The sequence below is a fragment of the Pollicipes pollicipes genome, unplaced genomic scaffold, assembly GCF_011947565.3.
Source record: "Pollicipes pollicipes isolate AB1234 unplaced genomic scaffold, Ppol_2.1 Scaffold_3447;HRSCAF=4054_pilon_pilon_pilon, whole genome shotgun sequence".
NCBI classification, from domain to species: Eukaryota; Metazoa; Arthropoda; class Thecostraca; order Pollicipedomorpha; family Pollicipedidae; genus Pollicipes; species Pollicipes pollicipes.
Window position 1 is genome coordinate 11,274,021 of NW_023596297.1, and position 142,514 is coordinate 11,416,534.

A 142,514-nucleotide genomic window follows, 5' to 3' on the forward strand; every position below is an offset into this window, starting at 1 on the left:
TGTTAAAAATGTCCGGAATTAGAAGACACCGTGCTTTCACATTTACCTAGCATAGTCCAGTGGTCCGATTCGCCGCCGCGCTGTCGCGGTCCGGACGGAGTCGTTTTGTACGCCTGAGGCCAGCAGGTACAGCAGCTGCTGGGCGGTGCTCAGCTGCTGGACCAGGTCGACCGGCAGGTTTGGCACATGCCCTGGGACAGGGTTGAATGCCACGATGCCTCTTTTTCCAGACCTCTCCGGCGCAGATCTTGCCGGTGGGTCAAGAAAAAGATTTCGGTCCCGCAGTCGTGCCGTCCAGGCTCAGCAGCAGATGACGTGAATTCAGCTCATTACCGTGCAGCTGGCAGATGAGCCAGTGCACGGGCGACTCAGTGACCAGCTCAAACAGCCGGCACACTCCACCTGTCGTCCCTGTGTTGACGGCCGTGCCGTCGCAGCCGAGGACCTTGACGTGACCGTCAAACTGCTGGCTCACGGACTGAAGCTCTTTGAGTAAGCGCAGGGTGCGGCCGGACTTGGGCGTGAAGTGAGTCACGTAGCGGCTGCCTGGCTCAGCGATGACAACCGCGTGTTCTTCGACGGCATTCGCGTGGCTATGTGTCATGCAGGTCCTGTCTTTGCGGCCATCGAAGTAGAGGCTAGTCAAACCTGACTCGTAGATTGATTCCGCATTTTGACGCGCCATCTCTTTTCTCGCTCTGTCTCTTGTGCGCCAGATCTTCTTAGGATCTACGACGTCTGAAGCAGCCAGTCCACCTCTGCTGTCACGTTGGAAAGCGTTGATGATGGCAGCAGCCGCCCGGTCTGAGACACTAGCGTCAACCGCAAGAGCGGTGTTGGTGAGATCGTTAAAGTTACGAATTGCAGTGACAGCGGCCTCATCCGGAACAAAGAAATCGGCGTCGTCGCCACTTTCTCCCATGCGCGACGTCGTACCAGATTTCGCACTCTCGGCTGACTCGCCAGTGCTGAGACCACTCGGTCCCGGAGCGGGCTCGAATTCAGCACTAGCAGCCAGCGCTGGCTCAGCAGGCAGCATGGGCTCAGCAGCCAGCGGGGGAGGCGACTCAGGTTTAGCAGCAGGCACCGCCCCACTGGCGGTTGAGCTAGGACGCTTCTGGAGTTGTCTGGCCATCCTCCGGATCTCGCAAGCCTACCTAGCCACAATCGCATCCCGGTCATACGTCCCCAGGGAAAGCCTCCGGTGCATGCGTTGGTCTTTTAAGAAAACAATCTCTTCTTCCGGCACTCTGTAGGCAGCTGAGCATTTGCAGCTGCGCTGGGACTCGCACTTACATTTTGCGATATCGAGAAGCTTATTGAACCTCGCAATAGCGACGCTGTTCTGTCCTTCTCTTTCCTCTTTTTTGGGGGGTATTTTGCTGATAGCTTCGTATGGTTTATAGCAATCTCTCTTGGTAACATTTGTGACGCATTTTATATCATGAACGGGGATCCCTTCGTTCGTCTGCAGCTCACTGATTTTCGCCGCCACGGTCTTGGAGACGGTATTAGTGGGATTCTTGCTTGATTCGCTTGGCCATCTGATGTAAGATAAGGCTTCCCCTTAGTCGGCAGTCGTTAGTGGGACAGGGGCGCGGGGTGACCTATCATTAAATGTTTTTGTACGTGACCGCGTAAGCTTCGGCGTGCTTATCCAAGTAGTTACTCGAAAGGAACGTTTGAATACCGGGAAACCAAACTTATACCCCCTTGTAGCCCATACGGCAATCACATAAACTGCAAATCATTATCACAATGATGTGTAAACACTTGCAAACTTCAACTTTCTCCTGTCTGCTGAAACATTTTGATAACTGCACATTTTGGTATATCACCAATCACAAATGTTTTCATAAAAAGAGAGCTCATTATCTGTTAAGAAATTTTTCATTCACATCCTCTTGATATATGGTCGATACTTAACTGACGGCCACTTAAAATCAAATTAAAAACATTTAATCCATCAGGTGTCAGTAGTATGGAAAAAGGAAAGAGGCTCGTCCATAGATGACGCCACCATGTATAATAGATGACGCTAGTAACGAAGACGATTTTCTTTGCCCGGAGAGAAAAAGTTCCTCTCGACTGACAAATACCGATATTGGTACGGTGCAACAGGCCTGGAAATGTATTATTCATTCATGTGTAAAGGAAAAACTTTGTCTCAGTTGATTCCAAGAGATTACCTCCCTCGATGACGCGCCTTATTGGACATATCAGGCACCGCACCGCTAAGATAGTTACACACATCAGACACCGCGCTGCGAGGATTGTTAGACATATCAGGCACCGCGTTGCTAAGATATTTAGGCGCATCAGTCACCACGCTGCTACAAGAGTTATGCGCATCAGTTGCTGCGCTGCTAAGAGACTTAGGCGCATCAGTCACTGCGCTGCTAAGAGAGTTAGAAGCATCACTCACCGCGTTGCTAAGAGAGTTAGGCGCATCAGGCACAGCCAGCAGTCACTGCCGCCATGCCGTCCCGCCATACGTATACGTATAGTCCACTGCGCCTACACACCGTCCCACAGCAAACACGTCCCACCACACCGTGGCTGATGTTGGACATCACGGCGCTGAGACCATGGGACAGCGAGCTCTCACTTATCACCTTTCCAGTAACTGATATCAACTGCCGTGTCACTGACAGAGCAAGAACTCCATCCCAACCCGCCGGTGGCTGGTGGACGTCCCAATGTAAATCATCCAGGTGCCTCCCAGGTTTAATACCACTGCGCCTTCATGGAAAGCCCATTTTGGGCTTTGTAGACATGCCTGTCAACGGAACATAAATACACGAAAACACAAATACGGAGGAACTTCGTCAGGGTTCACGGCACAACCACTGCTTAGTGTTAGATCGTAGACCACAAATCCATTCAATCAAAGAAGGTCTCGCTGAATTTATCTTGAGGACACGTCCCTGCGGCCCGCGCCCGCCAGGACGTAACAGTGGGGCGGGACGCCACGCCGGCACTCAGCTTCGATGCACCCGCATAACTAACACTGTAACGTTCAATGTAGACGGCCAAGCTAGCGTGGAAACGCCAGTGCCTAAGCCAAGCAAGATGGTTTTCATAGCTCAAGAAAAACGGCAGCATGTCGTTATGATGGGGAGCGCACGGCGTGGGTACTTATGTGCCCTTTTAAAAGGGCGAGTGGGGTGGACCGTGCTACATCAGTAACGGCACCAGCTCCAGGGGTGGTGTGTATACGCCCAAAAAAGTCCGGTGCATACCTATTGCATGTATGTTTTTTCGTTGGAGTACATTCCAATGCATCATGCATTCTACAAACATATAAAATACACGCTTGGCTATTACTGTGCTGTCATATCTTACGCCATTCCAGGTTACAGAAACGCTCATCCATTCAAAAAGGCATACTTATGGTACTTCCATCACAAACGTGTGCTCACGTCCTAACAGCATGTAGGAACTCTCGTTTACGTGTGGCAGCAAAGCATGAGTGGCTAAGAGCCCTCACGTAGTGTGCCAGGGGGTGACAGTCGACCAGAGCCCCATATATGAACTGCCGTTTGCCAATGTTCTGACGCGCCAAAGGCAGCCCCAATGTCGTGTGACTGGCGGGCGCGTCTTCTTGTCGTGTCGATGTTTGTGTTGAGTATATTTGCCAATGCTGATGGTTGCCCCGCTGTGCTGATTTAGGTTTAGGTTAGGTTTGACCGGTTTGTGCTGTCGCACACAAACATGCAGTAGCGAACTATGGACTTGGGCAAACTGTGCACTAGTGTTCCTACATGTTCGCTGGGAAGACTATGCCCTATGTGAGACAGGGCCACAAGCAGCCCTTTGCAACGTCCTTTCATGCTGGCAATATGCGTCGAGAAGGTGAGCGATCGGTCGAAGGTCAATCCAAGGTTAAGTGCCGTGTCGCTCTCCCCAACCACGCTGTCTCCACGTGGCCTGATACGGGCGGCGAGTACTGCATTATTTGCTGGCTGCCAATGACGATAAGCTGGGTTTTGCCGGCACTCAGTGTAAGAGCATGCTGCCCAAGCTTACGACCATTTGCGTATCGTTCGCGTATCGGACATCACGGACACCGCCTTCCACATGTCAACCGAGGAAAAAATTGACTGCAACAACGGGCCGAGGGCGCTGCCCTGGTACACCTCTATTGGATTTTCAAGCGGCCGTGATGTGAGAGGTCTGAAGTGTTTACAGGTGAATGCTTCTTTCTGCCTGTGGCTCTGAGGATGGCCTTCGACCAGTTAGGGTCAACGCCATGAAGAAATAGCTTTGCAAGAACTTTATCACGATTCACCGCAACGAAACATTTGTACAGATCCAGCAGCACAAGCAATGAGGATTCGCGCCATATCCATAGCACGTAGCGCAATATCACTTACGGTCGTCAATGCTGTTTCGGTTGAGTGGTGTTTACGAAATCCGTGTTGTGACTAGGCGAAGAGGTGGCGGGTATCGAAAAAGCTATACAGTTGCTCGTAAACGACTCGTTGAACTATTTTGGCACAACTGAGCACAATCGAGATCGCTCTAAAGTTGAAAGGTTCAGATAAAAATAATGTCGACTTGCAAATAATTTAACTCAAGACATTTTCCAAGCATCAAGAACTATACCGGTGTTCAGGCCGGCGTTCAAGATGGCGAGAATGACGTGGCAACGTAAGTAAACACAACGTTTTATGGCATACAGAGGGAGACCGGTATCACCACAAGAATTTGAGTTACTCATATTAAGGATAACAGAATGCATGTTCTCAAGCGGCACTGGGTGCACTCTAAATTGCTCAGAACATACTCGGGTTGGAAGTAATGGCAGGTCCGGTGTAGTTGTTTCAGCTCTGGCAGCCATCACAGCAGCCGCTGTTTGACTTCCAATCCGCGCCAAGCACCTGTTCATAACGTTCGGGTCGACCTCTAAAGATGTGTTCGGGCCGTCTCCCTTGCCAGCGATGTTCGGCCGCATACATTTATACAAACTGGTTGGCCCTACCTCTCAGATTTTCCTGCGGATATCCTCACGACCATCGCGACGGATGGCTGATTTTGTCAGTCTACTCAGCTCCCTGTAGCGTTCATTATCGCCCGAGGCCAGTGCAGCGCTGCGCTTGGATATGACCTGCTTCGTTGCATCGGTGGCTCGATGTCGTCTAACACGGCAAGAGCGTGGTGTACCAGGTACTCAGTCAGCTGACCCGGATGTCCGCTGGTGAAAACCGGGCTCCAGTCGACCTCGATCAGCCCCAGCTGGATGGCTGTGAGGTCGACCTTGCTTCAACACCAGCTCCGAACAGAAACGGTCGGTTATCCGCATCAGGGAAGGTGCAAAAGAGCGCGAGTTAAGCCGTGAGGACTGGAGTGGCATCGCCCCGCTCCCGAGCGGGTGGCGGCTCCAGGCTGGCTGGAGAAGATAGTCTCGGGTGGAGCGAGATGACCGGTAGGTGGCGCCACCGCGCATGGAATGCGTGTCCCCGCAGAAGACCCATCAGACGGCGAGCCGGGGCAGCTCCGTCCGTGTTTCGCAAGTCTCGAGAGTCCACTCGGGCCCCTTTTCGGGGTCACTCAGACACGCCTCCTGGCCGACTTGGGAACACTTGCTGAGACAGGACTGCTGTGAGGCATCACGAGCCGCTGACCGACACTGGAGCCCCTAATTGTGTCAGAGACCCATTCCAGTGAAAATCGCGAGTCCAGGCCTTGTTCCTGCTGGGGAAATGGGTCTACTGGGCTCGGGCTGACATGGAGTTCTTCAGGTCGAGGCACTACGAGTGGGGAGGAGGGTCCGGGTGAAATGGGACCCTTGACTTTTGTTCCCACGACGCCCTTTGGGCTCCCTCAGACACGAATCCTGACCTACTCGGGGCCTCTTGCCGACTTAAGACCCTATGTAAGACACTGTGTCTCCTGACCGACACCATCACTCGAGCTCGCGCTTCGCACACTCAGCGAACTTCCGTGAAGATATCAAGCTGTTCAGTGCATTAACGAGGAACATTATTCACATAGATGAGACAGCAGTATTAGCCTTATTCCTCGGAAAAAACAGGAGAATTGAGATATAGTCAGGTTGATATTTCGGCAACATGCCTTTATCGAAACGATAGCGGAAGTAGACCTCAGTAGACAAACAATAAACTTCAGCTAATGTTTCGATAAAGGCATGCTGCCGAAATAGCAGTCTAATTATAGCTCTGTTCTCCTGGTTTTTCCGAGGAATAAGGCTAATACTACCGTCTTATCTATGTGAAGACTTAAAGGACGATTTCTAACTCCCGTGAATATATGAAGACTAGAATAATACATAAAGATATTACGAATGATTTCTAACTCCCGTGAGTATATGAAGAATGATTTACATCCACATTGAAATCATGAAGCGACGTATATCATGTCTGTTGCCGACCAGTAACACACCATATCAATACAAACCGCTTTATTAAAAACGAGAGGATCACTTCTCAGGGTGCCCAAGTATGGACAACATATGAACCACATAAGTACACGTTTCCAGTTTGCCTCCGGCATATATACACATCCGCACGACCACACGTACATTTACGCGCACAAACAACCAACAGCCACACGGCTATGATAAGTGCGCGTGCACTGACAGGGGCTCACACTCTACAGTAAGGACGTCGAGACGTGACAAACGGGTCACGCCCCGACCGCTGAGCAATGAACGGCACGATGAGGTCGGCAGCGACGGCGCGGCGCGGGAGCCACCGGCCGCAGGGGTGCGGCTGCCAGGCTGCTGCCGTCGACAACGGAACAGCTCCTACGACAAAACAAGGCGGCACGCAATCGTGAATAAATAACCGTCTACGCACACAAACCACACGCACATGAGCAAATCGCGCGTGGCGGCCGCCATAGTGAGAGACTGGACCAAGTGAAACACGACATAACGATTCATTTGTCTTAAGTTATCGATAATCAAGGTGCACGTCATGGGCGCTCCTCGGACGAGAACATAGTGATGACCACAGGAAGCCTGCCCTGTGACCTTACGCTCGCCGCACAGACGTCATAGCCTCTAAGTCACACTTACAGACACACCGGCCACCTACGGGCGTGAGGCCGCACTGTCGGCTGTGCAGTGCCGCACAACGAACACGGACACCACGCTGAACACGCGGTGGCGACGGAGAGGCACGCAGTGGGGCGCCACCGTCCGCTGTATGTCGATAGTAACGCGCCCGCTCGCAGCACGCCGACGCGCTGAGGTTTGATCAGATTTGGGTAGACGCGACGCGAACATCACGGTGTCGAGACCATGTCGTCGATGGTCGGCAAATGATCGTGGAAGAAGTGAGCATGTTTCCAAAGTTGTCGCATTATGCAGCCCATGATGAGTTACGTCGAACGGTCCACGAATGCTAGTGTTGTGCGATCCAATATGAGCGCACAGAACCGCACGGAAAAATGCACAACACCGCGAGGACTCGCGAGTATGCATGGCCCTGGCAGTGTATGCATACCAGACTCGCCATGGAGAGATCGGTGATCGCCTCCGCCACTACCAATGAGCAACACGAAACCAATCATGAAACAAACGGTTTGAGGCAATCTTCATCAATGAAAGGAACATGACCAAAGCAAACGAAAAAATTTTGCCCTTTGTTACTTTGAAAACGAATGCACCACAGGCGCCACGCCGTCCGCTACGACGTCCGACGATGACGCGGGGACAAACCGAGCATCTAGATGCGAGCCTTTGACACCCGCCGTTGCGGCTCCTCGGAGCGCCCTGTTCGTCACCGTGAGGCCACGCGCGGTTACACTAACAACGCCAGGGTCGGGCAGAGGCCGGCGCGACCCGGAGCGCCGCGTGTCTGTGTGGATGAAGCCGTCCGTGCGGGCGCGCTAAAACGAGATCGGCTGGAAAGTGAGTACTGCGGCCGGCGGCGGGCGCGCGGGCCGCCGCGGCCGGCCGGCCGCCCGCCGCGCGGCGCGCGAGATCGACAGCTGACGCGGCACAAATCGGCTAGATGGCACTAGTGGGCATTGGCAGTGTGCGGGCAGTGATACGTCTTGTACTACACAAACATCACGCACAGGAGTACAGGTATGTACAAAACTGCAAAACTGGAGCGGGGGTCGGAATGGGTCCTGGTCCAAGCCGACCGAGCTAACTACTGGCAGTGGTATCGCTGGTCTCTTCAACCCGACTTACTAGTCGGCGCCCCTGGCGGCGCGCAGCCGAAACTGCGCCGCCTGGGGGCGCCCCGTTCGGCCGCCCTTCCTTACCCACTACGACATACACGCATCAACATTAGAACAATTTGTACTGGAGACTCGCTGCCGACACGACGAGGAGCTGCCCTGAGCAGTGGCCCGGCGGTCCGGTGGTCCGGCGGTCCGGTGGTCCGGTGGTCCGATGGTCCGGTGGTCCGGTGGCCCGTTGGTCCGATGGTCCGGCGGTCCAGTGGTCTAGTGGTCCAATGGTCCAATGGTCCGACGGCCCGTTAACCCGGTGGTCCAGTGGTCCAATGGTCCGACGGTCCGGCGACCCGGTGGTCCGATGACCCGGTGGTCCCGTGGTCCGGCGGTCCGGCGGTCCAGCGGCGCAGCAGGCGCGGTAGGAACGTTGGCGGCCGGCGGCCGGCGGCGGCGCGCTACGCCGGCCGGCCCTTGCGCCGGTGGCGCGCCGGCGGCCCGCCCACGGCGTTGGCCACGCGCTGCGCCGCCGCCGCCGGCAGCTGGCAGCACGGCACGTGCCGCGTCGGCCGGAACGCGTGCGCCGGCATCCACTCGTCATCGACTCTGCGGGGCGCGCAGCGGCGTCAACACCAGCACACGGCGACAGGGGACACACGGGTGACAGCAGGGATCGAGACGAAGTGGCGACAAAATACGAACGCGTTTCAATCGGAAAGAGCACTCAACGCCTCATCCCGAATCCCCCCCCCCCCACCAAAAAAACATACTCCAGTAAGACGAAAACCGCAAACTATTAAACTCAACCAACAAACTCGTTTTGCCGCCTTCCTGGACAAAATCTGCAGTGAGGAGCCTTCGTCTGCGTGCCCAGCCCCGCCCGCGGCATCACTCACATGTCCGCCGGCTTCCAGCGCACGAGCAGCTCGGGCTTGTTGTCTGCGCACGTTCTGCGAGCGATCACCTGGGGAGGGAGGCGCCGCGTCACACAACGCCACCTGACCACAGATCTGACCACAGATCGGCAGTCCGGTCTCCGGCTCCGACCACCGGCCCGGCGGCCCCGAACCGCCGGCCTCCAGTGTCGGGCGCCACGGCTGTCGCGGGCGCCAGGACCGGCGTGGTAGAGGCGCGCCAAAACCGAGGATGTGCGTGACCAGCATGACGCGGCATCCGCCAGCGGGGCGTGCTATGAAAAGCTGATGTGGCAAAAGTGCCAAGGCGGACGTCCTTAAATCAGGGAATATCAGAATTAAGGCCATTTCACGGAACATTAGAATCGAGGCAAGTTCAACGCAAACTGATGAAATCCCTGTCACGCCTATCGTGCCACATGTTCCGCCCATGCCAGCCAACGTGCAACTTAAAAAGGTCAGGGAATTCCTTCAGCGCGAAATACTGACGTCACGCAGGTATGCAGATAAAAGTGGACTAATGCACCAGAGACGTCACGAATTTAGCCACAGGGATTATTACAAAAGAATGCCGACACGTCAGGTTGCTCAGCAATGCTCCCGAACTTTCCGCCGCCGTAACACACACCCCAGACTCGCTTATCATTCGCGCGCCAGGCTTCCTGACCGCAGTATGACCGACTAGCCATCATCACAGCGGATTCCAGTGATTGCCGCTCGATAGCTCAGCTAATCAGGCGGCCAATATGAGCGTGCCTGAGCCACAGGACCGCTTATCGCTGTCCAATACGGCGGCGGGAGCGGGCTTATCGCCGGGCGGCGCTCACCTGAGCTGAGAGCTGGAGGCCGCGGCCCGAGACGGGCGCCAGCCGCTCCAGCGCTCCGTCCACGCGCACCAGCTGGTACCGCAGCCGCTCCATCACGGTCGCGTCGCAGAAGTCGAAGATGCGCGCTGCGGGCACAGGGGCGACGTCAGACGAGCGGCGGGGGCGGCTGGCGGACGAGGAGCCATCGTATCGTCCACCTCCGAGGAAGCGCGCCAATGGGGCCCGATCATACGCTGCCCTCTCGCCACCTCGAACACAGCTGCTGCGTGACCCGATACGACGCAAGGCGAGAGCGGGCTCGACACGAACCGCTCCCCCCGTTGGGCTTCACCCTGGCGCTGCTGGCCGCTCCGGGCCCAGGCCGACTAGTGCCACCCGGCAGTGGTCACACCGGCCGGGGCTCAGAGCCTCAGAGTCCCCCCCCCCCACCCCCACCCCGACCACAACAGACGGGCCGCCCGATAAAGCCCCCCGCCAACACCTCAGCGTCAGACACTGTGCACGGGACACCAGGCGTCGAGCCGATCCAGCAGGGTACTGAGGCAAGCCACGGCGGCCGGCGCCCTGCGCGGGCACAGCCCGTCTTGCGTCCGCCCCAAACCCGGCGGACACGCGCCGGCCGCCGGTCCTGACGGCGTCACTGCGGGTCACCGCCGGCCTCTCACTTACCCGAGTAGGGGTGCTCCTCCTGGATAGCGCGCCGGCTGCTGCGCCGTGACAACTTGGTCGACGCGTCGGGCCGCTTCACCGGCGGCGTCGGGTTGAAGTGGCCGTTGACGTGCCGCTCCAACACCGACTGCGGGCCGAGGAGGCGTCATCAGCAGGACGGCGGCGGCAGCGGCGGCGGCCGAGCCGCGGCGCCGGACGCCGCCCGGAGCGGACTGACGCGGGCTCGCGGCCACATCATCTTTATAGTGGAACCACGCACCGTTCGTGCCCGGCTCTCCTTCTACGGTCAGGCGCGAGCCGGCGCCGCACGATGCGTCAGGGAACCGGTGACGGGGCGCTGAGCTCACCGGTGACGCCGGCGCCGGCCGCCTGAGTCAGGCGCGCGCCGCCGCGGGCGTCACCGCCACCCGCAGGCCCTGCGAGCGAGGCTCCTTGCGGCCCGCTTAATCACGGGTCAGCGGGTGCTCCGGCGGAAGACGACACTGACGTCACCGCAGACGCTAGTCCGAGGCGGCTCCGGTCTCCGTGACGGCGGCGGCGCGCCCGCGACGGCCGTCACGTCCGCTCCCGGCGGCCGCGATGCTGCACCGTCTGCCGCCGAGCGCGACCTCACACTGCGGCGCGCCGGCCGGCGGCGGCGGCCGTGCATTGCCCCGGCGCGGCCGGCCGCCGGGGCCGTCTGGCGGCCGCCCAGACGCCGTGACGTCACGCCGCCGCCGGCCCGTTGCCAGCCGGAGCTCTGCACGCCGAGTGTGTGAGTGCAGGCCCGGGCGCGGCGGCGCACAGCGGTGCGGCGCCCGCCGCCGCCGGCGCGAACTGCCGCACGAGGCCCGCCGCGGCGCCGCGCGCGCGCGTCGGCGCCGACGGCTCGGCTCGGCTCCCGTGACGCGCGCTCGTAAGCGGATTTGTTCGTGAGGGTCGCCGCCGACTCAAAATAGCGACATTCCTTGCGGCTGACCTTTGCATTTTGTTTCGCGTGAAGGCGGCGACGACCGGCCCGGTGTGTGTATGTGGGCGACCGACGGACGTCTCCAGGGGGAGGGGGGGGGGGGGGAGGGAGGCGGCTCGACGAGCCCCCGGCGCCGCATACGTGCTGCGCCGCCGCGACTCGTCTCCGCGCGGGACGCGGCGCGTGCGTCGAACGCGGTGCAGCTCTCGGGCAACAAAGCCGTCCGAGCGGCGAGGAGGGGCCGCTCGACATGTGTAATGTGTCGGGCGATGACCGCGCCGTCCCATTTAATTGCGTCTGGGTTCCAGGTGCCCGGCCGGAGCAATAGAGAAGGGTCCCAGCAGAGCCGACATAATCTGCGAAATCATGTGATATCGCGCGCACCTGGCAACGCGAGTCATGACCGTGCGATAACTGCATGCTGGGAACCCAGCTGTCGTGAACGGAAAGGGCTTTGCAATCGAACGACTACGTAGAACGAGCAGGTTTGACTTATGTAACACTTCGCTTAGACGAGCAACCTCCATATTAAAATGTCGGGAGCAAGTTCTTGGCCGTTGGGTTTCCTACTGGCAGGAATCCAGCACGAAAGGCTACAATTAGACATTAGCATTCAATTCCACACGTCGACAACAATCTTCCAACAATGGCCGTGCGCGCAAGAGCGATACAAGCTCCTCCTGCAAGCATCCATCACTTCAGCGCCGCACGTGGTCTCACCTGCGAGGAGAACCGCTGCGAGCAGCCGTCGACTATACAGCGGAACGGCTTGCTGCCGCCGTGCGTGAGCACGTGCCGCTCCAGCCAGGCGGCCGAGCCGGGCCGGTCGAACACCTTGCAGCCCTGCCAGAGGCAGCGGCGCGAGGGGCCAGCGCCGGCGCGCTGCTCCTGCACGTGGCGCGCCTGCAGATGGTCCAGCAGCTGCGTCGGCGAGCTCAGCCGGTCGCCGCAGCCGCGCCAGCGGCAGCAGGTGAGCGCGTCGGCGGCGGCGGGCGCGCGCCGCGCCGGGAAACGCAGCACAGGCGCCTCGCCCGGCGTGCCCGGCTCACTGGCGCGGCCGAGGCCCGAGTCGACGCTGCTCGCCTCGCTGGGGGCGCGGCACAGCGAGCCGTCCGCGCCGGGCCGCTTCTGGGACCGGCCGGCGTCGGCCGGCGACCAGGCCGGCTCGTCGCCGCGCTGCTCTAGGCCCCAGAGCGGCGGCGGCGGCGAGCCGTGGCTATCACAGTCGGCTGGCGGCAGCGGCACGCCGGCGGGCTCGGCCTCCGCCTCCGCCTCGGCTGGCGCCGGCTTCAGGCCGTGCAGCTGCTTGCGCACCGAGCGGAACGCCAGCGCCGATATGTGCTTGACCTGCTTGCTGAAGTACTCGGTGATCTTCTCCTGGACGCGCGGCCGCGGTTCGACCGGCTCCGGCCGCAGCCGCTTGGCCAGCCGCTCGCCGGAGCAGGCGCGCCGCCGCTTGGCCGGCCAGGCGGTGGCCACGGCGGCCACCGGCTCGTCGCCCTCGCTGTGACGGCGGCCGCGGCGGCGCGGCGGCGGCGGGTGCCGCGGCGGCCGCGGCCAGCCCGGCGACGGCGGCTGGCTGGGCGGCATGGCCGAGTCGTCGGCGAAGCCGGCGTCGCTGGCCTCCGAGCCGGCCGAGCGCGGTGAGAGCGGCGAGCTCGGACCCAGCGACGTGACGTCGCTCGTGCCGCAACTGCCCGGCGCCAGGATGCCGCTGCGGACGGGACCGGACGTCAGGGCTGGGCACACTCGGACAGGCGCGTACATAGCGACGGACGACGTTCACAAGACGGCTGCGTTCTACGACAAATAAGTGGGCCGTCGCTGATCAACAAAAGACGGCACCGGGTCAACAGAGTACAGAAGCACGTGCTCACGTGGAGACCGGCAGGCCCCGAGCGCGTCACGGCGGCACCGGGCGCTCACCAGTCCCATCTCTCGGCCGTCGGCGACATGTCCACCAGCGCCCACAGTTGCACGCGCGCGTCCCGGTCGCCTGCCAGAAATCGCCGCATGTGTGCGAGCCTCGAGCGGCGGGCGGTCCACTGGCCGCCGGCCGCCGCCGCCGCCGGCTACACCTGAGCGCCCCCCCCCCCCCCGCGCGCGCAGCTCCGGACGTCCGATCGGGTGACGTCACGCGCGCGTCATCGAGCCCCGGAGGACGGTCGGTCGGCGGCGGCGGCGGCGCCGCTCGACATTTGGGTCCGGACACGCCGCCGGCGCCGGAGGCCGGCGGTCGACGGCGCGGCACGAGGGGCTTGAATTCCCGCCGCCGATCGATGCCGCGTTTGGAGGCGGCCAGCCGGTCGGGCCATGTGTTCCCTCCCCGTGTTTGTCATGCTGCACGGTTATCGCCGCCCAGGGACCTCCCGGTGGGCCGACGGGGAGGGCCTGGCTGCCGAGGAGGCCGAGCGGGTGATACGGAGCGGGGAGGGGGGGGGGGACGGGTCAGCGGCCCGGGCGGCACTCCGGGGGCCCGGCCACGTCAGACGGGCGCGGCCGCCCAGAGTCCGCCGCGCCGGCCGCCGCTCACCGCAGTCCACGCGCCGTGCACAGCTGACGGACGCGCCAGCTGACAAATCACGCCCGCCTGATGTATGCGGGCGGCGCACGGCAGCCGACTTCTCACGCCCCGCCCCGGCCGCCCGGCGCGGCGGCCCGTGCGACCGGCGGCCTTTAAACACCGCTCCTGTTGCTAACTCATTAATTGCACGCCACGTAAACACCGGGGCAAGACGGAGCCATTAGTCGTGCCGTAACTCAGGGCCGTCTGGGCCGGGTGACGTCACGTCCTGCTGAGGCCGGCGCTCACGCAGAAAAACAGCCTGGCCGAGAGGGGAGGGGAGCGCGCGCTCACCGGGGGACGGCGCTCCGAGCGGGCGGCCGGCGGGGACGCGGCGCCGCGCCTTTTCACCGCGCGACGCGCCGGTTAACACGCTTTAGCTGTTACACGGATTAGCGCACGCGGACGCGTCGTTAAATTTGCGACACGATACAAATCAGAGCTTTCAGCGCTGGCACCCGGGTGAGGAGGATGAGGAGAAGGGGGGGGGGGGGGGGAATCCAGCGACTTTGACTGATGCGCTAACGGGCGGGCCCAGGCAGCGCGGGCTCCAGCCGGCCGCGGCGCCGAGCGCCGGAGCACACGGAGAGCGCGGGCTGGCCGCCGCCGCCGCCGCCGCCGCGGTCAGCAATAATGACAGGGCCGGCGTTGGGCCCGGCCGGCCAGCGGAGGGCGGTCGCGCCGGTCAGACACGGCGTGCTGAGGCGGTCGGGACCCGCGCCTCCAGTACGCGGCTGAGCCACGGGTCACCCACCTGAGGGCGGTCTGGCCTCGCGACGAGCCCCACTCACAGCCGTCACTGAACCCCTTCCACATCCATGCTTAGCTCGGCCCGGCCACCGTGCCCGGTCCAGTCCCACCAGTCCCGACCTCCCGTATTTCCAAGCCAGCGGGCGCCTCTCGTTCGCTGGTCGCTCGCTCCCGCGTTCCTCCCGCCCCCGGCCTCCCCATAGCCGGCTATCTGCGGCGCTGCTCCCGATCAGCAGAGGTCGCTCCCACCCCCGGGACGCCATTATCGGCCAACGGTAACCTGCGACCGGCGGCCAGGGGCGGGGCGTCGGCCGCGCCGGGCCGCGTGCACGCCGTTTTTTACGGCGCGTCCGAGGCGCGGCGCCGGCGACCGGTCCGGTCCGGCTGGCGTGCGCGCCGAAAGCGGGTCGGCCGGCGACGGCGCGCGCACGGCGCCGCTCATCGGCATGCCGGGCGCCGCCGCCACCGGGGGACGCCGCGAGCGCGCCGGGGCAGGTGCGTGCCGCGCGCGCACGGAAGCTCCTCCGGCAGTGCGCGCGCTGCGCCCACGGCGGCGCAGCTCCGGGGGTGGCTGGCGGGTACCGCCGACCGCTTCACTCTCCACGCTGCTTGACCGCTCCACAGCCACCGGCGCGCCGTCCACAGCGCGGTGGACGGCGCTAGTTCGCGGCGCGGCCGCGCGGCGCTGGCGTCGCCGGGCGGGAGGCTGCGGCGCGGGGGGGAGCGGCGGGAGGGCGAGCGATGCGCGGAATGTGGACGCCGACGCCGGCCGGGCCAGGGCCGGCGTCCGAGCGCGGTGCGTACGGCGGCGGGGCGCCGATCGATGCCGGCCCGGGGCCGCGCCGCTGCCGGCCGCCCCCGCCGCGCGCGCCTCCGGATATGAGCCATTCGGCGACGCGCAGTGACCGCAGCCGCCGCCGCCGCCCGGGGCAATGGTCAGGCCCGGACAAAGGCGCCGCAGACACCGGCAGACCAAGCCAGGCGCTGCTCGGGCGGCCCCGCCCAGCGCCGGAAGCAGACGCTGCTCTCGGCGGCGTGCCGCGAACCCCGGGCGGCGGCGGCGGCGGCGGCGTCAGCTGGGCGCCGTCCCATTATGCCCGACGAGAGGAGGGGACGGAGGCGCGGGCGACCGGCCGCCGGGGGTCGGGCCCTCTCTCCGCGCCGGCGCACGCCGTCAAAACAAGCGGGCGCCCGGCGCGACCCGGTAAACGCGTCACCGGCCCCGGCCGCCGGCCACACCCGGCTCGTCGCCCGGCGCGGCCGGTGGGGCGCCGGCCGTCCCCGAGCCGCCCGCCGCCGTGCAACACGTTGGGACCTAGCAAGATCGATCAAGCCGCTGTCTGGCAAGGCCACGGCCCGCGCGACGACGACGGAGCGTAGACCGAACAAACCGGCGCACTCCAGTCGCCCTGAGTCGGACGCCACTGTAGCCGTGCTCCACGGCCAGCAGGACAAAGGCGCACCTTCCACGTATCACACCGCCGGCCGGCGGTGTGGCCGGCCCCACGAAGGCCGGCCACACGCTTTCTAGGTGATCCAGTCATTACCACACAGATAAAGCTCGGTGACGGCCGCAAATTGCAGCGCTAAAAGAGGCAGCGCTTTCCAGCATTTGTTCATGATATGATTCTGGGAATCACGGCGAATTGATTAGCACTCTCCTCCCGGAATTACGCGAACAGTTTCTGCCGAGGTGAGCGCGGTTGAACCAGCGGCCGGCGCCGGCTGCGGGGAGGCCGAACGGTTGCCGGGCACGCAGCCGCCGCCGAAATTGCCAGCTCTCGATGCTAGCCAATAAAACGCTTTAGGGAATCAAACTGACAGAGCGGGGGCGCAAAAAAGAAGATCGATCAGGCACAAAGAGTGAGAGTTGTAACGAGACGTCGACGATACGCGAATTAACAAGATTGACAACCGTGAGAAGCTGGCTCGAAGCGAGCGAACAGGATGTGTAACGCTAAAAATCGAAGTTCTTTCCTGCCTCGTCAGATCCATTATTCGGACTGCCGCATTAATCACATCAACGTATTCCGACAGGCCCCAGTCATCAAACGTCCGACCGCACGCCGCGTTTTTCAGATCCAAACCAGTCGAGTCGCCGGTGCCGGATCCGCACAGATTGCACAAGACCCTACCGGCGCCAGCTCACACGCACACCGGGCCGGCCGGCGCGCCGTCCCCTCCCTCCCACGTGCCGGCGGCCGGGGCGGCGGAGGTCGGCGGCCGGGGGTCGGCGTCCTCTCAGCGCACGCACTCGCGCCACGCACGGCGCCAGTGGGCCGCCGCTCGGGCCGCTGGCCCCTCAAGGCCGGCTGCCGGGGTCGGTGACGCCGGCTGCCGGGACGCGCCGGGAAAGGTGGACACGGCACGGCGGACAGGGAGCAGGGGAGAGCTGCGGGAAACACCAGGGCAGGGTGGACACGGCACGGCGGACAGGGAGAGCTGCGGGAAACACCAGGGCAGGGTGGACACGGCACGGCGGGCAGGGAGAGCTGCGGGAAACACCAGGGCAGGGTGGAGACGGCACGGCGGCGGGGAGGAGGCATGACGTGGTCAGGAGCTGCGGGGACACACCAGAAAGAGGTGGGGACGGCACGGCGGCGGGAGGAGGCATGACGTGGTCAGGAGCTGCGGGGACACACTCGGAGGAGGTGGGGATGAGACAGCGGCGGGGAGGAGGCATGACGTGGTCAAGAGCTGCGGGGGACACACCAGAAATAGGTGGGGACGGCGCGGCGGCGGGAGGAGGCATGACGTGGTCAAGAGCTGCGGGGACACACCATAAGGAGGTGGGGACGGCGCGGCGGCGGGAGGAGGCATGACGTGGTCAGGAGCTGCGGGGACACACTCGGAGGAGGTGGGGATGAAACAGCGGCGGGGAGGAAGCATGACGTGGTCAGGAGCTGCGGGGACACGCCGGAAGGAGGTGGGGACAGCACTGCGGCGGTTGCAGGGCGGGCGTGACGTGGAGGAATTGCCGCGCACAGCCCCGCAGGTTCCAGGCCTGCCCAATGGGCCGGGGAGGGGTGAGGCGGTATGAGACACGACAGAGATCTCGGGGGTACAAGAGTCGGGGGTCACAACGCCGCCTGCATCGCAAGCAGAAACGAAGCGGCAATGCCGGCGAGAAGATCGGCACGAGATCCGAACAAGTGTTCCGGTCCCAGTGAATTAAACACTTGGTCCACACAAGCCGCCCGAACCGATTTAAGCAACACCAAAAAGCGGTTCACCAAACGGGCGTTGCAAGCGCCATCCCTAACCAGCACGAAAAACCAGCACCTGTTTTTCTTCGGCGCCCAATTACCACTGATCGCGAGCATGCTTAACACCGAAGCGGCCTGTGACGTCATCATGCCGATGATCCAACCACAGATGAGCCGGTGAGGAGAGAGCGGTCCACCCGCGTCGGCCGCGCCGCACTCGGCACGAGCCCAATCGTTCATGGACGCGGTCGTCACGCAGCGATGACCTCTCCCACTGACATCAAACCAACAAACTGCACATCACGGCATGTGTGGCTTGAAATATGGAGCCGAAGTCACCGTAAAACCGCAGTAAAGTCGGCGCGAATAAAGCCGGCCACACCGAACAACCCGCGGGCAGCTTGCCGCGTTGAAGGTGCTGCTCAAGCGGGCGTCAGCGCAACGCAACGCATATAATTGAAGGCGTAGTTAGGGAGCATTGCAAACAGACGAGTGTACCATTCTAATGCCTCAATATTCAAGTTCATTGCGTGAAAATAGATGGAGACTTCGTCAGCTCCCAGGCAGTATCTACTGCAATTCTCTTATGCACAGCGGGACTGTTCTTTGGGCCCGATCTGATGCTGTTTCAGGGGCGCTCCATGACGCCGAGTGACGAGTTTCCTTTGCGCTCAATGGCATGGACGGTTCAACAGGAACATTAAGGATCGGCAGACGAGATAAGATGGGAGTGCTATTCTGGAATGGTGTGCACAGCGCGTGTAAAACGGGGATTTTTAGGGAAGTACTTAAATAATTTTAAGAGCAATATAGAGTTAAGAATGTAGTCGGCGGATGGCTTTATCGTCATTTTTGCTTCGCGGCGCCCCACGAAGTGTAGAGCGCGAGAAAACACCTGCCGGCGCGTGAAATAGCTCCATGGAATCGGCAAACCAATGCAAAACCAAAACAACGGTGCTGGTGGCCATAAACTTACCTTCTATCTGGCTGGCAAAGCTTGCACATTAAGTTGAATCTCCACACGGTTGAACACACTCACCTGAAAGACGAGAGAAAACGGTTAGTCACGTGATAAGGCACAGAGCAATGCCAGCGGCGTCATGACATAACACGAACGACCGCAGCGTGATGATGGTAAATCAGAAACACGAAACGGTTCGCCCTAGCTGTTCCTACAGGCAGATTTGACATGACATGTTATTTTGCTCAGATACTACGCCCAGAAATGAATCATTTTACACCTGCTCAATCCATATGCATATCAATGTGCTAAACTGCAAATCAACGGGGTTTTGGAAAGTTCACCCTCAGGAACGAACCGACATCAACAGGGCACGGTGACATTTTTGGAACGTTGAGCGACGCGCGGAACGCACACCCCAGTCCGTACTAACAGCGGCAATGCACATCACGAACACTCACTTCCGCATAACTGGCCGATTAATCACGGCTGAAGCGAGTATGACGTGAAACCAGATGCGACAGATACGAGCGTGAAAAGCAGCGGGTTGTTTCGGGCCTGTATTCCGGGCCGCTGCACCTCGTGCAGTACGACTGACATTGCAGTTGCGCCGCTGCAAAAGGGGCGGCATCCTGGCCGGGGCCGCCACGCACAGGCTCAGCACAGGCTCAGCACAGGCTCAGCACAGGCTCAGCACAGGCTCAGCACAGGCTCAGCCTGACGACCCCAGGGCGCGCGCTGCCACCACACCAAACAACGCTGCTGCTCAACCACGAGCCGAGGGCACGAAGGCCAGGTTGGCGGAGCGCCGCGGGACGGTCAGGACGTCCGGGTCAGCGGAGCGCCGCGGGACGGTCAGGACGTCCGAGTCAGCGGAGCGCCGCGGGACGGTCAGGACGGCCGGGTCAGCGGAGCGCTGTGGGACGGTCAGGACGGTCGGGTCAGCGGAGCGCCGCGGGACGGTCAGGACGGCCGGGTCAGCGGAGCGCCGCGGGACGGTCAGGACGGCCGGGTCAGCGGAGCGCTGCGGGACGGTCAGGACGGCCGGGTCGGCGGAGCGCTGTGGGACGGTCAGGACGGCCGGGTCAGCGGAGCACCGCAGGACGGTCAGGACGGCCGGGTCAGCGGAGCGCTGTGGAACGGTCAGGACGGCCAGGTCAGCGGGGCGCCGCGGGACGGTCAGGACGGCCAGGTCAGCGGAGCACCGCAGGACGGTCAGGACGGCCGGGTCAGCGGAGCACCGCAGGACGGTCAAGACGTCCGGGTCAGCGGAGCGCCGCGGGGCGGTCAGGACGGCCAGGTCAGCGGAGCGCCGCGGGAACGACCGGCTGGCACCAAGCCGCCCCTGCAACACCAGCGCCTGACAGGGACGCTGCTCGCGTGAGCTGAGGAACAGCTTGCCACTGCCGGAGGATGCGGCTGGCCACTGGTCAACATCACGCCGGATGCACTCACGCTAAAGCTGTCGCCACGCTGACGTCGACCCGACCCCTGGCGCCGCGGGGTCGTGCGAGTAAGGCACTGGAAAGACTTGCTTGGCACCAACTACGACTAGAGAGGTAGACGCGGTTGAGTTTGATTGCACGCAGACTGGCGGCCGTTCCGCGCTTAAACAAGTACCCGTATCGCCCGAACTGTGCGTGTCGATTTCACTCGGCACTGATGAATGCAAACGGCGCGCCATCTTGGCACACCCCCGACCCCCACTGTACAAAACTAAACTACACGTAGCAAAGTAGAAAAGCCGTCGCCGCCCCCACCCCACCCCACCCCTCACTCCGCCACCTCCCGGACCACTCTGAGCCGGCGCCGCGCGCGGCCGGCGTATATGCGTGCCGGCCACGCGCACGGGCCACGCAGCGGCCGGGGCGGGGGCGAGGCAGGGGGCGGCGACCGCGCGCCGCCCTGTCATCGGTTAGCGACCCTGGCGGCGGCACGTGGGCCCGGCCGGCCTTGCAGCGGCGGCTAGCGGGTCGCGGCCGGTTGCTAGCCGCGCCGCGCCGGCAGGGATGGGTCGGCGCGCCGGGTGGAACGGCCAGTGGAGCGATGAATGGCGACACCACGTGACGGCCGCACCTTACGCTCGGAGGAGGCCGATGAATTGGCGCGTGCAGCCCGGTCTAGCACGATCGGACTGTTTGTTTCGTGCGGGCATTGGGGGCTGGCTATCGCCTGTGATCTCACATGCGATGCGCGCGCGATGCTAAATCACTTGGTGGAAGAGGAGCGGGACTCGACAGGAAGGAAAGTCAGCAGGGAGAGAACCTGACCTTCATGGCTGTCAACTTTTCATGGCAATGACAAGCCATAAGGGGCTGCCGTAGGGGCACAACTGGCACGCTCTCATTCGTGCCTGACTCATTCGTCCAGCGTGTCCTTCCCTCCGGCCAACTGCCAATCAGCAGCAGCGATGCACGACAAACTACCACCACACTCGCGCGGCACATAAACGAAGGCGTCCCAGCGTCGGTACCGATGAGACGGCAGGTTTCACGGCGATCAGCGGCGGCGGCGGCGGCGGCGGCGGCGGGCGCAGTCGGTCCCGCCGGCAGGAAAGCGGCCCCGGGCGCCGGGGGTGTGGCGCCCGCCAGCCGCCGCCCAGCCTGGCAGCGGCGGTCGGACCGAGCCTTTCCGACGCCAGCTCTCCCTGGCGCAACGTGTCGAGAAACGCTGATGCGGCCACAAAGTCGGGTCCGGCCTCTTTAGGCGAAGGAAATGCTCAAATTAAGCTTAATGGGAATGGACGCGTCCTCTGCAGCACCTGCCACGCCGCATTCCCCAGCCATCAACCCGGCGTACCGGGAGGCGGCGGAACGCAGACCGCCGTCAGCCGGCCGAGGGAGGGGGGGGGGGGGGGGGGGGCTGTCGGCCCGTACCGCGCCGCCCAGCCGGCCGGCCGACTATTTCAGCGGTTAAAACAAACAGACGTCAGCGCCGACCGTGGACGCGGGGCATTCCAGCGGCGCTCATGAATGAAGCAGCGTAACCGGGCAGCGGCAGCGGCGACGGCGACCACCGCCCAGCTGACGTCAGTGCCGACCCGGTGTCCACGAATGTGACACCTCCGCCCGCCTGACGTTCGCACCGGCCCGCCCTCTGGCGACGGTCGCCGTGTGACGACAGGAGGGAGCGGGGCGATCGAACGACGTCAGAAACGTCAGGAGGGCGCCAATTCGGTCGTGCAGCGGCACGAGTGGAGGCATTAGCTCCGACGACCAGGAGGTCGCGGGGAGAGCGGTGGCGCGCGCGGTGGCCGCTGACTGACGTCACACCAGACCGTCATGCAGCCCATATTACGTCACTAATCAGTATTGGTGACGCCAAGCGAAAACCAGCCAACGCTTTTCACATTACCGCTGACTGGGGTAGCACCCTAACCCTGCTTACCACTGCCACTTTTCGACCTGTACGAGCCTCACCACACGCCGACCTCCGACCCTTTCGCACGCACCACGAGACACGCGCCAGCTGGCCGCCCGGCAACCGCATGCGCCGACGGCCGTCCCGTCCGTGGGGGTACACCCCCTCCCCCAGCCGCCCGGCAACCGACGACCGACGCTGCCGGCGGCGGCCGGGGCCGCGCGTCACTGACCTGGCGCGGGGGGTGGATGGCCCACTGCCCGAGACGGCCCCACGCGCCGCGGCGCCCGGCCGGCCGCGCCGGGCGGGGGGCACGTGGACTGGGCCGCGCGCCGGTTAGCGCGGGGGAGCCGGCGCGTGGCGCACTCGAGGCCCTCGATGCGGACCACTTCTGACGCAGCAAGGTAGCTGAAGTGCTAATTGGTAGTGACGTACAGACGTCAGCGCAGCACGCTGCACGGTTCGCTGGCCGCTGTAAGTCAACCGCATTACTATGATAGTGCGATATCATGTTACCGGCATGAATATGTTCCATGTTTTTTACGCCCCGTTTAATTCTCCATCACGATCATCGCTGCGACAGCTTCCAATGCGGCCAGCAGCCCCCTCCGCTGACACGTGCGCGCGGCGTCCCCCTGCCGCCACCCCGCCGCCTCGTCATCGCCCGGCCCCGATAATGGTGGGACGGCGGCGAGCGGCAGCCGGCGGTGCGGAGCGGCCCGGCCGGCCGGCCGGCTCTGCTCGGATCGGCGGCTGGCGGCCACCGCCGGCAGCAGCGCCGCAAGCCGACCGTCACGCCGGCGGCCCCAACAAAGACGGCGGCGCGCCTTTGATGACTGCGCGTCCGTCGAGTCGGGTGCGTTTGCCGCCGCTACGCAAAGGCGCGGCGCCGCGCCGCGCGGCGCCGCGCGGAGAAACTGCGGCGCCGGGGCCGGGCCGCTCGCTCTCTCTGGCGGCGCGGCGGCGCGCTGCTGCCGACGCGGCGGCGCAGCTGAGGCGGCGTCGCGTGCCCCGCGTCAGCTGGTCAGAGCCGCCGCCGCCGCCGCCGCCGACCAGCGAGGCCCGGCCCTGGTCAGCCCGGGACACGCGAGCCGCGCGCGGCCGCCCGAGCACGGGCGGAGGCGAGCGCGCGTCGTGCGCGAAGCCGCGCTGGAGCAGGCCGGTACAGGTGGGGCTGGGCGGACCCCGCATCACGCACACCCCAGCCTTGCCAGGCGGGGCGGCGGAGGGCTAACACCTCAAAGTCCCCACAAGCACAGGGAGCCAGCTCGGCCGCCGAGCCCTCCTCAGGCTTCGAGGCCGAGCCAGTCTCGGGCCGCGGTCCAGGCAGCGGTGCGGTGGACAGGCCGTCGCGACCGGCGGCGGCGCGGCGCGCGGGCCGCGGCCTTGGCCGCACGTCAGCGGCCAGCCGGCCAGGCCAGCCTTGAGCGGGGACGGCTGTGCGTGCGCAGCGGCCCCGGGCGCCGGCAGCCGCTGCCGGCTGTTTACGGCGGCGGCGCGGCCGACGTCAACAGGCGGCTCTCGCGAGCGGTCGGGCCGAGCCACTACCACCTGGTGCGGCGCCGCCGCCGCCGCCGCCGCCGTAGGGGCCGGCCCGGAGGCCGGCGACACTCTGGGGTCGGGCGGCCGGTTGGATCGACTTGCGAGGAGGAGGCCACTCCTGAGCAGCGGACGTCGCTCGGGGTGGCGGGCTCAGGGCATCCCTCAAAGTACCCCGGCAGTTGCGGGTCAACACGCGCTGTTCTGGAACGCGAGCTCTAACGTCGATGCCGCTCCAGCACTGGGGACACCGCTCGGCTGAGCCGGTACAAGCCTGCAGCGGTCACACAGCCGGCCCGGGAAGGAAAAACAAGACCAACGGTACAGCTCGGTCCCAGCCTTGAGGCCGACAAGATGACGGTGCGATTGCGTCGTTTGCATTTGATAAGGACACTTTTAGAGCTGAGCTGATGCTAGATCCATACCCGCTCGACACGCCGGCCCGTCATGTGAGCAGAGGCTGGCACCGGGCTTTCGAAGCCCGGACTGAGACGCATCACTCCGTCAAAACCATCCCGATAGCAAAGGACGGCGATCGCGGCGACGGAGACGTCGGTGTCAGGAGTTCAACATCGGGACGTTCAGGCGTGAAATGCCGAAACGTTTATCTTTTAAGACCGACGTTCGGCTGGCAATCGTCAGCAGCGCTACTGAATTACGAGGTCTCATGAGGAGCCCATCTCGAGACCACTACGCAGCAGTATCAGCACAGCATTTAGACAAACTGGGCAAGTTTGACACAAACTTCCCGTCAGCCGTGAAAACGGGGCTCCATGGGCCGGTCCGCGACCAGGCCACGACAAATAGGCGACAACGGAGCGGTGATAGCCAATGCCGGTGGGCGCTGCTAACCGGGCGCCGGTGGCGGCGCGCAGTGCGCACGTGCAGCCGTGCGCAGCGGCGGGCCCAAACGGCGGGCCGGACTGGCCTTGGCTGCTCAGGTCGGGTGCAAAAACACGTCTTTGTCTGCACCGGCACCAACTATAGAGGGCACCGCGGCCGCGCCGCAGCTCTGCGCCAGAACGCCGCCCGGAGCCGAGCGGCGGCGGGCACGGCTGGCACCGGCCGCTCACCGGGCACGTGCGACGGCGGGTCCGAGCGGGGTCCGGCGCCCGGCGGGACCGTGCGGACCCGAGCCGGCCAGCTGCGCCGGTCTGGCCATCGGCGGCGGCCCGGACGGGACCCGCCCCGCCACACAGCAGCTGGACACGCTCGCCTGGTCGATCCAACAAGGCCGGGCCCCGGCGCAACCGCAGCCGCAGGCGGACTACAATGACCGAGCTGACAGGACTGAATGTATTGGCGGCTACCGTGTGAGGCGCCGACTACGAGGCGGAGCTGGGGGACACGCCCCGTGATTTAACTGGATGGCATCGCAGTTCAGGTCAATGGTCAACTTGAAGAATGCGTCGCATCGTTTCACAGCGGCTGTATCCGCTCGCTTTGCAAGCGATGCCAATATCCGACAGAACATGACATGTGTACTGACAAAGCCTGATCGACACCGGCATACGCTGTCTGCATTAAACTTGACGTTAAATTACGGTACCCAATTCCGCACGCGGCTACGAAGGGAGGCAGCAGCACTCCCGCACAGGGCGGATCTTGCCCCCCCCCCCCCTCCCCCATAGCTGGGAGCACTTGCTTAACCCATCACAAATGTGTTCTTAATGTATTAGCTTCGCACGTGTGTATATCATAACATTGGGTATCTTTCGTGATGAGCGCGCACCTGCCCGTTACTTCTCTCCCGCCTCGGTCCGCAGGCTCCACGCGTCTCTGGCGGGGACCCCTCTCCCTTAAACGCCCTTCACCTGGAGAGCCAGCCGCCGCCGCTCGCGCCCAACATGGCCGCACGGACCATCTCACGCAGCAGTGGAAGAATGGAGCGCGTTGCAACACCACAACGCACAAAAACTGGTCGCCTGTCAAGGTGGTGGGCTGCGGGGCGGAAACGTCCCGGCGCGGCCCAAGCGGCGCTGTTACAACACCGGCCGAGAGGCGAGGTCGGGCCGACCCCACGCAGAGAGCAGCCCGCACGGCAGACCCTCCCCGCTGGCAGTCCCCGAGACCCGCCCGGCCAGCCGGCAGACCCTCCCCGCTGGCAGTCCCCGAGACCCGCCCGGCCGACCGGCAGACCCTCCCCGCTGGCAGTCCCCGAGACCCGCCCGGTCAGCCGGCAGACCCTCCCCGCTGGCAGTCCCCGAGACCCGCCCGGCCGGCCGGCAGACCCTCCCCGCCAGCAACCCCAGAGACTCAACCGGCCGGCAGACCCTCCCCGCTGGCAGACCCCGAGACCCGCCCGGCCAGCCGGCAGACCCTCCCGGCCAGCAGACCCGGAGACCCGCCCGGCCAGCCGGCAGACCCTCCCGGCCAGCCGGCAGACCCTCCCCGCCAGCAGACCCGGAGACCCGCCCGGCCGCCCGGCAGACCCTCCCCGCCAGCAGCCCCCGAGACCCGCCCGGCCGCCCGGCAGACCCTCCCGGGCCAGCAGGCCCGGAGACCCGCTCGGCCGGCCGGCAGACCCGGGCCGACTGGGCCTGAGCAGGAGATCAGTGTCCGGGGTACCGAGGTCGACAGGCTGGCGGCGGTTCGACTCGGCACATATCACTGGCGCCGGAGCACGTGGACGCGTTGGCTCCATAACGGTGGCTGCTAGACTGGAACCGCAAACAAATAAACTCGATGAATACACTTCTGGAACCGCTCACATGCCATGCACGGCTGAAGAAGAGTTAGAGTAGCTAACACGCTTGGCAGTCATAACAAGCTGCCAATGTTGATCTCGGAAGATATTCTCTGGGGGCGAATGGTGTCTAGCTCAGCATCCCCCTCATTCGGTCTTTCACGGACATCAGCATTCCAATGTGTGCGCGGCTGAGCACAATCGGACACCGCGCCCTGGTTGCTGATGTCATACCTAAAGAAGACTCTTCGCGCCCTGCTCGCCGATGTGGTACCTACAGGAGACTCCTCGCGCCTTTCTCACTGATGTGATACCTACAGGAGGCTCCTCGCGCCTTGCTCAAAGACGCAGTACCTATTGGAAGATCCTCGCGCCCAGATGCAGCGTAATTGTCAGCCTGAAGTCACCATAAACTGCACCTCGTGATATTACTCAACTGGTACTTAACATCTGATGCAACCATGTCAGCACAACTGCAGCTGTATTCAATGCAGGTAAAAATGACCATCTTTTCGCACGTGTCCTTGAAAGCAACACGACATTACCGGAATATGAGCATGTTTGACTCGTTATCTGATTATCTGGGCTTAAGAGCCTGGCATTGCCATAAAAGCATCGGACATTTGTGAGCATTACCCGTATGATTTATCCCCGCTGAAGTGAAAAAATGGATAACAGCAAGGTATATGAAATCCAAGTAGTTCTTCGTGTTTTGAGCGCCCACACATTTCAGCCTACTAAAATATGCGCCTGAAAGAAACAAGGATGTCTGTCTCAGCTTACGCCGTGACAAGCTTGAGTAACCTGAATGCTGCAAATGCTGTGACAGTTTATGTTACTGTTTGATTGTTCAAACCTAGTCAATCAATATAAGCGGCTTTCGTATTGAGACAGCCGACCGTTTATATGCGTCAGTAGGGGGCACGTGTTCGGGCTTGGCCAGGCTCAGAGCCACCCCCTTTTGAGGCAAGGACTTAGTGGATCAACTCATTTAACAGAAAAATCTGACTTGTAATCGGGACTCGCAGTCTCAAATAAACGCGTCCTGCGTGAGTCCAGACTCAGGGACAGACCCAAGACGCCAATAGTCGAACTCTGACTCAAATCAAAACTCTTAAATCCTGGACACAACAGCTGATAATTTAAGTTTTAAACTGAAAATAGCAGATATGTAAAACGCCGTGGGGTACAGGAGAAACGAAGATATAGCTTCCTTAAACCAGTACATTCCCTTTGGTTCTTCGAAGGGTAATCATGTTCGGCACAAAAACTCATAATGCCAACAACCAAGACTTCAATACATTTCTCACTTGTATGGAGGAATTTGTGGACTTGGACTTAATGTCCTGGGACCTAGACACGTCTCTGACTCCCTCTCCATAAACTCGGACTAAGCCCTGGACTAATAAGTTGCGAAAAGATTGGATTTGGACCCGGGCCCGTAAACCATGACAAATAGTGCACTGGGACTCACGAAACGTGAAAAGTTGGACTCGGGACTTACACTCAATACTCAGAGGCGAGTTTGAGCACAGCTGGTGCTGGTGTGAAAATGAGACAGGTACAATGGGACTCCGCCCTAAAACGATGCAATCACTGCCGCCAAGATCTGAGGAGTCGATCGCCCTATCATGTCACGTGGTCAAGGCCCGCGGCCCGCAAGCCCCAACATCCCACATAACAGGCCAACCTGGTACAGCACCGCACCACGAGAGCAAAACGCACGGCCTTCCTTGACCGACGTCTCATTCATTGCTCATTCAAAAGGACGTGGCGTAAACTTACAAGTTTTTCGGTATGCCAACACCATCAGCGGCCGTAGGGGGACATTCCTAGACCCTGATGCAACCACGCGGACAATACGAGCGGGTCGGGGCCAGCTCGCGTTCAGGTCGGTGTCGGTAACGTACTTTCGCGGTGAATACATTGACGCCAGCTGCAGAGGGGGTGCACATTGTGCACGATCTCGCACAGGCCGTGCATCAGGGCAAAAGGCACGCCAGCGAGAGCAATACGCTGGCACAGGCTCAGCACGCTGACGCAGAACACGCTACTTTTTCCACTTTTTAATGAGCCCCCAGAGCGACAATTGTCTGCAGCGACAGCGGTGGTGACATGGGAACCGACAGGCCATGGCTCGCTTCCCCCACTTTTCGAGAATGTTTATAATCAACCCATGGTAATGCCTGGAACGCATTTAATTGCTTTCTCTGCCAGGCACATGCCATAATAATCCTTAGGAGGATATTATTTTTTTTCCGAACTCCTACGAATATGGACTGCATCTCTGCACAATCGCTCAGTACCTGCTGTAAAACGCTTGGCTTAGGGGAGGGGGCGTAGTACCTCCCCGTCTTGACTAAGTTCCTGTTCCTCACGCATAGGTACTTTCCTAGGACGCTCCCATGGCCCTGGCTATACCAGCCGCCAGTGCAGCTAACTCAGCCACTGTCACAGACTGTCGGGTGCGTCAAAGCGGGCACCTCTACATGTCAAGCAAAAACGTGGCAGACACACGCACACATAAAGCGTCTGCCTGTCTCCAAGACGGCGTGGCGGTGGACAGCAGGTCTCATCGGTAGCCGGAGCTAGCAGACCTGTCGCCACGCTGGTGACATCCGTGTCTCCCGGGTCGCCGCGGCTCGCCCCGTTCCCAGCCCTGCGCGCGGCCCCGTCAGGGACAGACCGCGCCGCGCCGGGCGGCGCCTGTACGCGGCCGAGCGTCGGCGGTGACACTCGACTCCCGGCCCGGCCCGGAGGGCACCGGGTCGGGTCGGCTGACCCCGAGGCGGCCCCGAGCCGGCGCCGGGGGGCCGCCGGGCCGGCTCCAGCTGACCGGCGGGGCCAGGGCGGGGCAGCGTTTCGGACAGACGGTGAGATGTCCCACCACGCATGGCCAACCCCCATCGTCCACGCTGTTCGACCACTTCTGGTACATCGGCACCGCCTCACAAACACAACCGCTGCAGCTCACTGTCGGAGGCACACTCAGTGTTTCTGTTTCGGTGGTTATCCACAGTCGAAGCGGGCACCCCAGTGGCGTGATCACTCCTCTGCATGTGACCGGACGCAGGGCGCTGGGCCGGCCGCCCCACAAAATGGCCCCGGCGCTGTCCGCCGCACACCCGCGGCGCCGGCCCGACCGCCGCGTCCCGACCGCGAGCGGGCCGCGGCAAAGCATGGGGAGACGCGCCGCCCGCCACCAAACGGATCGATGGCGACGGAAACCGGTCGCTGGACACGGCCGGACAAGAGCTCCCACTCGGCGTCGACATCAGCCCCTTCAGCGGACGAGCCGCGCGGCCCAGGACCACACCACCCCGCAAACAGCGCCTCCCCGGGTACCTACATCTCAGGAGGCCGTCGGCGGCGGAGTCCAGGACACTGGGCGACCCGCGGTCACCCGCCGGCGAGGTCAGCGGTCGCTCGGCCGGGCGGCTTACTTGAGGTCGATGCTCGGCGGGCCGGCGGCGCCGCCTCCCAGCACTCACTCCCACGAATCGATGCGCGCGCGCCTGGTCCCGTCGGCCCGTCCGTCCGGCACGCGCGCGCACAGCGGCGGCGTGGCACGCACGCCGCACGCACAGGCCCGCTGGCCGGCCGACTGCGGCGCCGCCGGCCGCCGCCGCCGCCGCCGCGCCGCTGCCTTTGTCCGCCCCTCAGGCTCCCCTGGCGCGCCAGTGGGCCGCAAACCGGGCGGGCCGGCGCGCGGCCCGCCCGGTTTGGGAGCCGCCGGGGCGAGGGCCGCCGCCGCGACTCCGACCAGCAGCGCGGCTGACCGGTCAGCTGGCCGGTCAAAGCGGTCAGCTGGCCGGTCAGAGCCGTCAGACGGCGGCTCGGAGGTCGTGCGACAGCTGGTGACGCGCGGATGCGTCGCCGTCGTTGACACGGAGCCGAGCACAATCATACACAATGGACATATAACACCCAGCAGGCGTCGCTCGTGAAGCGCCGGCGGAACAGCCGAGGGCCGTTTGATTCCTTACATCCGGCCCGCCACCTCAATGGCACCCGTCACATCCAGCGCGATAGCCCGCCCGTACGTCACCGTGCGTCACGCCGGTGACCCACACGCGGGACGTGCCCGGCTCCGGCGCGGCTCAACGCCCGGCAACCCCGGCTCCGGCTCCCGTGTCGCTGTGTTGTTTGATTCAGCCCCGGCCGCCGGAGCCGCCGTCGGAGCCGGCCGGAGCTCATCCTTCCGGCCGCCGGCCGCGCGCTAACCGTCCATCCATTAAACTCGCATCAGTGGCCTCGTTTCGGCGGCGTATTGACCACGCGGGGTCGGCCGGCCGGACGCGGAGCCGGGTCGGCCCAGCTGGGAACGGCCCAGCTCGGGACCGGACCGGCCCAGCTCGGGAACGGACTGGACCTGAGACTGTGCGGGATGCTGGCCCGCCAGTCTTGGGCCCGCTGTGCAAGGCCTGCCTGGACCCCTGGACCGCCTGAGCTGCTTGAACCAGCGATACACTACCCCAACTGCCGGACCGCTGCTGGGCCAGCTGGGCTGCCAGACCGACCCAGCACCAGCTGGACTGCAGGATCAAATCAACACCAGTGGCCTGATCGGACCATCACTGAGACAGCGAGCCACCGATCATCCCTAGACCAGCTGGACGGATCGGACTACATCGCATCAAACGACCAAACGTTTGCGCCTATGTTTACGCTTAGTGCGTGTAAGCGCCTGACTGGACGCCGCTTGACCTCGCCATGCGTCCGGAGCCCCAAGTCACAACATCCGCCCAGACCCTCCCGCGGCCCCTCCAGCCCGCGCCGGCGCGCCGTCCGGCCGCTCTGCCGCTGGGGGGCGTGCCGGCCGCGGGCGGCCCGACCTGCCGCCCGCAGGCGTCAGAGGCCGGGCCGGGTGCCGGCCGGCGAGAGACCGCCATCACTGGGCGGGGCGAACAGCCGCCTGTTGTGCGTGCCGGCCGCCACACGCTGCCGGGAAAGCTGGGCGCCGCCAGCGGCCGCCGCGGCCGACCGGCGAGGAACGCCCGCCCCTGATGACCTCCTCCCGAGGCGATTACAACCTGGAGAGCTCGCACAAAATGAGCTCTAATGAGGACGGGCTTTTTGTGTCTCGGGCGATCTCACGGAGTCTCTCGTTCAAGTAGTTGACAGACCACACATGTTAAAGACAGCGAGTTTCACAGAGTATGAACACAACGCGGTTTCATGTAAGTCCACGTATGAGAAGCCAGGTACGGGGGTGCAGGCAGCTGAGAATATCCGCATTTTTTCATTTTCCATCATAGTCGGCTCGCTGGAGAGTGAAAAATCTGCGTGGTGCTTCAACGAGCTTTGCCCCCTTCCCCCTCAGAAAATCATGGGTGCACCCCAGACCAGGTACACGAGTTTGAGCTTAATATGTTTGAACTTCGAAAACGTATCATGTTGCAGCTTTTCCGAGGACAATATTCAATGTTCTCTAACATCAAGTTTCCTAAGAAATCGCTATCCCCCTCAGTTACACCCGCCCAACAAAACTGCGGAAGCGCTACCTCCAGATCTGCGAGTTTGTATGGCGCCGGCCCGACAGCCATGTCCGCCTGACCAGCACACCATCAACAGTCCAGCCGTCTGCCCGGCCGTCCAGCCGTCCAGCCGTCCAGCCGTCCACCCGGCCAGCCAGCCATCTGCCCGGCCGTCCAGCCATTCGCCCGGCCGTTCTGCCGTCCGCCCGGCCGTCGGTCCGACCGTCCGGCCTGGTCCGGGATCCCGTCCAGCGACCACCTGCCCCGCCGCGACACACGCAATTACCGACACACGTAATTACAGATTTCAACGGTAAAGACCGCTGAATGTGTTAGCGGGCCCCGAGGGACAGATTTGGGGACGCGGCGTGACGGGTGGGGGGGGGGGGGGGGGGGGGGGAGCGAATCCCGGTGACGAGACACCAATCTGAGATCGTCACTGGCACGCAGATTAGTCCCGTTTAGCCACACCATTTCAGAGAGACTTTTCAGGGCCGTTTCGACAGAAGTGGAAACTTTTGATTGCTGAGATCAGCTGGCTGTTACTACCCACCGGGCACCTGTCAGCAGGGCCGGGGGATGGGTCCGATGAAAAGCTGCTGCGGGCGGGCCGAAGCGAGCGGCGAATCTTCAGTATGAATGTCGGATGATATTTCGAGTGGTCCGATTAGTAGACCATAGGCCATCTCCGCTGATGGGGTGGCTGAGTGGGGCCTGACAGGGACGGCCAGATATATTCGCCTTTGGGACCAACGATGAGACCACAGATTATGTTGCCTATTTCAGACGGTTAACAGCCCGTGACAGCTGACAAATCACATGCGCATGCCATTGCGAAACCGCGATGCAATCGAGACCCCACCCCGAGACCAGCGAAGAAAGAACCTTGACGCACTCCGTCCGCAACGCAGCCGTCATCGGTCCCCAAAGAAGCCGTTCCAGCAGAAGACCACGGCCCAACAGCTCAGACCAGTGCGCACAGGAGATAGACCAGAGCACAGAGGCCAGAGGCCGATGAGACGAGACCAGGGATCAGGACCAGGGATTAGGGACCAGCACCAGGAACCAGGGACCACGGAGCAACAGACCCTGGCGCTAGTGACCACGAGCTGAAGACCAACGACGATGTTCCGGAGTCGGGACGCGCCGCTCCTTCCCAGTGGGCTGTTGCCAGCTGCGGCAGCGCCCGGTCGGCTGCGACGGCGCCCGGTCAGCTGCGGCGCCCGGTCGACTGCGGCGGTGACCAGTCGGCTGCGGCGTCCGGTCGATTACAGCGGCGCCCGGTCGACTACAGCGACGTCCGGTCGACAGCGGCGGCATCCGGTCGGCTGTGTCGGCGCCGACTACAGCGGCGCCCGGTCGGCTGCGGCGGCGTCCGGTCGACTCCGCCAGCGTCCGGTCGACTCCGGCGACGCCCAGTCGACTCCGGCGGCGTCCGGTCGACAGCGGCGGCATCCGGTCGGCTGTGTCGGCGCCGACTACAGCGGCGCCCGGTCGGCTGCGGCAGCGTCCGGTCGACTCTGGCGACGCCCGGTCGACTCCGGCGACGCCCAATCGACTCCGGCAGCGCCCGGTCGACTCCGGCAGCGTCCGGTCGACAGCGGCGACGTCCGGTCGACTCCGGCGGCGCCCGGTCGGCGGCTGAGCCTGGGGCGACCTTGGCCGCGCGTCAGGCCGGCCAGCCGTGACGCCGCGCTGGCCCGGCTTCACTCTCGACGGCCGACGCGCGCGTGCGCGCGAGCCCGCCGCAGGTGGCGCGACGCCGCCGACTTTCACTACGGGTACGACTACACCGGCCGCTGGACAGGTCGGAGAGGAGCGCAGGTCGGGCAGGCAGGACAAGTCGGCGGAGGGCTAGACCAGAGGCCTAGTCGAAGCGGAGGAGAGGATACGTCTGGCCGGAAAAGGGACGGGCCGGGACGGGGCTATCTGGGATGACAGGCCGTGTCCGAAAAGACCACGGTGTCAGGGGGAAATTATGTGAGGACGGGTTAGAACAGCACAGTGCCGGGGAGACAAGTTTTGAAGGCGTTGGGATAACAGATAGTGTTGATAGGACATATTGTGAAAACGGGCCGGGTCAGGGCAGATAATAAAACCTGGTCTAGCGGAGAAGACAAAATGGGGATCGGGTCATGAGAACGGGCCGGGCCACCAGAACAGGCTGTGATAATCAGGGCCAAGACTGCATAGAGGACAGGCCGGGCAACGACAGGCTGGGCCAGCAGCGAATGACGCAGCTGAGTCCGGGGGGGGGGGGGGCAGAGACTTGTTGCGTCTTAGCGCCGCATCACAGCCGTTATCTGCGAGCTGAGGACCGAGGGCACTCCGTCGCTGCGAGACTGCCGCTAACTGACTGGTTGTCCGGAACCGTTCAGGCCAGGCGACGAGCGAGGGAGCCAGCGGGCAGGCGAGTGCGGAGAGCACGACGAACGGGCGCTTTGACAGGTGGGAACCCAACCCCCACATTACATCGCCGTCCTGTCCAAAGGAAACTCCTCAGATAGCGCCGGCGTGGCAGCTGGGAAGACCTAAAAAACGCCAATTCCGGTTCTTTGGCCAAGTAATTGGCCTAGCCTATCGCGCTGGCTTTGGCAGACGATGCTGCTGGCGGGCCGGCTGCTGCTGGCGGCCGGCTCGGCAGCTGGTCGATGCGCTGGAGGGGAGAGACCCCCGGCGCCAGTCGAGCCTCTATCGCTGCCGCCGACGCCGCACGCCCCACGGAAATTACCCCCGCAGCAGCACGTGCTGATGAATATAAATCGAAGCGGCTATTAAACTCGGCCCGGCGTCAGCCGCCGCGCCAAAGAAAAATGTGACAAAAAAACGCCTCCATGCCAGAAAGCAAGAGCTCGGAGAACACAGCCAACGCCGCTGTGCAGCGCGAACATCGCAGAGCCAGGAGTACCAACGAGGTCACGCCAGCAAAAACTCCATTGTTAATCATACAAAAGCGCAAGCGATAAGCAAAAAGTGTTTGATGTATACAGGGGCGTTGTCAGGAATGTCGCCTGGGGAGATAGCATCGTGGGAGACGAGGCCGGTCAGCCGGCGGCGGCGCGGCACCCGGCGACCGGTCCCGGGCGCCGGGCAACAGGCACCGCTGCTCAGCTGAGTGACGAGCCGGCCGGCCGGGCCGCCTGCTGCAGCCGCCCCGGCCCGATGGCTGGCGGCGGGCGCGTAAAGGACGGCGCGCCGCTTAAATCGCTGTTGCTGGGAAGAGTCGCTTGGTGCCCAGACTACGGTGGCGGAAAGCGCGACAGTCGTGCATGTGGCTGCAGAAGCCGAGGCTGCCGCAGCGAGTTTTCTTGTGCTGTGCAAAGGCGGCTTGCGTTGCGATGTTCAGGGTTTATGTCTTGTTTCGTTTCGCGCCGCACACTCGACTAAGCGCGAGCCGCTCACTCCCCGGCTCGAAGTTGGAGACAACCCACCCCTCCAGCTTCTAGGCCCAGCCCCGGCCGCAGAGGTGGCCCGCCTCTCAGGGCTGGCCAGTCTCGGGTCCAACCCATTGACAGGCGGCGGACAAAGGCTCCCTGACAGATCAGCCGGCGCAGGACCCGGTCTCAAGGTCCCCGGCCGGCCGACCGACCGTCGCCGCCCGGACGGCGAAAGGACGGTGGCCGGCCGGGCCCCCCCCCCCCCCCCGCCGACACGGCCCGGTGTCGTTAAACGGGCGGCGGCCCCCCTCGCGCCGCCCTGTTTGGACGGGCACCGTCACACACTGGCGGCGGACGGTAGAGGTCCGATCGCCACATCTGGGCACCAGCGCTGGCCGCTGTTCGCTGCCGGGCCGCTCGTCCGCCAGTGATGCCGCCTTTCAGACAGACGGCTGGATTTACGAGAACTTGCCGCCGCGTTTCCTGCAGTTGGCTGTCTGTTCCACGATTGCATACGAAAGTTCTAACAAGGCCCCCTCACATGCCATGGTCCGCAAGGACAATACGGTCAATAGCATCCAATTAACTTCCAGTGCCTTTCTGGCTGAAACACTTCCCGACTACAAAAACCACCCTTAACTCAATAACAGTAACCACATTAAAAGGGCGTCAGGGGCCGCGATCAGCAGCGTTTACGATCAATCAAAACAGTAATGGTCATCATGATTGATGTTATGGACAACTGAGCCGACGGCGCGCAACTATATCCATTGACAGGAAAAACAGCAGATCGCAGCTAGGAGAGAGCTCGTCACTCCGGGGGAGCCCGATCCGGCACGCAGCTCTGCAGCCTCACCCAATCCCTCCCAAAAAGACAGCCGGTCCGGCCTGCTGGCGGCCGGATCCAAGCGGGCCGGGCCGCACAGGCACCGGCACGTGCCACAGACGGCTGTAGTGTGCCTCTGGAGAGGTGCAGGTCGTCACTGCCCCGCCGGTTGTTACCTATCGCGATTTGAGGGCGTACCGACTGCGGTGGTCATTTGACACCCACAACAAGTTTTGTTTTACATACTTAATGAGCGGTGTAAATGGTCCCACAGTCGATGTGCTTGAGGAACAAAAAAGCCTGTTGAGATTCAGGAAATCGCGAGTCGTCTCCTAGTATGTCACAGAGCGCCGGGGGCGAGACATACTGTCTCAAGTGTCATTGACGTTCTTCCACAAGGCGCGGACAAGATACAAACACATGGCGAACGGTGAGGGTAGCACCACATCGATGGAAGATAGGTTTATCGGCTCCCTCCAACATTTAGCCGTGGGTTGTGCATGTATGGCCGATACATAGTCTGCAGCAGATCACCTGTTCTCGCCTCCCTTTGCGGCAGCAGGACAGCCCCGGGAGCGTCGAGCTCGGCGCCCCGGGGTCCGCACCCCGACCGTCGCGCGGACGGCGCTGCTATCGATCCCGGCCGGCGTCGCGCCCGACGTGGCCGGCCGGCGCGTGCCAGCCCCGTACCGGGCCGGGCCGGGCCGGGCCGGGCGCGGCGGCCGGCTCAGGCCGACTTACCGCCAGACCGGGCCGCCGCCCCGCGCGGAGTGAGGCCGGCCGTCTGCGGCGCGGGAGGACGGCGGAGGGAGACACCGCCGCGGCACACCGCACTCACCTGGAACGAGACAGCGCGTCATCAGCACACGCCGGGACAAGCACACAACAGCGTCAGCACGCGCCGTAGCCGGATACCGCCGACACCGACCCAACCGGATTGGCTGGAGTGGCGAGCGGCGAGGCGGCGTCAACGCGTTCGCACCCGAGCCCGGGACAGCACGGCGGCCAGCGGGCGCCAGCGAGCGGCTCGTGTAGCGCGCCCCTCGCGCCGCGGCACAATTGTCGCCCGGTCGTGATGGAGCGGCGCACGGCCGGATGCCGACGCGTCGATCTTGTGCGCGCTCCACCTGGCGCATAACGACGCGACAGCTGCCGCGGCAAAAACGGCGCACCGCTCTCTGGCTCTCCGGAACGCGACTGCCACGTCGACGCCGAGAGGTCGCCGTGTTGCAGACAGGGGGGCGACTGTGACACCGGCGCCGAGGCCACCCGGCATCGGACAGGGCGGGGGACACCAGACATCGGACAGGGCGGCGACTGTGACACCGGTGCCGAGGCCACCCGGCATCGGACAGGACAGAGGCCACCAGACATCGGACAGGGCGGCGACTGTGACACCGGCGCCAGCGCCACCAGACATCGGACGGGGCCGCGTCCACAGACGGCCAATCGTGTGTCGTCAGCGACTCGCCGCCCCCTTCCCCTCGAGTAGCGCCGGCTTGCTCCGACGGGCGCCCAGCCGGGCGCGGCCACCGGCGACAGCGTCGCCCGCCCGCCCGTACAGCGCCGCCGGCCGGCCCGGCAACACGACGTCGGCGGGCGCGCTCTTTAAACGGCGCGCCTGACCGGACGGCGGCGCGGCACGCGACCTTGGCCGGGCAGACGGCCGGCCGGCCGGCCGGCCGGCCGCCGCCGGCGGCGGGGCGGAGCTACCGGACGGCAGACGCAACCGGCGCGCCGGTCGCCCGGCACGGCGGCGCCGGGCGCGGAGCGCTGGGATCAGACCGCCGCAGCCCTCCGGCGGCTTCCCGACTGGGGACGCGAGAGGCCACCGCCCGGGACGATGCGGCGCTCCGCCCTGGCGTGGGGGACCGGGGCCGCCGCCGGCCGCCGGGACGCGGACCGCGTGACAGACGACGGGCGGGCCGGGGAGCGCCGTCGGCCAGACAGCGGCCGGGGCACTCAGCCGTTGCGCCGACACAACGCCGGCCGCCCGCCGCCTCCCGTCCGGAGCAGTGGCCGCGCGCGGCCTCCGGCCCAGCCGCGGGAGGCCGGCGACGGGGCGGCTCGGCGCCCGCCAGCCATCGATGGGGGGTGGGGGAGGGGCTCCGTCGTCCGCGTGACTGCCGGCAGTGAGCCGCACCTGCCGGCGGTGCGGCCGTCGGCGGCTGCCGGCCGCACCAAACCCCGTAATTAGCGTGTCTTACCGTGCCCAAATTGGGCCGCTCAGCCGGCCAAGGCCAGGCAGCGCCCGGTCTCTGATCCCGTCCCGGCCGCTCGCGGTTCACACACTCTCAGCCGGCCGGTGCGTACTAGAACTAGTTCTGGGCGACTCCGGCCAGCTCAAACGTAAACGTCACGGATCCTACAAGGACAGCGAGCCAGCGCCACCGTTACTGGTGCCCAGGGCCAGACGTCGCCGGGTTGGGTGGACCCGGGCAAGCTGGGAGAGGTCGCATCACGAGGATGTGACCGCCAAACATTACCTTTGCTTTAATTTCACGTGAGAGCTGTGCGAAGAACGCGAACCTCAGCAGCAGCGCTCAAACAATGCACCAGTCGAAGTTTTGTCAAACACAGTTAGCGAGTTAAAAACATTTCGGAAACACTATGTTTTAACAGTCAACTGAGGTCACGAGCACCCTTGAAGAAATTGAACAAACACTTTTATCACGGGCTGGGGGTTCTAACTCTGCCAACAATCGCACTGAAATAAACCAGGACGTACTGGTTAAACAACATAACCAAGCAGACGCAGATCATGCTGAAAACTCAATCAATCAACAAAAAACTCTAAACTAAAAAAACAAGAACAACACAATCCACCGAGCACCCACCACAGCCCAGCCGACGCCCGGCACTCAACCAGGGGCCGCCCGGAACACAGGCCGCTAAGTCGGAAGGTGGCGCTGACCGATACCGAGTACGTCAGAAAAGTACAAGCCACGGATATCAGGCATCACGAAAACTGCACACACGTCACGAACATTCTAGCTATTCAGGACATCGCGTCATGAACCCAATACATGGTACGGTGCTACGGGCTGCATGAAACACAGGCGGTAAAGCCCCAAGGTTTCCATAGCCCTGCCGAGTATAAGCATAGAAGGAAACTTTCCAGCAAACATCACTGCTCGTCACATCGAACAGGTAGCCATCCATAAACGTACATCAGCTCAACAACGTTGCTTAAAACTCCTTAACATTCCCGGAGGGTCGACTATTGTCAGAACACGAGCTCCCATGTACCAGGAGCTACGGACGCCGAACAAGCAGCCGGACGTCAGCGCCTCCCCGGACCCGCTCCCACCGCGGCCCACGCTCGCGCTGTCAGGGATGTACCCTGCACACGGGTCTGGAGCGGGCCAGCCTGTCCGTGGGAGACAGGTGTCCCCGGCCGGCGCCGACCCGGCGGCGGATCCGGACCCGCTCCCGGATCCCAGCGCCGCGCCTCTGTGTGCCGGGCCCGGCTCCGGGTGCAGCCGCCGCCGCCGGCCCGGGCCGCGCGCCGGTGGCATTTCCGCGCGTCGTGCGGAGCCGCCATGAGCGGCGGCGGCGCGGCGGCGCGGCGATACGGCGGCCGGCTGGCCGGCGGCCGGCACAAAGGCAGCCGCGCCGCTGACCTCCCCGGCCGGCCGACATCTCCCAGCTGGTCGCTCATTAGACGGCGCCGGCCACCGGCCGCCGATTTCCCGGACGGCCTGTCGTCCGGCGGCCGCGGGGAGGGGGCACACAGCCACCGGAACGGGGAGGGGAGGGGGCCCGAGCTCGGAGGTTGTGGCACGTGCCGCGGATGGGTCGGGTCGCGGCGGAGCCGGTTTGCCGGAGGCGCGTGGGCGGTCTGTGTCGGCCGGGTGGTGGCGAGGCAGTCCACGCTCCGTAGATGCTGAACAGGGACATACACCGAGCGACGAGTTGCAGACGGCAAGGCCGCGAGACGCATTGGTGAGCGCTCTCAGCGCGTGGAGCTGGAAGGTGTTGGCGAGGTGAAGCAAGCGGGGCAGAGGGCTGTGCGAACACTGAACGTGCAGCTGCAGGTACGTCGCAGTTGCTCGTACATCCGCCAAAGGGTAACATGAAACGTGTCCGCCCGTTGCCAATGCGGCTAACGTGGCGTCCGCATCAACCTGATGTACCATGCAACGGTGAACTGGTGATAATACATGATCCTGGTTATTCTTCGCACACATTTTGGTCAATCGCATAATTGGATGAACGCTAACGCACGCATCGATCACGTCTCGTATCCGGCTTTGTATCGTCTAGTTCCCTTGGTAGCGTGGTAATTAATGATCCATGCCGAGCAGCCGCCTCCGGATAATTGATCGTGGAGTGGATGCAAGTGGTAATGATCCGCTACAAGTTTCAATAGCGCCGAAGCGTTTTTTGACGAGCCGTCTTAACGCTCTCAGGTGGGCGCAATGTGTCGCGCGCAGTGGAACCCCAAAGATGGCGTGGCAAATCTCGGAACGGAATAGAGCTTCGACGACAAAAAGCAAACTGGGCCGAACACACGACCATCGGCCTAATGCGTGTATACCAACTATTATCAAAACAGCTGGAGAAAAAAGAACATCATCATTAGCGAGGGGAGGAACAAAATTACCATCATCGTCCACGTGCACTGTTATTAGACGAGCGATATGAAATTGGTTCGGCATTCTGCCCCAATCGGGCACATGGACGACTTCCAGTCAATCCAAAAGCGACCATGACACAAACATATCGTTTAAGCACCGAGGCTTCTTGACAGCCGTTCTTCACACCACGCTCCTCTCGTCCGCCCCGGCTCCGCGACGCGCCAGGACCCAGGTCATCGGGTCCCACCCGCCCAGAGGACACAACTCACCAGGACCCAGGCCATCGGGCCCGTCCCCCCCCCAGCCCTGTGACACGCCAGGACCCAGGTCATCGGGTCCCACCAGCCGCGGCCCTGTGTTACGTCAGAACCCTGGTCATCGGGCTCTGTCCGCCCCAGCCCTGTGACCCACCAGGACCCAGGTCATCAGGTCCCGCCCACCCAGACCACGTGACCCGCCAGGACCCAGGTCATCGGGTCCCGCCCGCCCCGGCCTCGCGACATGCCAGGACCCAGGTCATCGGGTCCCGCCCACCCAGACCACGTGACCCGCCAGGACCCAGGTCATCGGGTCCCGCCTGCCCCGGCCCCGCGACACGCCAGGACCCAGGTCATCAGGTCCCGCCCACCCAGACCACGTGACCCGCCAGAACCCAGGTCATCGGGTCCCGCCCGCCCCGGCCTCGCGACATGCCAGGACCCAGGTCATCAGGTCCCGCCCACCCCGGTCCCGCGACACGCCAGGACCCAGGTCACTGAGGACCTGCCCGCCCCGGCCCCGCGACCCGCCAGGGCCCAGGTCATCGGGTCCCGCCTGCCCCGGCCCCGCGACACGCCAGGACCCAGGTCACTGAGGACCTGCCCGCGCATCGGACCGGTCGGGTCGCCGGCGGGCCCGCGGCCGCGCCGCCCGAACCAGTGCGAGATGCAGTTGTTAGCAACAGCGCGCTAAGCGGTTCGGCGAAGAAGCAACGACCTACGGCCGCCTGCCGTGCGGGACGCGCATCAATCACGGCGGCGACCGGCGGCGTCGGCGCGCCGGCCGCCGGGCGACCCGGCGACCGCCGGCGACCCGGCGTCGGCACGGCCGCCACGCGCCCGCCCAGCTGCAAAAGTGCACCGCACGTCGGCGGCGCCGGGTAAAGTGCGGGCCGTCGCGCCGCCACTCCGGGCAGAGAGCGACCTCGTCAGACACGCACCAGCCGGAGCTGATCGGCGACGTGGTGAGCGATTCGGTGGGGACGCTGGGGGGAGACACTGTCATCAACAGCTGATCAGATGCTGCACTAAACGCGCGATGTCTGTGTGTATGGTGCCTTTCACTGCAGCGTCATGTTCGAACCGTGCGTCCGGAGACTGGCAGCGTGCTCTGCAGCGCCGCTCACGTCCAGCCGACACACGCCACACACGGCGCGCCACTGCCGCCTCTCCAGCTGTCCAGCGCACGCGGCCGGCGGAGGCTGGCCCCTTCGGCCGGGCCCACCGGCGTCGCCGGTCAGCTGGCCACTGAGAGGGGGCGGGGCCGGCGGCAGCAGGCCGACGCGCCGGCCGGGGCGGGGGACGCCTCGGCGGATCGCCGGCTGCGGTGCCGCCGCCGGTGACCTCCGTCGTCCCTCGACACAGCCGGGGCGTGGCGCTACACCCGCCCGCCAGCCGCGGCCGGTCGTACGCCGAGCGGTCTCCATCATGCGATTTAATTGATCCTGGGTTAATACGCCACGACGGCAAAGTGGCGGGATCCGGTAGCCCTGGCGAAAATGGCCAGCAACGACTGACATGACATACGGCAGACAAACATGCGATAAGCCCCAGGACGTTTCTGGGTACGACCAGCTACCAAAACGCCTTCAGACTCATTGTGGAAGGGCAGCCTTGACATTACGCCAAATTTATTCCCAGACGTGACGTGCGTCTGGCCTGTAAGATACGCCGTGTACGAGCTTAATCCGTTCATAGAGTGCACAACGACAACAGTAACCACTACGAAACGATGGAGTCTGTCGTAAAAATGCAGGCATGTGTATAAATCTTCGTTCATTGGCGCTTTCAATCGTGCAATGCTGCCAAATTTGCTGCCGTCAAATGCCATTTCGGAATAAAATTAGACGGGGCGTTCTTGAAACCCATACAATATGGGCGCAGAAGACGTGCCTGGGACGAGGTGAATGGCCGACTGAGTTCTGCTTAAGCCTGGGAGGATGTGCGAGCAGCTGAGAATATCAAACAGCAGCGGGTTCTTTCCTTTTGACAGCAGCTGGGAGCCGCAGCACAGTATCCTCTCCAGTGACGCAGAATCACGGTCGTGCCAGCGCGTATCTCCTGCCAGCTGTGCAGCGCCCGCGAGCTCGCCCAGTGGACACTCTCAATCCGGTGCCCCCACACGCAGGCACGCGCCCGCGTCGAGAAATCCACCCGCGAACATAGAGGCTTCAGGACAGCCTCTTCCGGCCCTGCCCGGCTGCAGGCCGGTGCGCCTGCCCAGGGGGCGTGCGAGGCACCGGCTCCAGGCCGGTGCGCCTGCCCAGGAGGCGTGCGAGGCACCGGCTCCAGGCCGGTGCGCCTGCCCAGGAGGCGTGCGAGGCACCGGCTCCAGGCCGGTGCGCCTGCCCAGGAGGCGTGCGAGGCACCGGCTCCAGGCCGGTGCGCCTGCCCAGGAGGCGTGCGAGGCACCGGCTCCAGGCCGGTGCGCCTGCCCAGGAGGCGTGCGAGGCGCCGTCTGCAGACTGTGGGCCGGCCGGCCCGCTCCGCTCCGAGTCCGCCCGCTGGAGCCGCGGCACGAAGCGGCCGCGCCGCGCCGAGTTTTTCGCGGAGCGCGGCGGTTAGGGCCGGGCCGGCGGTGCGGCGCAGCTCTTTGAAGCCAACCCGTGGCAGAAGGATGGGGGGGGGGGGGGGCGTCAGCCACGTGCAGCCCAGGTGGAGGAGGAGGAGCAGCCGAAGGTCAGAGCGACAGCCGGTCCCAGTCCCTGGCGGCGCGGGGGAACCACCCCGATGGAAATGTGCTGTCCGATCTAACACCCAAAGCAAACGCGTTGCGGCCGTGGACACGGCGATGCCTGCCAAACCGCATGAGGGACGACAAGCCGGCGCGGCTCCAGGCTCTCCGGCTGGCAGCCAGGAGCGGAGCCGACAGCCAGGGATGGGAGCGGGAGTCGCGGCCGGAGCCGGGGTCGGGGCCAGGCTGGTCGAAACCAGGCTGGCGCAAGCCACCGGCTCCACAGCCGGCCGCTGACCATGACGACAGCACCAAACAGGCGGTATGATACGGGACTGCGTGGTACAAGCCTTTGAGTACCCATCCGATGGTGCACACGCTGAGCAACATGGACCACTTAGAGAATCAAAGGACTGCCGCTTGACCGTTATCTGTTTGCGATAAGAGCATTAGCAAAGCGACGTCATCACACACTTTGGGCGCCATAGCAACTGGCAAATGCTCCGCAGGTGTTGACGCGTTGCATCACCGACATACTTCGCGCAGCTTACGCCCAAACCCGCCATGACATTGGCCTAACGTTCCCAGTTCATGACGAATAATCTCCCGCGGTCCGAGCCAGATTCCGAAGACACGACGGTCCGCCTAGTCGCGGCCCTAGTCAGCCCCCGGTCCAAACACGCGTGCATGCTCCGAGTTCATCCCAGGCGTGACCCACGCGCGCGGAGCCGGCCAGACGGCGGCGGTCTGGGCGCACGGACGTGGCATCCGGGCCACAGCTGCTCCCTGGAGCGTCCGCCCCAAATATTGGGCCCGGCGGGCGGCGCTCAAGGACGCCGCCGTGTTGTCGCTTACATGAGATGACGTGAAAGGCGTGGCATACCCCGAACGTGCGTACGCGCAACAGCACATATCGTTCGAAGAATCAAGGGACTTGCCCTCTACGTTTATCCCGTTGCCATCCAAGTGTTAAGTAAAGCGACGTCATCGCACATGTTATGAGCAACGACGGCTGTCGCGGCTCTCGGCACGAACGGATACCACCCGATACAACACGAATCGCTCGTAAATCAGTCACACGTGACAACTCGGCATGCCCCAGCTGGCGTTCACCGGTCGGCACCAGGCGCCTGCGGAGGACCATGGACAGACGCCAGGTCCGGCGCGTGACCTCGAGCCGCCGTCCGAAGACAGGCAACACCGGCTTACTATTCACTACTTCCTGGGCGCGGGCAACGTGTTTTGGCCGCCGACTGACGACATGGTAGTGATATCATCGTTGCCATTGGTGTTTAAGGGCGCGGTGACAGCTGACGTCATTTCGCGCCCGCACAGCCATGATCTATGAATACTCGATGGTGAGGACGGATCGGCCAGCCGGCCTCGCAGCCGGCTCCCCAGGGGCGGCGCGGCAGGCTAGCCGCTGACAGCGCAGCTCGCTCGGGATGCCGCGCGCCTGCCCGGCCGCGCGCCGTCCGGCACCGGAGCAGCCTGCGCTCGGCCCGGTCCGGGACACACGCAGGTGCGAGCCACGGCACGTCGGCGCCGCCGCGCCGCGGCCAGGTGCCGCCGGCGGCCCGCCAGCGCAGCAGGCCGGGTTTGCACGGCGGCTCCTGCGGCCCGCCTCATACATCACGGCCGCTGGAACGCCGCCGTCGGCTGCTGTACTACGTCCGACGGGTCCGCCAGACCGTCGGCAGTCGGCGGCGGTGCGGCGGGCGGCGCCTCTCACATCTCGCGGGCGGCACGCCCATCACCCCGACGGAGACGTGCTGAGTGTGGTGGCGACGTGTCCGGTGTTACCGCCGATCCGTGCGTCGGCCTTACCAGCTCAAATCGTTGGCGTTAGACTTATCCGCTCGAGTCGTTGGCGTAAGTCTTGGATCAACTCTCCTCAACGAAAAGCGGAAGAACAATGCTCAAGATGTGAACACCTGCCAGCTGCCGCGAGTCCAGCGGGGGTGTGGCGGAGTCCGGTCCCAGGCGGCACTCGGTGGGCGCGGTCTGCCCCCCCCCCCCCCGCGCAACACGTGGCACATCCCGTCAGTCTACTCCTCGCCCCCGTCGGCGGCAAGCGGCGTACCTGCGGCCGGACCGGCCGGAAGCCGCCGCCGGCCCAGACCGTTCCCAGACGTCGCGCCGCGCTCCTCGGGCTTCGCCGGCTGTTTGCGGCGGGCGCCGCCGCCGGAACTGTCGCCGCACTCGAGGCCGGCCCGGCCACCGGACGGCGAGCCAGCGCGGGCGCGCCCTCACGCCGGGTCGTCCCCGAGCCGGCGCTCACGTAAGCCGGGCCTCCCCAGGCCAGCTGGGTGGACCGGAGCTGAGCGGACGGGGGCTGGCTGCGGCCCCGGACTCCGAGCCCGAGTAACAGATGGGTGCGGCGCACCGTTGCACTCCACCCACCACGTGCCGGGCAGTGGAGTGTTGCGGTTCGCGCCACCGAAGGTGTCCCGGTCGCGGCAGGCCCTAAGCACGCGGCACAGCCCCCGAACCCTCTTGGCTGTTGCAGGACAGGCGAAAACGGAGCCGAAGGACGCGGCCCGCCCTGACAGTAGTGACCTCGTTCCGCCTAGCTCCCAGTCACCGACTAAGTCTGGCTAGCCGACCAGCCGGCCAGCAGAGAAACGCTCTCCCACGGCACCACGGAGCATCCAAAGGCCATCAGTCAGCCCACCTGTCGGCTGTGCTTTTCTCCCAAAACACCCGATCAATTATTCGGCGGCGAGCGGCGAGCAGCGCGCCGCTGCCGTTGCAGCTGGCCGCCGAGGTCGGGCGTCACAGGGGACCGTCGCGCCGTCCCCGGCAGCGGGGGGAGGCTGTTGTGCGGCCGACGCCGCGCCGTGCCGCCCCACAAAGGACGGCGCGGCCCGGCGGCCAGCCGGCGGCCGCCGCGGGGGGCGGGCCGCATCAATCAGGGCCCATAGCTCATCGCAGCCGGGTCATTAGTTCGGCGGCCGCGCGGCCGGCGCACGCGGGCCGACCGGAGGGCGTCGGCCGCGCGGCTCCACGCCGGACACTGCACACGCCGAGCCGGTCCCAATCAATGACGGACAGACGGCACTCAGCGGCGATCGGGGCGTACGGCGGCCAGGTCCGGACAAGCGGGCGGCGGGGCGGCGCGCGGCGCCCAGCTGAGAACGTCAGCAGCGCCGCTGAATGGCGACGAACATAAACAAGGCGAGTAAGTGGCCGGCCGAAGATGCCACACGACGTGCAGTTACCGGGCAGGTCCAGACAGGCGGGTGACGTACAGGCACACTAGCAACAATCATGGTGAAAACTGACCGGACTATCTCTACACTACAACACAAAGGTTGGCCCATCAGACGATGACAGATGATCGAAGGCCCAGCTGCCTCCACCGCGAAGATGCTTCCTATGATTGCTGCATGGTGCTTACATCTACATTAATCTGCTTTCCTAGCCTCCGTAAGGTCGGCAGCGGCCTGGCTGAACCCCGCGATGCCGCGGGAACGAGTGGTGGCCTGCTGCCGCGGCGCCCGTCGGCACACCGGCTGCGACCGGTGCCCTCTGCATCATGTCGGGCGGCGCACGAGCTTTGTCCGCGCCGCCAGCTGGCGACGCGGCTCCAGCGGGGTCGACCCGGCCGATAGTGCCGGCAGCTGTCGTCTGCAGGCCGCCAGACGGCCGGCGACCGGGGGTCACCCCAGCCGGCCCAGCCGGCGGACCCAGCGGCCCCGGAGACGGCCACGCCCCCCCCCCCCCCCCCGAGCCCGGCACGCTCCGGCGTGGTTCTCTGTCCGCGCCCTGCCTGCCGCCGTTGGCCTCAACAGGCGGAGGACGGAGGCGGGGACTTGTGCTAACGCCGCCGCCGCGGCACCGCGCGGCCGCAGCCGGCCACTCCCAGCGGGCGCCACTCTCGCCGCCCCCAGCCGCGGGCCGCGGACCGGGCCGCAGCGCAGCGGTCCCTCGGCGCGGCGGGCCCATCTCGACACTCCATCACCGGGAGCGGGCCGCCACCTCGGCGGCGGACGGCCATCGGTGCCGATCTCCCGCGGCGCGCGGCAGCCGGCCGCCGCACGGCGCATTGTTTGCTCGGGCGCCCGGCCCCGCGGCCCGGCCACTCGTAAACAGAGCACTTACGCGGCGCCGCCGGCCCCGGCCGCGCTCATGAATATGGAGCTCAATTGGCGCCGTCGCGTTACGGACGGCCGCGACCGGGGGCGGCTTCTCGGCGACCCGCGCGCCGCACGCACGGCACCGCGACCTCGCACGCTGCCGCCGCTCGCCGCCGGCCGGATCGACCAAACGCCGGGCGGAAGCGATTCTCGGATGGCCTCTGAATGGAGGAGCGGAGGGGTCGCCTACCGGGAACCACTCGGCCTCGGGTAACGCGGCTGCAGTTGCGAGCGCGGCGCACTGTGCAGCTTTGTGTGGGCGCCACAGGTCGGATCCGGAGCGCACCGGCATGTCCGGTGCCGCATACGAGATCACGGAGAATGTCGAGCTTCCGGCGGCGTACACACGGGACGCGGCGCCATGCCGGGAACCCCGCTGACATTACGACGGCGGGAGCGCCGCCGCATTCGTTCATGGAATCACGGCTGCCGACGCGCGGGCGGAAACCCCGGCGAATTGTAACACTCGGCCGCGTGGGCGTCACGATGAAAGGCCAGGAGGCGATTGGAGACACCCTTTGAAGCCCGGATCAAGGGATGGCGATGCCCGGAATGATGAAATGTCGAGAAGGAGAACGTGTGAGCCTGCATTGCAAGGTCCTTAATGTCACCGCCCACGTTAGGGATTTTCTAGTCTGTATTTGTCAGTGTGACCCGTCCACGCCTTACCGTATGGCGGGGGATTTGAGCGCCTACGTGCTTCGAGCCGGCGCACGCCAACAAAGGTGCGGTGCCCAGGCCCTGCCATTCGGCGGCAGCACCGCACTGCAGGGGTTTGGCGGAAGGCACACCTGTCCAGCCGCCCAGATCTCCAGAAACGTGACGCCAGTTTCCGACTCTAACAAACAGACTGATCCCGCGCTGGAGCACCAGAACACCGGGCCTCCGTCGGCGCGGCACAGCGGCAGCCAATCGCTCCAGGCGTCAGGACACGACCCGTCCCGGGCCGGCTCGCCGCGGCCGTGTGTCGGCCGTCGGCGGCACGGGCGCGCCTGGGCGACGGAGCGCGGCCGGCGGCGGCAGCTGCCGACCGGCCAGCCAGCACCTGCGCCGGCGCCATTACCGCCCACCGGACATCCCGGGGCCCGTCCGCCGCGGCCGGCCGCGCCACAAAGCGGCGTCGGCCGGAACTGCGGCCGGCCTTCGGCGCCCCACCTGTCGACGAGCGCGGCCGGGGCCCGCCGGTCACGGGCAGAACGGTCACGGCGAGGACGGTCACGGCGGGGACGGTCACTGCGGGGACGGTCACGGCGGGGACGGTCACAGCGAGGACGGTCACGGCGAGGACGGTCACGGCGGGGACGGTCACGGCGGGGACGGTCACAGAGAGGACGGTCACGGCGGGGACGGTCACAGCGAGGACGGTCACGGCGAGGACGGTCACGGAGAGCGCAGAAACGCGCCGGACGGTTGCAGACAAAATGATCACGCGCGCGACAACCGCGACGAGCCAGAGATCCTCCATGACGCCCCGGACAGGGCGGGCCGACTATCCAATCCAATCACACGCATCGGCGCTGTCAGCACGTGGTGGGACGGGCTCGATCCCTGCTGGCCGAAGCAGGGAAAATTTGTACCGACATACAGAGCCGGCGCAAAGCGATCCGGCGGTGGTAGCGCTACTATGTCGACCTTTTTACGAGCCGACATAAGGCAGCACGGGAACTGCTACGCTGACGGTAATACTTCTGCCGTGGGTTGATCCACTGCCCGCCGGCACTAAGTTTAAATGACTTGCTCCGCGTGCAGGTGACTAAGTGACCAACATTGACCGTGTCAATGTCGGCGCCGTCGTCTGGTGCCATTCCTGTCGGCCCGGCCACCTCTGACCCCAATACCGAGGGAGTACCCTCTGATGCACATCCGATGAATATCTAATCAGGCCATTAGTCCCGGCCCCTAAACACACACGCACACACACACACACACACACACACACACACACACACACACACACACACACACACACACACACACACACACACACACACACACACGCGCGCGCGCGCGCGCGCGCACGCACGCACGCACGCACGCACGCACGCACGCACGCACGCACGCACGCACGCACGCACGCACGCACGCACGCACACGGTCGGTTCGCGAGCGTGAGGCGGTGGTCGGGCGTGCGCCGCTCGCGGCCGAGCGGTTGGATGACTTGCATGCCTCTCAGTAGGAGACACGCCGCCGCAATGCGGTTGGACGGCGCTCGGTGAGTGTTGTCGATGTTTATGGCCGGAGCCTGTCGGCTGACGGAGTCCAGTCGTCTGGCGCTTGCCATTTGTCATGCGGGCCGGGCCTGGCCCCAGCGCGGCGGCTTCGGACGGTCGACACTCGGTCGAAGGTGGACTCCCGCTCTTACCGCAGCCGCTGACTGACCCGCGGGGCCTACGACCGGCGTGAGATTGCTGACGTAACATTACAGGGAACGTCTATCGGCCCATCTCGGGTACGTGACGTCTGCCCGCCAGGAGGAACTTCCACGGGAGTTGATCGGGCGGCGGGACGTACGCTGCCGTGACCGCCAGCCGGCCGTACCGTTCGATGACATCACCACAATCGGCGGGCCCCGCGTGCTTCCCCGTCCGCGGCGGCACCGTCCGGAGTACAGCACGGCCCGCAACTCCTCTGATTCACGCGACGTCCGCGGCGCTGCACGCGACATCCGCGGGGCGGCTCTGCGGCCGGCGGCGGGCGCGGCGGCGGGCGCGGCGGCGGCGGCGCGAGCCGGTGACCGGACGCCGGCTTCCGGCAGCGGCACGCGCGCCGCACGGGCGCCGCGTCACCGCTGCACGCCGCCGCCGGCGCCGGGCCGGGCCGGGCCCGGGCCCGGGCGGGGCGGGGCACGGCGGGGCGGGGCGAGGCAAGGTCGCGGCGCCGGAAGCTCGACCGCTCTCACCGCCGGCCGGCTTTCCCGCGACGGGGGTGGGAGCCGCCGGAACCGGCTGCTTCCGGCCGGCGGCGAGGCGAGGCGAGACTTGCATGCCGCGAGACGAGAGGCGCCGACGGGTGCGGCGAGTGGAGTGAGGAAAGACAGAGGGAAAGACGTCGCGAGCAGGAACGCGCGAAGTCTGCCAAGCTCCGATGACTTCGTCATGAACTTTCAAGAATCAACAGGCAGAGGAAGACTGGCTTTGGATCTGCACGGGGTTTGTCATGACGCGGGTATGCCTGGAAACGCCAAGCAGCGATCGAATCCAGGAGGCTTCGCCGGGTGATACTGACGTCACGTCCTCCTGAGAAAACAGGACTTCACGTCGTCGACAGAAATAGCCCGACTCGGCCCTGGGAACCCACCAGGCACCACGGGGTTCACTCCTCGTGTAACTTTCACCCACTCGCCGCGTTTACAGAATAACTTAGAGCGCAGTCTAGAACGACGGCACCTGTCGCCAACTTTTTGGCAATAAGACTTGAGAGGCACAATCAGCAGCATCAGCAGCATCAGCACCACCATCAGTATCAGCCCGACACCGGTACGCGAGCAGAGCGTAAATCGACAGCAGTCACAGTCGCTCCACACGAATACGCCTCCGAGCGATGCATGAGTGCTGTAAGCCGCGGTGACAGGGCACGACAGCTTGTACACGAAGCGCTGAGCTGGACTTACGACCAGTTATCACGGGCGTTGCAGGTCTGGAGCGGACGGCCAAAGGTCCGAGGCGCCCTAACACTTGCATTCAAGTTTCATCCAGTACGCATCGCGCGAGACTTTGCAAAGCTGAGAGCAGGGACCCAGCCCAGGGTGTCAACTGACATTGCCCCCTCTTCCACTCTTTGGGGAATATTTTGGCTACATGCCTAGCCGAGGGACGCTAGTTTCAGATCGTCTCGGGTTACAAGTTTCCCAAGCTAAAAATCACAGCCGTTACCAAAGCCATATCGAAATATACAGCTCTCCACCTAGATCATGGGCACCACTGACACCCTGGCAAGTCGCGGGACCGGGACCGGGACTGGGACCGCGCCCGCCGCCGCTGCCGCGCCTCGAGTCTCTGGCCGCCGGAGCCGTCCGCGGCGCCCGCCTCTCCGACTCCGAACGCGCGGCGGCGGCGGGGAGCGCACGTCCGGCGGCGGCGACGCCAGGTGCCGTCCGGGCTCGCACGGCTATTACGCCAAATCGGCCGCGAGATTTATCGTCCGTCGCCGTGCGGCTGACTTTTCACGGCAGTCCGCCGTATGAGTTCAGTGGTGCTGACACGGTTGCGATTCGACCAATATGTCGGCAGTATCGGCTCGTGGCGATTGAAAGCCTGGGTACTTGGCTGGTAACTGCCTATTTCGGACTACTGGGCAGATGACCACTTATTTCATTTGGCTGAATGATCGACGATCTCCATTAGTTTCAGTGATATTCCTTTTTACGTCAGCTCAGAAACTTTCCGAGAAATCAATCAGTGGAAACACTATGTCAAGCGTCACGTCAGAGCCTGCGTCAAGGTGCCCGCCGCCACGCGACGTACCCGAAAGATGCCAGAAGCGAATGCCACTTTTTACAACGTTCAGAACTTGTTGGGGTTGCAACTCTCCTAGAGTTCAAAATATTCTGCACGTTCTGGCATCAAACTAGATAAATGTATCTTGTGGGGGGCTTCATACCTTTAAAGGGCGTGCGCCTGTCCCAATTCAAGCCGCATAACAAAGTGAAACATTTCCTTTAAGGGCGGCGGAGACCACTCAACAGCGTGACGCGCTCTGTCACGTCAACAGGCAGCGGCAAGCTGCCGCCGTCGACACGTGACACCCCGGCCGGCGGCTGTGACCCGACTGAGGCGTGTGGCGGCGACACCCCGGCCGGCGGCTGTGACCCGACTGAGGCGTGTGGCGGCAACATCCCGGCCGGCGGCTGTGGCCGGACCGAGGCGTGTGGCGGCGACATCCCGGCCGGCGGCTGTGACTCGACTGAGGTGTGTGGCGGCGACACCCCGGCCGGCGGCTGTGGCCGGACCGAGGCGCGTGACGCCACTCCATCACAGTCGCCAGCCCGGGGGGGGGGGGGGGGGGGGGCGACAGCCGCGTCACCAATGACATATGCTTCAGGATAATGATCCTGGGGAACGAGCCCGTGGACGACCCGCACAGCCCTTCAAAAGTCGGACCGGCGGAATATCGGAAGCCGACACCATATCGCCAATCGATTATCCGCAGACCCAATGAACCCAATGCATACCGAACATGCTACGGAGCGCACGATGGGTTTCGTTTTCACATCAATGTGTGAAGCATGCGTCGGCGACGCTCTCTAGCTCGGTACAACGCCAGTGCCCTCTGGAGACCGGCCAGCAACGCCGACGCGTCCCGAACGCACCGCAATAATCCATCACCCCCAAATCGACTACAGCCCGTCACAGGCGAGCTGGGCAGAGGCGGGGCACGCGCGCGAGTGCAGTTACAACAAGCACGTCCGTCAGTTAACGCTCGGGCCGATCAATGTTACCGTCGGCCGCGCTCCTCCCCCGTCCCCGGGGTTCCGGTTCGCCGCACGAACAGAATGCCCGCGCCGTAAATCAATCCGGCGCAGTCTCGGGCAGGCCCGCACAAAATGGAGCGGCGCGCGTCCCGCCCGGGGACGGCGCGAGGGAGCCGGCCGCCGGCGCGCCAGCCGCCGGGCACAGGTTCACTGATTAATTCACTGCCGCCAAATCCCCGACATGAATAGCCTCCCACGCGTAAGCCCTGGGGAGAGACGCACTCGCGCATTAGCGGAGCCAACAAACCCGGGCGCCGGGGTGGATAGCCCCTGCGTCGGTAACGACCCAGCCATTGATATTGATTTTTCCCGTTTCTTCTGTGTGCATGTCAGGCTCATATTCCTTGCTCCCTAACATACGAAGTTAGGCCGCGGCGTTTGCGACAAGCCTACGCTTGCAAATTAAATAACCATATATATATATATATATATATATATATATATATATTACGTTCGATTGTGCAACACTTAGTTTCCCTCCTGCATGCCAGCCACGTAAACCGCACAAGTCGGTTACCGCGGACAAGACAGGCTTCGATCAGCAGCAATATGAATGAAAAGATAGTTCAAGCCCGCCAGAGCCGAATTCAAACGTCTAAATCAGAACCCGTGCGGCACTACTGAACCGCTTATCGAATTCGACTCAAGCGATGCATTTCTGTCATCCGTTATTAGCACGCACTACGCAGCAGTCATGATTCGCCGAGCAAATAACGCTACCTCACATCTCTAACCCCATATTATGCATGCATTAATCAAATCCGCATCGCCGAGACGCGGCTCAGTTATAGATGGCCGGTGCGGCGAGTCCCGGCGCCGCGCGTCGGCCGAGTTCCAGCCAATGCAAGCGTCCCGATGAAACCACCGCGCACCGCCGCCCGACGCCAGTCACGTGCGTCGCCGTCAGCTGCTTTCGCCTGCGTGTGCGTCCCTCTCCGACAGGCACCGCCTGCCCCGGTCCGGCCCTGCTCCGGGCGCAAACACCTCCCGGGCGGACGGCGGCAGCGGCGCGCCCGCGCCCGCGCCCGGCAGAAGCAAAATCGCCGGCACGCGCCCAGCCAATGAGCGCGCTCCAAGCGACGAACAGTTACTAATACGGGCCAATCAGATCCTCGGGAGGACTGTTTCAGCCCAGTTCGAGACAGGGGGAGCAGCGCTCTCCGGATGATGCGTCGATCCGAGCAGGACCCACGCCGGTGATTGCGGGAACCGGCGACAGGGGTCACTGGTAATGGCGGGGGCAGGGCGGCCAGCGTCACTGTAACGGCGGCCCGTCGTGTCCGCTGAAAACTACCGACACGCTACATCACCCGAACAACGACGCGGCGAGAGAAAGGTAGCGAACGCAGTAATAAGAAAAGCGTCGGCCGGCGAGTGGAAAAGCTTGTTTCCCGTTCGTCCGCCATTGCCAGGGCGTTTAGGAGTCGAGTCGGCCTTTGAACAAATATGACGTCCTGTTGGTCCGCAAAAGTGTGAAGAACTTTGAGTTCTCTTCACCACTCGGCTGTTGCTTGTGAGCGAGTCCCAGGTGCTGACCCTGGTGCCTGGCCTCGAAGGGTCGGCGCCGAGGAGATGCGCCGCCGCTGCGTGCGCCACTCCGTGCGTCCCCTTCCTGACCAGTCGTACCCTCGACATGGATTCCAGCAGTGCCCAGCTTGGTCGCTGCACTTCGCATTCCGCTAAACATCTCGTCCAGTGTACTGTCCACAAAGCCAGCATGTGTATCTGTCTCCAACCGGTCTGCCGTCACAGCTACAGCGTGGACCCCGGGGCACCGCGCCGCCGCACCACGAGGCGCAGCTGCAGCCGCGTCCCCTGCGATCGGCCCGGCGTTCGGGCGGCCCGGCCCTGTCGCGGCGGCGCGGCACGGTGCCTCGGCGACGGCCCGGCACCGGCGCCTCGGCGGCGACCCCGGCACCGGTCGTCCACCCGCGTTTTTGGTCGCCGCCTTTTTGCGCCGTCCTGGCGCGCCCGGGCGGAGGCGGCGACACAGGCCGGCGCCGGCCGCCGCCGACCCGGAGACCGCGACGCACGCGGCCGCCGCGCCAGGTACGCCGCGCACGACGAGCACGGCGCGCACGGCGAGCACATCGAGCACGGCGAGCCCGGGTGCCGTGATGGCCGTACCGAGCGGACAGCCCTGTTGAGCCGCCGTCGGCAGCGCACTTGCCGCCAAAGGTCACGGACGTCGACGTCTGGAGCGGGCGGGGCGATCAGGCCGCCGCTCGTCGCGCACTTCGCCATCATTTTTTGGTGGTCTTTTTTGAGAGGCGAAACCTTGACGCCGGCGGAGGGCGACGGGGCCTTGGACTGGGCGGAGCAGCGCTGGCGCGCTCCTCAGATGGAAGCGGAAAAACCAAGGAGGAATGGTGGGAAGGGAATACCGCTGGAAGAACATTTCAATGGATTGTGTGTTAAGTCAGAACCCTTGCGTTTCGAAGTGCTTCCAACTTAACAGCTCACGGCAAGGCGCCACCAGCTTGCTGCATCAACCAGTAACGGATACGAGACAACCGCTTTAGCTCAAGCCTCACAAAGCCGTCTGGACCCCGCCAATGCCCGCTTCCACATCTCGGTGAGTTGTTACTGACGCCGGGGCCCTAATGAAACACACCGTGACATATCGGCCTGCAGAACATGACAGCTGGTCACCTGGGCCGCCAGCCGGCCCACGGGCCGACAGGAAACCCGCTATGCCTGCAAACGACACGCTGTCAAACCGATCTGTGAAAAAGAGCACGACCCGCCGGCCTCAAGGCCGGAAGAGCTGTCCGGCAGTGCCGCAGCCGGTTGGCGGCATAGCATCGGCTCATTTGGCGGGCCCGGTCGGCGCCAGCCGGCGGCTCTGGCGGCCCCTCCGTCTCTGTTAGCCTCTGTCGGAGCCGCGGCGGAGAGCGCCTTATCGGCAGCTCGATCTGGGCTAGGCCGCCAGCTGCGCCACACTCACAACTCGGACGTGCCCACGGCGAACAGAAGTCGCCTTACGTCAGGGCCGTGACTCAATGGCCGTACGTCATCCCTGAGCTCTGTGGTCACGGGGAAACCGACGCAGTTACCAGCCGACCGGCTGCCGGCCGTCCGTCAATGGAAATGACGACTGTTCCCTGCGTCGTGCGCTTGGATTTGACGTCACATGAGCCGCCCTCCTGGCGAGGCGAGGCGGCGCTGTTCCAAGCGCTCACGATCAAAAGGGACCACACAGCTGAGCGCCCGAGATTTACATCCTCTCCCGCCACTCAGATTAAGTTATATCGTGATATTTAGTATAGCCACCAAGCGTGTTTCATAACCTGTCCGTTGCCAGCACCCCCGAGCGGGTCGACGTGGAGGCAACGCTGCCTACAGGGAGGAAGACGCTTCCGCGCGCCGCGCCCGGCCCGCGCCGGCCTCAGGTGGGCCCGCGCGTGCGGCGCCGGCCCGCCGGCCAGCCCGATGACCGTCCGTCCGCCGCGGCGCCCGGCCGGGCCCAGTTCCGCCTGACAGCAGAGACACGGCGCCAAGGCTGCACGACACACCCGCGCCCGCTGAGCGGGATCAACGGGCCCCATCTGCACCTGATGCGATGCCCGGCCGCACCGGCACGGGACGGGGCGGCAACGTTCCGACATGTTGGGCGCGGAGTGACCACGCGAGATCAGTGACCATCCGTGGTCAATGCTGAAGTACCTGATGTCCCACCGCTCGAACTTGGCTTCTGAGAGCACAACCAGTGATTGCAGCATTTCGGACGGCGGTTTTACCTTGACATTCAAAGCCACCGGTGTCGTGCTCCAAAGCGTATGTTGTTTTAGTGAATGCCTGGCCAACGAACAAAGGCGCGTCAGGGCAACGTGTCTGTCTCTTGCCGTGCATAGCAGGGCACCTTGCGAATTGCGTGATCCGTGCATTTACCATGCAATAATGCCTTCAAACGAACCAAGCGCATACTATACATATGTAAACATATATATGCATATATATATATATATACATATATATATATATATATATATATATATATATATATATATATATATAATTGCCTCACTACGTCAGGGTACTAGATGACATTCGCCACGTTTTCCCCGCGGGTGTTTTCAACTACCGTCTGAACAAACTGAGGCATTATCTCCGTTGAACATAGCGCCAGAAAGAAGTGGGGACCCTATTTGACAAAATTGCACAAAATGGAGTTCGGCCGGTTTTGCAATTTGATGCATCAACTCGTGAGCACATCATATTAAAACTTTCTTGTGAGAAGCGAGCCGAATATCATCTAACACCATGGAGAGGCGGGACGATTATATTAATTAAGAGTAAATGCTTGTCGTCCAACATGGCTCTTATCTGTAACACTGTATGAAGGGGTTTTCCTCGAGGCCTGGATGAAGAAAAGGGGCATAGGAACCATTTTAGGGGAGATTTGTCAAATGAAAAGTGTGACAACATTTATTTCCAAAATGGTACAATGCTTGTGCTATGCAACGCATGGTAAGTAGCAAAAGGGTGGTAAGAAGTAAGTTGTACGTAGTAAGTGGCAGAGTGGGGTTATTGTCAGGTCATCTTAATTCCCTTTTACAACTTTTATTTCCATGACATCCAACACTGAAGTGCTTTGAAACAACTATTCTCCATTGTTCGTTACATGCATGATTCATGACACAGCCGCTCACTGTTTCGGCCATAGTTATGAAGTGAGGAGCTAAATTGGTGACCTTTTGGTCCACATCGTCTATTTGTGGGAGTTGTGACCGTTTCTTAACTATAGCAATTGTAGTGCGGTACGAATTTCTGATTTCTCAGAAACCATGCGGACTGTGCAAGAAAACACAATGCCTTTTACCTTATTTTATTCCTTATTTATTTCATTTCTTCGAAGCATTTTCTTGAAAAATCATTTCTAGGCCTAGACCAGCACAAGCCCACCTGCACCAATGCAACTAATGATTGAATATTCCGTGGAAAGCTATCTCTAGTCCACGAGTTAAATGGGCCACGGGACTGGCGGATCAAATTCCAGCACGTCTTTTTTCACGAAAACGTGCTTTCTCCTCGTGTTTTGCTCTCGTGCTGCCCATAGTCTTTACATGCCAACGACCATTTGGGTTGTTTTACGTTGCTGCTGGCTGGGGTTCTGTCGCACGTTAGTTTAACCTTTGTGAATCAAAGTCACTACCTCCACCGTCCATTTGTGTGATGCACACCAAACTGGTATCCGGACATTTCAGGGCGCCTTAGTTGCAGTAAGGGATAAGGAGGCACACATTTCAGTTAATCAATCAATCAATTTAATCAACAAAATATGACTTCTGTTCTTCAAAGCGACGGTGGCTGTAGAGCCTGCGCCTTGAAACAAGTGATCGCGATCGCCATCACGATGCCTCAGTGCCTTTCGCATTTGCTTAATTGGCCCGAGTTTCGCGTTGGTGACAAACACGTACAATAGCGCTAACAAAGTATTCATCCGATGTTGACGGTCCTTCTGTTCACAAAAACTGACCGAATATACAATAAACCGTCAGTTTTCACGACACAATTCACAGCAATGTTCAAAATTCGCCGCAAAACGGAAATAAGTCGTTGCTCGCACCATTAGTACTAGCAAGCACTTTCGTGTCAGAATTTAGGTGAAAATTATCAACATGTGAAGAGAGCGAACATTTCATGTAATACGCGTTACTTTCGAAGTTCCTGTGCATAATCTAACACAAGTAAGCATATACGACAACTGTATGCGGTTTACAAAATTTTCCAAAACGGCAACGCCGATTTAGAATCCATGCGATTGCACACGGATTACACCGCGACGGAGCTTGGTTTACCATGACGTTCCCCGACCAAATGATTGCAGTTAGAGCGCACACAATGCGTAAATACTGTGGTGTAGACATACGGGCGCACCCATGCGCTACGTTGTCAGATACATTGTAATGTACATAATAATGTATCTAATGTCATCCACGAGGACGCAGACGATACTTCTAGCCGCAAGAACTATGCAAACAATAAATCTAAGCCGCAGTCATTCAATAATAGTTAAGATACCAGAGCAAATGATATCGCAACACTGAGCTATGTTCGAGCATGCCTCCCCAATACGCATCAAAACACATTCACCTGTGCTTGTAATTGGGCTGTTGGCAAACCTTGGAAGAAACGGGTTGTTGGATCTGGTAAGACTTTTAACGTTGGGTGCAAAAACCGGCGCAACACGGAAAAAGTGATGCCGGACTCCCGACAGGCCCTGCTTACAACATACGTCACAGCGATTGATGATGCTACAAAAAGACACACACACATCCTGCATTTGCGCGCACAAAGGACATGGATTGTGGCTACAGGTCTCGAGAGAAAATTTGAATGCACTGCCACACGCTTTCACAGAACAAACAGGCCACGAGACACAGCGCACCGTGGCCTTGGTGTCGCAGCCAATGGCTGGTGTCTTTGTGTAGTGACTCGTGATATGACATGGTAAGCGACCTACGTACACACAACTATCAGCCATTAAAAAATGACAAATATCAAGTTGAAAGAGAGAATGACACGGTGCATGGGGGTGCCGGATGGCAAACACGGTAATTATCACCGCAATTCCACACTAATTACCACCGCAATTAACGTGATTGTAACAGCTTCCCATTGCATTGCCACGTTCTTGCAGCTTTACCACACCAATATGCTTCAACATTCTCCGCCCACGGGTGACAATGCATTCTCCGAACAAAACAGCCACGCCAGTGCTGAAGTCGCGTCCGCTGAAGAGCCCAGGTCAACTATCCCACGCGGCTGGTTCCAGCTCGGGAACGGCATTTGGGGGCAGCGCGTACATGAACGTGCGGCTGGGAGCTGACCACCTTCACTTCAATACAAGACACGGCGATCGTCCCCGATCTTAAGGGCCGCGCGAGGGCCGCACGCTGATGGCGCTCCCGCCCCACCGGGCAGTGGCGCTCACCGCCCGACTGGGACGCGCCAAACACCGAAAACAAGCCACTCCCAATCAGCGGCCAGCCTCAGAGGCGACCCACGCGTAATTAGACGGGCGTCTGTCGGCGTGAGAGCGGCCGGACATCCGGCGGGGCGGCGTGTGACGGCGCGGGCGGCTAGGAGCGCACCGCCGGCGGCCGGGGCCGCACGCCACTGACCTGTCTGAACTCTCGGCGCTGTCGGTCCTCTCGGCGCGCCTGCGTGCCTGCTTCGGCCGGCCCGGGTCGGCCGCGGCCGCGTCGCCGTCGCGGGGAGACGCGCACAGCCCGACGCCGTCCATACTCGAGTCACACGCGGAAGAGGGGTCCTCCGGCTGCACGGCCGACCACAGCACCGCCGCGCCGGGAGCGCCCAGCGGCCAGAGCCGGCCGCCGCATTTCGCGCCGTCCGCTCCCGACATTTTGGCCTCGACTTCGCGTCTGGCGCGCCTGTTGCGGGCTGCGCCCGCGCCGCGGCGCTGGCGGCGCCCAGCTGCGCGTGACGTCACTGGGCGGGGGGTCGGGCCGTGGCCGGGCCGGCAAGACGAGCCGCCGCGCCTGGGAACCGGTACCTTGCAAGGTCAATGTCAATGCTCGGATCAGCAGTGCCGCGGCACACACCCTAACCGGCAGCGACGGATGTGACGCGGCACACGTCGTCGGTCGGCTCCATGAGAGATCACGTGACAAAGTTTTTGAAAAGGATCGGACGTTCTCCAGGTCGGCGTGATACAAAAACCTGGTATGACATGCCAATCTGGCTGCAAAACATCAACCGACAGCATTTGGTCAGTTTCGAACACAGATATGTCACTTGGAGGGCTGCACGCTTTGGAATCTGATACAAGAGCGAGAGAACGCAGCGTACGCAGGCAACCATTGGCCTTATCTCCAGCCCGGATCACGTATGTACGTGTGTTTGTAGGTGGGGTGGGACGGGGGGAGGGGGAGGGAAGCATAAATCCAGGATCTTGAAGGTGTCCCCTTCCATGCAACAATGCAGACGTAATTTCAAATTCCGGAAAGTCTAACGGAACGCGTCCTCTCCTGCCACCGTGATGCCCAGTTCCCCCTCCCACGCCCAGATGACGTTAATCATGCTATGAGGCATCTCACATACCTTGTTTGGCATGAAGGTAAGCAGTCGTGAAGCGAGGAGTGTTCTGCAGGTACGCTGACAGGTACTGTCCCACTCATGACTGCAAGAAGTGCAGGGTTTCCGACAGTCACATTTAAGATAAAGATGGCTGATAAATTCAGCAGATCATTTATGTAATGTATATTCACATTTAACCTTAATTCATGAATTTTTGAGTAAAACGTAAACCGAAGTCTTTGAAGTTCTACAACTTAGTAGGAACAGACACCACACTCGTCCAATTTGACCTCGAACTCGCGGGAACATTCGCTGGATGTTATCCCCCGAAAGCTATGTTTTGGCGGTATTTCAAGCGTGTTGTGCAAGCGCAGAGCCCACAGACACGAGGCCAACTCCAGCGAACTATCAGTAGAAAGCCAGAAGCGGGATATCGCCGGGCACATGTGCCCGCCTGGCCCCAGCGGCCAATAAGCGTGTCACCACGTGTGCTGAACTAAAGGGAGGCCACGCTGACAACATGCTTCCACGAGCACCGGACTTCAGTGATTTTACGTGACTGCATGTGAATAAGTTTACATACACTATGGCAGACCGGTGCAAATATTTTAAATTTGATGCACGATTAAATGGCCGAAACATGACATTTTCAGGGAGCAGTTGGTGAAAGGAAGAGCCACGTACGTCCTGCAAGTTAGCTGTGGGTCCCAGAATCAGTTGGACGTGCCGCGTTTTGACAGAACTACACATCGAACATCCGGTGATCACCGGAGCCGCCAGCCGTGTGCTGACGTCAGCAGTGACGTCAGGTGGCAGCTCTCGGTGCAGCCACTGATCCCTCCAGTCGTCACGCACGGAACTCGTCGTGTCGCAGTGGGTCCTCAAACACGCTACGCGACAATTTGTAACGAGATTTCCGTGCGCTCAAACTATTATTTCCCCGGCCAGCGGTTCTCCAAGCTCCCTAAACAGATGCACGGGATCTTTAAGAAGCTCGTAGTCGACGTTGGAAAGGTTTCCACGGATGGTACTCAACAAATTCCGTCCGGGAGTAAGTTCATTGCGGACTCGTCCGAAGTCGCTGCAACCGCGTGGGGCGCTCTTAGAAGCGGTAAGACCGCTACGCTAGCCTGAAATCCGACGGAACTTCCCCATCTTGATGCCTTGAAATCCCGGGCTGGGCGCCCGCCGCGCTCGCCCTGACTCGCGCCTTTGCGTGTCCGAAAAGTAAGCGATTTATTCAGCGACGAATTCCGATTTCCACGAAAACTCCCCGCATGCTCAGGCGCGGCCGGATCATTTTCTCGGGCACCTTTGTCCCGGTTAAAACGGGCAGAGACATACGCCTTTGGAATGAGCGGAGGGCCGTGTCTCGTGCGATCCAACTAAAATACCTGCATTGGCACGGACACGGACAAATATCTGCACGAGTTCAGAACACCCGAGGCGAACGGAAACATCAGCCTCTGCACATATTCACATGCGATTTGGGGCATTTCGAACGTTTGCTATGTGCCAGCGACCACATCGTATAGATAGAGCAGTGCGGTACCACATCACAGCACTACACGCCAGGTGAGATTGGCCACGGTTGGCGTCCGACCAGCCGCCGAAAGACCGGCGAGCCTCAGGAGGCTGGCCAAGCCGGCTGACTGGTCATGGAGGTGGGAGAGAGGATTCTTAAAAATTGTATGCCAAGGGATTCGAACCGTGGATTTGAAATGCATTAAACCATTCCGTTGAGCGTTCGGAATCGAACGTTTGTAGGAATCAAATCAGATCAAAAGGAATCTCTACGAGTGGAGGCTCCTATACACGTTAAAATAATAGCATTTTCTTATGTGCTTCAATGACTTCATCAATACTCCACAGCTGCACCTGGCACTTCACACCGTGGCTCTCATTTCTTGACAGTTGATTCACGCATTCCAACTTGCCTTGAACATGCATGAACAGTCGAGCGATTCTATATATGCAACCAGCACGTTGACCCTGAGATCACTATCCCAATTGTAACTGGTGCCGGATTCTAGAACGTGTGTTCACTTTTGGCCGTGCTGTAATACATGCCTAAGTCTCGAATATAAGAAACATCTGCCTACTCAACAGTGCGTGGCAATCTTTGGAAATACTTCAGAAGGTCTACGGTACCTTGAGAAAATCACGAGGATCTCGGAAAGACGACTTTGTTCATGACATCTTAGGCTCAGTCTAACTTATTTTCGATTCCTTGAAAATGATGGTGGGGGGACCTGTTTCACTCAACACCCAAACGAAAACTAGTTCTGGAAAAGCACGAAGCTAAGCACCTCTTAATGGTGGCGTTTGGACCGCCAAGCTCTAGAGCCGCAGACCAGCCGATCTCACTGAACTTTCAATTCTTAAAACACTGACAAATGGGACGTGCCGGGCAGACTCCGTTGTTTTCAGTCTAACGAGCTGGTGTGACTTAGATATGAAAGCGTGGGTCCTTACAGAATCGGCCGCTGGCTAGCCGAAGGTGCCGGCCGGCCGGCCGCCCACTCTGGCTAGCTAGCGAGCTAACACTGGCTAGATGTGTCAAACCTTGAATGGAAAATAATCATAAACAGTAAGTATAAACATCAATAAGCTACCTTGTGTGGAGATGGATGAGCGAGACGATAACAGACTCGAGAGGCGTCAGCTGTTATAGATGATGCCGTAAACTAAGCTAATGGAGCAGGACATCGATACCACTGGGTCTGATCGATGCGCTTGAAGCCTGCCTCGGGTGATGAAATAACATGCAGAGGTTTGCTGGCGGCCTTTGCTCGCAAAATCACGAATTGCACCGTTTGAAACCTGCCTGGCTTTGTGTGGTCCGCCATGACATTTTAACCGTCAAAGTCAAGGGTTTGCAGCGGTTAACAGTTTTAGAAGTTTGTACAAAAGTACCTTGAAATATGGGATATTAGTCACAAAGAACTAGTCTAAACGCCTGTGCAGTTAACATATCTCAATCTATCTCAGTTAAGGGCAGAGCACAAAATAACTGGGAAGAACTGGTCTAAACGCCTGTGCAGTGAACATGGCTCAATCTATCTCAGCTTAGGGCATAACGTCTTGCATTCCAGATCAGTTTCGAAACGGGTGACGTTGGCCGCTCTCCGGTAGATGACTGGCGCGTTATGGGCCAGACAGTATTGAGATCCGCTGGCGCTTTGCTGTCGGTACAGCCGCCTAAACCACACATCTGGCTTGATGTCTGCGGATCTGACATCAGTCCTTTAATCGTCCCATCCTGACATCAGTTCTTGAAACCGATCCAAGCCGGACGGATCTGTGGTCGGTGTGCACACATTCATTCACACCTTTGCCAAGACGGTTGTCTGTCTTCTCCTCCCCTGGCATTCGCTAGTTTCGCAATGCCGCAGCGTTATCGAGGTATGGTCCCGGTCTGACCCGAGTTCTCCAGCCTTCGTTTGTTGAAAATCTGGAAACTTTACCTACGGGAACACATGAGTACACAGTTTGCATGCGAATGCCAGCAATCAGACAGCTCAAGTAAGTATTTAAGAAGTAAGTTCAAGTTTTCTCAAAGTTCAAGGTTCGAGTAAGACTCATTCGTCTAGCGGCCTCACCTGCAACCAATACTTATCGGCTACAACATACGCTAGCATTAGCTAGGTCACGGCGCAGCAGAACTTAAGACGCGCACCAAAAACAGACCACGTTTTGGATCATGTACATAGCTACAAGGGCGTTGTAGTTAAATATGCACATATGCAGCTGTCGGGTGCGGTTTGCAGGGCAAGCATCGCTTGCAAGATGTCGCTGCACGAACATCACACCCATTGTGGAAAACGGAAGTTTTAAAATGGCACTTTTGGCAAGCTTGAGGTGGGCGCGGAAAGGGAGAAACCGAGCTCAGTAATAAGAGGCTGTTTTTTTATTTTTAACCCAGCTCTAGCAGTATGAATATGCTACCAAATTGACCTGGTCAGTTACGACCGATGCGTACGTTGTCATTCAAAGCAGGAATCGATGCCGCTAGAGCGGAACCAAGCATAAGTCTGGCAGCAGAACCTGCATACAGTGGAAGGGCTGTAGCCAGCGTCCGGTTCGGGATCGCTCATCGCCCCCCCCCCCCCCTATGTGCCCGCCATCCTGGGTGGAGTCACCTGGCGGGACTGAGGCGATGTGACCCCAGGGGCGACGAAAGTTCTTCGACATGCGGGGCGCGGCCATGAATATTCTAAGATAGTTCTTTCCAGTCAACGCACATGGAGCCCATACCAAGCCCCCCCCCCCTCCCCCTCTGGGATCCTTCCCCGTTACCTCAGTTGGTAGAGTGCTAAACTGGCGTCCTAAACTGGCCCTGGTTCAAAACCCCATAATTCCAAGGAGAGCATTCGGGCGATGACGCATGCATGGCTGATAGCCAAGTATCATTCATAGCCGGAACATCGCGTGAGCATTAACATACCGGACAAGGGCGGTCGTACCTCGGCCAGAATGGATGACCACGCAGGAGCATGGGAGCCAGTTGTCCTACATCCCCGCCAAGCGCCTCCGCCCAGGACGGCGGGCACACAGGGGGTAACGGTGAACGGTCCCGAACAGAACGCTGACCACAGACAATTCTGGTCACAGTGCAGATAAGTCTGGCCACGGTACCTTGCATGCAGGTACTGTGACCAGACTTATACTTGGTTTCGCTCCAGCGGAATTGACTCCTGCTTTGAATAACAGCGCACGTATCAATGGCAGATGTCGACGTCTGCTCGGTAGCATATCCATGCCGCTAGAGTTAAGTCACAAATACGAAAATCAGACCCTATTCATTCATCTCTGTTTCTCCGTTTCCGCACCCACCTGAAGCCAACGAAAAGGCATTTTAAATCTGCTCCGTTTCCCTAAAACGGTTAAACCATTTGTGAAGCGACATCCTGCAAGCAAAACTTGCCTTGCAAATCGCACTAGGCGGCTGCATGTGTGCAGATAAGATAACTGCAACCTCCCTTTAACCATGAATATGACGTCAAACGTTCTTGGTACGTGTGCCAAGCTATGTGACAATCAAGGCCTCGATCTCGCCTCTGTTGGAGATTTTGACCACAGGACCTAAGCAACACGGTGCCAATTACCCGGCATTGGTAGTGTCGGACCGACAGAGGCCCTCATCGACCCGGGACCGCCGATCGGCGCGAGAGAACTTCTGACATTGCGGTGTCCTGCCCTGTGTGCCGGAGCCGCTTTATACCATCCCCATCTGGCCATTCGACATTCCAGTCGGGCCTCTGAGAGTCAACCCCTCGGGACCTATGACGGGGGGGAGGGGGCACACGTGTCCCTGTGTCTGTGCCCAAAGGGGGGGGGGGCGAAAGGCTGATTATACCCACGGGCGTATGCCACTCATCTATCGTTGGCTGTGGGTACGGCCAATGAGTACCCCTCTAAACACGTCGGCCAGTCGACCCCTCTGACCATTCTTCCGCACGGTCGTATGACCTTGCTGCGTACGTCATAACGAACAAAATTTGATATTACTGCGCTTATGTCAAAGCCGTTTGCATTTCCGTGCATTCACCTGTGCTTCCGGTCCGGTAATTCCTGGGCAGATGAGGGAGACGTTACAACTTTTTGTCGTTCAATGTCAGTACCTTGAAATGAAATGTGTTTCATCACCTGGTGTCATCAGATGTTCAACATATCCAGGACCTCCAACCATTACGGCACTCCAGGCTCAGCAGCAATACTTTGGCACAAATCATGTAACATTACACAATCACCAAACATTCGCCCTAAGCGCGCTACATTTTGTAATAAACCTTCACCAGACTCGCGTGTTGAAATCAATGCAATATTTCATTCTTCTTCTTCTTCTTCTTTTTCCTGCGATCCTAATCGTCAGCTACTGGGCTATCTGAAATTTCAAATTTACTACCAAGATATGCAAGTTATCAAATAATTTGCAACATAAAAAGTTTTAAATCTACGGTCTAATCAAAAACATATTTTTCTTCTAAATAGATAATAAATAAACTTAACTGTCCCACAATATTCACTTTTATTTGGTTACAAATACGCAGGGATACTAGTCAGGTGTTTAGCAAATATTTTTCAGCCCCTTCGTTGGTCTCCTTTTCAGTCACCTTCATCTTCTTGGCCTCTGCACCCGGGTTGAGCAGCGGGCTGGTGGCACCAAAAGATACAACGTTTTAAATCATGTTTTCGCCAGCATTCAGGGTCATCTCTCGTCTCCCAGGTACGGTTATATCTCTTATGTAGATCTCTAGATTCACCTATTCGTATTAGCCAGCCTGCGCGATGCTTTCGTGATTCTACACTCAAGTGGGCGATAGCGTTACTCATGGTCTTAATAATTTGCATTTAGGCGCATCAGCTGCTTATCTTTGTCTAGGACTGCTAATAAATTAACATGTTTTGGTCATCAGTTGTGAGTGGTTTTTAATATGCTGTCTTGTATAACTGTTGGCATGTTTCAAGAAAATGTGAAGCTACCATGGGTGCAACAGTTTGATCTATCATGAGCTATCAGATTCACCAAAAATGGTTTGAGTTAGTTTTTATGGAAGAAGTCACCATGATGAAAAATTTTTTTGTTGATTGTTGGGGGTGCTGGTGATGTACCAGCCAGTTGTCATAAATCTATCTAAAGTGCTGGCATCTGTACACTGAACCACTCGCTGCAGGGGTCACATGCAGATCAGGCCAAAGTATGCTGGATTTGCAAACAACCTTAATCTGGTAAAATGTATTTTTGCTATATTATAATCATAAATCTGTAAGCACAGAATTTCAGCATGCTGAACTTGGTGGTGACCCTGCACCAATTTCAGGAGTGCTTGGATAAGCAGTGTACATTCACTAATGTTGTTGGTGTGATGTTGCTACTATACTATGCATATCTGGTGTAGCATGTAATTTTTGCAGTCTGGTGCAGTGGTTAAGCTACATGTCTCGGAAACTGGAGGTTAAGGGGTTTAATTTTGGTGATAACCACCCTTTGTGCCAGGGTGCACCCCTCGTGCCAGGCTGAGAGGCATGCGATGTTGTATAGCCTTAGCATTTCAGTATACTGTGGAGCCACGATGACTAAGCTATTCTGCATAGCAAGTATGGATGTTTTGGCATGCTATTCTGATCTGGTTTGGATCTTTCCAAAAATTGTCTGTGCAATGACATTTTTACAAAACTTTAGCCTTTCATGGTGCCTGGTGGGAGGCAATAGGGGATATCCCTTCAACTCTATAATGTATGAAGACAGAGAGCCAAGGTAGCTTTGCCGAAAAAGATAAAGAATGATTTGTTGAAAACTTTCATAATGTGGTGATGCTTTCACAATGAAAATATTATAATCCATTACAACATGACTGAAGATAAGGGACATATGTCAATATTTTAGGCATTCAATTGTGTTGTTCTAAGCTTGCTGGTTGCAAGTGTCTGTGTGCTTATTCTAAAAATAAAATGATGCTGTAACATTTTTCACAAGTCCAAACCATGTAAGGTCTTTTGCAACATTTAGCATGACTGCTGGCTAGCTATTTGGGGTCAATGCAGTGGGCTTCTATGTTGATTGTTATACCTGGGCTAAAATCCCAGCTGTGCCTTGATACCTGGACCTAATATGTGTACTTAAGTGTGCCTTATGTGCCAAGAGCTCATCTGAAAATGGGGTACAACACAATATGTATATGTAATGTATTGTATATATGTACATATATGGTCAATAGAGTGCATTAGAAATATGATATTTTAATGGCTGCCTGATGTTACTTAACCAGTACTGTCTAGTTTACTGAAGGTCAGCTGTTTTCAACTTACCAAGAACAATGCTTCAAAACCATGAATCAAGAACATGCTTGTTGATATTTAGTTTTCTCTAGTTTGGGAGAAAGCTTCCCTCTGCCTTTATCCCCCCCCCCCCTTCCCAAGGCCACAAATAAGCTCAGCCACCACACAGATGTCCATGTGTGTAACCTGAAATGTCATGGTTGTGTGAAATTTCCAACCTGTCCATCACTGCCAGCTGTGGTTTTTGTTCAGAGCATATTTGCTGTATGACCATAGATGTGTTCGCCCACCCCCAGTCCGCCCACTGGTTCGTCGGTATGGCGGCGGTGAAGTCTACAAGCCCATCACCATGAACGACTTGCCTGTGCCGAAGGGATCCTGGCAGGAGCACTATAATGCTAAGCAGAAGAACTACAACACCATGCTAATGCTCGGCATAATCACGTTTACTGGCACACTTTTCGGGGTAAGGCGCCTCTTGCATCTCTGCTTAGTGGTTTGTCTCACAATTGCGTGCCAATGGTTTGGCTAGACAATCGATGCTCGTCGATATTTGCCATTCCCTGTCACCTGTCAAATAGTACATTATTGGAAGGCTTTTTACTGCACGTCGATCGAGCCCGCTTTTATCGTCGACGCAACAGCAACAAACATAGCAATGCTGTTTCGTGCGCCGCACGTTGCAGCGGTGTCGTAGCGTGGCTGATCAAGTGTTGGCAAAGCTCGTAACACGACACGACTCGACATACACGCTGCTCTGTCCGCAGGCGTACCAGTCGGGCCTGGTGGTGCTGAACACCACGCCGGACCTGAAGAAGATGAACATCAAGTGAGCGTCTGGGTCTGCGTCGCGTGCGCTGCAGAGTGAAGTCGAGTGTGTCCTGAGTGTGTAAAGCCAATATAATGTAACGGACCACGGGCGGTGTTGCGCTGGAACAGGTGGATGCGTGACGACCTTGGAGATGTTGCTGCAGAACAGGTGTTGGCAACGCTGAGCGGTTCTCCAGCAGCACTTACACCATGGCCAACGGCATCACCAGGACATGATGCTGGTGGTTACAACAATGTGGGGGGTGGGTAGGTGGTGCCCGTTGGAACTGCGTTCATGAATAAGAAGAAATGGCGTCATTGAAATGCAATCAATCGGTATGTCGCTGCTGTTAGAGAGATGAAACGTGGGCAATGGTATCCCTCTTTAACAAACCGCATGGGCTGGGGGTGGGGCTCACGGACAACTCTGCGTTGGTTGGCTCGGTCCTTGAACAGCACAATTTCCTGCACTTTTGTTTGGTTGCTACTTGCTGGTGTTCATCACGGCACGGTACCACGTCGGGTTTTGAATGGACGGGTTCCGCGTAACGATCCGCAGGTTCGTACGAGGCACTGGTATCCGAGGAGCATCGTACTGCAAAAATCCCTGGGTATCTGCAAGCTGTAACGCGCCAAGACACCCCACTGAAACTGCTGCAGTGAGCCTCTGGTAGCGGATAGCGTTTTTGATGCGAAATCAACGTTGGGGACCCATCACGGCGAAAAGCTTCATCAAACTTGACTTTAACACCTTGGCGCGGGGGAGACCTGCCCCAGCCCCACTTCAGTGAGCCGATGGATCGATTGGCCATCTGTCAACACAGCCTACCCAGCTATCCGCGCAGCGACAGAAGCCGGCCGCCTACAGACTCCTCGCAGCGGTGCGTGCCGCAGGTTCCTCAGGCGATGACATTTGGCGCTCAGCGTGGCAGAAATCCTGAGCCTGCTTAGTGGGCACCTCATTTGAAATGGAGCTGGCAGCGGGTGTTAAGCACTCGACTCAGTCCGCTTCCAAGGAATTCCACGGTCGTTCGTGCTGAAAATGCGTTTGTATTTCTGCTGTCTCCACGCAGGTGTGACCTGCCGCATTGGAACAAAGACTTCTGGCCATCGGCTAACACCGCGCGGGAATGGGACTACAAGGGATTGACCACCGCCCGCGGGTGGAGCTCTGTGGCCCAGGGATGCCCCTCCCTGCCCCAAATTTCTGAACGCATTAACATGGGGTCTGTGGGCGTTGTTTTAGGAGAATTAACTAAGGGCTCCGTTAAGCTCACCTGATTTCGGAAAAGCCATGTCCAGATGCCATTCATGGAAGCCATCCCTCAGTGAAACCCATCCATGCTTCCGGCGACCATACCATAGGTGGTGTAACTAGCCTTTACTGGCGCGTCTGCCGCGCTCTATTAACGATGGTGGGCGAACGCTCCCCCTGAATCTCCCAGGGACCAACGGACGGCTGGTCGGGTCGTTCCGAGGGTAAAGACTACCCCGAACCGTACCACCCCACCCCATGTCAGTCTGTTGACCTGTGGGTAATTGATCACACTGCAAGGCTCAGTCGAAGGTCGCGATTTTCTGGGGAAGAATTACTCTACATTTCATGTGTATTTAAACGCTTCGTAGAATGCGAGTATGTCTCGTTCAAATATCCAGATAAGCACGCTTTTAACAAACTTTGTTATGGACGGTAGAACCTAACCAAAGAAACCATCGCAACCGGTGGTTCCTTTGCTAAGGTTATACACAAACACAACTATTCTGTTCTGAAGTGGCTTGCGGACACCACATTACTTTTCAATGGTATGCTTTTTAGTACGTTAATATACTTCGCTTGCCTATCTGATATGCAACAACTCTTAAACACATGTTACAGGCATGTGCGCCTATTAGGTCATCCTTATGCAAGCGGTGAAAGAAAACTTCGGTCAGGCATGTGCGCCTATTAGGTCACTCTTGCGCTAACGGTGGAAGAAAGCTTCGTTCGCAACGAGAAGCACGACGTGTTTGGTACGGCCCAGATCGTGCGGAAGGTTCTAAAAACGCCTTTTTTTATGTCCGCGGTGTGTAATCGCTAAGTGTGCATTACATTGTCATGACTGCACTTGACGTACGGTTCGACCTGCCGTATCCTAGCCTCCCGACACGACGTGACTGAGCGGCGGGCTGCCACTCCGAGCCGTCTCGTTTGAACGTGAAACGTTCAGCGACGCACTGCGGTGTTCCTGTCGTGGCCGACGATGGCCCGGAGCGTGAGCTGCCGTGCTATGGGCCCGTAACCGGAGCTTCGTCCGTCAAGATTTAAAGCTCACACAACGTGCAAAAAGACGAAGTACGGCAAGTAACTAAGCCTCAAGGGGTCAATTTGCAAGGCCATTGTGGCATGACCTAGGACACCCGGTCTTTCAACGACCGCCATGACCTCATGACGAGCAGAAAAGTCTTGAACGTTCATTATCCAGCCGCATGTAGCTTGGTAGTCCTGTGCGAAATTGAACGGGCTCGAGAATCAGCAATATACTGTCGGCTAGTGCTATTACCCAATCGACATGGCCTAACATGACCTCAGTTCCAACTTCCCGACATCAGGCTTCGTGTACACAGATCAGGTGCTGAGAATTTCATATTCCTGGTGCCAGTCGTCCGCGTGAAAAAAAAGAAGAGAAAAGAGCCGAACGTTCCTCAGTTAACGACGCGTCTCGAATCATCATCTGGAGCCCACGGGTCGTCACACAGGACAGCGACGCATCCTTTCGAGAAAAGGTCGAGGTAAACATGTATTGATTGGAACATAACATACGAGTCATTATTACCAATGGTACGTTATCGTAACAGCTGCGCTCGCGACGGCACGATGATTGCACGCCCACGGGGCGATAGGGCACAGATACAAAAATAACATCCTCCTCAAATATGTCCATCATTGCCACCGCATCGTAGCACTTTGATCGAAGCCTTTCTGCATATTGCGCACTTGTGACAGGGCTGGCGATATATACGCCACAGAAAATTGGTCGCGTAACAATTACATAATGCGGGACAAAACGATCACTCCAGTTGCACGAGTCCACCACAGCACGACACAGTCGAGTACAGCGCCTAAAAGGAGGCACGATTGGGCCACACCAGTCGCGGCACGAGCCCCAGACCAGCGGCTGGCGCGCTCGCGCCGGCGGCTGCTCGGCTGCGGCGACGGGGAGAGGCACGGGACGGGACGTCCGCCATGGGCAGACCCCAGTGGAAATGGCACGAGACGAGATGGTGGGAAGGCGGACGCACTCGGGGCCTTCAACGAGCTAGTTGGGGGGGGGGGGGGGTCAACACCGCTTGCGGAGGTGAGGAATGTCTACGGGAAGGCCGCCTCGTCGGCAGGGTCGCACGCCACTCGACACGGGGCAGCATCACTCCGTGGTACAACTGTAACTGTTGCGACGTGGCGACTTTGTACTCCCATGACAAGCTACGCTTTCGCGCCGCGGCGGGGACGCCGGAGAGAGCGACGGGATTATGCACGCGTCCCACGCGCGCCCGCGATGCGCGAGAGCTGCCGCGTGACAGGCCGGCCGCCGTCGACCCTGCCCGACGCACGCCGGCACCGGGCAGCGTATCACAGTCGATGCGCGGCGGCCGACTACTTCAGCTCGACGCCGGATGCCTCCACGAAGATGGGCACGCGGTGCGTGACGGGCGTGTCCCCGGCGCCGCCCTGCCGGATGGAGACGAGGGTGGCGCCGGGCCGGCCCGGCTCCGGGCGCAAGATGGTCACCGTCGGCTCGGGCCCGGCCGGCGCCGCGCCCGGCCAGCCGGGCGCCAGCGGCGAGGCCGGCTCCGAGCCCGACGACGGTGGCGAGCGCTTGGACGAGCCGCGCGAGCCGAGCGTGCCCGCGTCCGGCGAGCGCGCCGAACGCCGCGATGAGCCGCGCGAGCGCAGCGACGCCTTAGACGAGCCGAGCGAGCCGAGCGCGCCGCCGAAGTCGGGCGAGCGCACCGACGCCTTGGACGAGCCGCGCGACCGCAGCGACATCTGGGCCGAGTCGGCCGGCGACCGACGCCCGTTGGCCGCGTACGACACGTAGATGGACACCTTGCCGGGAGAGACAGGCTCCAGGCTGACGTGCGCGCCGGGCGAGGTCGGCTCCAGGTTGAGCTGCGTGAGACTGAGATGCGTCGGCCGCCGGCGCCGGCTCGGCGACAGGCCGTTGGCGGTAGCCGGCGTGAAGCCGGAGTCGGCGCGGGAGCGGGTCGCGTCTACACTGGCGTGACGCGGACGACTCCCAGCTGGAACGGAGCGGGGTGCGGGTCACAGAGGGCGCGGCGTCGGGACGGGCGGCGCGGCACCAGCCCGGTCGGACTCGGCCACCAGCACATGGTTCTCGCGCTGGCTGTAGTCGGAGCTTGAATTATGTGCCAGTTTGGGATGACATGGAAGTGAAAGGCCACCAACGAACGCACTCGGTGGGTTTGCCGGCTGAAAGTGTGAATGGTTCACGTTGACATCACAGCAACTAACAAGTAACCGACGAGACACATGCCACCATTTCCTGTACATTGATAACGGCCGGTGACAGAACGTGGCACTGGGCCGACGTCTTCAGCTAGATCGTTAATTCCACGAAGTGCACTGAACGACAGCCATAAGCCAGGCAGCATCGTGATATGCACATTAGCGCAAGTGCTGCCAGGGCAGCAAATCATCCACAACAAAATGCAAAATAATACAATTGGACTCAATAACGCTTGCAAAAACATTCCCAAAATTAACAAGCATGCAGATAAACAAGCACACAAAACACAACACAAACTTTGATAAGTGTATAATTCCAGTTAAAAAAGCTACACACAACAAAAGAAAACAGCCCGACGGGTTTGGGCCGCCCTCTGCTGTCCGAATTCTCAAAACAGCGCGCGTCTGCATAGCTCAAGCACCGTTAATACCGTCGTACGCTAAAAAGGCGGATTAGCAAATAAATTGATCCTCATTCCTTAATCGAGACAGCGAACGCGTCCTTGAATAAAACCGGAAAAGCTGCCATCAAAACCACATTCACACAAAAAAGCATACCACAAAAAATCCCAAAGCAAAAAAACTTCGACACACGATAAAAGCGAGGCGTGCGCCGGCCTCTCACGAGGGGGTCGAGTCGGTCCGGCGGCGCCCGGCCCGGCCGCGAACCGGCCTGCTCCAGCACGATCGAGCTCTGGTAGTGGTAGCACGCGAGCGTGGTGGGGTCACTGTACCGGTACGAACTGACCGTCTCCTGGCGGTACCAGGTGCCCGGCCGGACTGGGGACGGTCGGCCGGCGGCGGCGTCACCGGGGCGCGACGCACGGTGGGCGGGGGGGGGGGAGGGGGCTGACGAGCTCCCTCGCAACTGCTCGAGACTGGCAGAATAGGGTCATGAGAGGACAGGAAACACCTGTAGGAGGGACGCACAGTACGCACCAGCGGGACAGACAGACAGACAGACAGACAGACAGACAAAGTTGACCAGACAGCGGAACAGACAGACAAAAGCCCACCAGCGGGAGAGACGGGACTCGCCAGCTAGAAACAAATATGACCCACCAACGAAACGGGCAGGATCCAACAAGACAGACAAACGTACCAGCAACAGGACAAATAATCCGCCAGCGGACCAAGCGTGGCCAACCAGCGGGTCATGTAGAACACACCTGGAAGACGGACAGGACCCACCAGGGGGAAAGACATGACCCACCAGCGGTATAGATATGACTCACCAGCGGAACAAACATGACCTACCAGTGGGACAGACAGGATCCACCGGCGGGACAGACAGGACCCATCAGCCAGATTGACAGGACCCACCAGGGGAACAGACATGACCCACCAGCGGGACAGACAGGGCCCACCAGACGGAAAGAAATGACCCGCTAGCGGGATAGACGTGACCCCCCCCCCAAGCGGGACAGACATGACCCACCAGAGAGACACAACCCACCCTCGGTGGACATGTCCACCAGCGGGGCAGACAGGACCCACTAGCGGGACAGACAGGACTCACCAGCGGGAGATAGCACCCACCGGCGGGACAGACAGGACCCACCAGTGGGACAGGCAGGACCCACAAGCCGGACAGACAGGACCCACCAGCGAGACAGACAGACAGACGGCACCCGCCAGCATCACTCACCGGCTGCCGAGAAGACGGGGGGCCCAACTCGTTGCCCTCGATCAACATATGAAAGCGCCGGTGGGGCACGGAGGCCTGGACGCGACGCGACACGAACGGACTGTGTGCGGCTGCGCCGGCGCATGCAACCGGAGATCGGGGTTGTTACAGCGGGCAAACAAGCTGCCGGCGCCGCTCAGGGCTCGGCACACACACTTTGAGGGGGTGACTCGACATGCCCGCCGCTTCTCTGTGGTCAACTGTCGGCTGTCAAGGCGTCAGCTGTCGCCACCACTCGCTTGCTCTCCAACACCCAGCGTTTGAGAAGACAGTGTCGAGTCACTGGCCTTCGGACCAGCACCCGACGCGCTAGCATGTGCTGTTGCCTTTAACGCGCCTGGACCACGACCCGCAACGCTCGTGGTGCATCCTTTCCCGGCGAGGCTTCTGTCGTGAATGCCCATAAATTCCCATGAAAATGATATCCTCAAAAACGTTCGTGACCATTTGACCTCAGACCATACGGTTCGGCCGTCATTTTCAACAGACACGTCCACGGCGCGTTCTGCTGGCGGTCCACCACTCCACCCGGTCCACCAGGACACGCCGACAGCGGCGCCATCACCGGGCCACGGACCGCTGCATGTCTCACCCACCTTGATCGGCGGCCCGCTCCCTGCGCCGCTGCACGCCGCCGTCGACCGAGCGCTCGCGGCCGTCCGCCCCCTGGTCCCGGCCGTCGGCCGGGCGCGGCTCGTCGCCCCGCTCGTCGCGGCCGAGCGAGTGCTGCCAGCCGTCGGCCAGCTTGTCGGCCGGCTCGGGCGGCGGCCGGCGCCGCTCGGGCGAGCCGGCCACGCCGTCCGGCTGCCGCGGCGGCGGCCAGAGCGCCGGCCGGCCCGGCGGCCGCTGCGGCAGCTCACGGTCGGACGGCGCGCCCGGCCGGTCCAGCTTGCCGGCGCGCAGCTCGTCCAGACAACGCTCCATCTCCTGGATGGCAGTGTCGTCGTCGAACTGGAAGTCCCGCTCCAGGCGCACCTGCGCGCGGGTCAGGTCAGGCGAGGTGAGCCAGGATGAGTGCAGAGAGATAACACGGGCCGAGGAACGCTCAAGGTCAGGTTTAGGCCCAGGCTCAATTTTAGGCCGGGGCCAGGAGAAACTCCGGTGGCAACAACTGACAGAAACGGCGCAAAACTCAAATGCTGTGAGTGCAAGAACATTCCTGTATGGGAAATGGAATGAAAGAATAGCTTAACCACAAACATTAATACAATATTGGTTTGATCCAGGTTCCAGAGTGAAGATACTGACATTGCTAATTGGCCGAAAACCACGCAAGTGGCGGTTGTATGAACCTGACAAAACTGCATGACATGGGATACACTCACTGTCAATAACACGAGAAATAAACGTGGTAAAACCTGGCACGCTACGTACAATGCAGCTACATCACAGTGGTGGCGCATATATCCAATTTCAAACGACATGAATAAATCACAAATAGATCACAAGTGTGCATTTCAGACGGCCTGACATCATAAAACACACATCACCATTGCACTCCATCAGCTTTACTACTCTTGCGCACCAGTGGGACGCCAGCCAAACGTAATAATGCTCATCTCTATGCGCATGATATACACACAGACATCCTGCAGCGAGATGAATCCATGTCTGTGAATGGGACTACACACATTTTGACTTCAACCCCTTGTAAAGGCCATGATGCACGATGCCTAGGTATGGCCAACAGCCACTGTCACCGAGTGCAAGGCCTAACACTTGTGGCAAACAAACGACATAACTGGAGCATATTTCTGTGTTATTAGTATGCTGCCATTGGTTCCTTGACTGAAAAGAAACGTCTCCTACAACTTAGCCAATAGCCACAACCAATCAAAATGTAGTGAAAAATGTAAATATTTTGATTTTGTGTTAAAACGGCGTAAAAATCAGACAGCAGTAAAAATAAGCTTTCAGCCCGCTGGAAGATCACCTCTGCTTTAGACCTCGATGTCATCAAGCCACAATGGTAACGACTATAAAGACCACAGGCTACATGGTCGGAGCCGGGCATCGTACACGGCGTCATCACGTCGGTTCATCACCACAGACCACAGCCTGTCTGACCCGCGGCTGGCACAGGGCGCCCGCATGACACCGGTGACGCATTCGCCGCCGTGGAGCTAACAAACACGAACACAGACCCCATTAGTCCGCGGGACAAGCCGGCCAATTCTGGTAAGTGCCGGCCACGGTTAATCCCCATAAGTGGCAGTTGCACGTCCCACTCCGGCGCCACCTGCGGTCCGTCCGATGGTCCCAGCCCCCAGCCCCAGTACCAGTCCCAGTCCAGCTCCAGCCCCAGCCCCAGTCCCTGCCGTCGGTCCGCGGCGGCGGCCGTCACCTGCAGGAAGTCGAGGATCTCCTCCATGGGCAGGCGCATCAGCGTCTTCTTGTGCAGCTTCAGGATCATGTAAGCGCCGGCCACCAGGATCGGCTCGCCGTCCAGCAGGTAGGCGTCCCACAGCCGCAGCGCCAGCGTGAACGGCACCTGGCGGCGAGCGAGCGCACGAGGTCAAAGTCCCGCCACCACCGAAGACGCGCGGCATGACCCTGCGCACGGGTGACGGCCAGCGCCGACGGCCGGCGTTTCAGTGTCGCAGTCGTGAAACCGAGTGTGAGCCGAGGTTCAGTAGAGCCGGTGGTCGACCACCGGCCGACAGAAACATAATTCTTTTGCCGAGTCAGACAAGACACACAGTAAGTTGCGCGGCGTGTGGAAAGGAGCCACGGAGCACGCAGCTTACCCAAAACTAGTCTCACTGAGAACGGCGCGTAAAAGTTATCAAAAGTCCAGTGCAAGAGACCCGCCCGTAATGAATGCGCGCACGACAGTGAATGCTCATTCACAGCTGCATGTGCTACGAAATGTAGGTCTGGTGTGAGGGCGCGTGTTCGTCTTTATTACGGAAAACGCTCGCCGCAGAGTCAAGCGCAAGACATGGCCATGCCTGTATACGCACTCACCCGATCCAAGAAGCACTGGAAGAACCATTTGAGTGTATAGATACCCGTGTCGATGCCGTTCTTTTCCATGTGTTTTTTCAACTTGGGCAGGTACTTCTTCATGATCTTGTCGTGATGCGCTTGCAGCCTTAACAGCTTTGGGAAGCCATGGATAAACAGACCTGCACGCAACGGATTCGTTAGCAGACTCAGCGCAGCCACTTCAGCGAATGACCCGACGCAACCGCGACACGCGACACGCACGCCGCTGTCGCAATTTGTCAGCAGTTTCAACAGGGACACAAACATGCAACAGGGCACTGGAGCAAACAGCCCGATCCCGCCCAGTCAAAAACGTTCATGCACACAGTTTGTCGTTAACGAAATAAGGCAGCATTACTTATAAGCATGAATAATGAAATTATAAAGATGGAAACAACACAATCATGAGCATAACACGATTAACAAAAGGCCAACAAGACAAACGATACATCACCAATCATATCGCTTTGAATGAAAGGACCGACATCACGTGTCCGTCAAAGCGCTATGTGGGGAGTCTTCAAGCCCGCCAGCTCCTTAATCCTCCTACGTTGGAAACCGGATGCTTGTTTCGACGCGGTGAGTCATACGGTGACATCACCCTGCCATTGCCAAAATAAAACATTATCCTCGCTTCTGGCCACTCTACGAACCACGTCACTACCGTCGGGTCCAAGCCCACCACAGGAGCTGCACGTGGGGGGTCCTCACCATGCATCCGATACAGGTTGCCCGTCATGAGCACGGAGAGCGCCCAGAACGCGTCTTCCTCATTCATGTACATGAGCAGGAGGGCGGCGATCTGCGACATGCCCTGGCAGTAGCCCAGCTCCGAGTTGTACATCGAGTACGCCGCTGGAACGGGCGCCGGGCCGCGTCAGCCGCCGGGCGAGACGCGCTCAGATGTGACGTGCTAAACATAGCAGACCTCCCAGGCAGCAAACACACACACAGACGGGGTCAAACGCGGCCAGACGAAAGGGAGCGACAGGCCTCTCTGAAACCTGCCGGCCGCCATTTCGGCATGTCGTGGCCCACGCTTCGCCGGCCTGGCGATGAACTGGCGGAGCAAATCTCCTCACCAAGAGGTGGCTGACAGGGCAAGGCTGAGCGCGGTGGGGAGCAGACGGTCACCGGTCCCTCACGTCCCCTCCCCCCGCCATACCACCACACGCACACACAGGGCACCCTGACTGTGGTTCAGACGGATAGGGCCGGCGCCTTCACTCACCGAGCACGTGGAAGAGCGCCTGCTGCTGGAGGTCGTAGCGCTTGCGGAACATGATGTGGTCGCGGTAGGTGCGGTTGACATCCAGGTCGATCTGCCGCACTTCGGGCGACCACTGACGAGCCAGCGCCCTCATCTCCTGCGACACACGCGGCCGTGAGAGGGCGGCGCTGGCGACGGGCAGACCGACACTCCAGCCGGGAGGGAGCAGACGCTGATGGGGAGACGTGGACTACACTGGTGGCGAGGAGGTGGACTGCACTGGTGACGGGGAGGTGGACGACACTGGTGGCGGGAGGGTAGACTACACTGGTGGCGGGAGGGTGGACTACACTGGTGGCCAGCGCCAGGTAGACTACACTGGTGGCGGTAGGGTGGACTACACTGGTGACGAGAAGGTGAACTGCACTGGTGGTACCTATGTCATCAGTCCTGATAGCGGGCAGGTGGACGACTTCAGCCAACAGGTGAAAGACGCCAATGGTGGAGAACAGGGTGACTCGCCACAACCGTGCGCATTCCAAGATTGTTCCGCTCACCCGACGCTTCGCCAGGACGCTACGTGCAGAAACGTACGCAGCGTTCCACCGGGCCACGCAATCCCGCAAAGCCCGATGGATTTGCATGAGCGTCCCGCATCAGTTATTCTAAGCGGATCGATCAGCGTATGATCACTGGAGTATTACACCGCGCGCCACAGGAAGGCTGCGGTAAGCCCCCACACCATGTCAACGCGACAGCCGCCCGACCACAACGAACGCGGCCACTGTGCCACGGCCGCGTGTCGACCCTGGGCCGTGTCCCCACCCCCTAGCCCCCTTCCCGCGCCGCCGCACTCACCTGGTAGGTGCCGGGGTGCTGCTGCTTCTCCTCATCGACGCGCAGCAGGTGCGCCCACACCTTGCCGCGTAGCTTATCCGGGATGCCCTTGTAGGCGCGCGAGCGGAACTTGTCGAGGCGCTTGTGGTCGCGGCCCGAGCGCTCCAGCTTGGCCAGCATGTCCAGCCACTTCTTCTCCCGCGACAGCTCCAGCGCCTGCTGCTTGCGCTCCAGCACGGACCGCGTCGCCGGCAGACGGTCGTCACTGCGACACGAAGGGGCAGGATGGGATAAGGATGAGCACTGATGACAAGCGGATGAGAGCATTATTCTCTCCCCTAAGTTCAGCGGATATTGGACAGCAAAACAAGAAATGAACCATCTGGTCAGTCATTGTTCTACGGACCGCCGAAACGGAAGGTACCTTCAAGAGCTGCGACAAGCCTAGAATATGCTTGCATAACTGCGAGGCGGGGCGGGGGAGGGGGCGGGGGAGGGGGTGGAGGCGAGAAAGCGAAATTCGGCTGATCTCAGTGACTTACCACATTTGCCTACTGCAGACAAGCTTTCACACGGCACAAAACTTCGAGACAACCGGCGCAGCTTTCTCGCATCGGTGAGGGGTTTCACGCTCATGCATGAACGGAGAAATAGTTCCGCGCAAAATCTCCCCGGCAACACATCGGAACGCCTTCTAAAGCGAGCCGGCGCATAGAAAATAGCACTGCTTCAAGCAAAATTATCGTCTAGCCTCCTCGCACAGATAAAAACGGCGAAACGAGTTATGGCTTTAATGCAGCGAGCCAGGCGAGCGTGAAAAATGCCGTTAATTATGCAGGTGGCAAGACGCCGAATATTCATAAACTCGTCCGAGGCTCTGATCAATGGAGGAAAGCGGGACGACACGGAACACGGGCCATTTCCAATCGGCACCTGGATAGAAGATTCGGCTCAATTACGCACACGACACACATATGTGAAACTGGAAGTAACAATGGATAGGCCACACAAAACATGCGATGCTAGATTGACTACAAAGCAAAAAACCCACAGCCCGTCGATCAAAATCAAGCTTTCAACAAACGGCGGGCGGTCTACCTTTTTGGGAACAGGTCTCAACTCGGGCCTATCGCCTTTGTGCACGTAAAAACTGGATCTAATCAACGGTGCACGTAAATTAGGACCAAACCGTATCATGTGGGCCATCGCTTCCGGCATCTGGTTATCCCGCCCCTCACAGCCGCAGGAGACAGGCGGGCACGCGGCTGCACGCTCCAACACGTACTGTATGAAACCGTAGCGGTCGGTGACGTGGTAGATCTCGAACTTGGGGTCCTCCCAGGGGTCGATCTGGGCGCCGTCCTCGTGGCCGATGTCGTACTTGGCCACGATGGCGGAGCGCTCTCGGGCCTCGCGCTCCGCCGGCTCCTCGGACACCTCCTCCGGCGGCGTCATGGCCGCCTCGCCGGCCGCGCCGCCGCCTCAACTGTGCAGGCGCATGGTCCTCCTGCGGACGAGGGGGTGTTCGTCAAGGTTGTGTCACACCAGCAGCTACGCTACAGCATCAGCCCCAGGTCGGCATCACGCGTCTGACGCGCGTGTGACGATGATAAGTGTGGTGCTCCTATGAGATGCTCCCATGAGGGTGGCAATGAGGATATAGTGCTCCCCAGCTCGTCAGCGCTCACAGCGCCCGTTTGTGGTTGAGGCGGTGGAGGCCTGGGTCATGCCACAGCCACCGTAACAACATCTCCAGCTGACATTAATAACACGAACAAACTGAAGAGCTGCAGCGGTATAGCAGCGCGTACCAAGACTGAATGTGCCGAGACACTGCAAAGATTTCCTGTGCCCCTTTAAGTAAAATTGATCGCAAACTCCGCCATCCAGCTCCAAAAGGCGATCAAGGCGCCGCAAAACACATCTGCGACAGCTGTTTTGGGACATCGTGCAGGCAGCCGGAGAAAGTCGCACGCAAACACACAAGCGTGAACCAAAAACAACGCTCAGAATCGATGGCGTGCAGCATCCTCAAACAATAGCCGTAGAGTTTCATCACTTCTCATTGCTAACACATCCACCCGCCATGGAGAGACGAGCAAACACGTGCCGACGCCTTCCAGACAATCTGCCAGACACGCACGTCTCGACAAACACACCGTTCGACGTTACGCCCGGTTCGTGCAGCGGGCCGAGGATCGTCAGGGACACGATCCGGGCGGCCGGTACGTGGAAACAAATAATAACGCCACGACGAGTCGACTGCGCTGGAGACGAGGTCACCTCCTCTCAACTCGCATTTCAAGGCTGCTGGCCGGCGAAAGTCTGGGATTCGTCGGGACACTAACCAGCTCATTCAGCGCGGGACCGGCCAGGCCATAAGGGACATAAAATCCCCGTCTACACACGGTACTCTCCCTCCCCCGCCCGCCCGTCCGTGACTCGCCGGCCGCTCCTGGGGCGGCGCAACTGAATGTAGCGCGAGGCGGACCGAACCGTCACGACCGGCCGGCATCCGGGCTCGACTCCCGAGCTGCGGGGGGGGGGGAGGTGCAGGGGACGGGCAAGCGCTGGCGCGGCGAGCCCAGCGCGGGGTATTCACAACCCGGTACTCACTGCCTACGGAGCCAGCCGCACTGCCCTCTCCACGCGCACAGAAGAGGCCGCGTCCAGGAGTGACCGTCCGAAGAACGCTTGTACGGTGTAGTGAGCCTCAGAGAGCGTGGCCGTGTCTCCGCCGGTGGCACGAGGAGAATGACGGCGCGCGGCCGGGCGTTTTCCGGTTCGTTTTCCCAGACAGAGCCGGCGGCGGGGGTGTTCACACGGGACCAGAAGCAGCGCTGCCGATGGCTGCCCCGGCCAGCGCGAGAGGCGGGCCGCGCAGACGCCGGCGAGAACCAAACGTCCAGAGCGGGGTTCAAGGAGCGAGCGGGGGTCAAGCTCCACGAACATGAACCAAAGTGATGCGAGGGGACGGCAGGACGAGGAGAGACACTCGGGAGCAGAGTAGCTACACCGCAAAACAACATCGGGATGGAAGAACCTCACCAGCCGCAAGAATCGTCATTACACACGGTCGTAAAGCATAAAGCAATACGGCCACGGTACACACTGACCAATGCCGTGACGGAACCAGGAGCTCTGGGCACTGCGACTTCGACAAGCGACGCAACTAATAGCGAAGCACGACTGTCTATTGAGGTCAGCCAGCGACGGAAAATGCTTAGCGCGCTGCGCTAGTGTGAGTTGTTGTTCTTCAGCCAGCGTGTCTCGAATCACGTGGGACTTACGGGCCAGCCTAGCAACAGGGGGAGAGGTGCAGGCTGAGCGCAGCACAAGGCCGGCAGGGATCGGGGCGGAGGAGCGGGATGCACCGCCGCCTCCCACACCAGGCAGCACAGGAGGCCGGCAGGGATCGGGGCGGAGGAGCGGGATGCACCACGACCTCCTACACCAGGCGGCACGGGAGGCCAGCAGGGATCGGGGTGATGGTGCGGGAGGCACCGCCACCTCCCACACCAGGTGGCACAGGAGGCCAGTGGTCAGCTCAAACCACATTCATAAGGCTGATATCATGGTCGACGGCGTGCAAAATCCGCACGTATGGACTGAGTTTCAGGCTCTGTGATTGCGCTGGTACGGCCAGTTGCTAATCAGTGCATGTCGGTGCTAATCAGTGCATCAAGCACCAGTCGCTGACTGAGGAGGCACTCTGCGGCATGCGGCCGGTCCGGAACACGCGCGCCGCACGCCTCGACCGCGCACCAGCCGCGTGCTGTTTGACCTGCCGCCGCTCATAACCTCTGGGCTGACCGGGCTCCGCCGGCCGGACGTTACATCACCGGCGATAGGCGCACCCGACGGCCCGCATCGCTAACTTATTCATCCTATCCAATGACGCATTCCTGTTCTGATGTCTCGGCCCCGCTCGAGGCCAGCGTTCCCATTCCTGGTCTCTATCTTGGCTGGGGCGTGGCCTCGGACAATTCCAAGTATGGCCATGCAAATAACAAACGTGTTGCGACGATGCACAGCAAAGCAATGCCAGGCGCTATTGGTATGCCATTACAAAGACGACGTAAGTCGATAACTGGAGCGGATATTTCAAGCACTTGTGCACCACGCCTGATACAAGGACCAGAACCGGCAGCCCCAGACGGAATCCAGCGCGGCTACTGGATTAGCCTCGCTTACCCGGAGTCATCAGCCCGACCACCTGCAGCGCGGCAGGGCTCCACCACGGTGCAGAGCTTTACCTCATACCATGCCAGCCATCCATTGATTCCCTTTTTACGCGTCAATAGCACCGATATCCTTAAAGCATGGCGGAACAGGCGTCACTTCGCCGGGGAAAGAAACATCCGCTGCTTACCTGCTTGAAGAATCAGCATATCGAGGCGTGGTAGTGTTTTTTCCACCGGCGCATGACTCACTCACTCAGCGATACACGCACCCCTCAACCATAGGCATTCAGAGAGCTGCGTCACCCCTTCCCCGATTGCCTTACCTTCGTCGCGCCGCCAAATGTCAGGACATCCCCAGCTGACTCAGCAGCCAGCGCTCGCCACCCGCAACAGAAGGCTCCCGGCCACCCGCACACTTTCACTCCGGTGTCATGTCTGCAGGTATCCGATCCCACAGACCACCGCCCGCCTGCCGGGCATCTCCGGCAGCGGCGGGACGGTGCTGCAGCCCGGGGGCCGTCCACCTGCCGAGCTGCCCACGAGCACGCCGACCCCGCCTGGCGAGCACGAGCGCGGTACTATCGCACGGCGCGGCGGGGCGGCTCGCGATGCCGCTCAGAGCCGCCGCCACGCCCGCCCCGACCGAGTGTGCCGGTCCGACCGGCGCGCGCGACACGCGCGCCGGCCGCCGCCTCGGCCGGCGCCGACGCCGCGCCGGTGAAAGTGCAGCGGGAGTGTCGGGGACGAAGCCGGCGCGCGGAATCGGCACACGCCGTGGCCGGCGGCCGGCGCGCCGTTTGTGGCACGCCGGCGGCCGCGGCGCCGATTGTAGGACGGGCGGGATGCGGCGCGCCGGAAGAGCGTGCCCACTCGCGCCTGGCGCCGGGAGCGAGGGCAGCATCTGGATATCGCGGCCATATCTCCGCTATCCAGACAGGACGCTGCAATTGTGGTCGCGTTTTCGGCCAAGATCTCTCATTCCACTGGGATGTGTTGAGTGCGGTTGTCCCAGCGGGCACGCACACGCACGGTACAGGTGGTGGAGAGGTGCCTGGACCAGCAGGACAGGGCGCGCTACAGCCCATCCAACCGGCCAGTGGCGTAGCCAAGGGGAGGCTTTTGGCGCCCCTGCCCTCCCCCCTTCTCCCCCACTGAAGGTGACAGGGGCTCCCCTGCGACTGCACGCCCCAGAACTGTTTGGCCATGTACGACACGGGGCTTCTAAAACATCCAAGAAAGGGTTCCCAATGCTTAAGAATAGGTGTTTAAGAGGGGGAACGGGGGGAGGGGGGGTATGAAAGCAACGGCTTCCGAGGCTATTTTCTGCTCAATTACAATACTTTTGCGCTATACTGCTAATGAGACGAGTAAATGACATGACAACCGGCCAAAAATAATATCTTTCAAAACTAACACCAAACAGCCCCCGAATAAAAACCAAGAGCCCTAAGCGACATTTAGGAGTGACGAACAGGAGCAACCTTGGCTGAAAGAGCCCCTATGACGCAAGTTGGCCCTCTCCTGAGCAAATTCCTGGCTGCGCCACTATAACCGGCACTGAGCTGAATGGAATACGACACAAGCTGTGTTAGTGCTGGCGCATCACCATCGATGCCAGACGCCTGGCTGCGCCACTATAACCGGCACTGAGCTGAATGGAATACGACGCAAGCTGTGTTAGTGCTGGCGCGTCACCATCGATGCCAGAGGAGCGACAACACGCTGCCCAGCCCACACCCTTCGCGAATGCCAGACGTCATCTTCCTCCACTCCCCCTCCCTGGGCGCGCCTCTGGAGCTCTACATGCGTCACTACTGCGGCACATTCCATCCGGTATTACTATTTGTCCCGGAGAGCACGGATCGCGTGCGAGCGCATGCACTGTTCTCGGCTGGTGTGTGCGGTGCAGGCGGCTGGCAGTCAGCCTCGCTGCACTGCCCACTGCAGCCACAGTGTGCGCAGTGGCACGCCCGCCGGCGCCCTGTGAGGCTGAGCAGTCGCATTGAGCGGGCCGCAAGGACTGAGTGGACTGAGCATACTGGAGAAACGGGCTGCTCTGCACCCACGCACGGGGAAAGGGTCGCATCAGCAAAGGCACCGGCCTCAGCATTGTTCTTCCCCCAACTTAATCTGAACCACGCTCTGTAGAACCAGCTTTGTTTACTACTCCCACAGTACACAAAGCTGGTACAGGCCTATAACGTTATTGTTCTGATCACCGTTGCTGTGTCATCAGATGAGGGATTTTCCTTTCATGCCAATTTACATTATCATCACTGGCTAACGTCCCGTACAAGGAAGCTGACCGAAGCAAGGTAATGACGCCAGTCGTCGTTAACATCAACGCCATGACTAAGCACACGTCAGAGCGTCGTCACAAGCTGCGCAGAGGGCGGAACGCCGACTCGCCGGCCGTGACGAGCCGGCGGCCGAACCCGATACTGACGACGGCGAGCACCTGCGTGACACATCGCCACGTCCCTGACCCTCCCCTCCCCCCTCCCCCCGCGGCCGCATGCGACGGTACACAGCCAGACGACTATTGACAACGCCCGCACGACCAGACACGGAGCAAACGGCACCGACGGCTGGTGGTCAGCGGGGGCGCTCGGTCAGACGGAGGGGGCGGGTCGCCAGCGGGCAGCACCGCATGCTGCGCCGCCTGCAGCAGGCCGTGGCACGCGCCGCTGAGTGAACGGACGACCTGCGGCGGACCGCACGCGAGCACGGACGCCCGCTGCCACGCTATCTTATCTGGCCGCCACACCGGGCGGCTGCGACCTTACTCTAGTTGCGGTTGCATTTTTGTCCACTTCCTTGTTCTACTCCCATTCTATTTGTGGCAGCCGACATGACCGAGTGGGCTCCAATCACGTCCCTTTGCGGGTTTCAATGTCAATTTTAATGACTCAAGGTCCTCAGTGAGCTTAGCGCCGTGGCATACCCAAGGGTGAGCTTCTGAGACCATGACACCCTGCCCTGGTGTTGTCAGGACCCCCATAAGTTGTGCAGTGCATTAGCGAGGAACATTCTTCACATAGATAAGACAGAAGTGGTAGCCTTATTCATGGGCGAAAAACCGATAGAATGGAGATGAAGATGGGTTGATATTTCAGCAACATGCCTTTATCAAAACAATAGCAGAAGTCAAAGTGGTAAAAAGCTTCCACTATTGTTTGAAAAAGGTATGCTGCCAAAATACCAACCCAACTATATTTCAATTTTCCTGGTTTTACTCAGAGGAATAAGGCTATCACTACAAGCGCTCATGTGGCCAAGTTCCTCATTGTTTTTTAAATTAAGCTGCCCACAGGGCTTCAAAACCACAAAAATAGTCCCTCAATGCATTCAAATTGGATTCCACAGTGTCAAAAAAATTGCCAAATGCAAAACAAGACTGCTAAGCAATACAAGGGGTATTGACAAGAAGGTGACTCCAGCCAACTTAAGTTTCCTCCTAGGTGAAGTCCTCATCACATTGCTGCCTCAGCAAAGACTGCTACGCCTCCATTCCAGGACAATAATGCAGACCCTGTATTCCCATCGGATGACACTGTCCAATCATGCACCAAACAGATACTGTTCTGTACCTCTACAAAATAGGCTGGATGAGAAGAGCATGTAAGGCCATCTCTGAGTTACAGACCTCCTGCCTGAATAAGCAGGATATTTTTGGGATACTTTTCACTTAACAGCTATCAATCACTAATCAGTTGCATTTTATGTGCATTTTACTGCAGTGCATAAAACACTGCATTTTATGTGCATCACAAAGCTGATTGAACACAAAATTATCCTCCAGCCCAAAGACTGTGGGTTCAATCAAAATTGCAACTAAGATAGCCTATCATGCTGTGTAAAATTTTAGGTTGGAAAAATCAGGTCCAGAACATATTACTGAAATATATTTAGTGCTACATATGCCCATAGGTCAAAATATCCAAAACCATTTCTTATGATTTGACTCACTTTCCAACATGATTTGCTGTGTTTTTTTTTTATAAATTCACAATGATTATGACCATACAAATGAATAAGAACTCTTACATCAGGGTACTAATGCCACAAACCTCTGACGAAAAAGAGCAAATAAGCAAACTTTGCAGCAATTAAGAGAATATCACATTTTTATAGTCACAGTAACAGAGCTAATTCCCAAAACATCATTTGTCAACACATATCATAATGTAAAAAGAGAACAATTGCAACTCAGTGCTCCTAAGCTCACAAATGCAGTTTGCATGCATCATGCATATTTCCTGTCATGGAAAGAAAGAAACAACAAAGATGTAGATAGATTGGAGGTCAATAAAAAGGAGCTTAGCCCTCAGTGCAAATGCAGAACAGGACTGGAATGAGCAAAGGTTTAGGGAGATGACAACAGATTAAGCCATGATATTTGTTCGCCAATGCAGCTAATCATTAAACTTCCTACTTTCCTAGGTCTGAGCCATGCTATGGAAAAGCCTGTGATTGTGGCTCCTACTTTGGGAGCCTGCAGGGGCAGGAGTCTATACAAGCAGGTGATCTAAATCAATACCACTATTCCTGTTAAATGTTTCTGCACCTGAAGAAAAAATACTCACAACAGTGTACCATGCACCAATAAGAGATCTAGGGCAGAGTCTTGATTTTTAGCCACAGTCCCCCAGTCCCTCAACCTTCTTGGTCCATCATTTTAAGCTCACTTGAGAACATGGATATGATGAGGATGGCCAGTCCCCCAAACCTAGAAGCAATACTGCAGATGAGTGGCCAGGAGCTATCTCATTAAGTCACTGAAGAGTGAATAGCATATATTGGAATGCTTTGAGGACAACCACCTACCAGGTGTGCTTTGTTCTGAATATGGTTGAGGAACTCAAGGCTGTCACCATCACAGCCTTCATGCATGTCATTTTCACCATGAAAACCACTTCAAGTCCACAAAGTTTGGAAAAGTTAAACAAGAACCTATCTGATAATCACATAAGTCAAATATTATGTCATGCTGCTTGAGTAACATTCAGGTAACACATAAACAAACCTGAAATCATTTCCACCCATTTCACAGTACAAACCAGCTTGTCTTTTGCTTTCACGAATTGATTTTACATCGTTGAGAATGCAAAGATTGAACAAGACACTTACAACGCCCCATATTCGATAGACTCACCGGAAGTAGGGCGCCGATCCAAGAGCAGATCTATGTAGGTACTCCAGATGCTTCAAAAAACGGCAATCTCGTAGCGGTACTCTGCGCCTTGCCAACAACCACACTTCTTGGAAGATATAAGAAACGATACGACGAGCAACAAAGCTGGCCGCACCTCCATTCAGCACTTACGGCACACCGACCTGTTCACTTGGGATATACCTTTGAATAGATGCACCATAACCCAGCACAGCAATCACGGATTACGCCCATCGCAATGTGCGTTGCGGAGTGTAAAATGCTGTTTTGACTACCAGTGCGTTATGAATGACCCTCTTGCGTCAACTATGTCTAACATTTGGGGTACAATACTTGCTAGTCGTAGACAATTATTTTTGTAAGAATGATTGAACTTTATTCTATTTGTCTAATAATTGGCAAAAATAGCTCTTTTTTAGCTATCATACTACAAATCAATAACAATATTTTCTTTTAAAAGAAATAAATGCTTTCGTAAATTTTCTCTCTAATTTTTCAAATTATTTCAATATTTTTACGTTATATGTCGTTTCTTGTGAAGTATTACTTTATATGGCATCAGAATGCTGCGATCAGCTGGTATGTTGACGAGGCACTGCTCACGCTGCAATGACATTCACGCGTGTAGCATTTAGTCGGTAGGCGCGTTCCGTCGCTGCGGCCCAAGAGAGGTGACCACTCAGGTAGGTAGTGGCGACGGGGATACGCTTGGCGTTTCTCTCGTTTTGATTGGTCTTGCTATTTTTCATTTATTGACCTATTCTGGCTTCATTATGGTGGGTATTGCTGCCGTCTTCGGTTATTTCCACGATTACGCCGGGGCTTGTGAGAAACATATGGTCCGTAAGCCTCCTCACTTCGCGTGATTGAATCTTATCCTGTATCCATTTGTGCACAACATGCCATGGAAAAACGAGCACAACACAGAAATTGGCACAGTGTGATGGCGCTCACATCCTACAGTGGAGAACAATTTGTGATGGTTCCAGGATGTAAGTATTTTTTCTCACCTTGCCTGTTTTCTTGTATTCATAGTGATGCAAACTAACATAGAATGTTAGCCAATAATAAATCTGTTCACAGAAATATAATGGACGCACTCCTTCAAGCTTTCCTTAGTATCCATACTTTTATTCCATGGCTGATGTTGTCAAACTCCAGACAAATATGCATTTTGCTGTGCATGTGTGTACACAGGCTATTAATGTATGGAATCGACTTGCCTGTAGCACATCATATTCACACTTGTCTGTAATTGCAAACATTTTCATTGTCCATCCTGGTAGCTCAGTTGGTTAGAACACCTGTCTTCAGATTCACCCTTCAGAAGGATAGCCAATGGTGGTATCCTAGCAGCAGCTTCATGAAAGGCTGGTTGATGTGGGGAGGGAGGAAGGAGCAGTAGTTAGAATCAACATTGTAGTATAATAATACCTTAGAGTTTTGCCAAAATTATACACATTGCAATGGATTAGGCTCCCACAATGATTCAGAGTTCATCCATCAAGCACTGCATGGCATTGGCTCAAAATTGCAGGGATCTTCCTAGAATAAGCATTTAAAGTTTAAGGACAAGTCAGTATGGCCAAGAAAAGCTAAGGTTCTCTAAAACAGGTCTTTGGGTAAATTTTTCCCTAACAATTGTTTTAGGTTGATCTGGGTAAAATATTTTACATCTGTACCCAGTAGTCTAAAGCCATGGTACATGATGAGGATGTGTGCCACAGTCAGCCTTGTATCACATCATGTGCAACCCAGAGGTTTGCTCCCAGAAGATGGTACCAGTATGTCTCAAGTGTGTCCTACTCTTATCATTTGATTGATCTCAATCAGGTGAGGACAACAATTCTACCTGATCTCATAATTCAGGGTTTGCTAAGGTAGGGTGTCAGGGATGCATGGTAGAGTATGATGGGACTTAGAACCATGTATTGCCCTCAGCTTAATGGCCTATCATTCCAGACATTTGACCTTTGGAACAACAGATATATTGGTTACTGTTGTGTTAACTGTATATCCCTGCTATGCACTGTCAATGTCTTTATTGTAGTCTTGCCTTTGTTCCTATTTGTTTGTGAACCTCTTATGACCTGGAACCCTGGAATGCCAGGCAGCCTTCTGCTACCTTCTTCCCTTGGCTATGCTGATAGGGTTTGTGTGCTTTGAGTACCAGACATGCCTTTTAAAACAACAGAGTGAAGTATGAGATAAGATTGATGTTACAAACAGGCACAATTGATGTACATGAATTTATGTTAGGATAATGCAGACAGAACAAGGACACAACAGGCAACTGATGTCATGCATTTCTCATCCAGCTTTATTCACCTTGTTATGACAAAATTCATGTAGACAGCTAATGGGTTCCTGTGGGCTGTGTTTTTGCATCATAATTATCTGTGCTACATATCTATAGTATATATCTGTGTTTTTGGTATATTAGTTATCTTATAGCATGTACTAATGGGATTCTGTGTGAACTGGAGTGGTTTTCTGTGTCAAATTATGTGAAAAGCAATGCATCATTTTCTGTTACAGCCCAACATGGAAAATCATTGGCTGCTTTTTGCGTGTCTTCTGGCGTTGATTTTTGGCGTGTTCGCTCCTCCTCCAAGACGTGAATCAAATCCTAAACAGCATTCCGACGAAGAAGAAGACATCAATATGAATTCAGAAGTAAGTTATAGTTCTAAAGTTGTCGCCGCACTATGTTATTGATGCTTTGGCCTGTAAGTCGTCAGTCACGCAGTTAATCCGGCTAAAGGTTACCGGGTGTTCATAACTTGCCTCACTGCCTTGCACGGTTTGATGAGACGTAACCAAAGCGTAACAAGGAGAGGGGCGAAAATGTCTTAAAGCGATAAAGCCGGATGCTGTTGGCTTCCGCTTATGACAATCAACACGCCCGCCCCCGTTTCGCACCTTTAGCTCGATTAGAGGTCAAACGGACGTTACATACTTTAGGATGTTACGCTTAACTTAGCATAACCAGCGGAGGGTTTTTCACTCAGCACAACCAGTGCGTAACCAAGGAAATGACTGAGAATGACAAACAATGCGTAACGGAAATTATGGACGGCTCCTTACATACCTATGTGCACACTGAAACTAGTCCGAAATGTCCATGGGCTCATCGTATGGGCAATGCCTGACCCAACGAAATGCTGAGTGGGGGTTATGCACGTACGCATGTCACACCTTATTTGTTGGCCAGATAGCGTTAAAAATACGCTGTAGCATGCTTATATGAACTACCATGACAGATGCTATTTTCAGAGCATCCCGCTATCCTTGAAGCAGCTGTAGACATGTGGACAACACTATTCTCTGTCGCATTATTGTCGTGCAGTGCCCAGTGCTCAGACACTGATAACTCAACAACCTGGCCCATGTACTGTACTGTTGCTATGCTGTTTCATGTTCAGTTTCAGCCGTATGCTACCAAACTCTCATAGTTTGTGATGAAGTGTTTTGTATTATTTGCAGACATTGGGTTTGGAGTACAGAAATTACCTCGAAGAAGTTGTAAAACTTTTGGAACAAGACTCTCAATTTAAGACAATACTTGACAATGCAACCGAAACAGAGGTCAAGGTAAGTCATACCCGGAGGCCAACCGACCTAGGCCCTTCATGTTTATGTCACACTTGATACATCATTTTCAGGAAATGATTTTGTGCCAGGCTGGTCGTCTGTCAGTTTCGATTACAGACTGAGCACGAAAGACCTAGCTGTTCAGCCGGCGACCGAATCCGCGCAAGAAGCAAACAAACATGAACTGATCACAAATAATTAACAAACAGGAAACCTTTCAGTAAATCGACGATAAATATTATCCTGTTTGGGGCCGTGTTGTGTGATTGCTGTCATGTTCTTACTGTCTGCGGCGTCTTATTTCACTCGTTTCTGCAGATATAAAGGCATTGATTTCACTGTGCGCATCACCTGCGTACCCTACAGTCACTGGAATGCCCAAGTGGCCAGTCAAGCTACTGAGCTGAGCCCTAGTGAAGCGACGACTAGCAACTTAAACATGGCATGACAAGAAAACGCATGGCAAAGACCTCTGCACACTGCCGGTCTTCCTAAACGGAGTCAGACGAGCATGAGCGCGCTTCAATCATATCTCAGCAACGGCGGCTGGCTGGGAGCCGCTGCTCTGCCTCTTCTCAACCTCCACTGGGTCAGCCATCATTCAGACAAAGTGCTTACTAGCGAGCGATTTCACTCGTGGTGGTCCAGTTGTCTACAGTTCCCCAAAGTGCAGATGTTTCTCTCTTATCTGCTTCTCCACTGACAGCGCGTGAAATGATGCGGAAATCTGGCACAATTAAAACCGACCTTCTGGATGTCTGAAAAATCAAAGCTACTGTGAACATGAAATGATCTTGTCTCTTAGCCAGTCAAGATATAACGTATTTGCGTTCGCGAACAGAGCGCGTTCGTGAACATCTGGCCGGCCGGCGGACGCAACCTTGCGTCTGTGTTGAATCCGCAAGATGAGCATCCCGAATTTAACAGTGTCAGTTTCACGTTACACGTGTGCGTTAATGCAGATCAGTCGGGTGATGGAGGCAACACAATGTTTAGAGAGTGCCAAAGATGGATTGAATATCCTGTCCGTACATGTTAAGGATTTCCTCCGCTCTTATCACCTATGTCATTGCGTCACCGTGCTTTTCGTGGGACGCTGCCGCAGCCTCTTTTTGTGAGGCATTCACACTTTGTGCTTTTTTGTGCATTTGGCTTTAAACTGCTGTGTCAGGTTGAAATTATCAGAGGCTCTGCGTGGGCGATCATTTTCACTCTGAGCACAGAGCGGTCCGAGGCAGCTTTGTCTGCAACGGCGAAATTTAACGTGACATTTGAAATGGCATTGCGGCGGTACGCAGTTGGCTTTGAACTTTATCCTTTGACCCCGTCAGCCGCTGTCGGATATGTGCTTAGCACGTGTGTGCATTGGGATTGCCATTTAACTTGCGACGAGAGCTGTTTTGTGGTAATACGGTAACGCTTACAGCCGTGGGTGTCGAATTCTCAAAATGATTGGGGAGGGGGGAGAGGCAGTCGTGGAGGTCGTCATGAGGGTATGGGGACGAAAAACAGCAGATTTCGTCCACTTATGCTCTGCTTATGCATTAGGAATATATATAATATGATGTGTATCTAATATATATATATATATATATATATATATATATATATATATATATATTCTACACTTACTATAAGTCTGTTAAAGCTACTGTGCATAGTTACAGCAAGAAAACGGGAAAATCTGGCAGCTTGCATCAACTCTGTGTAAAAAATGCACTTGTTCTATGAAGCTGAAGTGGTACAGTTGCACCTTTCTCATGCATACCAAAAGGTAAAATATTAGCACATTTGCCGTTAAGTGGTCAGGTAATTTTTTGCGTATTCATTTATGTATTCACGAGAGTAGTGTCAACAGTGTCTATGGCTATCGCAACCTTTTTTCTCTCCGGTTCTCCAAATACCTGAATTACATGGAACAAAAAATTGTGCATCTCAGTTAAGTAAAACAAAACATCAGCATTCCTCCATACATTGTTTTAGAGGATGTTTTTCAACCTTTTCCGAAATAACGCTAAGGCAGACGCCCCCCTGTTCAGAATGTTGTTTCCCCCTTCGTTTCAATAACGTGCATTGCGAGCCCGCTGTACTTTTATGGGACACTGTTTAAAGCTGTTGTGCCTCTGAACAGAAAGCGGGTCTCGCCCGCTCCAGTTCAGATGTGTTGCAAATAAAGCGCCCGTCGTGCCAATGCCGTACGCAAGGTAGGGTGATTATAGCAGGGTTGCTAATTGAGCTAGCTCTTCAGTGACTACGTGATTATGCTTGCGTACGCATAAGCGGTGCTCAATGAGCTCACCCACGCATGGGAGCAGTCTTGGCAACGGTTGCGTTGCAGTCTCCATAGCTCGCGTAGTGTCTGCCCCGTGGCTAACATTTGGCGGCGGCCTGCGGACGGACAAAAACGATAACGTTTCTGAAAGAAATATTTTTGAACGAGTTAAGATATCAATGCGTGCGCGTAGGACGAAATCCGAAAACATTTTTCATCTGTACCATTTTTATGTTTATAATAGGAATGGACCAGCATTCACAGCGCGGCTAACCTGTGCACCTGTGCTGGAATTCGATGCTGAAACAAGACAAGCAGAGGTGTAATCTCCATTTGCGTGCCGCTGTTGTTACTTTCCTGTTCAGAGGACGACCTCAAAACTGCACAGGTGAATAACACAGCCATTCTAATTTTTTGAATGACAGGAACTGACTTCGAAAGACTTTCACAACCATTTTTTACGAAGGCTGTTTTCGCGCGCCACGCGCGCGCCGCCACGTGTTAGTTGCAGCGGCCAACGCTCCTTGGTTTGATGGAAACTGCAATACCTGCCATCCCGTTGATGCTCTTGTGTGCAGTTTGCTTCACATGTTAAGTTTGGACAAAGATGGACATCATTGTTTGTGTTGGCCGTTTTCATTTTGATACCATCTTGATCGGGCCTATCGAGGCCGACTGTTTGGTCCTAATGGTCTTTGGCCGAAGTAGAGACCCGCGATGTCGCGGGTCTCTTGCTCCCAGTCGGAGCAACGGACCCTCTGACTGATGTCTGAGACATCGGTTCTGCGGGCCGGAGTCCTGAATGTGACCTACAGCCAGCACTTCGTTTCTAATCGGGGACTTGATCACCTCTACCAAGAGGCCTTTCGGTGCCCTCTCCGGGCCCTCGCTAGCACTGTTCTAGGCCGGCTCTGGGCTCTTCGACAATGCGGGGTCCCTGTTGGGCACCGTGGCTCCTGATTGACGCAGGAGGCCCTTCATTGACTCATACCTTCCCTAGAGTAATCTGGTGGCTGCCATGGAAATCCCCGGCTGATAGCCGCGAGGCAGGGCGCATGTTGCAACGCAGCACTCACGTTAGTCATGTAAGGCATGGTTTGTGTTGTTTTTGGTGATCATTGTTGGAAATTACCGCTTTGGTTTAGTCGGTTGGTGTAGATCGTCAGGTCTTTGTAACCGCCTTGTTTTTGTTGATGAAAGTTTTTGGGTGTTGATATTTTACCGGTTTGTTTCGCGTTTCGGTAAGACGTCGTGGTAAAATAACCCAGCTTGCTGCAGTCTGTGGAACTGGAAACGTCGCTAAATGGCGCCAAAACGCTCAGGCAAAATTGCACAGAACTAGACCAAAGCCCACAAAGCATGGTAAGTGTATTATAAATTACACTTAACTTGCAGGAAATCAGAAAATACTCAAGTTAACACGGTACATGCTGCGGAGCTTGAAAAGCGTGGCCAGCTCAGTCAGCTGCGCTCAACTGAACATACATTTGCCACTTTAATTTGCTCTGTTCCCTCTAGCCGCGAAACAATTAGAAAAAACCTCGCTTAAATTTAACAAAATTTTGAGTCCCATTTTCAATGTCTACCTTGCCCTAAGGCTTCAAAAGGTTAGAGGGCGAAACCCACCGTTGGGGGTGGACGGTGGTGACAAATTAGACACGGGGGGGGGGGGGAGGGCAGTGACCCACCCAAAAGACAAATCAATACAAATCGACACCCGTGTTGCGGCCCCTGTTGGCATGTAATTGCATGATCGCAGCGTGAGGGTTCAGAGTATGACCGAGAGATGGACCATATCGTTGTGTCTAACTCCGTTTAATTCATACCTGTGCGTCAGTCGTGCGTCATAACATTACCTTTTAAATTTGTTAAGCTCGCTTGATGCGTCCTGGTCCATCGCTAGCATCGCGCTACCGATAACAGCATCATATGTTCAGCCAAGGCCACCAACTCTCGTGCGTGCTCAGTGTTTCTGGCGTGGCTCGGCTCCTATGCATATTTGTGACGTGTCACCATTCTGTGCCATCGCCTCGGATTTCTGCAACGACCCGTCTCTAAAAAAGCAGCACCCCGCGTGTTGCGCCGACGCTCGCAGCCCCGGTGGGCCAGCTGTGACCTCCACACGTGTCAGGGTGGTCTGCATCCTGACAGCAGCACGTGTCGGCAGCCGCCTGGTGCCCCACACCCACCCCGTCATCAGGTGCCAGCCCCGGTCCCTGCATTTGTGTCTGGTTCCCCACACCCACCCCGTCACCAGGTGCCAGCCCCGGTCCCTGCCTTCATGCTGGCCTCAGCCCCGATACCAGTGCCCGTATACATGCCATCCTTCGACCTTGCACCAGCTTCGGACCATGTTTCACGCCTTACACCAACCTGCACAACCGGCCCCAACATTAGCATTCTGCCCTGCCCCGGTCCTAGCCTTTGTTTCGGCGCATGCTTGTGTAGCACTCTGGTCCTTTACACCAGAATGTTTCCGCACTTTGCACCGCACCTCACCGCACCTCAACAGATCAACAGCCGGCATCCCCTGTCACTACCCGGGCATCAGCGCCCGCACCATCGTCCTCCCCCGCAGTTTGACGCGTGATCAAACGTAGGCCGGGTACCAACTCGCCCCCGCGCGCCGGCAGTCCGGCCAGGTAGCCGACCGGCTGCACGTGGTGGACCCGTCCATCCGCTCGAAGCTGGACGAGCTGAAGCGGATCGAGCTGAGCCGGCTGCGACAGAAGGCCACCGAGGCGTTCGAGCTCTCGAACGGCCTCGACCGCGAGGCCATCAAGGAGCCGCTCCATCTCGACCACCGCAACCCGCACACCTTCCGTGAGGAGGACCTGCGCCGGCTCGTGCGCAAGGTCAGAGGTCGCCGCCGGGCTCAGGGGGTCGTGGGTCGGGGCGGGGGGGGGGGGGTTAACGGTGACCGCTGACGAGGGGCGGCGGAGGCTGATATAGAAGGGCATGCCATTGCACTGACATTGAGGAGCACGAAGGACCGTGCCGGACCGGGAGGGCTCGGGACCTGCTTGACTTGTGTAGAACGGCGTGTTGGGTGGGGTCGCGATCAGGAGGCTGATTGCGGACCGGCGGGGATCGTGACTTTCACCGACTTGCTGAGGCTGCGCACACCCGTAGTGTTCAGAACATGTTTCGTTCACATCGTCGAATTTCCACATCTCCGTTGATGCTGCATTTTAAGTGAGAGAAGCAATGAATATAGCGTCTGGATTACAACAGACAGCCCGAATTACATACTTTTGAAATACGTGCTCCCTTGTGAATGTTGGACAAGTCGGGTACCTCTGAGCGCGTCACTTCCTTTGCAGACCTCCCACGACTTGGCCGAATTAGACAAGGAGAGACGGGATGATTTTAAGAAATATGAGATGGAAAAGGAGTTCGAATATAAAGAGGGTCTCAAGAAGATGGATGAGGAGCATAAGAAAGAAGCACAGGCAAAGCATGAAGAGCACAAGAAAAAGGGAAAAGAGCACGCAAAGGTAAATGAGATATCCATGAGACTCGTTCAGCAGAATGAATTGCATACTTAAATATGTCAGATATGTTTTGCTGTGAGTCCTAGCCTGACGTTACGAAAGACAACTGATACATATTGGTGTGAAAAAACGACCCGAAGGCCAGCAACTGCCGTAGGACGCGCTGTAGCCTGAAGGCCTGTGCCGGCCTCAGTTCCCTGTGTTGGGTATCCAGCGCGCGATTCTTTTCATTCGGAAGTTCCGGCATCTCCACCCAGGTTCACCATCCGCTGAGTGAGGACCAGCTGGAGGAGGTGTGGGAGGAACAGGACCACATGGACAAGGACAGCTTCGATCCCGAAACATTCTTCCGCATGCACGGTGAGAAGGCGCCGGCGCCAGCGGAGCAGTCGTGTAGTGTTGTGATGTGCTGCTTTCAGCTGTCTTTGTGTGGTCATTACCCCTAACATTAGCCAACTATCGGAGTTGCGTTATTCATCTCAGTTTGCACCACCGATCGTAGGTGTCTATCGTCAGTGTATGACGCTGGAATGCACCTCGTGCGGCGGCTTGTCAGTTTTTTTTTGTCAGGCCACACGTTTGGCCCATCGTCGAAGGTCTCTGGTGGTCAGTTTTTCAACAGCTCTCAGAAGGGTCTCAGACGGTTTTCCCTTTTTTGGTGTTCTTATGTATTTTTAGTCACTGTCCTTAGGTATTTTTTTCAACGCCCTTACTTGAGGGTGGTATGCATTGCCCCCCCCCCCCCCCCGTCCGCAGCTTGTATTCGCCTCCGGACCTGACTACCTTCCCCGCGATGCCGGGGCGGCCACCCTCCCCGCACTCCTCACCTGACATCCTCGACGGCCACCTGTCGCGAGCTGGCCTAGTCCAGTGTTGCGCTGGCACGGTTCGATCGGAGGGAGCGTGTGCCAGAGCTGAAGGCGAACAGCGCTCCGTTTGGAATAGAGATGTTTGACGCCTGGCTGTGGCGCCGGTACTCGCTTGCACTTTACGCTCGTCGCCTGTGACGAAACTCTGTGACATGGGGTTGGCCGTGCGATACGATGATGGGATGAAACCGAATGTAAAGTGCTGTGTAAAGCATCTTTTGACGGTCACTTTGCCAGACGTCGACGGTAACGAGGAGCTGGACCCGACCGAGGTCATGGCGCTGTTCAAAACGGAGCTGGACAAGCTGTACAACGGCTCCGACTACGACCCGCGCGAGCGCGAGGAGGAGATGAACGAGATGCGGGAGAGCACTTACGCCGAGGTGGACACGGACCAGGACGGTCTCATCAGGTGGGTGGGCCTGCGACTCGGGGCACGGCTCATCACGTGGCGTGGAGAAGTGAACACAACACCCTGGATCTGAGCTTGTCCGCTTATCACATGCGTGGAAAGTGGACACAACACACTGAGTCTGAAGTCGTCCGCTTGTTATCTCATAGCGTGGAAAAGTGAACACAACACGTTGAATCTGAACGTACAGACACCGCTCATTAAACCATTAAGGTTATACCCCCGTGTATTAGAAGCGAGCCAGCTGTCTCTGACGGTCGCCTGTCCGCGCCGTTCGCCCCCAGCCTGAAGGAGTTCCTGGCTAGCTCGCAGCACGACGACTACAAGCACGACCAGGGCTGGCAGGGCATCCCCGACCGGGAGGTGTACGACCAGCAGGAGTACGACGACTTCTCGCGCCACCGCATGGAGGAGATCCAGCAGCACATAGAGGCCGGACTGGTGAGACGCCAGGCGCCGTGTGGGGGACGCTTCGACACTTGGTTTGGTTTGGTAGTGCTCGGCTGTACTTCGGTCGTTTGCGCCTTGCGTGAGGTTTGAGCCCTTGGTTTGTCGCGGCCTGCTTGTTTGACGCGCTGATGGCGTGGCCTACTGAGGGTCACCGTCACCAGCGACGCGGCTGCAGCGGAGAGCGGTCAGGCTGGGGCACGAGCAGCAGACGCTGTCTCGAGTCCAACGGGACTTGTAGTCCGGACAGCAGGCCAGGCGTGCACTGCACTCTGCTTTCGGGCCGTCCGCCAGCTGGCAGGACGACTCCCGCCCCGCATGTCACCTCGGTGCGGTGCGCTAGTGGTGCTGTATTCGAACAGCGTCTTGTCACCAGCCTGCCGGCTTGAGCCCCTGGGTTTCTGGGCTTGCATGGTGGCCCGTGCGGGCCTGTGCAGTGACGGGTCCGGACGTCCTGCAGCTACCGGGCCCAGGTTTCGGCGCGCCCGGGTACGGGCACCCGGGAGCGGGGTACGGGTACCGCGGCCCCGAGCGCGGCCCTGCCTATGGATACGACCCTGCCAACGGGTACGGCCCTGCCAACGGGTACGGTGGCTACGGCCAGGCGCCGTACCAGCCCGCCGTTCAGCCCCAATACGTTCCGGTAAGTGACGGGCAATCAGCTGGGATGGAGCCCCGTGGAGCTGTTCGAAGGCGCCATCTTTTGGACAAGCGTCCCGGTGTCTCGTTGCACCATCCTGTCGTGCCTCTGCTTTGCTGTGATAATTAGTGCCGCTGTTCCATCGTTTTAACCGTGCCATGTTTTTTTCTACGACCGTGGTCATTCATCTCCATCACATGCCAAAGGGCTCTGCCGCCTTTAACATTGTCCGTGTGGGAGAGGTGAGACGTGGGTTTGTGTTTTCAGCCGCCAGGCGGGCAGGGCTTGCACCCGGACCAGCAGCAGCTGCCGCTCAGCCAGCACGCACCGGCCGCTGGCCAGGTGCAGCTGAACCTCCCTATGCAGCAGCAGCAGCAGCAGCAGCAAGTCGCTGGCCAGCAGCAACAGCAGCAAATCCCTGTGCAACAGCAGCAAATTCCCGCACAACAACAGCAAATCCCCGCACAACAGCAGCAGGCCCCTGTTTACCAGCAGCAGGTCCCTGTCCAACAACAGCAGGTCCCTGTCCAACAACAGCAGGTCCCTGTCCAACAGCAGCAGGTCCCTGTCCAACAGCAGCAGGCGGTACCTGCCCAACAACCCGCTCCTGTTCAGCAACAGCAAGCTCCCATCCAGCAGCAGCCGCACGGCCAGGCAAACCAGATCCCTGTACAGGGCCAGCACTGACCGGCCTGGTGCGACTGTCTTGTTTAGCCGGGGGACACCACGCAATGCGAACGAACCGCGCAAAATGATTGCACAATGCACGCCAGCTGTGAACAGACCATTTTGTCAGATCGACAAAGCAAACATCTCTCCATTTTTGTGTGTTGCGTGCATTCACCATTGTTTTCGTGCCGAATCATCATTTCGTTGTTTTGCGTATTGGGGCGATGCCTTTGCTTCCTTTTTGCTTATCGGGGTTGTGCTTTCCATTCAACCAGATTAGGAGTTTATCCCTGAACCAAATTAAAGGGATGACGGTGAAACCAGCAACTTACCATTTTACTGTATTAAAGCCACACTTGTTCCTGGGGTATGGACTGCACCAGAAACGAATCAGTTGGAAAGGAACATGACTTGCAGCAAAATGTTCTTGCAGTGCTTTATATATTACTTCGGCTTGTGTGTAAAAACACACCTGCCTGCATTCCAAGGTATTGGCAGCTAGATGAAATCAATGGTAATCTACTTAAGAGTCGGCGAACACGTAGAGTTCAAAATCGGAGTAAGCGAAATTTGAGGTGGTGCTCCCTGAGTGAGGGCCACTGCGATGTCGACTCGCTCGATTTGCAGTCGTTGATTCCGTAGAAGCGCAGTCGAACAGTCTGCTATCTTAAAAAGTTTAGTGATAGTTCGGAATCGCTGTGAAATCGCTTCGAATCGCTTAGTGAGTGAATGAATAATTTGAACAATTCTTTTTGGGTTCCTCATCAGAATAGGCTTAGTGGTAAACGCTTGATATTTATGCTGAATCTCCCGTTTGTCTGTGATAACTGTTGATCCCAAGTTTTATTGCTGTGGAGGAGATATGAAGTGAGCATAGACGTACAAAAGCAGATGCGCCCCCTCCCCCCATCCCGCTGTCTCCCGCCTGTGCAGTGAATGCATTACACAACTTCCCACGATGTTGGGCTTCGAGTGTGATATTGACGAGCTGTTACGATATGCTTGGAGACAGGCCGCGCTGTATTCAATGAAGTCTATTTGTTGAATTTCAACGTGGTCACCTGAGGACAGCTGTGCTAATGTTCTCTGTAATCACTCGTGATATGCATTGGATGGCTCTCGTGTTAACCACTTCTTTTCGGAAACGTCGGCGAATGTACTGGTAAAAATTTGGAAACGGATGACGAGGCAGAATGGCTTAACCACGTCTGCTAGGACAATGTGCACCCGCGTTTAGTCCGCCCAAATGGGCATTAGAGTATTATATTTCATCGATGTGCGTTTATGTATTCACGCAATACGTAAAGGCGTGTTTCACGTAAAAGGGTGGCTTATTTAAACGAATGTTTTTATCCTCTGTGCATTAAATACGCTCCATTTTGCCATCTTCCGTCTCGCTGGTCGTTCGCTTTGCAGTGAAAGGCAATAATTCTGTGTTATTTTGCCCCGACCTGGGACCTTATTGGGAGATAGCGGTACCTTCTAATGAGACAGCACTTGCAGGTGGTCCTTCCAAATTTGGGAGCACTCGGCCATAGCACTACGGTGGAGTCAGCTGAACAAAACTGTGCAAAAATTGCGATATTTTGGCATTCTTGTTCTGCTGAGGCTTAAGAATGAAAAGATAACTGCATAATATTTGTCGTCTTATACCAGAAACGGTAACTGGGAAGGCTGATGAGGGCGGGTGCGTTCTACGTTTTTCGGGAGGCGGCCTTTGGCAGCACGGTTATCGGCTTTGTAGTCACTAGTCGCGGGTCTCCACGCTCCATCAGGCTTGGTTCCTTTCGCACCAGCGGGGTTTGTGGTGGCTCCCTTCTGATGCGCTGTCCGCGGTTTGTTACTTCCGGCTGGGGTTTGTGCCATCTAGTGTGTGTAGCAGGAAGAAGCCAGAATTACCTACGTGAGGCCAGCTACCATTCAGTGAAACACGTTGTCTATTTTTATAGCATGGGGCAATACATATTTTCATTGGTGCCTATGTCTGCACGAAATACGTTTACAGATCCGTTCATCCCCAGCCAGCACCGTTGGTTGCGTCGTATTTCGCAGCGCTAGACGAGAGTACGATCTCCTGTCGACTACGCTCCGATATGCCAGAACAAAAACAGGAAGCGGAGTCACACGCGTGATGTGCATTCCTTAGCCTTCGCGGCCGCGGTGTTATGTGGGGAGAGACGACTAACTGGACCTTGGCTTCTCCGCCAGCGACTGAGGCATGGCGGAGACCACAGAACGATGGGGTTCGAGACCCAGGTGGCAAACTGAACCTCCTACGGAAGTTATCATCTCGAAAGATGAATGGAAACCGCCACAAACCCGCTTTACGTTTGCCGGTGGTGGGTGACCGCGACTAAGGGGCGGGGTCGAAACGAAAGACAGCTGAGCCCTGAGCATGCCCGGGAGACGGCTGAGAAACAGGCTCGGAAGACTGCTGAGCACTGAACAAGTCCGGGAGACGGCTGACGAGCAGGCCCGGGAGACTGCTTAACACTGAACAGGCAGACCCGGGAGACGGCTGAGCACTGAGCAGACCCGGGAGACGACTGAGCACTGAGCAGACCCGGGGGAACGACTGAGCAACTGAGCAGACCCGGGAGAACGAGCTGAGCACTGAGCAGACCCGGGAGACGACTGAGCACTGAGCAGACCCGGGAGACGACTGAGCACTGAGCAGACCCGGGAGACGACTGAGCACTGAGCAAACCCGGGAGACGACTGAGCACTGAGCAGACCCGGGAGACGATCTGAGCACTGAGCAAACCGGGAGACGACTGAGCACTGAGCAGACCCGGGAGACGACTGAGCACTGAGCAAACCCGGGAGACGACTGAGCACTGAGCAGACCCGGGAGACGACTAAGCACCCGGTCTCCCTCAGGTGCTCAGAACCAGTCCGTCCCGGTCGGCCGTGTTTAGGCAGCGCCCGCCCACTTCCACGTTGAAAGCTTAGGCTGCGTCTGAAGGGCGGGCCGACGGCATCGGAGTACCTAGACCGCCCGTTGCCGGATATCTATAATATATGCATCGCATATATCTATATAGTGCATCTATGAAGTGCATCGTATATATCTATATACGATGCACTTCTTTCTTGAGGTCCTATGAACATAACCGCTGCACTTATTTGTTGTATTTTGACGGTCTATGGCCAGCGCCCAAATAATTCCAAAAAAGATGATCGTGGATTCCAGCAACTGGTTATAACATGTGCCTTTGTTTCTTCCTCCTGCGCGAGGCGGACATTCTTCAGTCCTAGACCGCTTCGAAACCACATTTGAATGAATTCTAAGCCGTTGTTTTCAGACCGTCCTAAACGTTCTTGTCAGGATCACAGTTTTCGCAGCTCGCAAGCATATCATAAATGATACCCCCCGGGCTTCGCGACATAAATTGTAGGTGACACGCGCGCAGGAAAATCACGTCACCATCAGCATCCATTTATTGCTATTTATGAAGAACCACATAACACAATACAACGCACGAGAACATGTTAATCAATGATAAGACACACGCAAAGCACAGCTGCGGTGAGAAGGCACTCCCGGACGGGGTTCTGGCGGGCGGGCCGCGGCGGCCGGCCGACCTGTCACCGACGACCGCCCCGCGGAGGTATCACAACGGTGGTCGGCTGACGTGGTGCAGCGACACGTGCGGGTACAGCAGCTGGGGAACACACAGGTATAAGGCACAGTGCAGCGGCACGTGCGGGTACAGCGGCTGGGGGACATACAACCATCAGACACGGTGCAGCAACGCGTGCGGGTACAGGAGCTAGGGAACACACAAGCATCCGTCACAGTACAGCGACACGTGCGGGTACAGCAGCTGGGGTAGGCATGTTAAGAAGTGGAGCACCGATAGTTGGTGCACAACTGCGTACATCCAGTAATAAATTACTTAATGGTATAACGATATCACTGTAAATGATATGATGAGCAAAGTACAACATATTACGTGCCGCAAATATCACAGCTATTCAGCACTGTAACGCCGTTCAACCAGCACTTCCCCGTGTACTTAAGATCGTTAACTCAAGTTAACATTTTTTGAACTCATAAGCGGAAAAACTAGGAACTGGCGGCCTTTATTTATCATATCGAGATCAACAAAGGTCCCTTTTCAAAGGTTCAGAAGTGCCTGACGGACTCCGGATCGGAGCATCAATGGCTGCCCCTGGCCGAAAGTGTTCAGGCGTCTCTGATATCGACTTGTCCGGGCGGCCCCCGGCCGACACCCGTGTCCTGGTGGCCGTCGGCTCGCCGACGTCACTGACCTCTGACCAGGAGTGCCAGGCGCGCCGGTCGCTGTCGCAGCTGGTGTGCGCCGGCGGCACCAGCAGCACTACCACCGCCAGCAGCAGGAACAGGCCACCTACGCAGTAGCGCGCGCGCGCCACCGTCTGCTCGCGGGAGTAGGGCCACGCGCGCGCCACGTCCCACAGCAGCTTCCTGCGGCCGGAACATGGGCCATCAAACACTGGCTGGCGTCCGAAAACATCGCGGGGGGGGGGAGCTGCGAGAGAGAAAGGAGGCGGCAGAATTGAGGCATTTAAATCCTAATGGAAATGGGTCAACACACGGCTGCAATTCTTTCGCAGCCTGTACTTTCACGTAGTCCGTAGCCTTTGGCTGCCTTCGGCAGCAAATTACGGACATCATGATGGTCATGACCGTCTTATCTACGCAGGGGGCGGATAGCTGGGAAAATCTTACTCCGTTGGCTACCCGACGTTAGTTAAGTTACCCGACGGTGGTGGTCTGGTGCAGCACGGCGTCGCGCTGTCTGGAGAGCAGCGTCTTCAGATCGTGCGCCAGCTGCTCCTGCTCGGACCGCAGCGACGCCAGCTCATCCGACACCACCTCCTCCACGTGAGACCTCAGTCTGACGGACACACGGGGTATAGATCAGGCACCACCTCCGCCACGTGAGACCTCAGTCTGGCGGACACACGGGGTCAGGTCAGGCACCACCTCCGCCACGTGAGACCTCAGTCTGGCGGACACACGGGGTATAGATCAGGCACCACCTCCGCCACGTGAGACATCAGTCTGGCGGACACACGGGGCACAGTTCAGGCACCACCTCCGCCACGTGAGACCTCAGTCTGGCGGACACACGGGGTATAGATCAGGCACCACCTCCGCCACGTGAGACCTCAGTCTGGCGGACACACGGGGTATAGATCAGGCACCACCTCCTCCACGTGAGACCTCAGTCTGGCGGACACACGGGGTATAGATCAGGCACCACCTCCTCCACGTGAGACCTCAGTCTGGCGGACACACGGGGCACAGTTCAGGCACCACCTCCGCCACGTGAGACCTCAGTCTGGCGGACACACGGGGTATAGATCAGGCACCACCTCCTCCACGTGAGACCTCAGTCTGGCGGACACACAGGTGCACAGGTCAGGCACCACCTCCGCCACGTGAGACCTCAGTCTGGCATACGCACGGGTTGGAGACTCAGTCACCAGTCACCACTGGCTCCAAGGACAGCACACGGGCACAGAAAAAGACCGGAAGTGACTGATCGAAACTTGCTGTGTATTCCACGACCACGATCGCGGGACAGAGTCTATCAACATTGGTACTCACTCATCCTCGTCCTCCTCGTTCTCCTCGTCGTGTTCGTCCGGCTCGGCCGACTCTGATTCGAGGTCGCCGGACAGCGAGTCGCGGTCCCGACTCGGCCGATCCTCCGAGTCTCGCTCTTCGTCCCTCTCCTCCTTGATAGAGCCGAATCTGCCGGCACAGCACGCTCTCTCTGAGGCTTCGGTGCGGAGCCAACCGGACAGGCAGAGGGTCACGCTGGGAACAGCAGGCACTGCAGAGGCGGAGAGACGGCTCATGTGCAGGCAGTGCCTTCACAAAACAAACGCCAAAACCAATGCCGCTGACAGCGGCAAAAGACCGCAAACATACCGGCGTCTCTTCACTCACAGCCGATCTACAAACTTGTGAGAACCCTTTCCGTCCCATGCCCCATCTCCACACCCTGCACGCCTCCGCCGTTCTACGTTGAGAGCATGGTCGGCCTCCCCATTCCCAGCGCTCACACTTCAGCGTCGCCAGCGCCGAGCGAGTTCCGCCGCCGCCTGAGCAGGGCCGGCGGCGGCGGCGTGACCGGCGCCGCCGCTGTCGCCAGCGCTGTCGGCCGCGGCGCGAACACGGCGATGGAGGCGCGCCGCCGGCCGGCCGGGCCCGCCTTGGCCGTCGCCGCCGGCTCATGCAGCGCGATGTTGTTGGTGGCGAGCACGCGACGCGCCTCCTCCAGCTCGGCGTGCTCGCGCTCGTACAGGTGGCGCAGGCTCTCCACGTGCTGAGTCATCACCTCGACGGCGCGCGAGACGCGCAGCTCCTGCTGCGCGGCGCCCAGCACCTGCCGGGGTGTTAGCGGACCGGGCGTCAGTCGCAGGGGCAGCCAGGCCACACGAGCCTTTTAAACATGATACGATGCCTCCAGTCAGCGCACCGCGACGCCGGACCATGACAAATAAAGCCAGAGGACTAACCTGCGTGGCTCAGACGAACTGTGTGGAAGAAAGGAGAGCGAGATCTATTCGATGCGCATCGTCCTACATCTGAACAGGCGCCATATGACCGACGCAGTCGCCCGGTCAGAAGTCAAATCGGTATCATAACATCGGAACAATGCAGTGTCGAACTGACTTCGAGCAGAATTCTCACACAAAAAGCACCAAGCAATAAAAAGGAGCTCAGCGTAATCAGAGGGGGTCACGGTTTGTTTTTCCGCGGATACTTTTATAACCGGACCAACCAGCCGCCCGGGCCAATTGTTACCGACTACTAATACACATCAGCTCTGCGAAGCGGACAGCTGGGGAGCAGGAGAGCCTGTCGTGAGGTCGGAGGGCAGGGAGCACGACACCCTGTGTTGGGGGCAGGGCCGGACGTCTTGTGGAGCAGGAGGGCCTGTCGTAAGGTCGGATGGCAGGTGGCACGGCACCCATGTTAGGGGGGGGGGGGGGCGTCTCGGGGAACAGGAGAGCCTGCCGTGAGGCCGGAGGGCAGGGACACGACACCCGTGTTGCGGGTGGGGCTGGGACCTCACCTCGGCCGTGCGAGACAGTCGCTGGGATATCTGTTTCATGATGTCCAGCTGCCGCTGCAGCGACTTCATCTGGTCGGACCGGTCTGTGTCGGACTGCGTCAGCACCTGCCGCCAGGCGGCGCCGCTGTCAGCGGGCCGGCGGAAGCCACGCCACGGAAGGCTCAACATGCGCCTACGCCGACAGAGAAGTGCACACCCACCGGCGACCGGCCAGAACATGGGTAGCGGTGCACGCAGTCTGTCCAATCCAAGTCCCTCTACATGAGTATCGAGCCCAACCTTAATTCAATATGCGCGGGTCGGCCAACCGTTGATCCATCACGCGGGACAATGACGCGAATGTTGGCTGATGATCGCGCTCATCCCGGCTGGCGCGACCACCCGGGGTCGGCTGGGGGCGGCTGACGACGGCGGACCGCTGACCTGCAGCTGCTCCCTGAACCGCTGCGCCTCCAGCTCCAGGTTGTACTCGGCCTGGTCGCGGTGGCGGCGCTGTACGTCCAGCCGCTCGTGCAGGGTCATCCGGTCCGTTTTGAACGCCAGCGCCAGCGAGCTGAACTTGCTCTGCGACAAGCACAGCGACGCGTCAGAGCCGCCGGGCGGGCGCCACATCACCCTTCTCCCACACCTCACATCCTATCGACTTACCCTCCCATCCTTTCCCCCGACATCCCAATTTAGCGCGATGTACGTGCTCACAATCCACGGAATGTGTAAACGCACCGGCCATTCGGCGCAATACGGTCCAAATAGAGGCAGCGGAACGGCGGAGATGACAACGGAGAGCGACGACGACAGCGCAGTCAGCACATCAATGACCAGCCGCGTATGGACAGCCACGATGACCGCCAGGCGGCCCGGGCTCCTGTGCACCAGCGAGCGGTTAGCGGGCCCGACAATGGCCGCGGCCAGCCGTCCGTCTGGGCACAGCAGCTGGCGGACGCCTCCCCTATTGTCCGGACGATCACTCCGCGGCCGCCACACCCGAAACGTGCCTAATCAGCGGCACAGCCGCGTGCGGCCCGTCCGTGCAGCGGGTAATGGGCCGGTGTGAACGGTGTGAGGACAGCCAGCCGGGGGAGGTGCGGCCGCGTGTGGCCCGCTGGTGCAGGGCCGGTGTGAGCGGTGTGAGGACAGCCAGCCGGGGAGGTGCAGCCACGTGTGGCCCGCCGGTGCAGGGCCGGTGTGAGCGGTGTGAGGACAGCCAGCCGGGGGAGGCGTGGCCGCGTGTGGCCCGCCGTTGCAGGGCCGGTGTGAGCGGTGTGAGGACAGCCAGCCGGGGAAGGCGCGACCGCGCGCGACACGCCGGTGCAGGACCGGTGTGAGCGGTGTGAGGACAGCCAGCCGGGGAGGCGCGGCCGCGTGCAACCCGCCGGTGCCGGGCCGGTGCGGGCGGTGTGAGGACAGCCAGCCGAGGGAGGCGCCGCTGAGCGACGGACGCCGCCTGTCGAGGTGGGCGTGCCGCCCGACGCGCTGGGCTGAAGCAACACTGCACCCCACAGAGCCACCATATAAACTGGGCCTGGCGCGAGGCGATCTCAATGCTGCTGCTGCGAATAAACAGGATCTAGGACCTTCCTACATCTTGGAGCATGTATTGATTACTTTCCCCGCCATGTGCTAAGCGCAATGTGTGCCGTGACAGCAGGTGTCTGTTGGACGTACTACACCTGCCTTTGCAAGACTTCCTGATTCACCGTTAGGTTCGCTATCCCTTTTAAAGCCGCACAGCAATTGGAAATGTCGTCCGCAGCACTAAACCAGACAGCAAAGAGGATTTCGTGCCTGGGATGACAGACAAACCACAGCTTACCACCGAGAACAAGACGAGAAAACGCCGAATCCGGCCGCCTTAAACATAAACTCAAGCTTCACTTACGATGATAATGATGAACTCCACCTGGCTCGTATTAACTTCCATCCTGTTCCCGCTGAATAGACCTTCACGTCGGCAACGAAGACGAGACTTAAATCGCGCACGACCAAACACGCCAATTACTGCTTTGCACCAATACTACTGCCCTGCACGGATAGGTATCCAGCCGCCCCGCAGCCGCACCACCGCAGACTGCCCAGGAGCACCACTGCAGACTGTCTGGAGCACTACCGCAGACTGCACAGGAGCACCACCGCAGACTGCCTAGAGCACTACCGCAGACATACCGGGAGAATATTACAGACTGCCTGGAGCACTACCACAGATTGCCCCGGAGCACCACCGCAGACTGTCGGGAACACTACCGCAGACTTTCCGAGGAGAATATTACGCCCACTGCCTAGAGCACTGCCGAAGACTGTATGAAGCACTACCGCAGACTTCCCAGGAGCACCGACGCAGACTGGCCTGGCGCACTGGTGCAGGTGGCCTGGCGCGCCATCGTCGACTGTCTGGCGCACCGGCGCAGGTGGCCTGGTGCACCACTGCGGACGGCGTGCGGCCCCGCCGCTGAGGCTGGTCGTGCCGCGCTCCGTGTGCCGCCGCCGGGCTGTCGTGCATCCGACTGCAGCCGAGCGGCACGTGCCGGCCGCTGCCGCCCGTGACCCGACCCGGCGGGGCGCGGCCAGCAGCCGGGACAGGCCACCCGGCCGACAACGGCCTGCCCGACCGCCGACGGCGCCCTCCGCGCCACCCGGCAGGGGGCGGCGCACCGGGCCGCCGGCGTCATTCAGCGGCAGTGCGGTCCGGAGCGGGGTCGTGGTAGTGTATTCAGCAGGCCTGACGTGGGGTGATCGTGATGCACTAGGGCAGGGTGGTCTGGTGCAGGGCCTGTGTGTAAGGTCACATACCTCGACTGGAACGGGAGGGGCAGGCGAGATCTGTGCAAAGGGTCAGACGGACCTCCCCTGCGAACGGATGGTCCCGTGAGACCCTAGTGTCACGATGTCCTATCGGAGTGTCATGTACGTCTCGCAGTGTCAGGCCGCGCCCCAAAAGGCTATGGAGCGCGGCGGTCGTTTGTGAGCACGGCGCCAGTTCCCCTACGCCTGAACGGTCGAGCGCGGTCGAATCCCCAAACAGACACGACAGGGAGGCGACCGGCCATTCACCGGGCGAGCAGCCAGTGGCGCCTGCTCCTGCCCACCCGCTGTGAGGCGCATGGAAAGACGACGCCCACACAGGACGTCCTGTGCACTACTCGGCCTTCATGTGTGCAGCGCACAAGGTCTGACATTCATGACATGTCATCACACACATGACATGACATGGTCATGACAGCACACTATGCCTGACATTGCGATGGAGATGTTAGATTGGCGCGGACGCGGACTCCGACTACGGTAAACATTAATCCGGGCCATCGTGCGATTACTGGCGGCACGACTGCGAACCGGATATACCGGCTATCGACACGGGCACGTGCGCTAATTGAGGGCAGAGCTAACAGACGCCAGCGGCCAGCGGCCGCCGGCTGGGGACGCCGATCGAGATGCAGCTCACGGCGCTGCTGATCACGAGCGCCGGGCTGGGGGGGGGGGGGGGGGGGGTCGGCCAGCCACCGCACCCACCTGCAGCCCGGACACACCAACCGCACCCCCGATGGGATCAGGCCGAGAGACGCCCGGTGCCGCGACTCGACGGTACTGCAGGCCCCGTCTACAAGCGCACGAAAGAAATCGAAGAGCATAATCCGGCGCAATCGTCCAGCAGTCTTGGCACGAAGCCCAGGCGGACCAGTCGTCGGTAATCGGACGAAACGCCGACACAGGGCCGAGGCATGCAGGGCTTCACAATGGGGCGGAACACAATTTTTGTTGACCAAAAACCAAGCCCAGCGCATTGAACATGCGCGATTTTTGGGTGTGGTGCAAAACAACATCACGTGTTCTTTTCTCCTTTTATCTACCTGGAGTTCTAACCGTCAACATTCATTCACGTACATATCAATACATACATAACAAATTTCGGAAGGGGGACTGGCATCTCTGGAGGTTAAGATCCAGCATCAGGTGCCAGTCCAGGGACGTAAATACGTCCCTGGACCGGCACTTTCACTGCAGTCTTCGCTACCCAGCATCTTGCCGTTGCCACTACACAACCACTTAAATATTATCCAAGAAAGAACGAAGATACCAAGCTATTGAATAAACGTGACTTCGTGAGTGCATTATTTCGAACGGTTAGTGACAACACTGTTGTGAACTTGAGCACGCGTGGAGGTCACACGATAAAAAAATACATGTGGCAGCCAATGGACACTCACGAACAAGCCGTGCACTCACCTCAAGGTCCCTTAAGTTGGTGTTGTTGGCATTCCTGAAACGGGAAAAAACAACGTAAGCCGATGACATTACATACTCAAGTCTCCACCAATCAGTCAGCCAGCACACACAACTAATAGAACACAAACAGAGGAAGACGCCATTCATCGCGTCAAGTGGGGATTCGGTCCTTCACGCGATGCATCGATGTAACAAAAACACGGGGAAATCAAGATATTAGACTCGTATATAAGGCAGCATTCACCACCGGTTTTGGCCTGCATCTATTCATAGATATGTCACCGGCCGAAGTCACACCATGGTTTCACTGTATACAACAAAATGTATATCATGACTACCGCATAGCGCTCGGATCTACTTTGCCATCATTTTAAATGCAGCACTGAAAGATTAAGGCATGATGCTCCGGCACCTGGGAGGATGGCATCAAGCTCGAAGCTGGGTAAGTCGGAGTAAGTTGGTTCGCAGCACGTACGTCACTTCTCGTCGCCCGGCGACCCCACCCACCGCGGAGCATTCCGCGCTTCTGAACCGGGCGCCGTTGCGCGAGCACTGCGGCTCAGTCCTCGAGCTCAGAGCCACGCGAGCCGTCCTCCTCCGCGCGGAGCATTCCACGCTTCGGAGCCGGACGCCGTCATGCGAGCACTGCGGCTCAGTCCTCGAGCTCCGAGCCACGCGAGCCGTCCCCTCCGTGCGGAGCATTCCGCGCTTCGGAGACGGGCGCCGTCGCGCGAGCACAGCTGAGCTCATGTGGCTCGGGGCTCAGTCCTCGAGCTCCGAGCCACGCGAGCCGCCCTCCTCCGCCGCGGCCGGCCAGCCACTCCGTGCCCGGTCATAGTGAGGGACGCGTCAGGACGCGTGATCGAGCGCGGCCGCGGCGCCAGCCCGCCTGACGTCGGCCCAGACGGCCGGGGCCGTGCGCCGGGCGCGCGTGTTGTGATAATCGGCGCTTCAGCCGCCGCCGCGCAGCTGTATGGTCGGATGGCTCCGACGGAGGGACGCAAACTGACGCCGGATAGAGGAACTGTGGGGATAGTGCGAGAATATATGTCTCATGAAAGGTCGAGTGCAGTTCGGACACAGGTCTGGGGCAGTTCGAAAGCTAAGCGCCTGACTGCTGTATGCGTTGAGGCTGCGATCCACACCGGATTTCCAATGACATCTTACACATGCCTCGAACACCATCGAGCGTTCTCCGCCAGACATCGTCACACCCGGCAGCGGATCGAGCGTGTGCCTCATCAGACACGAGCTCTGACCGAGCTGCTTTGCCGGCGTCAGAGCGCATGTCCTCGGGCTGCCGGCGCGGAGCCAGGCCGGCCAGAGCGTCGCCCGGCCGCGCCGGACCGTCACTGAGGTCGGCCGCGAGACGGGTGACGCCGCCGAAGCGCCGATCACCGCTGAGCCGACCGGTGGAACCGGCCGAGCCGGGCCGCACCCGCGCCGCGCCGCTGTCGCCCGCGTCCCCGTCCCGATCGGTCCGGACGCGGCGCAGTCTCGCGCCGCCCGCCGTCGCACGCTGCCGTCGGCCTCTTCAGGGGCATTCAGCGAGCCTCGCCGCCCTGGAGTCGCTCCGAAGCACAATGGCTCGTCGGGGCGTCGGCGCGCGCGCGCGCCACAGCCGGCTGGAGGGCGCGGCGTGGCGTCCTGTGCGGCCGTGTCGATCAGGCCAGGCGCCGCGGCGCCGGCTCAGCAGGCCTTTGGAAGCCGGCGAATCAAGAGGCGGCGCGCGGGTCATCAGGTCACGTCCTGCTGCCCCCTCCCGGCGAGGTCACGGTGTAAACGGTGGGGGGGGGGGGGGGCGTCGGATCTCGAGCCGGCGGCGCGCGATCGGAGTTACCGCGAGAGGAAAGGTCGGCAGCAGTGGCCTTGGGGAGAGCGATTTCGTGCGCCGCTGATAACGAACAATCTTCTAGCTTTGCCGTGCAAACAGAGCTCATCCGGGTGATGACATCCTTAAACAACCAATTTGCTGAGTAAAGTTGCCGAGTCTGAACGACAAGGAAAGGTTGCCTGATGCTGGGCCTGCAACGGTCGCACCAGAAGAGGGGGGGGGGGAACTATCGCGGTCATGCCATTTGTAGTGCAATCATTCAAAAAGACCATATCTTTGCCAGCATAAATTAGGCGGCGCACCTAAAGTAACGCTCTCTCGGTGCACGCCTGATGTGTAACAATCACGACAGATTTAAGCAGTCCACGACTGTGGCCCTAAAGCACTAGGTAAACGGCACGCGTTTTCAAACGATTCATTGCACACAGCTAATTGTCGAACAGCCTCGCTCAAGAAGCCATGTACAGCCTGACAATCGCAGCGGTCTGAGACAGAGGACTCGACTGCTGGCCTGTCGGCAGCGCGCCATCATCGCTGAGCGAGCCCGCATGACTGCGGACGAGTCCAAACATCGCAGCGGCAGCTCCCTCGTCGCTGCACCGGCTCGCACGCGACCTGGACGGAAACCGGCGAGCCTAAGGCTCATCTTAAGTCGGATCCCATCCATGCGAGGCCACTCCGTCATAACGGCACTGACTCCCAGGGCAAGACGTCGGCGTCCGGCTTGTTTTGCAGTCGTTGGTCAATGCTAGGGACGTTCATGTTGAAAATATCCAAATACAAGCGCACCCAACAATTTTTAGCAATCTGTATATCGACTGGTTTTTGCAGTATTCTAAGCAGGAAATTAGCACGATTTCAATACATAATAACGATCGTAACGATTCCCAGGGGCTCAGATCAATTCTGAAACTCTCTGGTCGGCGCCAGATCAGTCCCCAGGTATCGGGCCGGCGTTCGGCCAGCCCGGCCGCCGGCGTTCAGTCAGCCCGGCCGCCGGCGCCGACGCCCGACGGCCCGTGCTCTCCGCTGTCGGCCGCGCGCGAGTCGTCCCACCTCTCGGCCTCGGCGCACTGACAGGTGAGCAGCTCCACCACCTGGTGCAGGTGCCGCAGTCGCTCAGCGGACTCCGCTGGATTCGGCTCGTCGGGGGCCGGCCGCGGCGGCTCCACCGATAGCAGGCGCTGCATAGCGACGGCTCCGTCTCACTGCGCCGCTGCAGTGTACTATGGAGAGCGGTCGCGCCCGGCACCGCGCTGTCCTCCGGCCACACCGCACCGCCGCGTACAGCACCGTCACCACAGCGTCGCGCAACTGGCCGCTCGTCACCGGAGCCGCGCGGCGGCCCGCTGCCGCCCGCGCCGCCGCCCGCCGCCCGCCTGCGAGAGGCGCCGGTGCGCGGCAGCGGCGGCGCCGACCGGGGCGCCCTCTGGCCGCCGCCAGGGGGCCGGCATCCGTCGGCGCCGCCCGGACCGCAGGCCGACGGTTTACCGGGCCGGCCGGCGCCTGAGGGCACCTCTGTGCCAGCTGCCGCTGCGCCTCCCGCAGGGACAGGGACGCAAACGCGATGGGACGTCTTCAGACTAGGGCCGTGGGTGGTCACGAACACGGTGGGTCAGAATCGCCAGCTTCCCGTACGACCCGTCCACGTCACCATGGGCTGTCGCTCGTTTAGGGGACATTGGCGACCCAGGGTCGTCATTTTCTCGGGAGATGCCCGGGCGCCGTAACTACGGCACACACCAGCACATGCGGCAAATGGGGCTGTTTTTCCACGATGTAAAACATCCCCAGGTATGTGTCCAAGCAGCCCCTGAGTGCCCGTAGTAAAAGTTCCCTTACGCAGAGGACGAAGAAAATTTTTGACATAGCTAATGGTCCTGTAAACTGTGTATTCTTCACGCGACGTATCACTTTCACTATTAACGATCAGTGCAAAGGTATTTATAGCGCCTTGAACAATGGCCGCGTGCACAAAACATTCAGTTATTTTGCGGCATGCGTCACCCGCTGCATAACTGTCCCCAGTTTCGTGCAGTCAGCTCCAAACATGACGTCACTCAGCCTTTGATAGCACTAAACGATGCTACAATATCGAGTATCAGTGGGACTGTCAAAGTTACGATCACGCCCATCATGCCCGGATCGACGTCAACTGACCGACAGATTAGCCGGCAGTCATCATTTAGGTGCGACAAACAATTGGCATAATTAATAATTAATTGGCATAGCAACACCGTGACGAGGCTCACCAATCATGGCTGAAGGCAACGGAACCATCCATGTGATACGGCGACGAGCGTTAATAACACGGCCGCCCCCCCATTCCTCCAGATGCGTCTCTCCCGCGTCCTGCCGCCCGCCCAGGGGCAGGCGGCGCAGCGTGCGCGCGCGACCGAGTCTTGTTTACACCGGCGTGTAAACAGTTGACAGCAGCCGAACAAACGACGTGTCGACCACACAGCAAGCCAGCGGGATGAAACGCTGCTGACACTGCCCGCCCCGTGCCGCCACTGCACAGCAGCGTATATTTCAACTGCTGATACACAGCGCGCTGTTCACGCCACCCGATTTCGGCCAGCGGGGGAACATCTCCCAGGTGGCGGGGGCGTTGGGCGTGGACCTGACTCGACATTAGCGAGAAATGGACCGTTTTGTTCTTCCACACGGGGAACGCACGCACGTGGCCCCATGCTCTCCACTGGAGCGTCGGCGACTCGATAGACATCGCAGCGCCCGAGATCACAGCGCCGACTGATAATCAAACGCAGACTCACTGAGCCGAGTGCAACCCAGCCCGACCGAACAGACGTCATTTAATCGTACCTGCAACTCCACGTGGCCGAAGGGGGGGGGGGGGGCACGCAAGTGCGGGCCAATGAGACGACTTCGGAGCATCAGGTTTAAACGCCACCGAATCTAAACACCATCAGAGGACAGGCTTCGGAGCCACCCCCGGGTTCACGGTTCGTTATGCAGTTAGTCGGTTGGGTCAGCGATGTGCCAGCAGCGCCGGGCACCGCCGATGCTGCCCGGGCGGCCGCCGCGTCCGAGCGCGCCCGTTAATTAAGGTGGGCGCGGCGCGGCCGGGAGGCGCCGGCGGGAGGGCGCGCGCCGCCGCCCGCGCCGGCCGGCCGGACCGCACGCGAGAGCAGCGGCCCGCCGCCGACCGACCGACCGGCCGGCCGACCCCGCCGGCCCGGTCACCAGGTGACGAGCCGAGCAGCGGAGACGCGTCCGACCCACGGGCACGCGGCGTGAGTCGAGCTCGGGCGGAATCTGTCACCAAGCTCCTTAGTTGGAATGGTGACCTAGACGGAGCGGAATGGGGTTCAACGCGCCGGTCCCGACGGCTGCTGTCAGTCACCTATTGTGTCAACGACTGCGGACGGGACAACAATGGTCAGCTGGGATGCTTGGAAGCCCAACTTCTCCGAAAGTCAGGTGTCTGTCCGCGTAGGCCGTCCAGGTCCGGGATCCCACGTCACTCTTTTTGTTCACGAAATTCGACCTAATGTTTTGCGGGTTGGATTTTGGACCACAGTCCTAAGTGACGATGGTTTTTGTGAGGGTTCTGATCCCATGACGGCAGTAAAGCGATTCCAGCTCGGCAGACAATCTCTGCCGTGGGATTTTAACGCCCCACGCAATACCATGACATGGCCGCCCTGTTGAAGCCTGTCTCTCTCGGCCAGCTGTCCTGTTTTAGCCTGCCCCTCTCCAGTCCAGCTGCCCTGTTTTAGCCTGCCTCTCTCGGCCAGCTGCCCCGTTTTAGCCTGTCTCTCTCTCGGCCAGCTGCCCTGTCTTAGCCTGCCTCTCTCGGCCAACTGCTACCTCCCCGTCACAGACAATCCGCGTGGGCTAGAGTATCCGACGCGAAACAAATCGAGCTACTGGGTCACCACGAACACAGAGGCGCCGCTCATCACAAATGAGGGCGGGTGATCACGGGCTGGTGTGCGTTCTCCAGCACGCACGGCACTCTGCGTGCGTCAGAGTCCGCAGCGTCCTGGTCCGACATTGGCGGACCCGATTCTGAACCAATGCAACATCCCAGCGGTCCTCAAAATGACACCCAATCAGAGGCATTGCGCACCGAATGCCCAATTGCCTAGTGGGCGGGATCTGTACCAAATAGAGACACCCGAAGGGGCGAACCGCGGCGTCAACACCTTAAGTTCACCGCTCCGATGCTGGCTGTGCCCGGAGCCGGGGACAGTCCGCGGGCGCCCCCGAAGTCACCTGCGGAGATGCAGGTGACTGTGGAGCAGGCGCCGGGAGAACGGCGGCCGGTACTCACTCGTCGGCCTCTGTGTGCAGGTCAGCCAGCATCCTCTCCGTCAGGGAGGGCAGCACGCTGACCTCGTCCGGGTCACAGGGCAGGCTGAAGGAGGCCCGCAGCGGCGAGTGCTGTGGCAGGGGCGCACGGTCACTGGCGGGCACTCTATCTCGCAACCCAAAGGTCAAAGGCCGCGGTCGTACTCCAGACGTCACACGGCTAAACTCTTAAGGCTGCTCCTTTAGTCTAAAGGTCTACAGGTCTCAAAGCTGCACTCCAGAGGTGACACACGGCTACATAAAGGTCACACACGTTTACATTCCAGAGGTCACACACGGCAGCACTGCAGAGGTCACACACGGCTACACTACAGAACTAACACATAATGGCTTATTTCCAGAGGTCACACGCGGCTGCACTCCAGTAGTCCCACACGGCTGCACCACAGAGGTCCCACACGGCTGCACTCCAGTAGTCACACACGACTGCACTCCTTAGGTCATACACGGCTACACTACAGAGATCACACACGGCTGCACTCCAGTAGTCACACACGGCTGCACTACAGTAGTCACACACGGCTGCACCACAGAGGTCACACACGGCTGCACTCCAGTAGTCACCCACGGCTGCACTCCAGTAGTCACACACGGCTGCACTCCAGTAGTCACACACGGCTGCACTACAGTAGTCACACACGGCTGCACCACAGAGGTCACACACGGCTGCACTCCAGTAGTCACACACGGCTGCACTCCAGTAGTCACACACGGCTGCACTACAGAGGTCACACACGGCCGCACTCCAGTAGTCACACATGGCTGCACTCCAGTAGTCACACACGGCTGCACTACAGTAGTCACACACGGCTACACTACAGAGGTCACACACGGCCGCACTCCAGTAGTCACACATGGCTGCACTCCAGTAGTCACACACGGCTGCACCACAGAGGCCACACACGGCTGCACCACAGAGGTCACACACAGCTGCACTCCAGAGGTGAAGCAGTCACACTCCGAGAATCACACACCATCAGGGCCATCCTCCTGACACTTCACACCCCAAAGGTCACACACGGTCACCCAGCATTCCCTCGGATGTACAAGACAGGCAATTTGTCTGAAGGCCACGCCATGGTATCATGCTACATCCAAGCGTCCCAACACTATCTTTTAGTCAAGACACACGTGACCTTCTTCCACAACACCCCGGCACATCCCAACACGGAGACCACACATGCTCGCCGGTCAGGGCTCTGACACATCTGAGGTCACATGCGAGCCCCAGTCAGGCCTCTGACATATCTGAGGTCACATGCTCGCCGGTCAGGCCTCTGACACATCTGAGGTCACATGCTCGCCAGTCAGGCCTCCAACACATCTGAGGTCACATGCGAGCTCCGGTCGGGCCTCTGACACATCTGAGGTCACATGCGAGCCCCGGTCAGCCCTCATTGCGACAGGCGCATCGCAACACACGGAAGGTGACCTCGGCCAATTGAGCCAGAGCGTTCAACTCTCGCAGTCGAGCATGCCAATTTACCTGTGACCGTTTGCAGTCTGTTATTGTTACCATTCAAAGTGACTATAAAATCGAGAACAATCATCCTCCCATCTGCGTGACTCAGCCTGCCGTAATCTGCCGAGCGCTATCGGATGTGCCCGTGCCCCGACTAAACCACGTGCCAGATAAGACGGGAGCACGCGCTGCCCCCGCCTCGCGCCCTTCGGCACCCAAACGGAGTCCGCCCGGCCACGGCCCGACCCGCCCGCGTCACCTAGTGACGATCAGCCTTGAGGCACCGCTCTGGAGAAGGCGGCTGATAGCCGGCCGACGAGGTCAAGTGTCGCACGCTCCGGACATTGATGAGGTGGCGCCGTGGCGGCTGGAGACGGCGGAAGACGGCTCGGCACAGCGGCACGGCCACACATAAGGCTCCCTCGCCAGCAATCCACGAACATTAAACACGAGTAGTGGTCGAACCTAAATCCTATGCGAACAATGGGTTGGAACAATTCACAAAATTTCATAAAGATGTGTAATAGCACTTCGTGGCACTTTGTAGATAGTGCTTCTGCTATCAAAAGCAAATACCATGAGAGAGTTCCGGCAACAAAACTGATAAATCAGTCGCAGCATCTTTACTTTGTCACCGTGAGACCTCTGACATGCCGAACGCATGTCGAATAGCTTAAATTCCTTGGGTTTCAGTACTCGCTCACTCACCGCAAACATGATACGATCTATCAATTTCTGTTGGGCCGTGCGGAATTTCAGAGAAAAGCCGCTTGCATTTGAGCACGTTCTTTATCACCCTCGTGAAACTCCGGCTCCACAACGCTCCGCCAGGCGATGCCCCTCCAATCCCACGGCCCTGTAGCGCGCAGTCTTTAACCTCGCTCTCCCGGGCGTCGTCTGAATGAGATATCAGCCGCGCACGCAAAGCAGATTACGCCACGAAGCATTTCCATAATATTTACCGGGCCATTCTGTCGGACGTTTATGGCGCGAAAAGTGCCCGCCAGAATCAATCGGCCCCGCCCGGCCGGTGTCGGCAGGCGGCGCCAAACGGCGCGCGCATCGCTCATCGGCCGACACGGCGGCTCGTTGCGCCATCGGCCGCCAGGTGGCTGAGCGGCGATCCCGGCCGGCTCCGGCCGGAGGCGCCGCCGACGCGCTCGCGGGAGAGCTCAGTGGCGGGAAGACGCGCGCCGGCCGTGACGGCGACGAGATGAGGTGGCAGCTGTGTCGCGACGGCTCGCGGCAGGTATCGGGTACGGGTCCAAACAACATTCGGCATCTGCCTGAGCCGCGGAACTGAGCTACGACGATTGGCGGGAGCCGGGACCCACTCGTGGGCGGAGCTAGAGTCCCAAGCCGTCCCAGCAAGGGAAGTCAACCCCAGGGTCCTCAGTCAGCGGCAGAGGCTGGGTGGATGATTCTCGCCCTTTTGAAGAGCTTCCAGACACCAATTTCATGGATCTCCCGGAATGTAATCCGGCGAACATACATCACGGCCGCTGACAGCTTGTCGGACGTGAAAAAGTGACAAGGCTCTAGTTTACTCACAAAGGTAGGCCGAAGACTTCCAGTGTCAGCGAGGCTTCTACCGGGACAATGCGCTTGTCCGACGCGCTCCATCGCTCCTATCGATCTCCGTTTAGCCGATGACAAGAGCGTAGAAACAATGTTAAAAGGTCATCACGGGTCCATCTCTTCGATACACCGCCCCGGTGCCGCGCTTCCATCCTCGGAGCGAAGAGCAGTAGTGCGTGGAGCAGTCACCGTGTCTGCACCCGCTCTTCGCACGGCACGGCGGTCGGCGCTCCGCGGCGCAGGGAAGGCAGCCGCCACCCCTGCGCCTCTCCCTCTCGTGACACCTCACCGTCATTCCCGCGGCACGGAGCGGGCGCCGGCGCCGACCGACGGGTGGTCACGGCTGGTCACGGCTGGCCACGGGTGGCCACGGGTGGCCCGGTGACGAGCGAGGGACCGCCCGCCGCCGCCTAACAGGGCGTGAACACCCAACAGTGAACACTCGCGCCAGCCAAACCGCCCGTCATCGTCCATTGCCGGTGATGAACGGCGACTGATCGGGCCGTCTGCAGCACAGTGCCGCGCCGCGGGAGGCCAACCCACAGTCACCACCTCCGAACACGACCACCGGCGGCCAGACGCGGCGATCGGACGGCCCCGACACCTCTGGGAAATGTCGCAGGTGTGCGCGACGGCTGGTCCCAATTCCTGAGCGCAACCACCGTGGTCCAGGAGGCACAAAGGTCCGGTCAATCTCATTTCGGTTCCGGGCTAAGCCACGCCGCGGGGATGTGCTCATCACGTAAATAACTTTGCGTCTTGGAGTCAGCGAGAATGTCACCTGAGTTCTGACTCAGCAGCGTGTACGCACGCAGTTCGCGCCAAGGTCCAATGCACCGTAAGGAGCCTCGCTTGACATCCTGCTGCCGCACACGACCCGGGCGCAATGTCGTCGATCACGCCGCAAGCGTGATCAACATTCTTTGCCCAACAAGTTTTCCGCGAAGCGCCTGTCTACTGACCCGTCCTGCCGGGCCTGACTGGCGGACACACCTGACCTGAACGCGTCTCGCGCTCCTCCCACCGCACGCCGTCCTCAAATCAACCATCCTCTACACAACTGTGAGGCGCCTGGCACACCCGGCCCATCAGGCTCTCTGTTTTCTGAATTCCCACTCTCGCCGGGCTTCCCAGCCTGCTCCAGAGTACCTGGGCCGCCTCATCTCCGCGGTTAAGCGGCGGGGCAGAGCGTCTGGGGCACTGCCGGGCCCATTCACGGGCCGTCAGTAACGCGGCTCCACCCACTGATAACAGTGTGCAGGCTGCTGCTCACGCCAGATGACGGGGGCTTTTACGGCTCCGGGTTCAGCAGCGCCAACAGCAGCCAGTGTCGCGAATTGCCATTACCAATGTCACACCTTACCGGGAAGCACATACGTCGTCGCACGAGGGAGTTACCCGCGCCCAACAATGGACACACAGGACATATCCAATGGAGACGTTGAAGACATAATTCCGTCGGGAATATGCGCGAAATGTGCCTGCAACAAATGCTAACAAGATTCCCGTAAAAAGACCGGCTGACGTTCATTTGTCCTTTGCACCTTTATCGTCCCGCCACCCACGCCAGCTCGGTCGGCCGCGCCATTCTCGTCGTTCCGCGCCACGTGCTGTTTAGCGGGCGCGCGTGACGTGCGGCGCACCCTACCACCGTCTGGCGAGCACACAGCATGGACAAATACGGCGGCGGCGGCGGCGGCGGCGGCCGGACGCCGAGGCGGGGTGGTGGCGGCCGGAGCTGCCGCTTGGCAGGATAGCAGCGGCAAGCGTGGGAGAGCATGGCGGGACACCGCCAACACAGGACGGGGGGGGGGGGGGAGGGAGGGGTGGCAGGACGGAGGACGGTGAGGAAAACGGTTCACGGCAGGGCGGCGGAGCAGCGGCAGGACGCGCGCCTGATTCTACCGACAAGCGTGACAAACCCCAGTCTGGAAGGACCTCGTTAGGCTGACATTCTGACATCGACTTCTGTAACCATGTCAAGCTCCTCTTAGAATGTACACTGATCTGGCCGGTGATGTGTATCTGACCGGACCATCTCGAACCTAACCCACCAGCACAGGACGCCCTGACCCATCAGGCCAGGGCGCCCTGACCCACCAGGCCGCGACGTCCTGACACACCAGCACGGGACGCCCCGACCCACCAGACCGGGACGCCCTGACCCATCAGGCCAGGGCGCCCTGACCCACCAGACCGCGACGCCCTGACCCACCAGACCGGGACGTCCTGACCCACCAGGCTGGGACGTCCTGACCCATCAGGCCAGGGCGCCCTGACCCACCAGACCGGGACGCCCTGATCCATCACGCCAGGGCGCCCTGACCCAACAGGCTGGGACGTCCTGACCCGCCCCACCGGGACGCCCTGGTCGCACCCGTTCCCGGCCCTCCACCGCGGCAGTACGCCCGCACGTGTACGCGCAGTTCGCGCGCGCGCGCGAGTGTGTATGCACTGACCTGCGGCAGCTCGCCGTCAGTGTCTTCGTCCTCCTCCACGGTCGGCATGCTACAGAAGCGGCCCCGCTGCTGCCCCACCAGGCCGCCCTCTGTCGGAGACGGAACACCGCGTCAGACTGGGAGGTCAGCGGTCACGGCGTGTCCAGAGGTCTCCACCGCGGTGAGCACACCCAGCCGGACGCCCCGTCACTGTGGGTGTGCATCGCTACTTTGCGCATGGCGAGACGGAACTAAGCGTAAGGGGCGATCTGTTCGGCAGAGCATAGCCCCGGGGAAAGGTGGTGGGGGTACACAGTCACGGTCCGCGTGTGTTGCGGCAGCGTGGAGCATGAGGCCCTGCGCGACCGAGCAGAGGCAGGGACCAGCTGTAGGCGGCCGAAGAGATGCTACCCTTTCAGCCCCGGAAGGAACCACGCAGGACTGCGCTCAAAGGCATATCAGGTGCGTACAAACACATGGTGTAAGTAAAAAGGCATCCAGCTCCTGGCTTTCGGCGTTATGTGTTCCCACATAAAAATGACTGCAAATAATAACAGCTGAAATTCACAATGTTCACTTGTGGCTATCAGCACTTAATGGAAATATGGAACATTCTCACAATATGTACGAGTGATTGCTTGGCACACCATTTCAACCAATGCCCCGTGGCATATCGTAGATCGGTTATTTTTAGCGTTCCCCAGCATTCAGTATTTAGTCGGTTGTTTGTGACATGTTGTTCCGCAACATAAACTAGTGTACAATTAGACACCACGTTATATATATATATATATATATATATATATATATATATATATATATATATATACGACTTACGCACATGACGTAATCGCTGCAGCCAACAACCTCAGAGCGTGACGCCTGAGCTACGTCTAACCAGCCCAGTTATATGTTCGCCACACATGCGGATGAATTACAGCAAGGTCAGGAAGTTCAACAGCTTGGGGAGGGCACGGTTCAGCAATTCCGTGCCCTGCATATCTATCTTGACCCGAGCGGGCGGACGGCGTGGGAGTGTGCGACTCTAATAAGCAGGGCCCTGACATGTACCGACAGAAGTAAAGTACGGTATAAGCACCCAAACATGGCGTTCTAAATTTTCACTGCATTTGTGCTGTCACTGAATACGCGAAGGCAACTGTTTTTGAGTCTGGTCAAAGCACTGCGTTTCTATTAATTTCAGGTGTATTTAGGCAAAATTTAATGTCCGTACAACTGACCACATGTCGTCCCCTGTGTGTTTTATCCCCCGCTCAATGCTCCCCGATGGCTGCCACCCCGACGTGGGAAAGCTCAGCGGTTTTGCACTGGGTCCCACCGCGGTGGCAGCTGCGTGATTGGTGACCGCCGTTCTTCCAGGCCCTTCCCAATCCAGGCCAAGCGACCCCGACCCGCGCACGGCCTGGCGCCGGGCCCGTGCCCTGACGGACCGCAGGCGGCACCAGACGCCCGCTGCGGTGGGCGGGTGTCTGGCGTCGTCTGGTCCGTTGTTGCGGCTCGGCCGCTCACACAGCCGGCTGCGACGGGCCGGCCGCAGACTCACGGCAGTCCTGCGAGGCGCGCTCTTGTACTGAGGAAGCGCGCCCCGCTGCGGGGCCGGGCGGGCCATCCAACATTCAGCTCACTACTGCCGACCTTCTCAAGCACCGGTGCGGGGATGGGGTGGGGGTGGAATGCAATACTGCTCTTATATTCTAACGTTCTAATGTGGCATCAGCAGTCCCTCCAACAGGCCCCGAAAGAAAAGAGTCTTGCATGCAACTGCCCGTTCCAGGGACAAACGAATATAATTTTCTACAGCAAAACTCCGCAGAGAGTTCGATATTCCCTATTGCGGCATCAAGTCGCCCAGTCGAGTATTGCACTTTCAACTGGTGGGCGGGTGACTGCTTCGCTCGCACACCGAGCATTCCAAGTCTCGGACCGTGTGAAGAAGCGAGCAGGCGCCTCGCAGTCGCAACGCGTGACCGATCTATCAGAACAGCACCTGTCATATCCGACCTGAAAGACCACTACCGAGCAAAAAGCATCCAAGTGAAATCGTAGACGAATCACGACATGATCGCAATAATCTGTGGCCATAGCGATGACAGCGACAGGTTCTGATGTCCTCACGGTAGTCAGCTGCGTCACAAAAGGAAAAACGCTCTGAGCGACCAAACTAAGGAGCGTTCTCAGACGTCGTGACCAACCAGGTTTCATCGCCTCCTAAAGTGCCGCCGCCTCCATCGCCTCCATCGCCTTCAGTTACCTTTTATGTCGATGCGTAACAAGTGGCGGCATCTCCCTCTGATTTGTGAGGCGTTTTCCTCTTTTCGATCCGTTAAGTTCCAACGCGGCAAAATGTAAAAATATCTAATTTCCCAGGGGCGCTAAGGAAAGTCGATGCACGCTGTAGCAACAGCACTGTGGCGCGTCATTCGCGCCAAACGTTAACGCGGAGAAAGCTCGCACAAGTACCAATAACTCTGTTGTTCTGCTTCAATTGAAACTGAAAAGACACCAATGATTACATCTTTCTTTGCGTGTCAGCACCATAACGTCAGGAGGCTTCTTTGGCTTGTTAGACCCAATGGCTTGACCCGTTACGGCCTGGCGCCTGACGACCCCGCAGATGGCGACTAAGCAGATGCCGAAACCGTGCATGTTCTGGCGCTAAAACCACACGAGAATGCCAACACCAGCATTCCACCGGAGCAGACACGGTGGGAAACCTCGCGGTCTCTTACCCTGCAGCGGAGCTGGTGATAACCGCGGTAACGACGCAACCCCGCAGCACACCGTCCCCGGACGACGTTGGCTATGCAAATGCCGGTCTTCAACGTACGGGCCCAATAGGCGGCCGGAGCCGACTGGATCGGTGCCGCCGCCGGCATCGCCGCGGTTTTACAGCCGACGTCCGGGAAGGCACGTCCGTTCGCCGAACTGCACGGCGGTACAGTACGGCACGCGGAGCGGCTTGGCGGGCCCGTTGGCCGCAGGCCGGCCTCGCCGCCAGCCCAGCCGGGTCCAGACCGGCTGCACCGCACTCCTCGGCCGGGTACGGCCCTGCCTCGTGACCTAGCTCGACTAGTTAGCCTTTCCCTGACCCCCGCCCCGACCGGGCCAATTACTGATCCAGCCGCGTGCGAGGGGACTACGAGAGCGTATGTAAAGCGACGTCGCAAACAGGACGCTCTGTACGCGAGGTACGCTCTGTAAAGCTCTGTACGCGAGGCGCAGCACGGAAGGCGCAGGCCTCATGACCGGTAGCGCCTTCAACGGTGCTAGCGCTGACACAAGCGCTGTTTGATGACTACCACGGTGGACGACTGTTCCATCCGCCAGTGCCGCTCAGTCAGTGTCGCCGGCCCCAGCTCCGCCCAGCGCTCACCGAGTCAGCCACCTTCCTGGGCCGCGCGCACCTCCCGCATCAGCGCAGTGACAGCCGGCCAGCGGCGACGGCCAGCGCGCGCCGCCGGCTGCAGCGGGACGCGGCGCCGCCGGTCGTCGAGGCCCGGCCGCCGCTGCTTCGCGAGCTAGGGGCGGACGGGCAGCGCCGTCCCATTACCACACAATGCCGCTCAGGCCGGCCGCAGAGGCGGTCCACCCACCCACGGACGGACGGACGGATCGGGGAGCGGCGCAGAGAAAAAGAGGCGTCGCCGGGCGGGAGGGGTCTCGTGTCAGAAGGCGAGGCCGCTCCTCAGACACACCAGGCTCGCCTGTCGCCTGAGACAGTTCTCTTTTCGACCGCGAGAGCACATTTTCTAAGCTGCAGCTCGCTTCTGCATTCCATTGTCACCTTTAAAGCTAAAACTATCGCAATATGCGCTAATTATTAATGGATTCTAAAGCTGGGATCACAAAAGGTATGCAAATGACGTGACAAGGGATCGGGGGGCTACGCAACAACTGAACGGCAGCTCGCCGGCGGGGACGAATACTCGTTTTGTCCTGGACAAGAACTACACCAGGGTGAAAACCAACAAGAAACCAAACAAATAAGACGACCACTAAACGACAAAAAACAAATCGTTTGACAGCTAATGACAGGGTGGATTATACCCATGCAGCTCGTAGCTGACCTTGCTTACACAACCACGCGGTGGTACAGTTTGAGAACAGAAAATTGTTCCGATTGCCATGGCTCAATCCTTTTAAAAAGTGAAGGGCCGGACAATGTGCAATGTGTGGTGCCGATGAATTTAGTTGAAATGTTATAGTGGGCCAACTGGGCGCTCGAGCGCCAACTCAAAGATTGGGTCCAAGATGAGACGCGGAAGTGATGATATCTCAAAAGTTACTGAAAAAGCAGTCGCGCGCGCGGCGTGGCCGCCGACAGCCGAGGCGACTCACCGGAGTCTGACAGCTTCACCGGGTCCTCCCGGTCTGTCCTCACCACACTGTCACGCCCGCTCTCCGACCCCGTAACCACCCGGGCGGCGCACCCGCCGCCACCGTCGCCACCAGCGGGCACCGCGTCCCGAACCGTCCCCGTCAGCGAGGCGGGTCAGATGGCGACTCTGCGCCGCACCGGACGCGCGACCGGCGGCCCCGGCGGCGGCCGCTGACCAAGCGGCCCGGCCCCGCCGACCGGGCCGCGGGGGCGACGCGAGAGCCTCGAGCGCCGATAGCGGCCTGTGTCAACACACGCACAGAGGCGGCGCCGGCGCTGCCACCCGGCGGTGACCATGGTCGGGTGACGCCGACCACTGAGGTCCGGCGACACATGAGGACCAGCTGCAGCGCGACGGCACCACTCCGCTTGGGAACGAAGCCAATGGTCGGGAAATCACGCATGTGTGGGCTAAGGCCTGCAGCTTATAAAGGGCGGGCAATGGTGTTGAAATCAGACAAATCCACAGTAAACGCTCATCAAGAGGCGCAGTGGTGAGCCCCGGTTCAAACAAACAACACAAAATGCTATTGGTCGAAAAAGTAAATTGGGAGACATTCATATTCAAAAGCCGTCGTTTAATAGCGAGCCGACGCAGGTGCCTGCGTTCTATTGTCGTGGACTTGGTATGCTGATGAAGTAGACGTTTCACAGCCGCTGATGTGTGCCTTTCACACAAGTCATGTTTCCAAATAAACATTGACGAGGCAGCTTTGGGTCACCGACTAACGTGCACGAACCGACGACAGACAGCGTCGGCTCCTCGGAAGACATGCCGGAAGGGGGGCGACCCACCAAACGGTCCGTAGCTTGGGAGGACAAGCGCGTCCCTGCCTAAGCACGGCGCGACGCACGAGCAGCACACTGCGACCATGTGTCACGCCCGAGCCGACTGACCCTCAGCCGAGCGGCATGTGTGGGCGCCGCACTCCAGAGACGTTCCTCAACCCACCGTCAGCACCGCGGGAGGCACAAGCGGACTCAGTCTGACGATCATCGAACCCGCGCCCAGTAGGACAGAGAAGCGGCTACGCACTGCACAGGCCAGAGACGCACCTGGGGCTTGCCAACGGCAGAGCGGGACGAAAGCGAACCCCCGAGCTCCAGCAGCCAGAGACGCTCTCAGATCCTCCCTCAACAGTGGGACATGTAACTCACGGCCTCCATAGACCAGAGACGCTCCTCCGGCCCATCATCGTCACAGCGGAACATGCAAGCAGACTCCAGAGACACGCACACCATCGTGTGGCCCTCAGCCAAGATGCGGACGCGGGCCCGGGGTTCAGAGGACTGCTCATGAAATCGAGGCTGGGCCTACACGGCCCGAACATATTCCAACCAGAGGACGTGCTGCCTTTCGGCAAACGGAGCGACTCCGAGAGCCTGGTCACCCCAGCCGACCTGTCAGACCCCGGCGGAGGCTGCCTTCTGGTGTGCGGTCAGAATCCGCACGCGCTCAGGGAAGGCACCGCACAGCCGGACAGACTCCAAGCAGGGGCGAGTAGCCCCCTGCCATGTGGTCGGACTCGGCGTCGGTTCCAGCGGCAGCGGCCGGCGGACTCTCCAAGCGGCTTTCCCGCGGTATGTGGGCGGACTCGGCGCGCGCTCCAGCGGCAGCGGGCGCCGGACTCTCCAAGCGGCCTTCCCGCGGTATGTGGGCGGACTCGGCGCGCACTCCAGCGGCAGCGGGCGCCGGACTCCCCGCAGCGGCCGCCCCGCGGTATGTGGGCGGACTCGGCGCCGACTGGTGCCGACTGATCAATCGTTTCCGCGGGCCCACCATCGATCGCGCACCGCAGTTCTCGGCCATAACGGCTGCACAAACGGCCAATTAGACGGCTGGCTCTGGGCGCGGCCGGCGGCCGCCGCGCCGAGAGTCGGCCGGCCGCACCGGCGACGCTGCCTGATCGCCGAGACGTGCCGGCGGCCGGGCGGGGCGGCACGCACCTGGACGGCGTGAGCGCGCCGCCGCCGCACGGACCGCGAGGACCCGCACACCAGTGCAGGGGGGCGGGCCCCGCACAGGCGGGCCGGAGCAGAAGGCTGGTGCAGCAGGTACTCACGGCAGGCAGGAGCGCGCGACGAAGGGTGGCAGCGGCCGCCCGGCGCGGACGCACGCCGGCTGTGGACGGCGGCCACCGCGGGCGCCAGGCCCGACGCGAGCGCCGGGCGAGCCGCGCACCGCATAGCAGCCGAGCCGCGGCGGCCGCACAATCGGCCGATTGCCGAGCCGCCGCCGCCGCAGCGTCCCCGTCCGCCGGCCAACGCACACGCCGGCCCCGTCGCTGGCGCGGCGCCGGCGAGAAAACGGCGCGGCCCCAGCGCAGACACGCCAGCCACGCCGCGCCGCTGTCGGCGGCGGGAGCGGCGTCCGCGGCGGGCGGCGTCGACGAGGCGCGGCTCGGCACTCGCGCGGCGTCCCGTCTGGTGGCCGTCCGCCCGCTCGGCGGAGTCCCGACCGCGGCCTGGCCGAGATGGCGGCGCCCCCCAGCGGCGCCCCACCGCTCCCCGCCGGCATCCTCCAGCCGGGCCCAGCCCAGCGCGCGCCGGCCGCGGTCATCTGCACTGGATGGAGCGAGCCGGCCGCCCAGGCGCGGCGCCGTGGAGACGGATCGGTGCGGAAACCGATACACGGGCCAGCCGACTGCATAAGCAAGTCAGCACATAAATCGACACGCGAAAGCCTCCGACGCTACCTTCAGACAGCGGGACAATGAATAAATGTGTGAATGCACATTACAACAAGGGATGGCTCAAACGTACCCCGATATGGCACACAAATAATGCGATAACAAGCGTCACTGAGTAACAGCGCGCGATGGAATGGAAGAATGCCCTCTTCAGACGGCACAATCGCGCCACAAACACCTCCATACATCTGTACACGCCAGACAAACATATCCACACGGGGCGGCAGATGTGACGCATGCGTCTCCAACAGCGGCATGAGACATTCACGCATGACCAGATATCTACACAAAGAGCGAACACAAACGTGGCATTGATCGTTCAGGAATCGTTCAACAACAGCACAGAAGATGTGAGGATAGTGACGCAATGCTAAAACAGACACACAGAGGGAAACGCGACGATAAGACCCTTCAAACGGAAACGCACGGAACCAAAAGGGCAGCGGAACTCAAGCAATGCATTCTGGCACTGGAGCCCTGACAGGCCACGTTTGCCTCAGCGCCCACCGACAGCGGCACGGTTCAGTGAAACTGCTCGACGTCAGTGGTCACATGTAGGGCACGACCGCTCAACATCCGGCCGGCCGTTTGTCAGGGACGCTCCGTCCAGCGCCGCCGCGTGTCGTCAGCCCGCACCACGGCCACCAGGAACACGACATCGGCGAGTGGACCGGGCAGATTGCATCAGCTAATTAGTCCTGATTCGCCTGGTCCGCCGAAGATCAGCGCACACAGCTGTCTGACCGCGGCCGCGCGACGCTTCGCCCAACCGGTCCGCAGGGCGACACGCACGCGTTCAGCCGTGCACTGAACCGGTCCACGGGGCGACGAAAATGCGTTCATTTGCCCGCCGAAGCGTACGCGGTAACAGACGAGTGTCCAGCGGCTCACTGAGGCGGACCACCGCGAGCAGACAAGCGTTTCAGCAGGGCAATGAGGCAGCCCGCAAGCCACAAACACGGACCCGTTCAGCAAGCCACTGAGCTGTCAAACAAAGCGGCAAACGGGCTACCGACAGGCTCGCTGCACGAGGAGACACAACCCAACAGTTACGGAGGGACATACCAACGGCGGAGAGCGGACTGTGCCGTCGCTGACCATCGCCGTGGCCGACGCATGGTCGGCGACCGGCCGACGCCGCGGGCCGCACCCCACCTGAGAAGAGCGGCAGCACCGGCGGCGGCCCGACCCGGCCCATCTTGCGTCGGGGTCGCGTCAGCACACCCTGCAGCCGGGACATGGCGCCGGGCAGCTCCGCACGCGGCGGCCGGGACGCGCGCTGCCGCCGCCGAGCACCGCCACTCACTGCAGTCGCCCGGCCGCCGGCGCCGCCGCTGCAACGGCCCATTGACATTGTGACCCCGGCAGTGGGGCCGCCGAGGCCGCCCTGCGGTCTAGGAGACGGCGGCGGCAGGTGGGGCCGGCGCGGGGCCCAGCGGCCGCGGCGGCGCCCCCGGCGTCCTGGCGGACGGCCGCGACCGGGCCGCCGACGACTGACCGCGCGCCGCCAGCCGCCGGTAAACAGGGCTAAGCCGAGGGTATTTTCCTGGTGGGCGTTATCCGCTGCGAAAATGGCGAGCTGCGTACCGGCCGGCGGAGGCGGAGCTGCGGAGGTGCCGTCGGGTGGGTGCTGAGCGCCATCAGCGGAGCTCTGGCAGAGGGACGCGCCATCAGCGGAGCTCGGGCGGAGGGGTGCACCATCAGGGGAGCCCGGGCGGAGGGACGCGCCATCGGGGGAGCTCGGGCAGAGAGGCGCGCCATCAGCAGAGCTCGGGCAGAGATGCGCGCCATCAGCGGAGCTCGGGCAGAGGGACGCGCCGTCAGCGGAGCTCGGGCGGAGGGGTGCGCCATCAGGGGAGCTCGGGCGGAGAGGCGCGCCATCAGGGGAGCTCGAGCGGAGGGACGCGCCATCAGGGGAACTCGGGCGGAGAGGCGCGCCATCAGGGGAGCTCGAGCGGAGAGGCGCGCCATCAGGGGAGCTCGGGCGGGGAGGCGAGCCATCAGCGGAGCTCGGACGGAGAGGCGAGCCATTAGCGGCGCAGACAGCGCGGCGGGCCGGAGCCGGCGTCACTCGGGCGCGGGCGGATCACAGGCGGCTCAGAAACGGGGCAAGACCCGGCCCGGGGCGTCAGCCCGCAGTCTCGGCCTGGCGCAGCCGGACAGCGGAGAGCGTGTTGGGAAACCCCCACAACCGTGGTCCAGAAGAGGAGAGTGGCGTTGGGCTTCCCTCCGCACTCATGAATCATAAACCATGCCGCGGAACGCCGTCGGGTTGCAGGAAATCGAGCGAGATACGGCCGCACCGTTACGGACGTTCGTCGCCAGCACATGCAGCGCGATTTCGATTCGTTTGCAATGCATTGCGCTTGTCGCGGTTCACATCGCATGACACTTGCAAGGAGCACATACGCATGGGCACATTTACACAAATATACCGGCCAAATATAGCGTGATACGTGACGGCCCAACCGCGTCAGAAGCAGTGTCGGCAATGACCTGGTTAACAAGCAGCGCTTTCGACCCGCAGTATCTCAAGACGTAACTACGAAGTGTCACAACCCAGCAAAGGAGCGCTTGATTTGCTGCAGCATGGACGGTTCATTACAAGTCCACAGTTCGTTTACCTCAGCCGATCTGCATTTGTTTTGTGCTGCAGCAATGGATTAAGTTATTATCTCGTTTACTTTATCTCTATCTACTCCATAAATTTCCTCCTGCCGAATAGCGAGTAGCAATTAGCGTAAATTTGCACTCAGTGCATTACGTCCCGCCCCGGTCGGTGTAAATGTTCATCTACAGATAGGCCGTGGATCCTGCGGACACCCGAGCCGCCCGAGGTCACCTGGACAACAGAGCCGGCACTGAGGCGGGATGCTGCAGGCGGACCGGTAACGGGACCGTCGCGGACCACCGGCGACCGGCGAGGACCAGGTCCGAGGTGGTCCGGTCCGGTCCGGTCCGGTCCGGCCCCGTCCCCGAGACCCCCTGCCGCCGCTGAGGCCGCGGAGCGCCGCCTTGCAAGGCCGTGACCCAGGGGTCAACGCGCGGCGGCCGACCAGCGCGACACCTACCGGCGCGCCGCCAAGGCTGCCCGACCGATCCGGAACCGGCGACGTCTCAGGCGGTGTCAGGTTCGGCACCGCCACTGGAGGGGGGCACAGAGCTGGGGGACGCCCCCCCCCCCCTGCTGTCCCACCACAAACCCGGGTGCCGGGGCGACTGGACGGGCCCGATACCTCTACATACCTCTTCATCACAGGTATAACAGTCAGGTGGCGGAAATCAGCATATTTTACGCATGATATCTCGTGAACGAAAACGTCTGGCGTGTGCGTGATAGTCGTGATTCAGCATCAAGTGGCGAGCATACACTTAACGAGAACGTCTACGCCTAGATTAGATGGACAATTATGCGTTTTAAACAAGATGGTCACCATCCCCAGTCCATCCCTTTCTTCTTCCCTCCGCTTATCTCGCTCCCCAATAAAGGGGCACAGGTGGTGTCTCCACCGCGCCAATGCCAGCTCTCCATCGTACTGAAATCAGCAATGATACACAAAATATATGGCGTAAGGCACAGTCTTTCCACAACCTTCCAAACGAGTACGTCCTACTCCTTCACGTACATAACCTAAGAGCTCTCGTCACCTTGCACAGATCAAAACACACGCGGTCACGGACAGCAGACCCACAAGGCGCCACGGAACAGGATGCGTCTGACGTTAAATCAGAGGGTCACGGCAGCACGGGGCGCCAGATTCGTACGGTTCCCATGCCGCTTCCTCGAACCAGCTCTCCGACCGCAGACCACGTCCGCTTGCATATTGTCCTTCGCACGGGCGGAAAGTTTACCACGCGTTTCCCATCTCAGCCATCACAGCTCACAAACGAGATATCCGAGGGCCAGCCTGTGGGTAAAAGTCCCTGAAGCTCTGCAGAGCGTGCGGGCTTCCCTGGCTGGGATCTGTGCAGAGCTGGGTAAGGCCGTCGGACGGGCCCGCCGCGCCCTGTGGTCTCCAGGGCTGAATAAGGTCACCTGAGCCTGCCACGCTGCTGACGGGGGCGGGCGGACCACCGGGGCGCGGCGGACGGCCGGCCAGCGGACACTGGCCCAGCACAGCAGAGTGTGGCTGCCGGGGACGCGGCCTCGCTGTCCGCAGCTGGGGACGGGGACGGACTCGGCCAGAGGACACTGACCCAGCACAGCAGAGTGTGGCTGTCAGGGACGCGGCCTCGCTGTCCGCAGCTGGGGACGGGGACGGACTCGGCCAGCGGACACTGGCCCAGCACAGCAGAGTGTGGCTGTCAGGGACGCGGCCTCGCTGTCCACAGCTGGGGACGGGGACGGACTCGGCCAGCGGACACTGGCCCAGCACAGCAGAGTGTGGCTGCCAGGGACGCGGCCACGCTATCCACAGTTGGGGACGCGGCCTCGCTGCCCACAGCTGGGGACGGAGGCGGACTCGGCCAGCGGCCAATATCGGCCGCCAACATCGGCGTCTGTGTTGCCGCGGCCGTTCATGTTGGTATCACGTCAGACCGCGTGTCCCGTCGCTATCAGACCGACCCCTGGCTCGGCTCGGATCAGACGGGTCGCTCGGGCAAGCCCGGTCACATCCGTCTGCGCCATGAACAGGACCGCCAGCTGCTGTGCACGGTCAGCAGGCGCACTGGGACATGCTGGCCGGGCGACACCGCCATCTCAAACTCAGCCACCTCTCAAGCACTGGGTTCACACCGAAGCCAGCAGTCAACAGCAGTCCAGCGGAAAACGGCAGCGGGACTCGGTGGAGCTGAACGCACCGCGCCGTACGCCAGTTCAGCTGTCACGAAATACGGCTGCGGGGCTATCCATACGAGCACCATGAAACAATAACAGCATGACGTAGCGTACTTGCCGTACGTTAAAACTAAAAAAAACTAGCGGATCTTCTCGGAAAACAAACACTGATCACTTAACCGAGCCTCCGCCAGATGATGGCTGGTACGGAGCAGCGCATCGAGGGAGCACGCAATGGTGATGTCCAGTAAGCTGTACCGTCTGGGAAACCAGAGTTACGGGGCTCGATTCCCCGCGATGCTCACCCCTCCTGCCCGGGTGAGAGGCAGGCGACGCCATATAGCCTCAGCAGCTGAGTGCGGTGAAGCCCCAATGACAGTACGCCGCAACATGCGCGCAGCCCGAGCCCGCCGGCGCGAGGCTCAGCGGGGAGCGCCGCGGCCGCTGCAGCGTCAGGTGTGAAGTGGTGATGCACGATCTCAACGGTCGAAAGCGCTGAGAGTATGTGCGAAGGACAGTTTGCTGACGGGGAAGCTGACAAGCACGTAAAGGTGCGGTCGGATCCATTCCATTGTCACTGGCGCTAGGCGGGCGACTGCATTACGCTCGGCGTCGCTACGCGCAGAGGTGTGGGAAATATAACAAATATATACCACAGGCAAATATAAGTTCAGCGACCCGTCAGATGGTCGAGCCATCACCCACATAATGCTACTCGTGTGCGAGACAGTGACCTCAGCGCATCTGCAGATTCAGCACGCGAGAAGAGCATACTGAGCCTCACACGTCAGGTCGAACACAACCGGCAGCAAAGGCCAGTTCCAGCCCCCCCCCCCCCCCAGCCGCTCGTCACGTGGCCACCAGTGCAGCGGCGGCGGCGCGCGGGTGGGCAGCGACCGGCGACTTTCGCGGCGCCGCCGCCGCCGCCGGCCGCCAGCGATCGGCCGCCGCTCGCAGCCCGCTTTACGAGCGGCGATCGCTTAAAGAATCGGCGGCTGGCCGATTTACGACTCACGACCGCGCCGCGCCGCACCGGCGGAGCGCCGAGCGTCGCCCAGGCTGTGGCCGGGGGCTGCGGCTGGGGCGTCAGCCGTCGCAGGCCGACACAGCGGCCCCGGCCGGCGCCGCAGGCCGCCCCGCCCGGCGCGTGTCTCGGCGGCGGCGGGCGCAGTGGCTAGCCGTGTGTCGTCAGTCCTCTCGCGAACTGTCGGGACCTCCTCGCCCGGGCCGCCGCCGCAGTGTCGCTGGCGGACCGTCGCTCTCGGCGGTGGCGGGTGGCACATTTCGCCAGCACCGTTTGCGGAGCGTCTGAGCGCGCGCGTGCGTGTGGGTGTCTGGTCTCGCCACCGCCGTCAGTTGTGCTGTGACTCAGGCACCGCGCAGAACCACCTGAGACTGCCTCCTTGCAGTGATGTGTTTTTGTGACTGGGGTCCCACACGCAGTGTTGTGAGTCACGGTTATCGTACTGCTTTCAGGAGTTCGTGTGTGTAAGATGTGTAAGTCATGAACGTTTCACCATCCGTTACGTGCTCTCTTGTCAGGTGGCTCTTACTTTTATGAGCGCACTAAATCACGTTTGCGAAACTTATCAAGGCAAATTATTGCCGCAGCTATCAGCCGGCCCATTAGTGGGGCGCTGACGTGAAAGAAAAACTAAGCCAGCCACACAATGGGGAAGGGAACATAAAGACGTTGCCGCTACAATGAGTGAGGAGGCTGGTCGAGGGAACACATAAGCAAAGATAAACCAACCGTTTTAACATGACCGTCATGTTCAGCATTCCTAAGGCTAAACATAAAAGGCGCCGATATTAAAACGATTTTACTGTTCTAACTTATAAAACAATCTGTGTTGTCTTACTCGTAAATCATATCCATCCTCGCCTCATCGAGATAAAGCGTTCAGAAACGATGCATCATTTCAGGCACAGCAGAACATTTAACGACCAAAGTAAAGACCTGGTAGATGACGGGTGTCGTCATCGCGAGGGATTTAAAAACCTCTACCTCTGTCTGGAGTTGTGCCTGGATCAAGCATTCACGAATCGAAACGATTCTGGTTTAACAAAATTGTGAGCTCAATCGTGACTTGAAAAACCTCCTATCATATAACCTCCACTGGTTCCAATCGTCGATTTAATCCAGTAATTGCCAGAACTCTCCTTAATTTTATTTCGAATCAAGCGACATATCTAAATTTTGGTTCAAATCAGCGTGATCTGAACCCATCAGAAACTATCCAAACCACAAAAAGTCCCTTGCGTGCCTACAAGATCATCCCGATAAGCATATCTTTTGTATTGTTCTTAGTTTTATACTTTAGGTTACGTGTTCTATTACCCTTACGTAACGGTTGACCAATTCCAACAAATATTCCACTTAATTTTATTGTTCAGCATCATCAGCGATTAAAGCTGCCATTCTTCGAATTTTCGTGACATTTATGACTCACTCATGATTCAAGTAGTGCCCACGCGTCCACACCTTCGCAGCGGCTGTAGAAGAACCGTTCAGCACCAACAACACGTAACCAACTCGTCCGGCGACAGTGCCCGGCCTGGGCAGGGCAAGACCTCGCCCTGCCTTTCCAGCCAGCACGGCATCAGCGTGACCTCCCTACCGGCACCAGCGCACCCCTCTAGCACTGACCGCTCCATGAGCCCGCTGCGCCCCGGCCCGGCGCAGGCGGCAGCGCGGCAGCCGCCGTCCGCTGGAGCCGAGGTGTGGCCGCTGCGGCCGCCGGCCCGGCAACCCGCTCGCCCGCGGCCGCTCCAGCGCGGCCGCGGCCGGGCCGCGCCGGGCCGGGCACGACAGCACGTCCAGATCGCAGCCAGATAGCACGTCCGCGACGCCGCCGGCCGCCGAGCCGGCTCCCCAGACCGGCGGCGGCACGAGCGCCTCGCGCCGGCCACGGCCGGCCGCCGGGCTCTCGGACGGACAGCGGCGGAGGACCGACCGCGCATCTCGGAGGAGTGAGGAGCACGGCGGCCCGAGCAGGGGACGGCGCGTGTGCGGCGGAGGACATCATCGGAGCGGTGATGCACGGACGGAGGCGGCCCGCGACGGAGCGTGTCGGAGACGGGTGGCAGCGGCCTACCTGAGTGGGTGCGGCGGAGACCGGTGCCGGCGGCCGGCCGCGGGTTGTAGCTGCCGGGGAACGCCATCTCCTGCGGAGGGGAGGACCGCGGGTCAGCGGCCCACGCCGGCAACTCGGCTGCACCGTTACTTGGTCATGGCGGCAGCGAAACTGATGCAATTCACAATTTAGCTGCCCTGCAGTGTTTCTAACGGTAGCAACCGAGAGAGGCCAGTTGCACAAAAGACATATCTTTGTATGTTGCATGGCAGCAAACGAGCTCACTGACCTAATCATATATCAAAGTTTCTTTTTTTACAAAAGCGACTCGCCCTGATTAAGAGCGGCACCCCACAAACTGGAGACCAGTGGGACGTTCGAGTGAAGGGGAGCAGACTGGCCGGGTTCGCAAGTCGTTAACACACTGAGACCTTCCCCACAGCTTTACCCAACGCTACCGCGAACACCGCTTCCATCTGACTGCTGCACTGCCCTCTAACGCATACAAAGCTGAAACGCGAGGATACCATGGAAAAAAGGTAACTGAAGCCTGGAGCATACCAGCGTGTTGCCGGCGCCTGGCCACACGACTCGCCCGCCTGTTTATCACTGCGCCTTTGGTCCTCCTTATCACACTTGCTGCACCAGTTGCACCAGTCCGCGCGCGTAACATCGACGCTGCGCATGGTTGCAAAGACGCACAACACAAACGCCTGCAACTACAGGCCGTGCATGCCTTCACAAAACTAATCACGCAACGGTTTGGAAACTGCACGACACAGCGCCTTCGTTGGATCATGAGATGCACTTCCTCTGCAACAAAGATGAAGACGACGAATTCAGCCAATGTAAACCGATGAATACCTCGAACTCAGGCTAGCAGCACGCTAGCACCTCGGATCTAATCTCGGCTTATATGTCCCCTGCGCGGCCACGGTGCTCAGCTGCCGCAGCCCCGCTAACCGAAAGGCCGCGCCACATGCCGCTGAAGAGTACACAGCGCGACCATCCTAACGAGGCGGTCACCGTTTCTGACTGGCTTCTGGCAGCAGTGGACGCGATTGCAGGCAGCTACGACGAACACCTGTCTCGCCAGTCCGGCGGACACAGTTTGTTTCAGTTCAGATAATTACGCATGCGGCCTGCCCGGACGTGTACGTCGTCAGCGTCCGGGCTAGAGACGGCCTGCATCCCATCAGCCCCTGGGGATCTCCAGCCAGCTCCGATGGAGCGGTCTTCAGCCCCCCCCCCCCCCCCCCCCCCCCCCCCCCCCCCAGGCGCCGGCTGGTTCCGAGCCGTGACCGGCGCCTCGGCGCGTCCCCGCTGGGCCGCCTCTTCGCCCCGCGGCCCGGCCGCTGGTGCAGACGGCACGCTGGCGGGCGGCGCCGAGACGAGCGCAGAGCTCGTTTGCAGGCGCGGCACGGTCCGCTGCCGCCAGCGGCCGGCCGGCGCCGAGAGGGAGCGGCACCCGCCGGCTGGGCGCAGATGAAGACGTCCCCACAGGTCGCCGCGCCGGCAGGCCGACAAGAGGCGACAGTCGGGGGTTATCGAGACGCGGCCGGCGCAGGGTGTTATAGTTATGCGATTCCTCACAATGGGCGTATTCAGACGCGAGTCATCTCACGCGTTTT

At 59.5% G+C, this 142,514-nt stretch overlaps 4 protein-coding genes across 5 annotated transcripts; 2 read left to right on the plus strand and 2 right to left on the minus strand.

The window, feature by feature from the left end:
- Positions 1-6,409: 6,409 nt before the first annotated feature.
- On the minus strand, positions 6,410-60,750 carry LOC119091630 (zinc finger protein AEBP2). The gene is made up of 8 exons (XM_037214436.1): positions 60,503-60,750; positions 13,078-13,224; positions 12,560-12,597; positions 12,231-12,379; positions 10,562-10,688; positions 9,893-10,017; positions 9,048-9,115; positions 6,410-8,757 (listed from the first exon to the last, which is right to left on the minus strand). Exons 1-8 carry the CDS (start codon positions 60,742-60,744, stop codon positions 8,610-8,612), a joined length of 1,044 nt encoding a protein of 347 aa, XP_037070331.1. The 5' UTR covers positions 60,745-60,750; the 3' UTR covers positions 6,410-8,609.
- A 6,777-nt stretch (positions 60,751-67,527) lies between these two features.
- COX7B (Cytochrome c oxidase subunit 7B) lies at positions 67,528-70,118 on the plus strand. Its single transcript, XM_037214641.1, has 3 exons — positions 67,528-67,647; positions 69,497-69,666; positions 69,968-70,118. Exons 1-3 carry the CDS (start codon positions 67,608-67,610, stop codon positions 70,031-70,033), a joined length of 276 nt encoding a protein of 91 aa, XP_037070536.1. The 5' UTR covers positions 67,528-67,607; the 3' UTR covers positions 70,034-70,118.
- A 3,523-nt stretch (positions 70,119-73,641) lies between these two features.
- On the minus strand, positions 73,642-86,061 carry LOC119091631 (USP6 N-terminal-like protein). The gene is made up of 12 exons (XM_037214438.1): positions 85,744-86,061; positions 82,522-82,743; positions 81,258-81,501; positions 80,421-80,556; positions 79,901-80,044; positions 79,169-79,329; positions 78,546-78,692; positions 77,051-77,176; positions 75,971-76,010; positions 75,184-75,294; positions 73,897-74,288; positions 73,642-73,716 (listed from the first exon to the last, which is right to left on the minus strand). Exons 2-12 carry the CDS (start codon positions 82,689-82,691, stop codon positions 73,642-73,644), a joined length of 1,746 nt encoding a protein of 581 aa, XP_037070333.1. The 5' UTR covers positions 82,692-82,743; positions 85,744-86,061.
- Positions 86,062-91,176: 5,115 nt separating this feature from the next.
- Positions 91,177-104,966, plus strand: LOC119091348 (nucleobindin-2). Of its 2 annotated transcripts, XM_037214091.1 has the most exons (10): positions 91,177-91,276; positions 93,132-93,269; positions 94,080-94,187; positions 99,093-99,314; positions 99,783-99,956; positions 100,211-100,313; positions 101,060-101,234; positions 101,519-101,675; positions 102,142-102,324; positions 102,589-104,966. In XM_037214091.1, the coding sequence occupies exons 2-10, from the start codon at positions 93,138-93,140 to the stop codon at positions 103,006-103,008; spliced, it is 1,674 nt and encodes a 557-aa protein (XP_037069986.1). In that variant the 5' UTR covers positions 91,177-91,276; positions 93,132-93,137; the 3' UTR covers positions 103,009-104,966. The 2 variants fall into 2 exon arrangements, with proteins under 2 accessions (XP_037069986.1, XP_037069987.1); XM_037214092.1 differs by lacking the exon at positions 102,142-102,324.
- The last annotated feature ends 37,548 nt before the right edge of the window (positions 104,967-142,514 follow it).

Coding starts and splice junctions, on each gene's coding strand:
- LOC119091630 (XM_037214436.1), bottom strand. CDS start 60,744: ATGTCGGGAGCGGACGGCGCGAAATGCGGCGGCCGGCTCTGGCCGCTG. Junction 12,598..13,077: donor CCGCCCAGCCAGCCGCCGTC/GCCGGGCTGGCC, acceptor CCGCGCCCCCAG/CGAGGCGAGCAGCGTCGACT. Junction 8,758..9,047: donor CGCTGGAAGCCGGCGGACAT/GTGAGTGATGCC, acceptor CGCGCCCCGCAG/AGTCGATGACGAGTGGATGC.
- COX7B (XM_037214641.1), top strand. CDS start 67,608: ATGTTTTCGCCAGCATTCAGGGTCATCTCTCGTCTCCCAG. Junction 67,648..69,496: donor GGTCATCTCTCGTCTCCCAG/GTACGGTTATAT, acceptor GCCCACCCCCAG/TCCGCCCACTGGTTCGTCGG. Junction 69,667..69,967: donor TTACTGGCACACTTTTCGGG/GTAAGGCGCCTC, acceptor CTCTGTCCGCAG/GCGTACCAGTCGGGCCTGGT.
- LOC119091631 (XM_037214438.1), bottom strand. CDS start 82,691: ATGACGCCGCCGGAGGAGGTGTCCGAGGAGCCGGCGGAGCGCGAGGCC. Junction 76,011..77,050: donor CGTCCGACCGTGAGCTGCCG/CAGCGGCCGCCG, acceptor CTGTCCCGCTAG/TGGGTCCTGTCTGCCCCGCT. Junction 75,295..75,970: donor GGTGGACATGTCCACCGAGG/GTGGGTTGTGTC, acceptor GACCGTCCCCAG/TCCGGCCGGGCACCTGGTAC.
- LOC119091348 (XM_037214091.1), top strand. CDS start 93,138: ATGGAAAATCATTGGCTGCTTTTTGCGTGTCTTCTGGCGTTGATTTTT. Junction 93,270..94,079: donor ACATCAATATGAATTCAGAA/GTAAGTTATAGT, acceptor TATTATTTGCAG/ACATTGGGTTTGGAGTACAG. Junction 102,325..102,588: donor TTCAGCCCCAATACGTTCCG/GTAAGTGACGGG, acceptor TTGTGTTTTCAG/CCGCCAGGCGGGCAGGGCTT.